We start from the raw sequence: 144,179 nt of genomic DNA, 5'->3' as shown, positions 1-144,179 counted from the left end.
TAAAAGGGACAAAGTTGGCTGATTGAAAGTGAGGTTGTGGTGAGCGGTTGTTTTTTTGGATTGGAGGTAAGTATACAGCAGGGTTCTTGAGGGGTCAGTACTGGATCACTTCCCTTTGTGATATATATTGATGACGTGTACCTTGGTGTGCTGGACAGTTTCAAAATTTGAAGAATACACAAAACCTGGAAATATTGTGAACTGTGATGGACTTCAAAAGGACAAACAAGCTGGTGAGGTGCACAGTCACATGACAGATTAAACTTGATGCAGACAAGTGTGAAGATATGTTTTGGTGAGACGGAGCACAGAATGATTACAGAACAGGAGGAAACCTGTCATCGGTGCTGGCTGTTCAAGGCGGTAATTCACCCAGTGTCACGCCCCCAAGTTCTCCCTTTACAGATAATAATCCAATTCCCTCTTGAATGCATCGCTTGAACCTGCCTCCCTCACACTCTCACGCAGTGCATTCCAGATCCTAACCATTCACCCTTTTTGACAAAGTTTTTCCTCATGTCGCCATTGCTTCTTTTACCAATTACCTTCAATCTGTGCCCTATTGTTCGAGAGGAAATACAACACAAAATAAAGTGTACAATTCTAGGTGGGGGTTCAGGAGCAGTAAGTCCTTGGGGGTACCTGTGTACATATTGTTGAAGGTAGCAGGGCAGGCTGACAGATCAATATAGCATACAGGAACCCTGGGCTTGATAAATAAGAGACATGGAGTGCCAAAGCAAGAAAATTATGGTAAACCTGGACAAAGGTATTGAGGTTCACTGGAATATTGGGTGGAATTTTAAGACATCATCGCGCCTGTTTTGCAGCAGAAAAATGCCGTAAAATCAGGCATGATGTGACTAGCGGGAATGGCGCCCATTTTCGCACCCATTCCCATTTTACCAAGAAAAAAATCGGCACGATCGGGACCATGCCCAAACGGGCGTAACATCAATTTGCATTTTTTTGCATTCATTACAATGTCATCAGCGAGCTTCACTCCCAATTGTCCCAGCTTACCTACCTTAACCACCTCATTCGCTGCAGCCGGATCAGTCAGGAAAACACCTCAAGTATAAAAGTCACATTCAGGCGCTTGATCAGTGAGGGTGAGTGAGGAAGCAAGTCTCTGCGTTCAAACTGCTCCATGCTGATCAGAGGGGGTTGTTTCGTGGCAGCCATGTTGCATTTTGGGTTGGGGGGCTGGTGGGGGCTGTTATTGCTCAAGAGTTCCAACCTTGGACTCTCAGCACGGGCCCGAGTCTGAGCGCTGACCTCGGGTCTTAGCGACTCTGGGCCCTAGTGCTGGCAGCAGCAAGCACTGTTGCTGGTAGGGAATGGGCTGGAAACTCTCTGAAGTGGCAGTGCTGCAGCCTCAGGACTTATCAAGCAACACTGTCTGGGATCACTACTGCATGGGTTCTGGGTGTGTGTTTGTGGGGGTGGGCGATGGGGGGCTGTGTTGCCATTTTGGTGGGCTGTGGGGGGAATGTGGGGATTGTGTAGTGCTGGGGTCTGTGGAGGGGTTTGGGGAGTGTGTGTTCCTGGGGTCTGTGGGGGGGTGTATGGGGAGTGTGTGTTGCTGGGAGTCTGTGGGGGGCATGGGAGTGCGTGTTGCTGGGCTGAGGGGGCGAGCAGAGCTCTTCAACCTCTCCACCTATCTCTCCCCTTCCCCAAATCCACAACCCCCCTTCAGATTGACCATATGGATTTTGCAATGCAACCCATTGATCTTGCTATTCTTTCGGTTGCTGCTGGAGCTGAGGAGGAGGAGCAGGAGGATGAATTGCAGGCAGAGGAGGCCCAGGCCATACCACTCGCAGGAGTAGAGGAAAACGGCTGCTTGAGGGAGGATGTGGCCACCATTCACCCCGAGGAGGGGGGGGGGAGGGGGGTGGTGGGGGGAGCAGGCAGGAATAGGAGGGAGCGGAGATCCTGGCAGTTCCGCACACGAATGTCCTTGGAGCAACTGTCGGACATTGCGTGCCACCGACGGCTCTGAAAGGAGACAGTGCGATACCTGTGCCATTTATTACAAGACCTGGCACCTTGAGGCACGGTGGGGGCACCCACTCCCGGTGGCTGTGAAGGTGACGGCCACCTTAAACTTTTACATCACCAGGTCCTTCCAGTGAAGACCTTTGTGGCATTTTCCAACCATCCGTCCACACCTGTGTCAAGGAGGTCACAGATGCCCTGTATGCCCAGGTTGGCCAGTACATTAAATTGACCGAGACCAGGCCCAGCAGGAAGCCTGGGCTGCAGGATTCGCAGGGATGCCAAATGTGCAGGGGCTTTAGACTGCACCCATGTCACTCTCAAGGCTCCGGTGAAGAATCCAGGAAGATTCATGAACAGAAAGGGCTTCCATTCAATAAACATGCAGTTGGTGTGTGACCTTCAGCTGCACATCATGCGCGTCTGTGCCAGGCACCCCGCAGTGTGCATGACAGCTTCAAATTGAGGAGCTCAGATGTCCCGGAGATCTTTGAGAAGGAGCCCAGGGTGCAGGGATGGCTTGTGGGGGACATGGGGTACCCGCTTCGGACTTGGCTGATGATGTCTGTGCGGAAGCCTGAGACTGAGACCCGATATAATCAGGCCCATGTTGCCACCTGTTCAATAGTGGAGCAGTGCATAGGGCTCCTCAAAATGCGATTCCGGTGCCTAGACCGATCTGGCGGGGCCCTGCAGTATAGCCCCTTGATATCGTCCTGCATTGTGGAGATGTGCTGTGCCGTACACAACCTGGCACAGCAGTGAAGAGACCTTTTTGAGGAGGAGGATGTGGAGGCCGACCAGCCGGGTGTTGCTGGGGAGGAGGCCGCCGAGGAGGAGGAGGAAAAAAAGGAGGAGCACGACGATGAGCAACACCACCCAGGTGTTGGAGGGCAGGCGGCAGCAAGGATCAGGCATGCAAGGGCGGTGGTTCCATTCCCACTCCTGTTGCTGCATGTGGGTTCCATTCCCCCCCGCCCGCCCCCCCCCCCCACCGCCCCTGCCTCCCCTCCCCTCCCCACCCTGTTGCCCCTTGGAGTCCTACAATCTCCAGCAACATTGTAACACTAGAGTGGTGGGTCTGGGTACGCTGTATTAGAGAGTTTCCTTGGCAAGCAGGAGGGTGATGACAACTCACGTGCGCCATTGTGATGATGCCCTGGTGCAAACTAGTCTGACTCCTACCTGAGCTCCGCATGCACGCTGGCACCATGTCTGGGTGATGGGTAAGAAAACAGTAAACCCCCATTCAGGGCCCTGGCAAGGGGGAATCTCTCATGGATTCTGAGAATGCCATGGGAGATGCTGTAAGTCGATCGCAATGCATGCCACCTGCTGTAGCCAGTGAATTATTTGAACGCCTTCTCAGTAGCAGTACGCTGAGGGTCCTCCCCCACTGACATCAATGTGCAGGGTTCCTCCGGTGACCATTGGGGTAAATACATTCCTGTTAGAGGCTAATCAGAGACAAATTAGTCACAGGTGTGGGGTGAAATAACATTTTTTGGTGCCAATAAAGGTGCTTTCAAAATAAGTGATAATATAAAAACTATGAACATGAGACTTTAAAGTGCCTAAATATTCTGTCTACCAAGTGTTGACCTTCACCCGTAGCATCTTAGTGCCGCTACAATTTCTTAACTTTACATGGCTGACCACGATGTCTTGTCTCCCCAGGATATACATCAGAGTTGGAGGTGGCCAGCTGCCTACCGCGCCCTGTAGCCTGTGATGCCTTTGGCGATTGTCCTTTGTGGGGCCCTGGCCGGATTCCAGGTGTCTGGGACGTTTCCATGACACCCGCTGCCCCGAGATGCCCCATTGTCAGGAAGGGAGGGAGGGCAGGGGGGAGTCAGAAGGTGTAGCCACAGCTGCAATCTCCTGGGTGGAAGGCCCCAGCACGGGCTCGAGCCCTTCCTCCTCCCTCAGGGTTCCTGTGGGCCTCTGGGTCACTCCATGGGACAGAGGTGCTTCTGCAGTGAGCTCCAGAAGCTCCCATGTCACCTGGCCCTGCCAGTCCTGGAGGACCACCTGCGTTCTTGCCATGGTGGTCAAGCCCTCTGTGATGGCGCTCTGAATCGGGGCCACCTGTCAATGGCAGCAGCAAGTGCCCTCTGAGACTGTCCTACTGTCTGCAGTCCTACAGCCATGACCCTCTGTGACCAGGCCACGATCTCAAAGGCTGCTGCTATAGCCCCATGTGTCTCAGCGCTGGCCTGCTGGGACTCCTGCAAGCTCTGCAGCCTCTCAGGCATGACACTCTTGTCAGTGGGCTACCTTTCCAAGGGCTGCAGCCATAGCCCACTGTGTCTCTCAACACTGTGCCGCTGGGTCTCCTGCAAGCTCTCAAGCCTCTCGGCCATGGGCCGTAGAATCTCAAGAAGCCTGTAAAGGCACTCAGCTGTGGCCTGCTGTGACTCAGCCGTAGCCCTCTGGGACTCTGCCGTGGCCTGCTGTGACTCGGCCATCGCTTGGAACCTGCCACTCATGGTACGGATTTCCTGCTGCAGGCTTTCCACCATGGACACTACCCTTGCAGTGTTGGCCTGCGAACCACACAAGACTGGCAATAGCTGGTCTGCCTGAAAGCTTTGGGACTCCTCCCATCAGCCTCGCAGTCGGTCCAGTGTGGCTGTCAGCCCCTCCTGCATTCCCTGGCTCTGTTGCTGCATTTCCAGCAGCTGAGGGAGAATTGATCGCAGAGGCCCAGTATGTAGCCTGGAGCCGGCTGAATCCTTGCCTCCGGCAGACCTCCCCACATGCCAGAGGTCTTGGACATTCCCTCCTCCACCCGATGTACATCAGCAGATATGTCATGCACACCAGAGACTGACTCAGATACCTTGCCACTAATTTGACCCACCGATGTGAGAGTCTCTGGGATGGTGAGTTGCAAGGTGGAAGCTGATGCAAAACTGGTGCCAGCCTCGGAGGTCCCTTCATCTGCTTCCTCCGATGAATCTTCTGAGCTGTCAGAGGCGGGATGGGTGGGAACAGCAGTGGGGGCCACAATGCCAGATGGCCCAGGAGCATCAGGGTCTCTGCAACACAGGACATAAGGTTAAGTGCTAGAGAGGGAGAGGAATCTGGGCTGTATGCAACTTACTTGAGATTTCTCCAACATGTGGGGGATTGGCAGGTGCTCATTTCTATGCTCCAGCCTGACCATGCTATCACTCATGGTCCACATGCCCTCCTCTCCTGCAAGCTCCAGTGCCCGCTCCTCAAAGGGGGTGAGGACCCGGATCTCTGGTGCACCACTTCCTGTCTTCGCCCTCTCCTGGCGGTTATGGGCATTCTTCTCCTGTGGGAACAGAAGGAGCCATGTAAAATCTGATGGCACGAGTCCTGCAGAGTTTCAGGGGGTTGGCCCTCAGAGGGCAAGGGTTGTGATGCTCTTGGGTGGGAGAAGGGAGGTGCTTGGGGCTCACGGGCTGAAAGCATGCGGAGTGGGGGGATCTGGGGGTCATTTAGGGGAAGATGCGAGATGAGGTGAAACACTCACCTTTGCTGCCCGGATGAGGTCATTCAGTTTCTTGTGGCACTGCTTCCTGTTTCTCCTGGCAAGTGCCTTAGCACTCATACATGCTGCCACTGTCTCCCAGGTTGCGTTTCCATCCCTTCCTCTGGGACGGCATTCTGCTGGGAGGAAGAAGGTGTCCACCTTGCCTCCATCGACTCCAGCAACCTGGCCAGATCAGCATCGGAAAATCGGGAGGCTGTCTTCCTGGAGGCCATTTCTTCCTGCACTGCCTGCCTTTCTGTCCATCCTTGGGGTTTTTATGGACTTTCCCTTTTTAAGGCAGATTAGCTGCAGGCAGTTTGGGAGAGTCACGTGCCTGTTAGAGCATTCCAGCCAGTTTAATGCAGTTTGCCTTGTTACCATGGAGAGGAAGCCAAGTCAGCACTTGCAGGTGTGCTGATGGAGGGAGGGGGCGTGGGATTTGTGCCTCTGTTACGATCGAGGGCAGGAGAGAGAGTCATGTCTGGCAGCCATCGGGGCCAAGGCAGGTGATGAGAGGGCCATGTGCAAGGGGGTCTGGGATGTAAGTAGATCAGTTTCTGATGTCTGTAGGGGGGGAGGGGGAGGCTGTATCAGGCCCGGGAAGTTGTGGGGGGGGGGGGGGGGGTTCTGTCAGCAAAGCTGTTTTTTCCTTCTGCTTTGCCTGCGCATGATCTGAGCTGCTGACTGTCTGGCGAATTAAGCCCCACCCAATGTCTCTCGTGGCCTGAAATGGTCTAGCCCAATTTTTCAAAGACTGAGTGCATTATATTGGGCATGAAAACTCGCCCAAAAAACAGATCAGGAACTCCCCCATTTTCACGCTAGCTGGACACACAAAACATTTCGTAAAATTCTGCCCATTGTGTGCAATGTCAATGACCCCTCCCCCACCTTTTGGGAACACAGAGACATGATGTATCTAAACCTCTCTCTTCCCTTGTCCTGCCCACAGAGATCGAGAGTGCCATCGAGCGGACTCACCACCTCCAACAGATCATCGTGACCCTCTCACGGACGGTCATCATCGTGATGAGATATCTCTTTGCCTTCCTCAACCAGTAAGTACAATCTCATCATCTCCCCAACTCTTCCATCTCTCTCTCTCTCTCTCTCTCACTCGAGCGCACAAAATTCCAAGCAAAGACACTGGATATGACATGCTATTTGTTATCTTTTCTCCTTCCCACCCACCTATCAAATACACAGATTTCTCCCAGGGCTACAAGCTTCATAGCCATCAGCTGCTCTCCAGTTCCCATTACTCACCAGGCCGGCCTAAGCTGGGAAAGAGAGAAAGAGAGAGAATGCCTGCTCAATACTGGGAAACTTCACTGCCTAGCCTGATCCTGTTACCTGGCTGGGTGTCCACCCATGCACACTCTGAAACAGGAGGTCACTGAATAGTGGTTTGAAGCAGCAACCCTGGCTGATTCTTCTTTACCCACCCCTTAGCCAGGCTCCTGATAACCATAGTTAGGCCCTGCTTAGCAATGGATATGACGACATTAAGACATTAATGGACAGTGAGTGCAGGGGTAATGGGACACTAAGAGCAAGCAGGCTACTGGCCTGAGGGTGCAAGTCTCTGCATGGGAAGGGATAGTAAGCGCAGTGAAGATGGGGTTTGAACGCAGGGTTTCTACAAGAAGCAGGGATGGGAAGGTGCACCTGCGGGCGGAGAGTTCTTGCCTGCAGTCAGCAGGCACTGATGAATGCGGTTCGGTATCAGGGACAATGGTGATGACTTGGCCTTATCTGTGTCTTTTAGCCTGTCCCAGTACAGTGATGAAAACATGATGGACCCTTATAACCTGGCTATCTGCTTCGGGCCCACCTTGATGCCGATCCCTGATGGCCAAGACCCTGTCTCCTGTCAGGCACATGTCAACGAGGTCATCAAGAGCATCATTGTGAACCATGAGGGTATCTTCCCGAGCCACAAGGAGCTGGAGGGGCCGGTGTATGAGAAGTGCATGACGGGAGGCGAGGAATACTGGTAGGGAATGATTGTAAACAGCAGCACTTGTGAATATGTTATAATGCTGCCCTTCGCTGCACTGCCATTGCTGCGCTGCCCCTACCCCTCGCTGTGCCAACCAGGACCCTCACAAAACCACCCAGGACCCTTGCCGTACTGCTCCTGCCCTCACTACACCACCCTCACTGTGCCTCCCCTGACCCTCTCCGCTCCCCTTCGACCTTCACTCTGCATCCATGAGGGCAACGCAACAGATCCTGAACTAATCCCTACTTGGTGTTCACTTTCCAGTCTGAGACACTCATTAAGTGTATGGGGCTGGTTTGCCAGTCCCTAACCCAGGGAGGGCATTTACTCCCATCGTAGGATCCAACTGATAAGAAGCAATAAAAGACAATTCAACCTCTTGAGCCTGCTCCGCCATTCAATATGATCCTGGCTGATCTTCTCAGGGTCTCAACTCCAGTTTCCTGCTATTTCCATTAACCCTTCAACCCGTTACTAATTAAAATCTAACTCCTCAATGTCTCAGCCCCCACTGCACTGTGGTAGTGCATTCCTCAGATTCACGACCCTTTGAGAGAAGTAATTTATCCTTCTCTGTTTTATATTTGCTACTCCTTACCCTAAAATTATGACTTTTTGATCTAGATTGCCCCACAAGAGGAAACATCCTCTCTAAGTCTACTTTGTCAATCCCATTTATCATCTTATGTGCCTCAATTAGATCTCCTTTCATTCTTCTAAACGCCAGAGAGTATAGGCCTAAGTTGCCCAATTTCTCTTGATAAGACAAACCCCACATCTCTGGAATCGATCTAGTGAACCTCCTCTAAACTGCCTCCAGTGCAACTACATCCCTCAAGTAAAGGGATCAAAACTGTACACAATACTCCAGGTACAGGCTCACTAATGGAATCAACTAAGTCAAAACTGAGCATAGGAATTTTGGAATTAAACCTGAGATCCCCTGCGCTGTGTTACACTGATATAGCACCTAGTACAGGTGCTCTACTTTGAGTAGTAGACTTGATATCCCAGCCGCAAGGCGAGGCTCTATTGAAGCAAAACTAAATATAATAATGTCCTCTCATTTTGAGTCCTCACTCTTCCTAAATGAGCAGTGCTTTTTCTAGATTGGGAAATTCAATAGTTTGAGAGGAAGTGAAGAGACAAAGAGAAAACATGAAAATTGAATTGCAGCTCATACAAAAGGGAATCAAGAATCATCTACTAGGAAGTAAATAGCAAGTAAAAGTAACAAGAGGTAGGTTATTGGGGATAAGGAGAGTAATGCAGAGGCACATGACAAAGTTCTTTGTATCAGTGTTCACTAAGGAAGGGGATGCTGACAATATATTGATAGAAGTGGAAATGGTAGAGATAATGAATGGGGTGAAAATTGATAGGCAGGATGAAGTGAAAAGGCTGGTTATGCTTACAAGGGGATAAATGACCTGGTCTGGATGGCTTGCATCCTGGGTTACAAAAAGGAATGAGACTGGAAAGACCGCAAGGGTTATCCATAATTTTTCAATAATCTCTAAATACAGGGGAAGTGCCAGACTATTGGAAAATGGCAAATGTGACACCCTTTTTTAAGAAGGAGTATAAAGGGCAGCCCTAGTAACTACAGGCCGGTCAGTGTAACATCAGCGGACACCTGGAGAGGTTTGAGTTGGTTAACAAGAGCCAACACAAATTTGTAAAAGGCAGATCTTGCTTGGAAACTAATTGAATTTTTCAATGAAGTTAACAGAGAAGGTTGATGAGGAGAATGCAGTGCAGGTCTATGTGGATTTTAAGAAGGCCTTTGATAAAGTACCACATAAAAGGCTGCTTAACAAAATCATGACTCATGGAATAGGAGAGTCAGTGTCTAATTGGATTAAAAAGTTGGTTTAAGAGCAGAAAGGAATGAGATTTGGTAAATAGTTGTTTTTCAGATTGGAGGATGGTACACTCGGGGGATGTGAGGAGGATCCTTTTTACACAGTGAGTTCAGTGTTTATTGAGTTTAAAAATTGGCAAGTCATGTTGCAGCTTTATAGAACCTTAGTTAGGCCGCACTTGGAATATAGTGTTCAATTCTGGTCGCCACACTACCAGAAGGATGTGGAGCCTTTGGAGAGGGTATGGAAAAGATTTACCAGGATGTGAGGAGGATCCTATTTACACAGTGAGTGGTAATGACCTGGAACCCTGTGCCTTCAAGTCTGCTGGAAGGAGAGACAATCAAATGGAAATTGGATGGGCACTTGAAGGGAATACATTTTCAGGGATACAGTGGGAGAATGGAACTGACTGGATTTTTCTACAGAGCTAGCATTGAACTGATGGGTTGAATGGCCTACATCTGTGCTGTAAATGATCTATGACAAGCACACTATGCCTATATCATAGTGACTGAAATCAGGAGTTCAGTGTGAGGAATCACAGGCACAGGCCCACATCCTGTCACACAACAGACAAATGCAAGATAATGCATTTTGGAAGGTTTAATGAAGATAGGAAATATACAGTAAATGGCAGAACCCTTAGGAGTATTGATAGGCAGAGGGATCTGGGTATACAGGTACACAGGTCACTGAAAGTGGCAATGCAGATGGAGAAGGTAATCAAGAAGGCATACGGCATGCTTGTCTTCATCGGCCAGGGCATTGAGTTTAATAATTGGCAAGTCATGTTGCAGCTTTATAGAACCTTAGTGAGGCCGCACTTGGAATATAGTGTTCAATTCTGGTCGCCACACTACCAGAAGGATGTGGAGGCTTTGGAGAGGGTATGGAAAAGATTTACCAGGATGTTGCCTGGCATGGAGGGCATTAGCTATGAGGAGAGGTTGGAAAAACTTGGTTTGTTCTCACCGGAACGATGGAGGTTGAGGGGCGACCTGATAGAAGTCTACAAGATTATGAGGGGCATGGACAGAGTGGATAGTCAGAAGCTTTTTCCCAGGGTGGAAGAGTCAATCACTAGGGGGCATAGGTTTAAGGTGCGAGGGCCAAGGTTTAAAGGAGATGTACGAGGCAAGTTTTTTTTTTACACAGAGGAAGGTGGGTGCCTGGAACTCGCTGCCGGGGGAGATGGTGGAAGCAGATACAATCGTGAGTTTTAAGGGGCGTCTGGACAAATACGTGAATAGGATGGGAATAGAGGGATATGGTCCCTGGAAAGGTAGGGGGTTTTAGTTCAGTCAGACAGCATGGTCGGTGCAGGCCTGGAGGGCTGAAGGGCCTGTTCTTGTGCTGTAATTTTCTTTGTTCTTAGTACAGTGCTAGGGTTGGATGCATTGCAGAAGATTTCCACATAAGCTCCCAGCTCCACCCCCACACCCCCCGCTACTGATCATGTGACATGTCCTTCCTGGCAGCATCCCGCTGCCTCACTCTGATTGGAAAGTGAGCAGACGCTTCACGACCTGTTTAGTTGATTCTTGACTGTCCGTCGAACAGTCTTTAATCCTCCATCTCTGTTTTGTAAAGCTCCTGTGATGTGTCTCCTCCGTGTAGCTAACTGCAATGTTAGGGAAGATTAATCTTTAATTCCCAGATACTCCAGGACATTCTAGGAGGATTGGAAACCAGAAACTGTGTTCTCGAGAGTGGGCCTGAAGTACAACACTTGTTGTGCCACAGGCCCTCAGTCAGACAGTAATCAGTAACCCTGAATTTGTGCAGTGAGGGCTCAGTTAATGGCCTTATTGCTTTGTTGCAGTGACAGCCCTCACAGTGAGCCTGGCGCCATTGATGAAGTGGACCATGACAATGGCACTGAACCACACACCAGTGATGATGGTAAGTAACACAGTGACAGTCTCTTTGCATTATTCAATGCAATCCATGTCGGAGGCTAAAGTAGCCTCCAATTCCTTCTCTCTCAATGCTGCCAGGTCACATAACTGAGCGAATACAGGTGAAATTCAACTTGGGAATATAGCAGTCCCTGTTCAAGTCAAACTTCCACCTCAATAACTCTTAACAGTTGACTGCTCTTTTGCATGCAATCACGGTTGAGTCACCAAAGGAGAGTAAAACATCATTAGACTCTTCCTCCTTTGACACACTTCCGTCTTTCCATTTAATTGATCTTGGGTTGGGGATAATACTAATCGTGTCTTAATTATGTCCATCTCAATTCCTTGAGGGCATTGAGAGCCTCGCACAATGAATTGGGGATCTGAAGTAGGCCAGACCGGGTAGAGGTGGCAGATTCCTTTCCTAAAGGGTGTTTGAAACACAGGGGCATTGGTAACCTATTCAGCCCCTTGAACCTGTTCCACCACCAAAAAGATCACAGAAGAGCCACACTTCAAACTTCAAATCCCTTTACTCTCGCCCCCATCTTATCTGCATATATATATACACACACACAAGGGTCTCCTTTCCTTATCTAACCAATCTATGGAAGTTAGTCTTGGGCCCCCAGTTTCAAGTCTCAGAGGAGAAAGTTCCAGATTTTCATGAGCCTTTGAGTGAAAAATTACTTACTGATTTCATTCCTAAATGTCTTGACTCCGATTTTATGATGTCCCTTCATTATGTTCTAGATTCCTCGTCGGAGGTCGTGGTTTGTCTTTATCTACCATATCAAATCCCTCTGTCGTACTGATCTCCTTGATTAGATCAACGTTCTAAACTCGAGCAATGCAAGCTACATTTACGCAACCTGGGTAGTTTAGCCTTTTAAGACCTGGTATAATTTGATGAATTTGCACTGCACTCCATCAAAAGACAAGTATATCCTTTCTGAAGAATGGTGCCAAAAGCTGAACTCCAAATGGATTCAGATCAAAGCTCTACAACTGAATTATCATTCCTTCCCTTCTGTATTTCAATCCTCTGGAGATAAAGGAGCCAACATTCCATTAGCCTTTCTGGTTACTTGTGATAGCTACAGCATTTAGTGATTTGTATACACGGATTTCTAAATCTCTGCACTACTCCATGATGCCTAGTCCATCACCGTGAAGAGAATATGCCCAATTGTCTTTCTTTGAACCAAAGGGGATGATCACAGACTTCCCTATATTTTTAAACCAGTTGGATACCGGCAGATTTCACATTTGTTTTCTGTTCAGTCCTCTGTCAGATTTATAGAATACACTTTCACAAACTGCCCTCGAGGAACTTGAGCACTTCACCTGTGGATTGTCAAGAAGACCACGCTCCAGCCAGAGTCACACTCCCTCCGATACACTCAGATGAAGTGTTAAGCTGTGACCCCGATTTCCCCTTTGGGTAAATGTCGGAAATCCCATGGCTTTATTCTGAAGAGAGGGTTTCTCCCTGATGTCCTTGCCAATGTTTATCTCTCTACCAAACAGATTACCTGGTCATTGTTATGTTGCTGTTTGTGGGATCTTGTTGAGCACAAATTGGCCACCGTTTATTATTTTATTCACACATGGGATAGAGAAGTTGCTGGCTGGGCCAGCATTTATTCCCCATCCCTAATAGCTCTTGAGATGGTGGTGGTAAGCTGCCTTCTTGAACTGATGCAGTGCCTGAGGTGTAGGTACTCCCACAGTGCTGTTAGAGAGGGAGTTCCAGGTGTTTGACCCAACCACAGTGAAGGAACGGCGATGTATTTCCAAGTCAAGATGGTGAGTGACTTAGAGGGAACCTGCGGGTGATGATGTTCCCATGTATCTGCTGCCCTTGTCCTTGAAATAGTAGATGTCGGGGGTTCGAGAGGTGCTGCCTAAGGAACCTTGGTGTGCTCAGAAGTGCATCTTGTAGATGGTACATACAGCTGCCACTGTGCGTCGGAGATATACGGAGTGAATGTTGAAGGTGATGGGTGAGGTGCCAATCAAGCGGCTGCTTTGTCCTGAATGCTGTTGAGTTTATTGAATGTTGTTGGAGCTGCACACTCCAGGCAAGTGGAGGGTATTGTATCACACTCCTGATTTGTGCCTTGTAGATGGTGGACAGGAATCAGAAGATTCTCGCTGCACAATTTCCAGCCTCTTTTATTTCTTATACTACAACAATGACTACACTTCAAAATATTTCTTTGGATATAAAGCATTATGGGATGTCCTGAGATCGTGAAAAACATGATCGAAATACGTCTCTTTGATTTGGCATGGCTGGTGTGTGTCTCCCTCTAGTGAGGGTTCTACCTCACTACACCCTTCATTCTGAGTTCTTAGCTGCATGTGATTTTGGAGCCGATATAATAACCTTTGTCCATTATAATAAATGTATGCTTTAGAATATTTTTAAGGATGTTAACACGTCATGGAATAGCATGATTGTGTTGGATTTTAACCAATGGCATTTGTTGAATCCTTTAAATCTACAATGCCATTCAGCCCTCCAACATATTCCACAATCGAATAAGATCATAGCTGACATTTTCCTCAACACCCATTCATCCACATTAATTCCATTGATACCCTGTACTAAAAATCTATCGATCTCTTTCTTGACCATTTCAATTGCTCCCAGTGTCCACAATCATTCAGGGGGCACATTTCCCCATTTTCATCTCCGTGAGGATTGGTCATTCTAAACTGTCCCTTTGTCCAAAGATGTGCATTTTAGGTGGATTGGCCATGGTAAATGCGCGGGGTTACAAGGGTGGGCGGGGAGTGGGCGCCTGAGTAACATGCTCTTTTGGAGAGTTGGAACAGACTCAATGGGCTGAATGGCCTCCTTCTTCACTGTAGGGATTCTATGAACTACATCTGATTTCACTCCTGGTTGGCCTTGCTCTAACACTTTGGCCCAGTGGGAATAATCAGTTCCCTCTGGTTAGATTTATGAATCTTCTCCATCATTTTAAACACCTCAATCAGACCTCCTCTTACTTTTCTAAACTCAGGGGAACACAAGTCAAGTTTGTGCAACCTGTTCTCATAATTTAACCCTTTAAGCTCTGGTGTCATTCCGGTGCTCCTCTGATCCTGGTTTCTTGCACATTCCTGAATTTCATCAGTCTATCATTGGTATCTATGGGCAGAATTTTCCCAAATATCGGCCAAGGCTGATAGCAGGCCAGAAAAGTGCCGTTGAAGCCACTGGCACCAATGGCAACTTTCTCCATTGTATGGTCCCGGAATTAGTTGAGAAAAAGTCAAGGGATGGGTCCCAAAGTCACACTTGCAGTGCGGACTCTGATTGAGCCCACCCCGCCAGCAACTTAGTTTTTTGAAGGCCGTCCAGTGCTAAAAAGGTCAACCAAGAACGCACTCACCCTGACAGGGCCAGGAGTGGAAAATCCCAACCTATGTTTTCAGGCGTCAAGCCTTAAGCTCTGGACTTCCCTCCCTAAATCTCTGTGCCTGTCCTCCTCGCCCAATTCCATTGTGTCACTCCCTGAAAACCACCACTTTGACCAAACTTTCTATCACCTGTTGTAACATGGTTGTGTCTAATAGTTGCTCCCGTGAGGCGCTTTGGGATGTTTTGTTGTGTTAGGTGCTGCATCAATGCAAGGTGTTGCTGTAAATCTCCCATCCTTTGGGGAGTTAGGCCGATGACAATGACTCTACCCTGGCAGCTAACGCCAACAAATTCAGCTCACATCAGGGCAGTAGTTCAAAAAGAAAATGAAAACTTTATGTGGCAACAATCACGACCGTGAGATATCCCAAAACACTTTACAACCAATTAAATGTGTTTTTTTAAAGTATTGTCACAGTTGCAATGTAGCAGCCAACAACATGATTCTTCAAACAGCAGTGTGATGATGATCAGTGATAATCTGTTTCTGTGCTGTTGATTGAAGGATAAATATTGGCCAGAACACCAGAGATAATTCCCCTATTCTTCTTCAAAATAGTGACTATGGGATCTTTCCCATCCATCTCGGCAAGCAGACAAAGTTTCAGTTTAACATCTCATCTGGCCTAACCAGCGATGCCCACATCTTGTGAATGAATAAATTTTTTTTTTAAAGTGGCACCTTCAACAGTGCAGCACTCGCTCAGTACTGTGCTGGAGTGTCAGCTTTGATTTTTATGCTCAACTCCTGGAGTGGGACTTGAACCCATGACCTTCAGACTCTGGGCAAAGAGTGCTACCAACTGAGCCTTGGTTGGCACTTCAGTGCCATTCAGGGCGGTGAATTTTCTCCTTGAGCCTTGGGGCATTTAAAATCCAGTTATCTTTGTGAGTGCAGAGCTGCCTGAAACTGGCAACAAAGCCAAGGGCATTGCCTGAGAAAGAACACAAATTTATAATAATTGACAAAGAAAGATGAGATTGTTTTTTACACCATGAGTTGTTGTGATCTGGAATGCGCTGCCTGAGAGGGTGCTGGAAGCAGGAACTGTCAAAAGGGAATTGGATAAATATTTTTAAAGGAAAAATGTACAGCTTTATGAGGTAAGAGCAGGGGACAAGTTGGATTGAATGTTCTGTGCTCTGGAGCCTATGAAGGATGGACAATAAACTGCAAACCACATGCATTCCTCTTCACATCCCCCTCCCTCAATCCTTGATTTCAATGAGCACCAAATCTAACCCCCTCCCTGAGTAACACAGGATGTGTGACCAGTTTCTTGCTGCACAACTCATCGCTAACTCACTGCACTGCGACTCTGTTAACCCTTTGCAGAAATGGAGCAGATTGAAGCCATCGCCAAGTTTGACTACGTTGGTCGATCTCCCCGGGAGCTGTCATTTAAAAAAGGAGCTTCTCTGCTGCTGTACCACCGGGCGTCTGAGGATTGGTGGGAGGGACGGCACAATGGATTGGACGGACTGATACCCCATCAGTACATCGTGGTACAGGACATGTAAGTGTGTGTGTGTGTGAATCTTATTCTTACCTCTAAATGGGCATCACCAGGAAGGGCCTGGCTCCTCAAATTAAAAGGGACAGTTTATCTTGCTTTCTCATACATTTACCATTCATCACCTTTAATTAATATGTTTTTTTTAAAACCGCACTAAGTACTGATTTGTTCATAGGGGGTGGGATTTGCATGGAGGGATTCCTCCCAAATGCCTGCCATAATTTAGGGGGAAGGACCAGTCGAGATCGCACAGACATTGCCGAATGGATTGAAAGTTGGAGTGAGAGGTCGGCTGAAACCCTGGGTTAATCAGTAAAGAAATCAGGGGTTACGGAGATAGGGCAGGAGTGGAGTTGAGCATTATCATATCAGATCAGTCATGATCACATTGAATGGCAGGGTAGACTTGGTGGCCGAATGGCCTACTTCTGCTCCTATGCCTTATGGAAATTCCATCCCAAACCTTCTGCCTCTGAGACCTGGGCTGAATACACCCTAGTTCCCAGGAGCAGGCTGAGGTTAATTTTGGGTTTAAAATCGGAGGTTTTTTTCAAAACCGGAAGTCAGGCCAGGAGAGGCCAGGGGAAGTTTTTGGAGGGTTTAAAAGTGCACCAAAGTATACAGCGGGCAGCATCGTAGCGGGCAGCAGAGTGAGTGGGAAGTTGAGTGAGCTGTCAGGGCTTTGGCTCACAGGGCTTGGACGAGCAGGGGTGAGTTTTTGTTTCCTTACACTCTTATTAACTTTTCACTGTCTTACTTGACATAAAGTGTCCAGTATGAGTGTGAAACCAGTGTGTTGTTCCCAGTGTAGGATGTGGGAGGTCCTGGAGGCATCTTGCCTCCCGGACATCCACATCTGTGAGGGGTGTGTCGAGCTGCGGTTCCTGAGGGACCGTGTTAGGGAGCTGGAACTACAGCTCGAGGATCTTAGGCTGATGAGGGAGAATGAGGAGGTGATAGACAAGAGCTATCATCAGGTGGTCACACCAGGGCCACGGGAGGAGGCCAAGATGGGTGACGGCCAGGAAGGGTAAGGCTAGGGTGGTTGAGAGCACCCCGGTGGATTTGCCCCTGCACAACAAGTACTCCTGCTTGAGTACTGCTGGGGGGGACAGCAGTGGCCGTGTCTCCGCAGTGGAGTCCAGCCCTGTAACTCAGAGGGCTAAGGAAAAGAGGAGGAAGGCGGTATTAATCGGGGACTCGATGGTGAAGGGGACAGACAGGCGTTTCTGCGGAGGTAGGCGGGATTCTCGCATGGTGGTCTGCCTCCCTGGGGCCGGGATCCAGGATGTCGCTAGTCGCGTCCCGGAAATCCTGAGGTGGGAGGGAGAGGAGCCTGAGGTAGCGGTACATATTGGTACTGCTGATGTGGGTAGGAAGGGAGAAGGGGTCATGAAAAGGGAGTACAGGGAATTAGGGAGACAGCTGAGAAAGAGGAAAGCAAAGGTAGTAATCTCAGGATTACTGCCTGTGCCACGGGAAGGTGAGGGCAGGAATGGAGTGAGGTGGAGGATGAATGTGTGGCTGAGGGACTGGTGCAGGGGGCAGGGATTCAGGTTCCTGGACCATTGGGACCTCTTTAGGGGCAGGGGTGATCTGTATACAAAAAACGGGTGGAACTTGAATCACACGGGGACCAATATCCTGGCCGGTAGGTTGGCTAAGGCTACTGGGGAGAATTTAAACTAGATAGGTTGGGGGGAGGGGAGCTAGAAGAGTTGACTAGGATCAAGGAACTAATTGATGGGGGGGAGGATGCAGGGGTAAGGGGAATTACAAAATTAATGGTAGAGGAGAGGGTGCAAGTGAATGAAGGCGGTAATTTAGATAAGGGAGTAGAGGGAGAGGGTGTTCGCGACTCATCAAAGCGGGTCCAGATAAAAGCTGGAATAAGGACACTTTGCCTGAATGCACGAAGCATTCGGAACAAGGTGAATGAGTTGATGGTGCAAATCAGCACAAGTGGGTACGATCTAGTGGCCATTACAGAAACGTGGCTGAAAGGTGACCAGGACTGGGAGATGAATATCCAGGGGTATCAGGCGTTTAGGAAGAATAGACAGGAAGGAAAAGGTGGTGGGGTCGCGCTATTAATAAGAGATAATATCAGGGTAGTACTGAGGGATGACATAGGCTCTGAGGAACAAAACGTGGAATCATTATGGGTAGAGATGAGGAATAGTAGAGGGAGAAAGACACTAGTAGGTGTGGTATATAGGCCCCCAAATAATAATGTTGAGGTAGGGAGGGCTATAAACAAGCAGATAAGGGATGCGTGTAAAAACGGAACAGCAATAATCATGGGGGACTTCAACATGCACATTGACTGGCAGACTCAAGTCGGTAAGGGTGGAATGGAGGAAGAGTTCTTAGAATGCTGTCGGGATAGTTTCCTTGAACAGCATGTTACGGAACCGACGAGGGAACGAGCTATTTTGGATCTGGTATTGTGTAACGAGGTAGGTGGAATTAAGGATCTTATTGTGAAGGACCCTCTTGGGTCTAGTGACCACAATATGGTCGATTTTCTGATTCAGATGGAAGAGGAGAAAGTTTGGTCTCAAACCAGTGTCCTCTGTTTGAACAGAGGGAAATATGATAGGATGAGGGATGAATTGGCTAAGGTAGACTGGGAGAGCAGGCTGGCAGGTAGGATAGCTGAGGAACAGTGGAGGATTTTTAAGGAGATCCTTTTCAGTTCTCAGCAAAAATATATTCCAGCAAAAAACAAGGATTGTAAGAAAAGGGAGAACCAGCCGTGGATAACGAAGGAAATAAAGGAGAGTATTAAAATAAAAACAGCTGCGTACAGAGTGGCCAAAAATAGTGGAGAAACAAGTGATTGGGAAAAATTTAAGAAACAACAAAGAGAGACTAAGAAAGCGATAAAGAAAGGAAGGATAGACTATGAAGCTAGGCTAGCAATTAATATAAAAAATGATAGTAAAAGTTTTTATAAATATATAAAAAGGAATAGAGTGGCTAGAGTGAATGTTGGACCCTTGGAGGACGAGAGGGGGGAGTTAATAGTGGGAAATGAGGATATGGCTGAGTCTTTAAATAAGTTTTTTGTGTCGGTCTTCACGGTGGAGGACACAAATAGTTTGCCAAATATTAACGATAGAGGGTTGGCAGCAGGAGAAATACTTAATACAATTAATGTTACCAGAGAGGCAGTGCTGGGTAGACTAATGGGACTGAAGGTGGACAAGTCCCCGGGTCCGGATGGAATGCATCCCAGGGTATTGAAAGAAATGTCAGAGGTAATAGTGGATGCGTTAGTGATTATTTATCAAAACTCGTTGCATTCTGGGGTAGTGCCGGTTGATTGGAAAACGGCTAATGTTACGCCGCTCTTTAAAAAAGGAAGGAGACAAAAGGCGGGTAACTATAGGCCGGTCAGCTTAACGTCTGTAGTAGGGAAAATGCTGGAATCCATTATTAAAGAGGAGATAGCAGGGCATCTGGATAGAAATGGTTCGATCAATCAGACGCAGCATGGATTCATGAGGGGAAAGTCGTGCTTGACGAACATGTTGGATTTTTATGAAGATGTGACTAGGGCGGTTAATGGAGGAGAACCGGTGGATGCGGTGTTTTTGGATTTCCAAAAGGCGTTTGATAAGGTGCCCCATAAAAGGCTGCTGAAGAAGATTAGGGCACACGGAGTTGGGGGTAGTGTGTTAAAGTGGATTGGGGACTGGCTATCCGACAGGAAGCAAAGAGTCGGAATAAATGGGTGTTTTTCCGGTTGGAGGAAGGTAACTAGTGGCGTGCCGCAGGGATCGGTACTCGGGCCGCAACTGTTTACCATTTATATAGATGATCTGGAGGAGGGGACGGAGTGTAGGGTAACGAAGTTTGCAGACGACACAAAGATAAGTGGAAAAGTGAATCGTGTGGAGGACGGAGAAGATCTGCAGAGAGATTTGGACAGGCTGAGTGAGTGGGCGAGGATATGGCAAATGGAGTATAACGTTGAGAAATGCGAGGTTATACACTTTGGAGGAAATAATAACAAATGGGATTACTATCTCAATGGAAACAAATTAAAACATGCTACCGTGCAAAGGGACCTGGGGGTCCTTGTGCATGAGACGCAAAAGCCCAGTCTGCAGGTACAACAGGTGATCAAGAAGGCAAATGGGATGTTGGCCTATATTGCGAGGGGGATAGAATATAAAAGCAGGGATGTCTTGATGCACCTGTACAGGGCATTGGTGAGGCCGCAGCTGGAATACTGTGTGCAGTATTGGTCCCCTTATATGAGGAAGGATATATTGGCATTGGAGGAAGTGCAGAGAAGGTTCACCAGGTTGATACTGGAGATGAGGGGTTTGGATTATGAGGAGAGGCTGAGGAGATTGGGTTTGTACTCGTTGGAGTTTAGAAGGATGAGGGGGGATCTTATGGAGACTTATAAGATAATGCGGGGGCTGGATAGGGTGGAGGCGGAGAGATTCTTTCCACTTAGTAAGGAAGTTAAAACTAGAGGACACAGCCTCAAAATAAAGGGGGGTCGGTTTAAGACAGAGTTGAGGAGGAACTTCTTCTCCCAGAGGGTGGTGAATCTCTGGAATTCTCTGCCCACTGAGGTGGTGGAGGCTACCTCGCTGAATATGTTTAAAGCGCGGATGGATGGATTCCTGATCGGTAAGGGAATTAAGGGTTATGGGGATCAGGCGGGTAAGTGGTACTGATCCACGTCAGATCAGCCATGATCTTATTGAATGGCGGGGCAGGCTCGAGGGGCTAGATGGCCTACTCCTGCTCCTATTTCTTATGTTCTTATGTTCTTATGTTCTAGACAGCCGGGTTGACAGCTATCAGTGTACTCGGTGAGGTGGGCTCGACTGGTCTTAATCCAGTCTTGGCTGGGCATAACTTTGAAGCACACGTTGCCAATATTTTGGTGCTGATTTTATCAATTGGCAAACTTGCTCAGGGAAGCTTCAGGCTAGTTTATATAGGAGTAGTGAACTGTTACAATGGAACAGTAGATAAGCAGTCCCCTTCAATTAGGGCTGAGATACACTATTGAGGTAGAATAGATGGAGCTTTATCTGTAAGTAACCCAGATGGGCGGCACGGTAGCACAGTGGTTAGCACTGCTGCTTCACAGCTCCAGGGTTCGATTCCCAGCTTGGGTCACTGTTTGTTTGGAGTTTGCACATTCTCCTCATGTCTGCATGGGTTTCCTCCGGGTGCTCCGGTTTCCTCCCACAGTCCAAAGATGTGCGGGTTAGGTCGATTGGCCATGCTAAAATTGCCCCTTAGTGTCCAGAGATGCGTAGGTTAGAGGGATTAGTGGGTAAATATGTAGGGATATGGGGGTAGGGCCTTTGGTGGGATTGTGGTCGGTGCAGACTCGATGGGCCCAATGGCCTCTTTCTGCACTGTTGGGTTTCTATATTGTACCTGCCTTGAGACTAATTTATGTGCAAAATTCCACATAGTCTAAAGCAACGAAACAGGCTTTTGATCCAATTAGTCAATGCTGACCTTTATACTCCACAAAAGCCTCCACTTCCCTCTTCATTTAACCTTATTAGTATATCCTTCCATTCTCTCACGTTTATCTGACTTCTACTTAAATTCATCGATGCTATTTTCTGCAATTACCACCTTGACGGCACGGTGGCATAGTGGTTAGCACTGCTGCCTCACAGCGCCAGGGACCCAGGTTCGATTCCCAGCTTGGGTCATGTTCTCTGCATGGATTTCCTCTGGGTCCTCTGCTTCCCTCCCACAGTCCAAAAGATGTGCTGGTTAGGTGCATTGACCATGCTAAATTCTCCCTCAGTGTACCTGAACAGGTGCCGAGTGTGGCGACTAGGGGATTTTCATAGTAACTTCATTGTAGTGTTAATGTAAGCCTACTTGTGACACTAATAAACTTTAAACTTTGTGGAAACTTCCACATTTGTACCCCTCTCTGGGTTTTTAAAAAAACATGCTTCTCCTGAATAGCCTATTGGATTTATTAGTGGCTTCCTTGTATTTATCTTTACTTTTGGGCACACTTTCAGGTAAAAACATTTACTCTATGCCTTCCCCATCAAACTCTTTTGAAATCTTCAAGACCCCTATCAGGTCACCCCCACATTCTCTATTCTGGAGAAAAGAGCCTTGGCCTGTTCAGCCTTTCCTTTTAAGTACATCCTTTCAATTCTCATATCATCCTCATGAATCTATTTTGCACTTTTCTTTACGTCCCTTTATAACAAAAATATTGTCCTGGGAGTGTTTAATGGGGACTGTGCAGAGGGAACTTTTTTCTGTATCTAACCCTGTCTTGATCCTGTCCTGGGAGTGTTTGATGGAGACAGTGTAAAGGGAGTTTTACTCTGTAACTAACCCTGTTCTGGAAGTGTTTGATGGGGAGAGGGTTGAGGGAGTTTCTTTTTCTGTATTTAACCCTGTCCTGTTCCTGTCCTGGGAGTGTTTGATAGGGACAGTGCAGAGCGAGCTTTACTCTGTATCTATTGAGCTACTGAGACAGTTGGCAGAGCATATAATCAAGCATGTTTTTAAAGAAAATATTTCGTGGGACTGATGTAACTGCTATCTGGTTTCTGCTGTTGATTTACCTTGAAGGAATCTGACTTCTATGGATGAGATGGGGATTAAAATTAACCAGTATAATCTGGTTATTATGTAATGGTGTGGGATGGTGTGGTGGTATTAACCCTGAACTAGTAATCCAAAGGCCCAGGCAACATCCTAAGGACCCGAGTTCAAATCCCACCAAGGAGATGCTGAAATTTGAATTCAATAAAAATCTGGAATTAAAAGTCTAATGATCACCATGAAACCATTGTTGACTGTTGTAAAAACCCATCTGGTCCCTGATGTCTTGCGGGACTGGCCAGGAGAAGGGGAGCAGCTGCCTGGCCTGGGAGCCCAGCTTGGGACACCCTGCAGGACTCACTGGGAGGTACATTGAATAAAAGCAACAGAATAACCCAGATTCATCCCCAACTTCCAAATGGTTAAATCCAAGTGCGTGGAAGCAATGCAACTCAGAGAGTCAAACTCACACGCAGAATAGTTTGTCTTTACCAGGGAGCCTCTTCGCTGGTGAGTGCTGGCTGCTGTCTCCCGCCCTGGTGCTGCCAAAAAGTCCATTTGTGACTGAAAGAAAAAAAAAGTAAAATAAGTAACTATTCCAGGACTGCACCGTCAAAAAAAACTTCAGCCCATGTCTCTGGCTAGCTTGGCTTTTCTCATTTCCCAAATATTCTGGTCTAATGATCATTGCTCAGACCCATGGTGGCCTTTAGCAAAAGGGACCCCTGGTCATTTTCCCAGTTGGTTGACAGATTCTCCAAGGAGGACCCACACTCCCTTCCCACCCCTTCTCCTATTTCAAACCAAACTCCGAGAAAGAAATCCTTCCATTTCTTGTTGCCATCCTTTTTTATATATTAAAGCCCATTGCAAAATTGTAAGGATGAGAAAACACAAATGGGAAATGCAAACAGAAAATGTTGGAATTGCAACGAAACAGTATGCTGGAAAATCTCAGGTCTGACAGCATCTGCTTTTATCTTGGAATTGCACGGGGCAGGTTAATTAGAAACTATGAGGAGCAGCGCCTGGGTTCAAACAGGAATCTTGCCACATATTCACCATTACCTCACCTTAAAGCAGCACAAGGCAATGGGAGCTTCTCATTTGAGTTAATAGTCAGTGTTCATCTCTGAGAATTATTGAGCTCGGATTTCAACTTCTGAAAGGATGTGTCCACAAATTCAGAGAAGACAAATTGTTTTTATGAAACACACAGGAGCAGCAGGAGGTGGAGATGCCTCTCACTTTTAAACTTACTTCCCCAGAGGGGTTAGAAAGAACAAGGCGCAGAGCTTTAACCTGTGTCTAAGTCTACGTGGTTACCTAACTCAACCTCTACAACACAATTAGATTGTCTCATGTCCAGCCAGTCCCACAGGGTGTCCGAGGCTGGACATCTAGGCCAGGCAACCGTCCTCCTTCCTCCCAGTCAGTCCCACAGGGTGTCCCGGGCCAGGACCCTAGGCCAAGCGAATGCTCTCCCTCCTCCCAGATGTCAGTCCAGGATCCACTTTCAAATAGGTATCTGGCTGCTCAGGCCTTCAAGTAGGTCAGTAAGTGTGTGGTATAAAACTCGGGTGCTGGATATGGTTTTCTGGGTAGCATTCTCACCTTGCAGTCGGAAGGATGTGGGTTTGAAGACCACTCCAGGGACCTTGCCACAACATCTAAGTGAAACACTGAGGGAGTGCTGCATAGTTGGATGTGTTGTCTTTTAGATAAAACATTAAGATGAGTCCCGTTTGCCCTCTCAAAGATCCTTCAGTACTATATCAAAGTACAGGAGAGCTCTCTCTGGTAACTTGAACCATCTTTGTCCTTCAATCAACACTAGTAAAACAGATAATTTGATCATTATTACATTGTTGGGAGCATGCTCTGCGTAAATTTGTTGCTGTGTTCCTGACATTAGAACAGTGTTCAAACAAAGAAGCACACCCTTGCTCATCAAGGGCTTTGAGACATTGTGAAAGGCACCGTATAAATGCAACTTTTTTTTTGTTTCAAGTTGAGCAGTAAGTGACCTTTGACTTCTGTCCTCAGGGATGATGCCTTCTCAGACAGCCTGAGCCAGAAAGCAGACAGCGAGGCCAGCAGTGGCCCTCTATTGGATGATAAGGCATCGTCGAAGAATGATCTCCAATCGCCATCTGACCACTTGCCAGAGTTTTCCTTCGGAGGGATCCTGGGCAGGTACAGGCTTCTTTTCCCAGGCTACAGTGCATGAAGGCGCTGTATCTGTTCGGTGATATGGGGACTTGGTGGTCTGTCTGATAGGAAGAGAGAATAATTGAGAGGGCGGTGTTGGGGAGGGAAATTCAGCATTCTAGACCTTGACCTCTGTGGCTCAAAGTGGTACGCACTGTAAGCACACAGTGTGATCTTTAAGGCCGCTTGGATCCTTGATACAGCCATGGGACACCAAAATGAGCCTCAGTGCCACTGAAATAAAAGCAATTTCCAGCATTTTCTGTTGTTACTTTAGCCCCAGCGCCCCCTGCTGCGGGAGCAAGAATCATCCAAACCTCATGAGCACCATTCAGCAATGTTGCTTACTACTGGATTGAACTAATCCTTGGACTGAAATACCTGGCCAACACTCACTGCCTGGATTGGGGCATGAGGAATAACCATTTGGGGGACTGGAGAAGGAATAGATTGTTTTCTAAAGTAAATCGTACTCAGATATCTGGATTTTTGACTGTCTGAGACTGTTGGTGGGTTAGGTATATGAATGACTGACCTTCCCCTTCATCCTAGGAACCTGAGGAAATATAATGGCTGAGTAGGTAACAATCTTGTCCCAGAATCAGAAAATCGGTAGTTTGTACCCCACTCCAGAGACCTGAGCACAGAATCTGGGCTGACTCCCTGTGCAGTACTGAGGAAGTGCTGCACTGTCAGAGGTGCCAACTTTCTGATGAGATGTTAAACTTCGTTCCTCCCTCTCAGGGGTATGTGAAAGATCCTGGGTTGTTTTTTTCAAAGAAGAGTCGAGGTCTCCTGGAGTCCTGGAAAATATTTATCCCTTAGTGAACGTCATCACTTTATTATGATCGAGTTGTGGGAGCTTGCTGCACACAAATTGACTGTTGTATTTCCCACATTACAATAATGAGTGCACTTCAAAGTACCTAATTTTCTGCAAAAAACTTTGGGATGTGCTAAGGTTGTGAAAGGTGGTAAATAAATGCAATTTTAAAATGTCTTTTAGGGTGCGGTTGAGGTCCGATGGTGCTGCAATTCAGCGACGTCGCAGTGGTGGCGACGCACACAGCCCAGTCCGAGGGTCAGGTCCAGGCATTGACACCCCCCCACGGGCTGCAGCATGTCCCAGCAGTCCCCATAAAATCAGCGTTAGCCGGGGCCGGATGGAAAGCCCAGAGAAAAGACGGCTGGCCACATTCGGGAGTGCCGGCAGCATCAATTACCCGGATCGGAAGAACCTAGGGGACGGCCATCCCATGAGGCAAACATCTCTGTCCACTCGCCACAGCAGTCTCGGAGATCACAAGGCTCTGGAGACGGAAGCGCTGGCTGAGGTAATGAGCTCTCACAGCTGAGAGACTGCAATGAGAGGCAGATGAACACATCATCATAAGAGATGTCACAGGGCACTCTTCGGGTCGTGGGGGTCCTTAGTGAAATGAGTTGGGTCGATGGGATGGCCCCAAGGTACAAACAGCTATAATATAGCATGAGGTAGGGATCTCACACAGAGTCCAGAGATAGAGGCTGGAACTCTACCACCTCACCCGTCACGGAATCGGCACGAGCGAGGGTCTGACAATGTAAATCTCTGTTCACCTCCGGCGGGAATTTCCGGTCTTGCCCGAGCGAGGCCGTAAAATCCCACTCAGAGTGTGGGGAATGACATTGTCATAGTAGATGCTGTTCTGAGATTAGGGCCGGGATACACAGTTGGGTCTGTACAGAGGCAACTCTACTCTGTATTTTACTTTTCCTTACTTGACCTGGGACTTTTCGATGGGACAATGTAGAGGGAGCTTTACTCTGTATCTAATCCCGTGCTGTACCTGTCCTGAGAATGTTTGATGAGACAGTGTAGAGGGAGCTTTACTCTTTGGATAATCTGTGCTGTACTTGTACTGGAAGTGTTTGATAAGACAGTGTAGAGGGAGATTTACTCTATATCTAACCCCATGATGTAGCTGCCCTGGGTATGTTTGAAGGGCAGTGTAGAGGTAGCATTACTCCATATCTAACCCCATGCTGTACCTATTCTGGGAGTGTTTGATGGGGCAGTGTAGAGGAAGATTTACTCTGTATGTAGCCCGTGCTGTATCTCTCCTGGGAATGTTTGATGGGGACAGTGTAGAAGGGGTTTTCCTCTGTTTTGAACCCTGTGCTGTAACTGTGCTGGGAGTGTTTGATGGGGACAGTCTAGGGGGAGCTTTACTCTGCATCTAACCTCATGTTTTAATTGTGCTGGAAGTGCTTGATGAGGCAGTGTAGAGGGAGTTTTACTCTGCATCTAACCCCATTCTGTACCTGCTCTGGGTGAGTTTGATGGGGACAGTATAGGGGCAGCTTTACTCTATATCTAACCCTGTGCTGGGAGTGCTTGACATTGAACCAGGTTACTAAAGTGATGAAGAATATAATATTTGCCAAAGGATTGTCCTGAGGATTGTGCTGGGCTGTGTGCTGAGGTGAGCTGCTCCACTGCCCGAATCTGAAGCTTCATGACCCTCGACAGCATTTTGCCTCCCCCATCCTTGTTCAGGAATGCCAAGATTCATTCTAATCGCACTGCCTTGACTGGCTTCAGCTCACTCCACAAGCTGTTTCTTCATTTACAGACTGTAGCTTCACTGACTAGAGACTTATATTTATAACCCATCCCAAATTGTCCTTAACTGAGTGACTAACTGGGCCATTTAAGATTCAACCACATTGCTGTGGGTCTGGAGTCACATGCAGATTACCTTGCTTAAAGGACATTAGTGAACCATATATTTTATCTTTAACTTTTTTACAACAAAATTGATAGTTTCAAGGCCACTATAATTGATACGAGCTTTTTATTCCAGATTTCTATATGAACTGAATTGCCTCGTTGCCATGGTGGGCTTTGAAGTCATATGCCTGGGTTATTAGTCTGATAAAATAACCAGCATGCTCCCCGCATGTGAAGCAAACTGGACTTTCCTGATGAATTGGACTTAGTGGTACATTACATGGTGCAGTTAGCCATGACTCATTAGGTACATTGCATCAGTGCCTTTGGCCACACCTTAAATTCTCAATATTACTATTACAGGCTCTCCTGAATGAAAAGGGATCAGAATCAACCATCACATGAATGGAACGCGATGCTTAGGGGAACAGTGAACAGTTTTGAGAAGCAGCTTGATGACATTAGAGATGAGTTTGATAGAAAAATGTAATGCACTTTTGCTCAGTGAAGGCTGTAGGCAAAGAGGGACAGTCCATCACATCTTTCAGAGTTGTCCAACATTCCCATCCTATTGAGAAAGTGTGCTGCAAAGCCAGGCCCAGTATAGCAGACACTTGACACAAGCAGGGTACATAATGCATGCCAAACTGGCACCCTTGGAATGAGACCTGTCACACACAATTGAAGCAGACCCAGCAAGCGTCAATCAGACCCAGCCACATTGAAACTATGCCTTGCACACATGAAAACATCCTGGTACATGCTCTAAGTAGACCTAGCACATGCCGGACAAAGCCCATCACGCACATGCATGGGCACACACACCGATTCTGGTACAGAATTCAACCCAACCCAATGCACACTGAACCAGACCTGGACTCTAACTGTATCAACATCCAGTGGAAGCAGGGATGGCTAGTATTGAACAAGATTCAGCATCTGACAGAATCAGAAACCGCACACAATTCCACCAGTCAACATGCATGGAGCCAGATCCCAGCATACAACTAAAGCTGCACATGTTAAAAACACATGCAACATGCTAAAGAACCAAACCTTGTACACGTTTTCCTAAGCTTTCCTACAGTGTTCCTCCAGACCCAAATATGATTAGGCCGCTGTTCTTTGTTGTAACCCTCGCCTCACAAGATATTGGCAGACGCTTTACCCAGTGGTGGGTATGGGCCAAGGCACTATTTCAAATATCTGACAAGAACACGCAGACTGAGGCCAAGAGAAAATATGAAGTTTGGTCCCTGTCCCTGTACTGGCCAATCAGCTGCAAATGTTTCTGACATAAGAACATAAGAACATAAGAAATAGGAGCAGGAGAAGGCCATCTAGCCCCTCGAGCCTGCCCCGCCATTCAATAAGATCATGGCTGATCTGACGTGGATCAGTACCACTTACCCGCCTGATCCCCATAACCCTTAATTCCCTTACCGATCAGGAATCCATCCATCCGCGCTTTAAACATATTCAGCGAGGTAGCCTCCACCACCTCAGTGGGCAGAGAATTCCAGAGATTCACCACCCTCTGGGAGACGAAGTTCCTCCTCAACTCTGTCTTAAACCGACCCCCCTTTATTTTGAGGCTGTGTCCTCTAGTTTTAACTTCCTTACTAAGTGGAAAGAATCTCTCCGCCTCCACCCTATCCAGCCCCCGCATTATCTTATAAGTCTCCATAAGATCCCCCCTCATCCTTCTAAACTCCAACGAGTACAAACCCAATCTCCTCAGCCTCTCCTCATAATCCAAACCCCTCATCTCCATTGGAAAGGGGTCTCCATAATCTCACTCAAGTCTGACCAGTTGTTATGCTTCGGTACAAAGCCACCAGACATCGAGTCTGTGGGTAAAATGCCACTGTAAACCTGGGAACGGCAACTCTGGTTTGTTATGCTCCAGAAGTTTGCATTAAATGACATTACACCTCCAATTACCTCACCCCACAGGGTGCTCGACACATTAAACCTCCCAGTACCCAACCTACCTGCACCATGTACAGATGTCCAATTGGATACAGACACTCAGACACCCAAATGAATGATGCTATTGGCCAAACAGCCTTTTCTCGTGATCTCCAATATTTTTACAATACTCTATTAGATGATTTTCCTCTCCTGGGTTTACTCTTAGCAGTGTCCAGGAGGTTAATCTTTAATTCCTCGACATTCCAGGGAAACCTTGGAGGGTTGGCAGCCCTCAGTAAATCCCAACATTGCTACCACTCTCTAGAATCAGCCTCATAGGGACGATGTTGATGGAGGCCACTGTCCGAAGTTCACTGGCTATTGCATGTTATCATGTACCTTGGACTTTATATACTGTATTTGACAAATGTAATGCTTGAGAAACTTTCTGTAACCAAAAGACTTGCAATAAAATTTGTTTTGGGAAAAAAAAGCCATTTTTTTTAAACTTATGGTTCTCTCCTGTACTCGAGTGTTTTTTTTATTGGTGCTGCTACTGAATAATTTTCAGTTTTGTTTCCGGCCAGGATATTGAGAAGACCATGAGCACAGCCCTCAACGAGCTACGTGAACTGGAGAGGCAGAATACCGCGAAGCAGGCGCCTGACGTGGTGCTCGACACCCTTGAACAGATGAAGAACCCGCCGACGGGGGCCGTGAACTCCGAACCTGCCAGCCCGCTCCACACCATTATGATCCGTGACCCCGACGCGGCTATGAGGCGCAGCTCCAGCTCGTCCAGCGAGATGATGACCACCTTCAAGCCAGCTCTGTCAGCCAGGCTGGCAGGCTCCCAGCTCCGGCCCCCACCAATGAGGCCTGTCAGGCCTGTGATCCAACATCGCTCCAGCAGCAGCGGTAGCAGCTCCGGAATGGGGAGCCCAGCGGTCACCCCCACTGAGAAGATATTTCCCAACAGCACATCAGACAAGTCAGGCACCATGTAACATAACCTGCCTGGGATCGCCACACCCGTGACAGAGGAGGCCACTTGGGCCTACTTTGCTGGGAAGATCTCAGGCCTCGGGCCTGGTTTCCAGTCTGGAGCAGTACCTGAATGCAGGAAGGAAGCCTTCCAAAATTAGAACTGCTTTATTCCCTTCCTTTTTATTATTACAATGAAGTAAATGTGCAACAGTTATTTCTCCCAGTGAAACGGGGTTGCCCGTAGCAACAAATCAGCACTGGAAAATATATCCATATATCTAGAAATATATAATATAAAAAAAGGACTCAATTTCAGGGTTACTCAGATAATGACCCTTCTTTACTTCTGGGGTCCTCAGCAGGCTCGGGTGAGCTGCCAACTAAGCAATACAAGGAAACGCCAAGATTGCGTTCATGTGAGTGAAGGAAAGAAACAAAGCAAAATAAAAGAGAAAAGGGGAGAGCAGACAAGAAGATAAAAGGAGTCTGTGTTTTCTCGGCCAACTGTCAAGCTCTGACTGATCAAGGTTGGCCACATCTGCCAGGGGTTTGGCCTTTAACACTGACGGGAGCCACTCATCGGGTGGTTGAGGTTTCAGGCTGCAGGTCGACTCCTCCTGCACCTGGGATCAACACTGTATATAGAGGAGGACAAAAACCTCGATCCCCCTGCTCGTAGTGAGCAGAGGGGAAATATAAATATTGTAGCACAGTATTACCGGTTTAATAATTAATAAATAATGCAGTTGTACTTAATGCAGCATAACGTAACAATAATATGGAAATTAGACAAAGAGTCTGTGGTTAAAATATGTAGTTTAACTTATCCTACTTCTTTTTGTGAAGCAATTAATCAATGTAGTATCCTTTTGTAAGAAAATGTTTTCAACGTACAAAGTGTCACTAAAACAGGCAGAGGGACTACATGACAATGTGACATTTCATCATCTCTCCTGACATACGCACATTTTCATTAAGGTTCTTGTTTTTGTTGTTGGGGGTGGGGTGGTGGTCATGGATTGATAGTTCCGCATGGCTAACGTGAGATGTTGTGCATATCCAATGTGGAAAAGTACCCTCAAAGGTGAAAGGTAACAGAGCATCTTCTACACAGCCCTTCTGTTGTTCAGACAACCTATATTGCCATTGCAAACTTGAGATGTCTGAGTGCATTAAGGCTACAGGCTGGCAAACTTTGATATGGATGGGTGGGGTTGTGATCTTTAGCTGGGGACTGACTCCATATTATACATATGTAACAATGGAGACCCCTCAGGTCTCTGTGTTTTCATTCAGGGTGAGATAGATCAGCGTCCATGTCCTTCATTCTCCAGCCAGTTTGGGTTTGCTTAATTCTGTAATCAAGAAACACTTCTTCACACAAAGGCTCATGGAAATCTGGAACTCACTCCCTGCCAAAAGCTGTGGCTGCTGGGAGAATTGAACATTCCAAAATTGAGACTGAGATTTTTGTCAGCTTAAGATATGAAACCTAAGCAAGGTAGAGAGAGTTAAAACACAAATCCGTAATGATCTAATTGAATAGTGGAATAAGTTGAATGGAACTCTATGACCTCCCTTGTTCTTATCTTAGTTGCGCCAGTTGAAGCAATGAGAGCATTTACAGGAAGAGTTTTGGCGAGGCTGTGATTTTATAAAAAATGGTCCCACACTGCTGGAGATTGCTGGTTTGTTTGAGCTTTTTTTTCTATTTGTGAGCCGAGTGATGAGAATTTCCTGGGGGAGTTTTTCACCCCTTCCCCCTCACCCACCGCTCACGTTAGCTTGGGCAGAAAACCTCCATCTATCGGAGTATTCGGGGCTTTCTCCAAGGTTGTTGTGAAGTGGGAGAAAACTGAGGTGATTCCTGTTGATATTCACCTCTGCTGCAACATGGTAACATCAGAATGCACGTGAGGTTGAGGCACTAACATAACACTTCACTCATGGCCCCAAAATCCCATGAACAGAAACAGAGCTGTCTTTCTCTTCCACAAGATCTCCTTTCTCTCTGGAAGCTGTAAGAGAGATTTAACAACTCTGTTGCATGTAGTCTGGAGATTTGATCAGATTTAATCCCCCATCCTTACAGCACACCATCTTCTCACATCGACTGAAAGTGAACACGCAGTTTTGAAAAGAAATTCCATCCTAAATTTTTCCTCCCTGGATTTCCACACAGCAGTGTCCTTAATGTTCAAGTCCTGGGAGATGCCAAAATAACCCCGATGGATTAGCAATCCATCCTGCACGCTGACGTTTGTATATCCTGTCTCCTATTCTCACGTGACATACTTGTGTAGATGCCCATGTGTGTGGGAGTGCACCTGCACTGTTATTTTTCCTGGTGATAGAGGTCTCACTCAGTACGTGACAAGGAACAAGCCTGAATATGTACTGGTCAGAGTTCTATGCACTATTGCTACACATGTCATATTTGTCTCCACGCTCACATCACATACTTTTCTCTGTCAGATGACAGGTTGATGATCTAGACCACTGCCACTCTTATCTGAAGATGTATCTCCCTGTTTGATCCCTTCAGTAATCAGGCAGGAACACTAAAGGCCCCAACTTCTCTGAAAGCAGGACCCCAGCCTCAACCAGGAGGCCAGGTCTACAGTGCATCTACAGTGGCTCAATAGCTGATGCCTTTCCTCACTTTGGGCAGTTGAGATGGTATTTTCTTTAATTGCTCAATCACCAACACAATTAGCCACCCACTGATGTGATGATCTAGGGTGAAACTCTCGAATAAGATGTACCAAACCTTAACTCTTGAATAAAATTGTTTCAAATGCAGTGACAACCACCATAGACAGCTCTGTCTTTAGCTGTCTGGGCCCTAAACTCAGGAAATCTCTGTTTACGCACTGAGTCACTGATTGAATTAAACAGAGTAGAAAGTGCTCTGTCTGCCATATTGGTGTAGGTAAAAAAAATAATAAATGGACTTGTGTGGCCTGTAGCTGAAACAAACAATGAGAAATGTCCATATACCAACGAGGAGGATGCGCCTGGTTACAGCCAAGTGGCGCAAAAATTGAGTTGCTATCAGGGTCACTGTGGCCCTTAACCAGCTAAGTAGAGACAGGCATTAGAAGAAGAATCGGCCCTCTTTGTATGGCTCTCTTTCACACTGGATAGTGCATTCAGCTATTAAGCCACTTTTTTGGGTGGGGTGGGCTGCTCCCATTGTTTAAGGACAGGTTGGTGTACTTTTCTGGACTGTCTGGATCCTTAGGTGAAGTTCTGATGTGACTCCAGGGCTTGAGTGCACTGAACTTTGGCAACAGGAAGGATTATAACAAGACAAATCTGCCTCTATAATTCAGTGCTTAATTGACAAAAACATTCCGATGGAGCATGTGTGTGTTTGGAGTATATGTGTTTGTAATGTGTGTTTGTGTGAGACACACACTGTTGTCACATGTGATACTTTTCTAAGGGTGCAGGACAGGACCCCAGAGTGAGCAGTGTAGTCTCAACTGATCCTCCAGTTGACTATTATTGGGTTATAAAAGAGGAAGCATTTCCAATTCTCAATCAAGCTCCCTTTGAACTGATAAGCACAAGATTGAGCTTTAAGCATCAATTATTACAGTTAGGGATCAATCACAAAAGCAAAATATCGTGGACACTCAACAGCTAAAATAAAAACAAAATGCTTTGAAAGTTTAGCAAGTCAGGCAACGTGGAGAAAGAAATAGAGAGTTAATCTTTCAGGTCAATGTTCTTTGATCTAAAACAAAAGGAGTTAGAGATGTAACAGTTTTTAGACAAATATAGAATCATGGAAAGGGCAGGAGGGGCAGGTAGAAGAGAAAAGGAAAAAGGTGGATCATTGGCAGCCTATTTCAGGAGAGGATGGACATATTAAAATAAAAGGGCCTTCAAGAAAATCATTCCTGTCAGTAACACTCAGGGTTCCTGCAATTTGTGGAAATTTCCGTAATGCTCACAATTCATACAAGAAATTGAAATGTAAAAATCTACATTAAAGCCTCCCACATCAAACAGCAGTATTTTAAGATTCGTTTTTACAGGATGTGGGTGTCGCTGGCTAGGCCAGCATTTATTGCCCATCCCTGGTTGCCTTTAGAAGGTGGTGGTGAGCTACCTTCTTGAACCAATGCAGTCCATGTAGTGTAGGTACACCCACAGTGCTCTTAGAGAGGGAGTTCCAGGATTTTGACACAGCAACAGTGAAGAAATGGCAATATATATCCAAGTCAAGATGTTGAGTGACTTGGAAGGGAAACCTCCAGGTGGTGGTGTTCCCCAGTATCTGCTGATCTAGTCCTTCCAAATGGTAGGGGCTTGGGTTTGGAAGGTGAGACAAGTCTACACAAATCTCAGGCCTGCTCAGGTCTGTGCCTTAGGCTTGCATACAGTGTGCACCTGTAACATAAGAGAACCTCAGGAAAGGTCTAGGTTATTTTTTTCCACTCTGCTTCTTCTTCCCTTTCCCACAGATGCTGATTCTGTGGGATATGGTCCAACTGGAACTGATTTTTTTTTCCTGGGATGGGATCCCATTGGTGCTGACTCTACTGGGGCCTGGTCTTAGGGCCATCAGTTAACCTTTCAGATCCTGACCCAATTGGCCAGTCAGTGAATCTAGCCACTGAGGACGACTGGTCCCAGTATGATCCCACCCAATTTTGGGTTGGTGGGGCAATGTGGGCAGCTTCCCATCAAACCCTAATGATGCTCTCTTGGGACTGCCAGTTGAAAGGTCTATAAAAGTGTCGAATTTGATTCTTTATAAGGCACTTCTCTCCATATAATATTCTGGAGTCCGATGGGGATGCCAAGTATTTAGATTGTTTGGACAAATGGACTGATATTGCAAATGGGTCAATAATTCAGGCCATAAATATATAATTACTTGGAATTTAATTGATAAAAAGGAGGCAACTGGCTAGTTGGGGACTCATCTGTCAAGCCAGTGTGAAACTGACACTGTTCAACTGCCCATTGTAAAAACCAACCAAGCTTTATTTCCACTCACTTCTACTTTAAAATCAACCCATTGCTTTCACAATGGTGAAACAGTTAACGAGATGAATGGGCTGAAGAGAAGCTGGCATTATTCTCCTTCAAGCAGAGGGAAATTTAAAAGAGGTGTTCAAAATTCTGAGCCCCTTCAATGGCTGATGTACATGTAAGCATAGCCTCAAATTTAAGGCAATTGGTAAATGTACCTTGAGGGGAAAAGGAGAAAATAGATTTTTTTTTTACGCAGCAGGGTGTCATGACCTGGAATACACCACCTAAAAGGGGTGTTGGGGGTGGGGGGGGGAAGCAGATTCAATCATTTAGGAAATTGGACACATACTTGAAAGGAAAATATTTTCAGGGCTAGGAGGCGGGAGCAATGGAATAGGATGAAGGCAATGGTTCTTTCAATAGCTGGCACAGGCACAACGGGCTGAATGATCATCTGTGCTGTAAAACTGCATGAAAATACAGGCATATGTACAGAGCCAAGAGCCAATCTCTGGGAATTATGCTGGGTTTTCATCATGCCAGTTGATCAAACCTAGTCACCACATCGTTGAAACACTGATGTGCATTAGAGCAGGTGAGGATTCCAATTGCCCAGGTGAAGAAATGAGTTTTGAGAAATACACAAACACTGCAGTCCAGAGAGATAGACGATAAAAGGAGGGACCTCCCCGTGGTTGTTACAAAATTAAACCACTTTGATAAAGTAAACAAAGGGCAGCACTAAATTTAAGATTAGATGGGATAAACTTAAATTAGCGGAAAATAAGCTTCTCAGAAAGATAGGAAGTAGTTGTTCATTCTGAGTTAATAAATTTTTGTAAAAGTCTTTCTCTTAGTGTTCATTTAGGAGAGAAAATTGTTTGGGTTTCAAATGTAACCTCCATGAGGGAACAGGAGAGATAGACCTTCAATGAGCAGGAGAGCTGGAGGGATGGACTGAATGGGAGAGCGAGGTCACTGGAGATATGAGTTCTAATGAGCTGAATAACTTTCTCTTAACCTTGACTTTTGTTATGTTCAAATAGGAAGTTATAGCCACTGTAGCATCCCAATTGCTGCCCCAAATGAGATCAGCTGAACCACACTGACTTGGGTCAGTATCTGGGGGAACTTGATGGGTATAGAGAGATATGGGCCAAATGCGGGCAATTGGGATCAGCTTAGGGGTTTTATAAAAAAAGGACGGCATGGACAAGTTGGGCCGAAGGGCCTGTTTCCATGCTGTAAACCTCTATGACTCTAACTTTCTGACCAGAAAGGCTCAGGGTATTTGCTTTTTATCAACTGAGAGATGCCTGCCCATCTAATGAAGCAATTACAAAAGATTCTATGCCTCTATGGGAAGAAAGTGGTTTACACGTGTATTTATTTTGATGCACTCAGGATGCAGGAATTGCTGGCAAGGCCAGTGTTTATTGCCCACCTCGAGCTGCCCTGTTAACAAGGTAGTGGGAAGACAACTTCTTGGAAAGCAGTTTGATACAGCTGAGTGGCTGGCTACACCACTTCAAGTGGTTAATAGTCAACCAGATTGGTGTGAGGCAGGAGTTACATATTGGTCAAACTGGGTAAGAACTGCAGGTTTCCTTCTCAAAAGTAAGTCAGTGAACCAGTTGGGTTTGAACAAATAATTCATAGTCAATTCTATGGAAGCCAGCCTTTTTATTTAAAAATTAGTTCAAGTTCTCATAACCGCTGTGATGGGTTTTGAACTCGCATTCAACTGGACTACTAATCCAGGCTGTTTGATAAATCATCCTGTGATATAACGATACTACAATATCATTACACTTCCAAACCCATACGTATGTGAGCTAGGCAATGGTGGGAGGAGGGGTGGGGGGGGGGAGCTACCAAAGGATGATAATTCACAAAGCAAGCATTCTTTCTCACAGGCAAGCTGCCTTGGAGTGTCTCTTGCCTGTTATAGTCTCTTACATAGTGCTCATAGCGGTCAAAAATATGCTGGAAATTATGTCAAACATACAGCTGACTGTTTTCAAACCGAAATGAGATAGAATTAGTCAATTCCACTCAACAAGATTTTGCACTTAGTAGCTAAATAGCTTGATGTTTAATCACAATGCAAATGTCTAACTTGTAACCAGTAAATGATGTAGTGACTGTATGGAGTGATGTCCCTCCACATAAATGGAGGTTAACAGTAATCTCACTTCTGTGTTAATTAAACTCCTTTGGTTTCTAATTTATTTTTTTAAGTATCCTTTGGACAGAAGGACATTTTATTCTTTTGGTAATGTAAATGGATAATCTTTTTTTCTAAGAAGTTTGTTCATATTATGTGCTATATAAAAAAAAGTCTTGTTGTTAGCCTTGTTTTGTATTAAGTGTGAAACAGACTTGCTCTTTAATTGCCCCTCCTTGATCCCACCTCCTCCAAAGTACACAGTGTTCATCGACTTTCTTTCAGTGTCTTGACTGTCTTTGATTTCTGCTAAGACCGAGGTCAAAGTCTGCGGGAGAAATCTGGGAATTTCTTTTGGTCAGGAATTTTGTTTTTGTTTAAACCAATCCCAGAACTGGCACATGAGGAGAGAGCAGGTTGCTTTGTCAGTTTGCAAGGCAACTCATCCTCAGATATTCTGTGCATTCTCACCATTAAAATGTAAGGCTTTAGAATAATAGGAATGGTTTATCCCTGGGAAGGGACGCTGACAGAAGTGATTCTAAACATCTTAAAGTTGAAATTCTCATTCTTGTGTTTAATTCCCCCTCCCTCTCTCTGTTACTGCCTCCCACCCTACAAAGCCTCTCTCCCCATTTCTAAATGGCCGAAAGGCCTTTTCCTGGTCATTAAAGTTCTGTTCTATCAATGGAGTGAACCACCCATCCCCCTCACCTCCACCAAAACTTGCTTTCCACTGCCTGTAAGCAACAGTTTATAGGGCATCTGCAGCACCTTTTTAGACATAAGCCATTTCTACTCCGGACTGCTCCTTAACTTTTTGCCACTTCAACCTGTGTACCAAAGGAGCTGCTGACATGGGTGAATGACGAATTGGCCCTCCCAAGATGCGTACCTCAATCCAACATGCATCTCATTGGTGCAATTGTTTCCCTGCTTTCACACAGTGGGCGGACTCTTCCATTCTTGAGACCATGGGTGGAATTTCCCTGTCCCCCCCTGCCACGGGAATTGTAGTGGGCAGGACACGGACCATGCAAAGGCCCGCTAACCTCGGGCAGGATTTTCTGACCTTGGGCCGAGTGCGGCTGGAAAATCCCGCCCTATGAGTCCAATAGTAGGAGCGAAAGTTGGACTGACTTCCACTGGAGGGCAGGGTGGCTGAATATGCGAGAGCTCCTAAATGATGCATGTGCAAGGGGCACGCTGAAGCTCATGGCTGGTCCGGCAGGGAATTGCCTACTTCACTGTCACTTCAGGTGTCATATTTAATTGGCACTCATAGAGCCATTCACTCTTCCACTCTGCTCCTTGACTGCTGCCCCTCCCCTGCCGAAGTCTTGCTTTGGTCTCACCCCTCCCAAGTCCAGCCTTGGCACAGCTTGTGCTACAGGCAGTCAATATCTCTGTGACGGTGTGAAAGGAAGGCGAAAGCATTGTCTACTGACCTCAAAGTCCAGGAAGTCGTCAACTTCACCAGGTGCACACACTTATGTACAATTGTGAAAGTGATGGTTGTAAACTCCTGCTGCCGAGAGCATAATCTGGAGGGGAACAAGATTCCAATGTCTCGGCTTTGAAATAAGATGCACACAGGATTCCCCACATAGCTCTGGGAGACACTGGACCCGCCTTTAAGCCATGATTGTCTGGAGAACGAGGGTCCAAACTTATTTCCCAATGTTGGGGAACTGAGTTTTAGCCTCTTGCCAAATCCTGCCCATCACCCCCACTCCTGATGGGAGCAAAAGGTTGCACCCAGGATAAAGACATGTCAAAGAGGTTCAGCTGACCAGTGTTAATATTTCTGAAAGGAATGATTGATAATCTCTGGTGAGGGGTTTTGAACAGTTTTGTTCTTGTTTCAATTCATCAAGGCAGATGGACTGAGTGTCTCTGTGTCATTCAGGAGTTTCAGTGGAGCATTGTCAACTCAGACGATCATATAGTCTCTGGGCCATTGCGTGAGATCACAGGACAGTGGGAGGATTTACCATGCACAACTACCCTTACACACACTGTCTTTTAAAAAAAGTATCTCCTGGCTCCACCTTGTACTTTATCCTCCTAATAATATCGCTCTCCCTTTAAATGAGAGGTGTTTGGGTTGCTTCACTTCATCCACAAGTGAGCTGAAAGTATATACCTACTTGAACAATCAGCTATTCTGTAGCAGAGGCAACCACAGCAAGTTTCTGTTTGGGATATGCTGTTGAGAATATTTCCAGTATCCAATCTGGGAATGCTTGATGCTGCCATTACAGAGGAAAAATGCTCCATTCTGCTCCATCCAGGCACCTCTTGTGGAATGTATGTCTCAGGCTGAAAGTCATTTTGCTGCTTGTGTTTACACCTCCTTCTGCCCCCTCATTTCCTATTTTGCACATTCATAGTTGAACAGGGCAAACAAAGAGTGGGGTCTTATTTTTGAGTGGGTGTTGCACGCAGCAGTGAGCAGGTGGGCCACCGTGGGCAGCAGATGGACTGTCCCAGTGGGAGCCTGCCTGGAGAATGGATTAAATCGACGGCACATATTTGTTGAAGTGTTCTGCCTCAATCTCGTGACTGTTGAGATAATTGACAAAAGAACAGGAGGGAAGGGAGGTTTTTTTTGATACAGCTGCCTGAAAGGGTGATGGAAACAGATTCAGTAGTAACTTTCAGAAGAGAATTGGCTACACACGTGGAAAAGAGAAACTGACAGCACTGTGGAGGAGTGGTAATAATTGGTGTAGCTGTTTCAAAGAAGTGGCCTAGGCACGATGGACCAGAGGGACTCTTTTACGACTGTGTCATTTAGGGCATTACTGTGTTGTCCATGTCATAGACAACTATGATTAACTATGATTACAGTACAGGCACAGTTGTTGAATCAATGTGTTCACCAACAATCAAACCTACAACAGCTATTCTGATTGGGATAAGACTCGTGCCTCCTCTGTTTAGTTCTGTAGCTTCCCTTCATATTTGCTGAACACATTGAAACAAGGCCCAAGCCACAATGCCCTGTGTGTTTCCAAGCTGGATACAGAAGAGAAATGGATAGGAAACTGTGTTGATGATCTGACAAAAAATGCCCAAAAGCTCTCTCATTGTTCAGTTTCTTGAGTTTGACCTCCAACAAAACCTTGGCTAGAAGCAATGAGCTACATTCAAATGAAACTGGATTGAAAGAACAATACTTCACATGAGTTTGCACCCAAAGTGCAGCATCAGTACTGAGAGACCAAAAACACCAAATTTCTCACACAACTTTCAACCCTACTGCCCTGAATTGGGCCACAAAAGAATTCCAGTTATTTGCCCTTACAGAACCACGGGAGGAGGGGGTGAAACATCATGGATTCACATCCCCAACTAGACAGGGAAAGCAGCGCTGGTCCCACAGAGCTGATGTATTCCCCTTCATTATATCATCAGAACAACTGAAGATATTGTACACCGATGAATAACTTCTTGAAAAATTCCCATCTGTTTTGTGTAACAACCTTGAGCCCTTGCTTGGCCACTGAGCATTATGGAGTGATAACCTAAAGTGGAATAAATCCCAATTATTTCTCTCTATTTTCCCTTTTTAAGGGAGATCCAGAGTTTAACTTGGATGCTGGTTTGAAATGTCTTGGATCTGATTTTATACTTTATTCAGCCCTGTTGGCACCCTCCTAAGACAGCCCAGCATTAACATGGATATTATAGTCAGGTACCTCTTCAGAACATGCCTTCTCCAGCTCTCACAAGAGCAACAATTTGGGATTTAGATGAATTGGAAAAGCTGGTATCAGTGATGGGGTTATTTCTATACAAGCCCTTATATAGGTGCTTGGGTCAGGTGCCTCTTTACCCCCTCTACACTCTCTCTCTGGTGTGATTGAAGGTTATAAGGTTAGTTAATGTAGTTTGTTAGAGGCAGACTGTTGTGAGTTTGAGTGGTGGCCCAGGACCTCAGCATGTAGGTATATGTAGGAGTAGGTATAGAGGAGATGTTAGGAGTAAGTTTTTCACTCAGAGGGTGGTGGGTGCATGGAATCGGCTGCGGGTAGTGGTGGTGGAAGCGGATTTGATTGAGTCTTTTAGGAGACTTTTGGATAGGTTCATGGAGGTTAGTAAGATAGAGGGTCATAGATGAGCCTAGAAGGTAAGGAAATTGTTCGGCGCAACTTGTGGGCCGAAGGGCCTGTTTGTGCTGTAGCCTATGTTCTATGTAATCCAGGCTGATGTTCTGTGCAGTACTGAGGGAGTGCTGCACTGTCAGACATGCCACCTTTGAGATGAAGCATTAAATGTTAGTCTTAATGTATCTTACATAAGAACGTAAAACAACCCTAGTCAGAAACTGAAGAAGCCCAGGTTGTCCTGAAGTCCAGGCCAATAGCTATCCCTCAACCAGCTGCACTAAATTCACCAACACATGCTCTTTGCTTCATAGCTTCTCTCACCAGACTAACTTCCATTTTAGCATGTCTTCCTGGGAAACCAGGCTGGTGAATTGACCATGTTATGGTCGTCGTTGTGCCATTTGGAAAAGAGATCCTTCTTGTCAATTTTCTGATGTTCAAAACTCCCAACCACCTATAAATTAAGAGGCCCACTCAACTCCCAAAATAAACATACTACTATTTATGTAGCACCTTCATCATATCTTGTCACAGAACTTGGCATGAATTCCTTTTTGAAATGCCATGACGCTTGCGCTGGAGAGAAGAGGTGACAGCTGTTCTGCTTCTGCTGTGCCCCACTGATGGTCAGTAGATGACCTTTAAGAAATATCAAACCTTTATCACAACAATAACATTCAGGCAGAGAATGTTGCTCGCCATTTCTCATATTCTCTCCACTTATATTGCGATGACGACGAAAGAAAGGTCTTGCATTTAAACACCAACTCACATGACCTCAGGAGGTTGCAAAGCACTTTACACTCAATTAAGTACTTTTGAAGTGTAGTCACTGTTGGGATATAAGTTAATGCCACAGCCAATTTGCACACAGCAAGATCCCTTAAAGCTGCAATGGAATAAATGAGCGGGTAAATCTGTGTCAGTGATGTTGGTTGAAGGATACATATTGGCTAGGGTGCTAGAAGATGAACCCTGCTCTCCCTAAAATGCTGCTGTTGAATCTTTCGTGTCTAACTGGTTTTCGGTTTAATATTTTCTCTTAAAGACACCATCGCACTCCCACAGTACCGCACTGAAGTACCAGCCTAGGTTATGGGCTGACTCAGAGGCAAGTGCTACCACTTAGCAACACAGCAATATTTGTAACCATCCATCTGTGATGTCAGAGCGGGTGGATCCCACTATTTCAAAACTTAGAGAACCCTAAAACCAAAGTATTGCAATCTCTAAAAGGCAATGTAAACTTTTGCCAGACTGGGAAGGTTCTAGAATACCCACTATCATCTGCAGCAAGTCTGTCTCACAGCAGTTTATTGAGTATATGAATTATTTCCACAGCCATGTGTGGTTGGGATTGAAGGTCCCCTCTTATGTAATGGCACTGCACTTTCCTTTGCAATCTGAAGTGTATATTTTGTACGATAAGACATGTATAGATCAACAAGAGAATTACAGCACACCACGGTGGTATGTGACATTACCCTTCCTGATTGGATAGTCTAGTAGCACTGAGCTCTAAGATTGGACGGTTCTCATTGTACCAGGAGGTTGCGGGGCTTGTGATAGGCTGCCCTTTAGTGATGGTGGATGTTATTCTTGCAGATCTTCTGATTGGATTATTCTCTGTACTGTCAGATGATGTCATTGATAATAGAGCATCTGATTGGATCTTCCGTGATGTAACCTTGATGTCATCTGCACCAATCTGTTGATCAGAGGGGAAATTAATTCTCACAAATCAAATAAAATGGCTTCCTTTTCCTCTGGGTGTGGTGTTTGGGATGATTTATTTTCTCTTCAATTTGAGAATTCTTTTGATGTCTGTTGGAAAATGATGTTGTTCTTGATCCCTGGTTAAGCAGTTACTCATAGCTGAGGTACAAATAGCCACAATTCCCAGGGTTAGGGGGAAGAAAGCTCAACCAGAGTTTCAGCACCTGAACACATCCAAGGAGAGGAGTTGACACATGAGGAGGACTGCAACAAGCCCATCTTAATCATAGTTGTGGGAATTTGGCAGTGTTCACTGCCTGAGTATACATATCAAGCAGGGGTGAGGCTGGAGAAGACAGTCTGTGCTGTTGAAAATGAAATCCTGCTGACATCAAAACTGAGAGACACAGGGTTCCCAGCCCAGACTAAAGTACACAGGGTTCATGGCCCAGACTCATATAGTAAGAAGTCTCACAACACCAGGTTAAAGTCCAACAGGTTTATTTGGTAGCAAATACCATAAGCTTTCGGAGCGCTGCTCCTTCATCAGATGGAGTGGAAATGTGCTCCCAAACAGGGCACAGACACAAAATCAAGTTACAGAATACTGATTAGAATGCGAATCCCTAAAGCCAGCCAGGATTCGCATTCTAATCAGTATTCTGTAACTTGATTTTGTGTCTGTGCCCTGTTTGAGAGCACATTTCCACTCCATCTGACGAAGGAGCAGCGCTCCAAAAGCTTATGGTATTTGCTACCAAATAAACCTGTTGGACTTTAACCTGGTGTTGTGAGACTTCTTACTGTGTTCACCCCAGTCCAACGCCGGCATCTCCACATCCAGACTCATATACACAGGGCTCCCGGCCCAGACTGAGGTATACACGGTTCCCGGCCCAGACTGATGTGCACAGGACCACTGGTTCAGTCTGAGGTACACACACGGTTCCCGGCCCATTCTGAGGTACACAGGGTTCCCGGCCCATTCTGAGCTACACAGGGGCCCTGGCCCAGACTGAGCTACACAACGTTCCCGGCCCAGACTGAGCTACACAACGTTCCCGGCCCAAGACTGAGCTACACAGGACTATTGATTCAGTCTGAGGTATACAGAGTTCCCGGCCCACACTGAGATACACAGGATTCCCGGCCCACAATGATGTACACACAGTTCCCGGCCCACACTGATGTACACTAGGTTCCCGGCCCAGACTGATGTACACTGGGTTCCCAGTCCAGACTAACATACAAAGGGTTCCTGGCCCAGACTGAAGTACACATGGTACCTGGCCCGGACTGAGGTATACAGGGTTTGCGGCCTAGACTGAGGTGCAAAGGGTTCACCGCCAAGACTGAAGTACACAGGGTTCTTGGCTCAGCCTGAAGTACACACGGTACCTGGCCCAGACTGAAGTATACAGGACTCCCAGCCCAGACTGATGTACACAGGTTTGCGGCCCAAACTGAGGTGCACAGGGTTCCCCGCCAAGACTGAAGTACACAGGGCTCACGGCCCAGACTGAAGTACACTGGGCTCCTGGCCCAGAGTGAGGTACACTGGGCTCACGGCTCAGACTGAGGTACACAGGGTCACCAGCCCAGACAGGTACACAGGGTTCCCAGCTCTATCTGAGGTACTTGGATGATTGTCCCTTGAACATCTACACAGCAGAGTAATGGTCACATAGCCTGCAAGACCCCATGCTGAGAGAGGCTTCTAGGCAGAGATATTTTGAGAGTTAAGCACAGCCATGCAACTGCTTTACAATTCTTATTAATAAATACCTTTTGTGTTCACTAATGAAGCCTATAAAAGTAATCTTTACTTCTGGCAATGAGGATGGGATAGGTATAGGAGCCAGTTTTTGAGGAAATAAAACCATTCTTTACCCACAAGAATTAATTGAGTTGTCAGGATAGCACCATACTCTGGTGAGCAAGAGTACTCATTCCTATATTAGGCTGAGAGCTGCTCCTAACTGAATTACACAACACTCATCCTGGCATCTCTAAGATGAAGATACTTGGGGTGGCCTAGTATTGATGCTGATACCAATAAGCAAGTTAAACACTGTCAACAGTGCCAACTGCAACAAAGATTTCCTGCTACAGCCCCATTGCACCCTTGGGAATGGCCTGGCCAGCCATGGGTACAAATCCATATTGATTGCACTGGTCCATTCCTGGGCACACTGATTTTGCTTGTCAATGATGCACACAATGAATGGACGGTGTGGTGAAGTCACCTACATTGCATGCTACCATCGAAAGATTATACCAATGCTTTTCAACACATAAGTTACCTAAAGTCATGGTATCAGATAATGTACCCATGTTCACAAGTGCCAATTTCCAAAACTTCACCACTGTCAACGGCATTAAACACATTAGAACTGCACCTTATCACCCAGCATCAAACAGACTAGCTGAGAAAGCCAGCCAGGCTTTCAAGTCTGGCCTAAAGAAAATGTCAGGAGGAACCTTGGAAACCAGAGTTTCACGATTCCTCCTTAGCTATCGTACCACCCCACATGCAACAACAGGAGTTCCACCAACAAACTGCTAATGAAACGCCGTCTCAGAATGAGACTGAGCCTCATGTTTCCAAATTTTTCAGGGAGGGTGGAAGCCAGCCAAAGTAATCAGAAAGCACGCCATGATTCACATGGTACAGCATGATCATTGATGGTAAATAAAGCCATATGAGAAACCTCGGTACTGCAACAATTTGGATCTCCAGGATTATTGTCTCTGAGACCGGACCCCTGTCATACCAATAGACACCAAGGGATGGATCATTCATAAACACACCGGCCACTTGAGAAGTAGAGACTTGCCCAGTCGACAGTGTTGCCATCAAAAACGTTTTTCGAACATGTAAGTACCGAAGTATCTGATCGACCTGTTACTGACATAACGGATGTCTCCGTGAAAGCAAGTAGTGATGAACTGCCTGTGCCAGAAGAGGTACCTGTTAATGCGGTTCCTGTTGACGTCAATCCTGGATTATTTCTCAACCCACATGCAAACTGACATCAGTATAAGCAGTTTAGGGAGGCTAAGGGAGTGGTGTGAGAAAGAGGATTTCCATTTCATGGGAACACTGGCACCAATACTGGGACAGGAAAAAACTGCATCTGGCTCCATCTGAATGGGGAATGTCAGTCACTCATCGGGTTTTTGTTTGTTTATTTTTTCATGGGATGTGCATGTTGCTGGCAAGGACAACATTTGTTGCTCACCCCTAATCGCCTTTGAACTGAGTAGTTTGAATGTCTTGCTCAGCCATTTCAGAGGGTCATTTAAGAATAAACCACATTGCTGTTGGTTTGGAGTCACATGTAGATCACACCACATAAGGACAGCATACTTCCTTCCCTAAAGGACATTGGTGATGCCATGGTGGGATTCGAACCTGGGTCCACAGAGCATTACTGGATTACTCATCCAGCAACAATACCACTACACCACCAACTCCCTGCGGGAGAGAGTTGAGACAGAGACATCTATTGCAGATGTGTTCGCTCAAGACAGTCTCACTGTCCACCAACTCCCACACACTGCAGTCCAGAAACAACCTGGCAGTCGGGACACCCTCTACACTTTGCAGGATTTGCGATTCCGTGGAAAACATGGGCTGAAAATACAGGAATTGTGGAAATGCTGCTGTGATCCAGTGCACACATTGTGACCTGAGACAGCAGCAAATACATTCAAAAGAACTTCTGCTCAATTGAAGAGCGGCAAAGTTTTGTTGGAGGTTGGGAGAAGGCAGGAGAAGGCACAAAGTAAATTGCTCATTCAGAGAACAGGTGCAGATGGGCCAAATGGCTAACCTTGTGTGCTTTAACAATTCTGTGAAATTGTGCGAAACCTGCTCTGCAGTATCTTAGACTAGATTGTTTTGATTATTTATACTTTTTAGTTTGTTGTAACCTTTTTTTCTACAACAACAACTTGTACTGAACACTGAGAAAAGTGTTTAAATACTTACTGACTCAGTCTCACACAGACCAATACTGATATTGAAGGAAATAAAATGCAGCATCTTCTATCCCTTCAGCACCAAAATCCCTCTCACCAACTTCCTGACGTTTGCATTCTAGTTACTCTGCACTCTTTTCACAACCGCATTCTTTCTCTATTTAAGTAACATTTAGCTCCTTTATTCATCCTATCAAAGTGCATAACTTCGCCTTTTTCTACATTATACTCCCAACTGCCAGCGAGAATGGAGAATTTGGCGCTCAGCAAAACCTCTGTTCATTGCAGCGGATTCAATTCCAGCTGTGGACGAGGTTGGAGAATCAGGCCCTTTGTATCTTACTCACCACTTGCTTTCCCACCTAGTTTTGTCATCCGTAAACTTGGCAACAGTATATTCACTTCCCTTGTCCAAGTCATTATAGTATATTGTAAATAATTGTGGCCCCAGCACTGATCCCTGTGGCACTCCATCAGGTACAGGTTGCCATTCTGAAAATGCACAACTTATCCCAACCCTCTGTCTTCTATTGGTTAGCAAATCTTTGTTCCATGCTAATCTATTGCCACTGAACCATAGAATCCCTACAAAGCAGGAGGTTATTTGGCCCATTGAGTCTGCATTAACTCTCTGAAAGAGCATCTTACCCAGGCCCACACCCCCGCCCTATCCCCGTAACCCCACACATTTACCATGGGTAATCCACCTAACCTACACATCTTTGTACACTTAGGGGCAACTTAGTATGGTCAATCCACCTAACCCACACATCTTTGGACTGTGGGAGGAAACCGGAGAACCTGGAGGAAATGCAGATATGGGGAGAATGTGCAAACTCCACACAGACAGTCACCCAAGGCCGGAATTGAACCTGATATTTCATCATCAGTAATAAAGATGATGGGCGAGACCTGAAATTCCTGCCCGAAGTCAACGGAGATTTCCCCGTTGTCGGACCCTCGCCCGTGCCAATTCCGTGGCAGGTGAGGTGATAGAGTTCCGGCCAATATCTGTAGTATCACTCTTTACATTTTCAGTTTCACTGTCTGCATTGTCAGTGTTTATAGAAGCAGGAGTAAGCCATTCGTTCCTTCGAGCCTGTTCCACCATTCGTTACAATCACGGCTGATCATCAAATTCAATACTATGATCCCGCCTTCCCCCATATCCCTTGATCCTTTAGTCCCAAGAACTATACCTAATTCCGTCTTGAAATCGCTGGACATGTTGGCCTCAACTATTTTCTGTGGTAGTGAATTCCACAGATTTACCACTCTCTGGGTGAAGAAATTTCTCCTCATCTCAGTCCTGGAAGGTTTACGCCTTATCCTCAAACTGTGACCTAGTCTGGATTTCCACATAGTCAGAATATTCTTTCTGAATCTACCCTGTCTAATCCTGTTAGAATTTTATAAGTTTCTATGAGATCCTCTCTCACTCTTTTAAACTCCAATTAATATAACCCCAACCAATTTAGTCTCTCCTCATATGACAGTCCTGCCATTCCAGGAATCAGCCTGATAAACCTTTGCTGCACTCCCTCTAATAGCATAGAGTCATAGAGGTTTACAGCATGGATACAGGCCCTTCGGCCCAACTTGTCCATGCTGCCCTTTTTTTTAAAAACCCGTAAGCTAATCCCAATTGCCCGCATTTAGCCCATATCCCTCTATACCCGTCCTACCCATGTAACTATCTGAATGCTTTTTAAAAGACAAAATTGTACCCACCTCTACTACTACCTCTGGCAGCTTGTTCCAGACACTCACCACCCTCTGTGTGAAGAAATTGCCCCTCTGGACACTTTTGTATCTCTCCCCTCTCACCTTAAACCTATGCCCTCTAGTTTTAGACTCCCCTACCTTTGGAAAAGATATTGACTATCTAGCTGATCTATGCCCCTCATTATTTTATAGACCTCTATAAGATCACCCCTCAGCCTCCTACGCTCCAGAGAAAAAAGTCCCAGTTTATCCGGCCTCTCCTTATAACTCAATCCATCAAGTCCCGGTAGCATCTTAGTAAATCTTTTCTGCACTCTTTCTAGTTTAATAATATCCTTTCTATAATAGGGTGACCAGAATTGCACATAGTATTCCAAGTGTGGCCTTACCAATGTCTTGTACAACTTCAACAAGACATTCCAACTCCTGTATTCAATGTTCTGACCGATGAAACCAAGCATGCCGAATGCCGCCTTCACCACTGTATCCACCTGTGACTCCACGTTCAAGGAGCTATGAACATGTGTTCCTAGACCTCTTTGTTTTGTAACTCTCCCCAACGCCCTACCATTAACTGAGTAAGTCCTGCCCTGGATCAATCTACCAAAATGCATCACCTCGCATTTGTCTAAATTAAACTCCATCTGCCATTCATCAGCCCACTGGCCCAACTGATCAAGATCCTGTTGCAATTGGAGATAACTTTCTTCACTGTCCACTATGCCACCAATCTTAGTGTCATCTGCAAACTTACTAACCATGCCTCCTATATTCTCATGCAAATCATTAATTTAAATGACAAATAACAATGGACCCAGCACTGATCCCTGAGGCACACCGCTGGTCACAGGCCTCCAGTTTGAAAAACAACTCTCTACAACCACCCTCTGGCTTCTGTCAAGAAGCCAATTTTGTATTCATTTAGATACCTCACCCTGAATCCTGTGAGATTTAACCTTATGCAACAACCTACCATGTGGTACCTTGTCAATGGCCTTGCTAAAGTCCATGTAGACAACATCAACTGCGCTGCCCTCATCTACCTTCTTGGTTATCCCTTCAAAAAAATCAAATCTGTGAGACAGATCTTCCACTCACAAAGCCATGCTGACTGTCCCTAATCAGTCCTTGCATCTCTAAATGCCTGTAGATCCTGTCTCTCAAAATACCTTCCAACAATTTACCCACCACAAATGTGAGGCTCACTGGCCTGTAGTTCCCAGGCTTTTCCCTGCAGCCCTTTTTAAACAAAGGCACAACATTTGCCACTCTCCGATCTTCAGGCACCTCACCCGTGACTATCGATGATTCAAATATCTTGGCTAGGGGACCTGCAATTTCCTCCCTAGCCTCCCACAATGTCCTGGGATACACTTCATCAGGATCTGCCATGCATATGCCCTCACACTCAGCCTGCCCAAATCATACTGGAGCATTTCTGCACCTTCCTCGCAGCTCATCCTCCCACCCAACTTTGTATGGCTTGAGTGCGCCCAGTGAGATACATGGGACAAACCACAGCATTTTGTAAATATATTTTGCAGCACTTTCTCCTGAGCTGTTAGTAAGGGCAGGAATTCATGTCTCTCAGATCTCCTGAGCATCAATAAACAAGCTGCATTTATATAACATCTTCAATGAAGCAAAATATTCCAAGTGACTCAGGGGAGTATAATCTGACAAAACTGACAGAGCCGAACAATGCAACATTAGGAGTGATGACCAAATGCTTGGATGAAGAGGAGTGTGACATTAGGGCTTTCCTCGCTGAATCTATCTTGTGCATGAGTGAAGCATTTTTTCAATTTCTATCTCCCAGTTTCTGCATCACACACTCAAAAAAAAAAGACTGGCATCTATATGGTGCCTCTCCCGACCACCAGCTGTCTTGAACTGCTTTACAGCCAATGTATTACTTTTGAAGTGTAATCACTGTTGAAATGTAGGAAATGTGGCAGCCAATTTGTGCACAGCAAGCTCCCAATAACAGCAATATAATCATCAGATAACCTGCTTTTAGTGAAGAGGATTGAGGGCTAAATATTGGCCAGGACACCAGGAATAACTCTCTTTCTCTACTTCAAATATTGCCATGCGATCTTTCACATCCACCTGAGCAGACAGATGGTACTTTGGTTAACTACCACTTGTAAAGTAAAGCTGCCTCTATGCACACTTAAGTCCAAAGCCAACCTCAGGACAGCTGGAGAGCACAAGTTTGACACTCCCTTTCTTCACACTGTTTGCCTCGTGACCTCTGAATGTGGTTCACAATGAGTTCGCAAACTGAATTGAGAATGGCTCAAACTCATTCCATTTTGGATCCAGACAACAAGCTGACGGGAAAAGGATCAGTCTGAGCTGAAATCGAAAGAGCCGATCTAGGTTACTGTGCTGAAGCTATCTGTGTAAGTCAGGCCTACCCTGACATTGCATTCCTCTTGTAGAGGTTTGGCATCTTAGAAGTGAAGTGATTGAGACCACAAGCCCTACAATAGGAACGGAGAGAATGCAACTATCAGCAAAGACTTAACAGGCTGCAAGTATTTTTATTGGAAAGGTGAAGGCTGAGTGTTAGCCTAGTAGAGGCCTTTAATTTATGAAGAGGTTGGATGTAGACATAGAGGCGTTTCCACTTGAGGGTAGTCCAAAACTAGGGGCATAAATGTAAGATAGTCACGAATAAATCCAATAGGGAATTCAGGAGTAATGCCTTTACTCAGAGTTATGGGATTAATTCATTAGCATATGAAATGGTTAACATTTGGGCGGCACGGTAGCACAGTGGTTAGCACTGCTGCCTCACAGCACCAGAGACCCGGGTTCAATTCCGGCCTCGGGTCACTGTCTGGGTGGAATTTGCACATTCTCCCCGTGTCTGTGTGGGTTTCCTCCGGGTGCTCCGGTTTCCTCCCACAGTTCAAAGATGTGCGGGTTAGCTTGATTGGCCATGCTAAATTGACCGTAGCGTCAGAAGGTTAGCAGGGTAAATGTGTGGGTTACGGGAATAGGGCCTGGGTGGGATTGTGGTCAGTGCAGACTCAATGGGCCAAATGGCCTCCTTCTGTACTGTAGGGATTCTATGAATAGGATTTAAGCAGAAGTTAGAATGTGGGTGGTGATGGGGAGAGGTGAAGTTTAAATGCCAGCATCGCCCTGTTGTTTTAACTAGCGTGTTTCTGTGCTGTGAATGTTGTGTAATTGTCTGCAATCACTGCTTTCCTCTCTAGGCCATTGGGAATGAGGGCTGAGCAATCACTCAGAATGCTGTTTGTTCAGGAATTCATGAAAAAGACACAGCAGCAGGCTGTGGATAACAAGCACCTAGGGGAGAATATAAATGGGACCTTTACGGACAGCCAGGCTCTGACTGCTGGCTCAGTATTGATCATGATAATGTGGTATTCTCTGGAGCAGCCCTCCAGGTCGATCTTAAAACAGATTCTGTCACTTTTTTTCCACTCTCGCTGACCCAAATTGACATTATTGACCTCTTTATGCAGTCTTGCACCATTAAAGACTTCACTGTAGTCTTTCAGGAATGACTCTATAGTGCTTACAGGGCCATTAATCTTACTTAAAGGAGACTGAAACTAAAGACATCTCCCTGCCAAATTTCTGTTTCTCAATTTTTTCAATGTACGAGGCAGTGAAAGCTTGAGGCTACTAAAAGAAATTCAAGATGGCGCCAGAGCGAGGTGACGTCTTGCAAGCTGTGCCCAGCATACCTTCAAATTTTATCTTTTACTCTCGTTCTATGCTTCTCAAACTTCATTCTAACACTTTTAAACTCTCTAACAATGAAGCTGCTCTTTATCTACACCCTAGCTATGACTACATTCTGCACTCTCTCGTTTCCTTCTCTATGAACGGTATGCTTTATCTGTATAGCGCACAAGAAATAATACTTTTCACTATGCTAATACATGTGACAATAATAAATCAAATCAAACTATCATGTTCAAACTATCACAGTAACATGACACCCCTATCACACTACCGCCCTCCCACCTCCCACACCATTCTTGTTTCAGTCCTGAGGGATTCTTGTATTTTTTTCAATACCGAGCACTCGTAGTAGTACCTCAGCCAATGGGACGGCATGGTGGCATAGTGGTTAGCACTGCTGCCTCACAGCGCCAAGGATCCGGGTTTGATTCCTGGTTTGGGTCACTGTCTGTGCAGAGTCTGCACGTTCTCCCCATGTCTGTGTGGGTTTCCTCCGGGTGCTCCGGTTTCCTCCCACAGTCTAAAAGACATGCTGGTTAGGTGCATTGGCCATGCTAAATTCTCCCTCAGTGTACACCCAAACAGGCGCCGAGTGTGGTGACTAGGGAATTTTCACAGTAACTTCATTACAGTGTTAATGCAAGTCTACTTGTGGCACTAATAAATAAATTTTAAAACTTTTATCCACCTACCTTTTCTATGTAAAGCAAGACAGTGGGTGTTGGTCAACTACACAGGCATCATAGCAGATCCTATCCTGACCCTGTCCAAACAGCAAAGAGGGATGTTGATCATTTTCCTCTTCCTGTGACATTCCTCATCTATATTTTGTAGCATGAGTACCATGTCATCTGGTTCTAAAAGGTCCCATCGGGCTCTTCAAAGAGCAGGGGAAGCCTCCAACTGTCCTTACAGTAGGGCTTTTAAAATAAGGGGACCGAGATGAGGAGAAATTTCTTTACCCAGAGAGTTGTGTATCTTTGGAATTGATGCCTGTGTAGTTGACCAACACCCACTGCCTTGCTTACCCCACAACCAACCAGAATAGGCACAGATTGACTAATCAGTCCTGAGGAACATCATCGGAACAGGAGTAGGCCATTAAGCTCATCAAACCTGCTCTGCCGTTCAGTATGATCATGGCTGATTGGATACTTCAATGTCTTTTACACCCACTAGCCCCATAACGCTTATGCTATTGTGGAGGAGTCGGTTAGCTCACTTAGCTGGACAGCTGGTTCACGATGCAAAGTGACGCCAACAGCATGGGTTCAATTCCTGTACTGGCTGAAGTTATTCACGAAGGCTCAACCTTGCTCCTCACCTGAGGTAGTGATCCTCAGGTTAAATAACCACTGGAAAAAAAAAATTGGAGACTAGACTATGGTCATCTGGAACCATATGTTTACAGTTAATCAGAAGTCTATCAATCACTGCTTTAAACATACTCAGTGACTGAGCTTCCACAGCCCTTTGGGTAGAGAATTCCAAAGATACACAACTCTCTGGGTAAAGAAATTTCTCCTCATCTCGGTCCCCTTATTTTAAAAATTGTGTCCCCTGGTTCTAGACTCCCCACCAATGGAAGCATCTTACCTAGAGTCATAGAGGTTTACAGCATGGAAACAGGCCCTTCGGCTCAATTTGTCCATGCCGCCCTTTTTTTTTAAAGCCCTAAGCTAATTCCAATTGCCTGCATTTGGCCATTATCCCTCTATACCCATCTTATCCATGTAACTGTCTAAATGCTTTTTAAAAGACAAAATTGTACCCGCCTCTACTACTACCTCTGGCAGCTTGTTCCAGATGATCACCACCCTTTGTGTGAAAAAATTGCCCCTCTGGACACTTTTGTATCTCTCTTCCCCCATCTTAAAACTATGCCCTCTAGTTTTAGACTCCGCTACCTTTGGGAAAAGATATTGACTATCTAGCTGATCTGTGCCCCTCATTATTTTATAGACCTCTATAAGTTCACCCCTCAGCCTTCTACGCTCCAGAGAAAAAAGTCCCAGTCTCTCCTTATAACTCAAACCATCAAGTCCCAGTAGCATCCTCGTAAATTTTAAGCACAGGTTAAAGAGATGTGTATTGTCTCCAGCCAGGACAGTTAGTGAGATTTTGCAAGCCCAGGCAAGTTGCGGGGGTTACAGATAGTGTGACATGAACCCAAGATCCTGGTTGAGGCCGTCCTCATATGTGCAGAACTTGGCTATCAGTTTCTGCTCATCTCTTTAACCTGTGCTTAACCCTCTCTCCACTCACATTGTCTGTACCTTTAAGACTTGATTACCTGTAAAGACTCGCATTCCAACCATTATTTTGTAAATTGAGTTTGTGTCTTTATATGCCCTGTTTGTGAACAGAACTCCCACTCACCTGATGAAGGAGCAGTGCTCCGAAAGCTTGTGGCTTGTGCTACCAAATAAACCTGTTGGACTTTAACCTGGTGTTGTGAGACTTCTTACTGTGCTTACCCCAGTCCAACGCCAGCATCTCCACATCACGTTCTGTCAAGGAGCCAATTTTGTATCCATTTAGATACTTCACCTTGGATCCCGTGAAATTTAACCTTATGCATCAAGCTACCATGCAGTACCTTGTCAAAGGCCTTGCTAGAGTCCATGTAGACAACATCAACTGCACTGCCCTCATCTACCTTCTTGGTTAGCCCTTCAGAAAACTCAATCAAATTTGTGAGACTTGATTTTCCACTCACAAAGCCATGCTGACTGTCCCTAATCAGTCCTTGCGTCTCTAAATGCCTGTAGATCCTGTCTCTCAAAATACCCCCAATGACTTACCCACCACAGATGTGAGGTTCACTGGCCTGTAGTTCCCAGCCTTTTCCATGCAGCCCTTTTTAAACAAAGGCACAACATTTGCCACCCTCCAATCTTCAAGCACCTCACACGTGACTATCGATGATTCAAATATCTCGGCTAGGGGACCCGCAATTTCCTCCCTAGCCTCCCACAATGTCCTGGGATACACTTCATCAGGTCCCGGGGATTTATCAACCTTGATGTGCTTTAAGACTTCCAGCACCTCTTTCTCTGTAATTTGTACACTCCTCAAGACATCACTATTTATTTCCCCAAGTTCCCTAACATCAATGCTTTTCTCAACAGTACTGATGAGAAATATTCATTTAGGATCTCATCCATCTCTTGTGGATCCGCACATAGATGACCTTGTTGATCCTTAAGAGGCCCTACTCTCTCCCTTGTTACTCTTTTGCCCTTTATGTACTTGTAGAAGCTCTTTGGATTCTCCTTTGCCTTATCTGCCAAAACAATCACGTGTCCCCTTTTTGCCCTCCTGATTTCTTTCTTAGCTCTACTCCTACACCCCCAGTACTCAAGGGATTCACTTGATCCCAGCTGCTTATGCATGTCATATGTCTCTTCCTTCTTCTTGACCAGGGCTTCAATATCCCAAGTATCCATCTGTATCTACCCTGCCTATTCCTATAAGTATTTTGTAAGTTTCAATTAGATCATCTCTATGGCAATAATATTCTGAGGTAAGGAGACTAAAACTGTACCCAGTACTCCAAGTGCGGTCTAACCAAGCTTCCCGCGGTTTGTAGATTACGCTGTGCACAGACTGGCTACTCCTTTTCCTACCTAACAATAATTACACTTGACCAATACTGCACTGTCTTTGAGGTACCTTGGGACACCTTGAGGATCTAATGTACAAGATGCTATGAAAGCCCAGGTACTTTCGTTGCCCATGGTGCAGTACGACTCCATGTAAACACTTTTCACTAAGCAGTAGAGTGTCTACCATTGAACATTAAGTATACCAATTTGTGCAATGTGATAATAGGGTAATCCCCTCCCGGCTCTGACTGTAAACCTCACCCCCACACACAGCAGAGAGGGCGGTTCATTACGCACGCGCAGTCAGTCACTCTGTGCGCATGTGCCGATTGTGGCCATGGGTTTCCGGCCGAAGTGAGCGGCGGCCCTGGCAACCGGAAGAGCGGAGCGGGTGAGGCGGAGGTCAGGGGACAGACAGACAAGAGAGGCTGGAGGGTGAGGATGGGGATCTGATTTATTCCTTACCGCTCTTTGTAATCTTTCCCTTGCTCCCTGATTTGGGTCCGTGTGTGAACAGGCGGAGGAAGCAGAGTCCGGATTGGGAGTGCACGGAGTCAGTCTGACACCATTCTGTCCTTTCCTGCATACAGATCCTTGTGGCTCAGCGTTATTCTGTCTCTTCACAGCCCAGGTATTATCTGTGGCTTTGGGGGGCCGGGGGCCGGGGGCCGGGGGGGGGGGGGGGATCACATCCACTCTGTCAGAAGGTTGCCAATTTGAGCACCACTCCAGAGACTGCAGCACTGGGAATATCAGGCAGATATTCTGGTGCAGTACTGAACGAGTGCCGCAGTGTTGGAGGTGCCTTCTTTCAAGATTAGATATTAAACTGTCTGACCTCTCAGGAGGATGTGAAAGATACTGTGCCACTATTTTGAAGAAGAACTACGATGTTCTCTCAACCAACGACAGTATGGCAGATTATCTGGGCATTATGATTTGTGGGATCTTTGTGTGCAAAATGGCTGCTGTGTTGTCCACATTACAACAGCACACTACATGACCAAAAGTTAATTAACTGGCTGTAAAGCACTTTGGGATGATTTGAGATTGTGAAAACTGCTGAATAAATGAAAGTCCTTGTCTTTTAATTCTTGAGGAGATGTCTGTGCTTAACGGAGATGCAGATGGACCAACTGCAGCATCAATGGTCCCTGAACTGGAAAACGATCCTCTTGAAAATAGGGATGTAGAAACAAAGCAGCCTAATTGCTCACAGGAACGTTGGGTCACCATCGGAGCAACAGTTCCTACTGGCTTCGAGAGCACCGCTGCTGGCGAAGTCCTGGAAAAAATTGGATCTGAGTCCAGGATCAGCAAGAATCGAGGAAAGATCTATTTTGACATTTCAATGGATAATCTTTTACAGGTTGGTTTATATTGTTCTTTGTGTGTTATTTTCTCTTTCCATTTGGGAATCAAATCATGAGCCTTTGTGGTCTGCTCAATTGGGCATACTTTGCCTCCGAGTCAACACCTTGTGGATTGCTCTCAAAAACTTGAATATTTAATCTAGGCTGACCCTTCAGTGCAGTACTGATAGAATGCTGCACTGTTGAAGGTGCCATCTTTTGGATGAGATGTTAAACTGAGGTTCTGTTTGTGCTTTCAGGTGGAGTGAATGCCACTCTGAGTAGGGGAAGGTGGTGAGATCTCTGGTTACAAGGCAATATTTATTCCTTCATCAACGTCTCATTTTTCTTATCACTGTTTGTGGGACTTTGCTGTGCACACACTGCCTGTTGTATTTCCTACATTACAACAGTGATTGCAAAAAGTGCTTTATTCTTCACACAGTAAGAAGTCTAACAACACCAGGTTAAAGTCCAACAGGTTTACCTGAAACCTGTTGGACTTTAACCTGGTGTTGTTAGACTTCTTACTGTGTTTACCCCAGTCCAACGCCGGCATCTCCACATCATTATTCTTCACAGCCAGAGTGGAATCACATCAGGATGTGAAAAGTGCTTATAAATGCAAATCTGTTTGTGAATAAGCCATCAGGGAGGCCACTGAAATTATGTTCACAACTGATAACTGCTCCTTCAATTGCTAATTCATGGAAATTTTTCTCTGTTTCAGATTCATCTTTTGCGATCTGTTGATAATTTATTTGTTGTTATCCAGGAGATTCCTCATTACCAGTTTGGTGAATCCAAGGTAAATGTGTTACCAAAGGAGTAAAGTAATTCAATGTTAACATGGGTAAAATACTTTATAAATAAAAATCTCAAAAGTCAAACATCACTGTATGAACCTGACACTTCATGTGCCTTTTCTGACTAAATTTGTGATGAACCTGGCTGTGTCCTAGCTTTCCTGTCCTGTCTTCACTTCTATGTAAAGCATCTTGGAGACCCTTGCTACTGAGCACCGTTAATGGCAGTGACCTAGGCTAGACTAGGTCAGCAGGTCCCACAACAACAAGCATTCTTGCCTGCCTTGCACAGTGGCTGGGATCCCTGCCTCTAGGTGAAGATTTCACTTTGCCCCATTAGCAGGTAATGAAGTTCCTGCTTTGCCCCATTAGTAGCTGGTGAATCCCCTGCTTTGAAGGAAAAGAAGGGGAGGGGGAGAAATGAAAAGGAGGTTAGAAGGTAGGAATGGTACTTTGAGGTTGTGAAGAAGATTGTTAGTATGAAGTGAAAGGATAGGGGAAAGAATACTGGTGTGTGTGTGTGGTGTGAGCTGTGGAGATTTAAGAGGGAAGAGAAAGCCAGCACCAACTGGCATGAATAGCAGCAACTTAAACAGAGATTGGTTTTGGTGGCCAGTGAGAGCTTGAATGAAACAATGCAGATTTATCAGCTTGATCTAAACTGGAGGAGGAGATGAGTGCAGGGTGAGTGGAGAGGGATGGGGAAAGGCAGAAGAGTTGGATGAAAATCGGTGTCCCCATGAATTAGTTCAGAGATACTTGAGTAACTCCAAAATGAGGCAGGAGCTGATTGGAGGGGAGAGATTTACAGTATGCTTTGGGAAAATGATGGTCTACTAACTGACAAATATAAAGATGTTAAATTTAACCAGGATTAAAAATGTCAAAATTCAAGCTTGCCCTTTGAGGAATGCACCACCGAATTTGTGCCTTCAGCATTTGTGTTTCCTTCTTCCAGCTTTCCTCTGTTCTTTCCTTCAATACGAGTGCTAGTATTTCCAGTATTCTAAATCTTAAGGTACAAAGCTCTTGTAGTTGTTTGTTATCGTCATGTTTAGGATCCAGGCCTTTCTAAGCTGTCAGATTTCTGGGACTGTCACCTTTTTCAAGCGATTGGTCTACTCTGGCTGTCTTCTTTCCTTCCCCATCGCAACTCCTCTCCTGTAGGCCCTGGCTTTTTTTGGCACACTGTTGCCCACAGTACCTCGTCCAAGTTACCATTCTTTGTGTGTACTTAGGGAGGGCATCAGGTTGAGTCCCACCCTGTTCTCTAGAGTCCATCTGTCGTGATCAATGTTAGGAATTTGAATTCATGTTTAACCTAATAGGAGCGACAAAAACTAACTGCTATCATGGCTGAGATCAGCTAGCTCAACTCAGAATAATGAAAAATGTAGGAGTAGAAGTATATTATTCAGATCCTCGAGCCTGTCCCATATTCAGTTAGATGATAGTTGGTATGTACCATAACAGCGATAATTCTTAATAACCACTGTTCAACAAAAAGCTATCAATCTTAGTGTTGAAGAGTTCAAATGACATCTGGATTGGCTTTTTGGTAGCGGTTGGGTGGGCGGTGTTTCCCAGATTTCAACTGCCGTTTCTTTGTTTGATGGAATCCTTTCTGGCATCATCCCTGAACAGCCTGGATCTAATTTTATGGTTATGCCTCCTTAGTCAGGACTTTCCCACTTCATCTGCTCTATCAAAGCCTTTCATCATCTTAAGCACATCAATTAATCACCTTGTGGTCTTGGATTCAAGAAAATATAAATCTAGTCTGTGACCTTTCTTCATTACTTAACACTCCCATCTTATAACATTCTGATGAATCTGTGCTGCATCCACTGCAAGACCAGTTTATTCTTCCTGAGGTCTGGTGCCTAGAACAGAGCTCTATACCCTTTGCCCTTACTCTTCTACCCCCTTTGTATTCCAGCCCTCTTATGATAAAGGGTAACTGCCCATTAGTTTACCTTTACCTTGCAAATCCCTGCTCTTCTGCCAATTAGTGCCTTGAGATTTTGCCTAACTGAGAGGACAGACAGAGCCTTAATTTAAATGTATCATCTGAAAGATGGCACCTCTGACATACAGCACTCTCTCAGTACTGTATGAGTGTCATCCTAGATTTTATTTTCTTTGCTTTTAAGTATGTCATTTTCTTCAACAGGAAAATGTACTAGAGGACCTCAGACAGTTGACTGGCCAGCTTCTGTGGACTTGTCCTCTTACAGTATGGGAATTGAACAACAGCCTGAAGAAGAGAAAAGGCCAGCGCAGGAAAAGCAGCCGAACAGGGAACCCAAGTCTAGAAGTAACACAAGAGATTGACAAAAATAAAAATGGCCAGTTGGAGTCTGTTCCCTCTGACCAAACAACTACCGGAGATCAGCCAACTGCTAGGACAAGATTGCCTCCCTCCAATTCTGAGGCAAGTGGTGATCAGCCCCCTGAAATCAAAGAGCTCACCTCACTAACCAGCGATGCAGTCACCAATCAGATGGAACTAAATGATCTTGCAGAGGTTTCACTTGAGGAGTTTCCATCTGACAAAGACAAAACCAAAACTGTAGATGAGGACGGAGGGAAACCCTGTGGACTACTTCGGTTTCGGGTCACCTGCAACAGAAGTGGGGAAAAGCACAGCTTCACCTCAATGGAGGCAGCCAGAGAATTCGGTGGAGCGGTGCAGGATCTATTCAAGTGGAAGGCTGATATGACCAAATTCGACGTGGAGGTATGCAATTTATTCAATTCCACCCACATTTCTTTCCTGAAGCTGCCAGCTGTTGTGGATTTCCCTCACATCTTGCTAAGGAAACTGTTTTTCATGTGCAGGACTAGGCCACCAGGATCAGAAAGCTAAAAGCAAATTACTGAGATGCTGGAATCTGATCCCAAAAGAGAAAATGCTGGAAAACCTCGGCAGGTCTGGCAGCATCTATAAGGAGAGAAAAGAGCTGAACATTTCACGTCCTGATGACCCTTTGTCAAAGCTGAAAGGCATAGAAAGTGGGAGATATTTATACTGCGGGTGAGGAAATGAAAGATGAGTCATAGCCACAGAAACCAGGGGAAAAGACTGCTAATGGCTGTCCACAGAGAGAATAAAGGTTGTGAATGTCCAAACGGCAGAGAAGCTAAAATGAAGATGTTGGTGGGGGGGAAATGGATGGGACAGAGGTAAGATTTAGAAAAGGAGAAGCAAAGGGAGAGAAAAGGTAGTGAAGGGGGGGGGAGCACATGGAACTTAATAGGATTGAGCGTTATAGGTAAGCCTATATATAAGCCTAGGTAGGTAGGGACATGACCGGCGCAACTTGTGGGCCGAAGGGCCTGTTTGTGCTGTATTTTTTCTATGTTCTATCAGTTAAAATATGCAAGCATGACAATCAGGACTGAACTAAACAAACTGAAATTGCTAAATTGTACACAGTAGCACAGAATTTAGATACATACAAAGCAGACAGTTGTCATCTTCCCTTCACTCCCTCTGTCAGCATTCCGCAGAGACCATTCCCTCCGGGATGACCTAGTCCACTCCTCCACTATACCCAACACCTCTCCTGTCACTCATGGCACCTTCCCATGCAATCGTGGAATGTGTAACACCTGTCTCTTTACCTCGTCCATGTTTACCATCCAAGATCCAAAACATTGATTCCAGGTTAAGCAGTGTTTCACTTGCACCTCTTTCAATTTGGTCAATTGCATTCACTGCTCCCAATGTGGTCTCCTCTATATCGGAAAAACCAAGCGTAGACTGGGTGATCGCTTTGCTAAGCACCTTCGGTCTGTGCGCAATCAGGACCCTGACCTTCCGGTTGCTTGCCATTTTAACACACGATCCTGCTCCCATGCCCACATGTCTGTCCTTGGTTTGCTGCAATGTTCCTGTGAAGTTCAACGCAAACTGGAGGAACAGCATCTCATCTTCCGGCTGGGCACTTTACAGCCTTCCGGTCTCAACATCAAATTCAATAACTTCAGATGATTTGCTCCACCCCACCTTGACCTCTTTGTTTTCATTCTATTTCATTTGATTTTTTACTGTTCTTTACTTTATATTTCTTTATTGTCTTTCTTCATTTTTCTCCCCCGTCCATAATTTTCTCCCCCATGGATAATTGGAACACATTCTGGGGAAGGTGGGACCTGTACAAACAGGACGGGGTGCACCTGAACCAGAGGGGCACCAATATCCTGGGAGGGAAATTTGATACGGCTCTTCAGGGGGGTTTAAACTAATTTGTCAGGGGAGTGGGAAAAGGAGTTGTAGTCCAGAAGTCAGTGTTGAGGGTGGTGAGGTATTGGGGAAGGTATCAGGGTCAAGGGTGGGTACCGGTAGACAGGAAGGTGGGTTGAAGTGTGTCTACTTCAATGCAAGGAGCATCCGGAACAAGGTAGATGAACTTGGGGCGTGGATTGGTACTTGGGACTACGATGTTGTGGCCATTACGGACACGTGGGTAGAACAAGGACAGGAATGGTTGTCGGACGTTCCGGGGTATAGATGTTTCAGTAAGTGTAGGGAAGCTGGTAAAAGAGGTGGAGGAGTAGCATTGTTAATCAAGGATAGTTTAACGGCTGCAGAAAGGCACTTCGAGGGGGATCTGCACACTGAGGTAGTATGGGCTGAAGTTAGAAATAGAAAAGGAGCGGTCACTTTGTTATGAGTTTACTATAGGCCCCCAAATAGTAATGGAGATGTGGAGGAAGAAATTGCTAAGCAGATTATGGATAGGTGTGGGGGTCACAGGGTAGTTGTCATGGGGGACTTTAACTTTCCAAATATTGATTGGAACCTTTGTAGGTCAAATAGTTCGGATGGGGCAGTTTTTGTGCAGTGTGTGCAGGAGGGTTTCCTGACACAATATGTGGATAGGCCGACAAGAGGTGAGGCCACATTGGATTTGGTACTGGGAAATGAACCGGGCCAAGTGTTAAATTTGGTTGTGGGAGAGCACTTTGGAGATAGTGACCACAATTCGGTGTCTTTTGTTATTGCAATGGAGAGGGATAAGGCCGTACGGCAGGGCAAGGTTTACAATTGGGGGAGAGGTAATTATGATGCGATTAGGCAAGAATTAGGGGACATAAGATGGGAACAGAAACTGTCAGGGAAAGGCACTAATGAAAAGTGGAACTTTTTCAAGGAACAAATACTGGGTGTCCTTGATAGGTATGTCCCTGTCAGGCAGGGAGGAAATGGCCGAGTGAGGGAACCATGGTTCACGAAAGAGGTGGAATGTTTTGTGAAAAGGAAGAGGGAAGCTTATGTAGGGATGAGGAAACAAGGTTCAGATGGTTCGATTGAGGGTTACAAGTTAGCAAGGAATGAGCTGAAAAAGGGGCTTAGGAGAGCGAGGAGGGGACATGAGAAGTCCTTGGCGGGTCGGATCAAGGAAAACCCCAAGGCTTTTTACTCTTATGTGAGGAATAAAAGAATGACCAGGGTGAGGTTAGGGCCGGTCAAGGACAGTAGTGGGAACTTGTGTATGGAGTCAGTAGAGATAGGCGAGGTGATGAATGAATACTTTTCTTCAGTGTTCACCAAGAAGAGGAGCCATGTTTTAAGGAAGAGAAGGTGTTACAGGCTAATAGGCTGGAGGAAATAGATGTTCGGAGGGAGGATGTACTGGCAGTTTTGAATAAACTGAAGGTCGATAAGTCCCCTGGGCCTGATGAAATATATCCTAGGATTCTTTGGGAGGCAAGGGATGAGATTGCAGAGCCTTTGGCTTTGATCTTTGGGTCCTCACTGTCCACGGGGATGGTGCCAGAGGACTGGAGAGTGGCGAATGTTGTTCCTCTGTTTAAGAAAGGGAATAGAAATGACCCTGGTAATTATAGACCAGTTAGTCTTACTTCGGTGGTTGGTAAATTGATGGAAAAGGTCCTTAGGGATGGGATTTACGACCATTTAGAAAGATGCGGATTAATCCGGGATAGTCAGCACGGATTCGTGAAGGGCAAGTCATGCCTCACAAATTTGATTGAATTTTTTGAGGAGGTAACTAAGTGTGTTGATGAAGGTAAGGCAGTTGATGTCATATACATGGATTTTAGTAAGGCGTTTGATAAGGTCCCCCATGGTCGGCTTATGATGAAAGTAAGGAGGTGTGGGATAGAGGGAAAGTTGGCCGATTGGATAGGTAACTGGCTATCTGATCGAAGACAGAGGGTGGTGGTGGATGGAAAATTTTCGGACTGGAGGCAGGTTGCTAGCGGAGTGCCGCAGGGATCAGTGCTTGGTCCTCTGCTCTTTGTGATTTTTATTAATGACTTAGAGGAGGGGGCTGAAGGGTGGATCAGTAAATTTGCTGATGACACCAAGATTGGTGGAGTAGTGGATGAGGTGGAGGGCTGTTGTAGGCTGCAAAGAGACATAGATAGGATGCAAAGCTGGGCTGAAAAATGGCAAATGGAGTTTAACCCTGATAAATGTGAGGTGATTCATTTTGGTAGGACTAATTTAAATGTGGATTACAGGGTCAAAGGTCGGGTTCTGAAGACTGTGGAGGAACAGAGAGATCTTGGGGTCCATATCCACAGATCTCTAAAGGTTGCCACTCAAGTGGATAGAGTTGTGAAGAAGGCCTATAGTGTGTTAGCTTTTATTAACAGGGGGTTGGAGTTTAAGAGCCGTGGGGTTATGCTGCAACTGTACAGGACCTTGGTGAGACCACATTTGGAATATTGTGTGCAGTTCTGGTCACCTCACTATAAGAAGGGTGTGGAAGCGCTGGAAAGAGTGCAGAGGAGATTTACCAGGATGCTACCTGATTTGGAGGGTAGGTCTTATGAGGAAAGGTTGAGGGAGCTCGGGCTGTTCTCTCTGGAGCAGAGGAGGCTGAGGGGAGACTTCATAGAGGTTTATAAAATGATGAAGGGGATAAATAGAGTGAACGTTCAAAGACTATTTCCTCGGGTGGATGGAGCTATTACAAGGGGGCACAACTATAGGGTTCATGGTGGGAGATATAGGAAGGATATCAGAGATAGGTTCTTTACGGAGAGAGTGGTTGGGGTGTGGAATGGACTGCCTACAGTGATAGTGGAGTCAGACACTTTAGGAACATTTAAGCGGTTATTGGATAGGCACATGGAGCACACCAGGATGAAAGGGAGTGGGATAGCTTGATCTTGGTTTCAGATAAAGCTCAGCACAACATTGTGGGCCGAAGGGCCTGTTCTGTGCTGTACTGTTCTATGTTCTATGTCCACTCTATCCCCCTCCCTTACCTTTTCTTCCCCCTTTGCTTCTCCTTTTCTAAATCTTACCTCTGTCCCATCCATTTTCCTCCCCCTCCCCCTCCCCCAACATCTTCATTTTAACTTCTCTGCCGTTTGGCCATTCACATCCTTTATTCTCTGGACAGCCATTAGCAGTCTTGTCCCCTGGTTTCTGTGGCCATGACTCATCTTTCATTCCCTCACCCTGCAGTATAAATATCTCCCACTTTCTATGCCTTTTAGCTTTCACAAAGGGTCATCTGGATTCGAAACATCAGCTCTTTTCTCGCCTTACAGATGCTGCCAGACCTGCTGAGATTTTCCAGTGTTTTCTCTTTTGAGATCAGATAGCTGTTTGACCACAGGCAGCCTTAAAGCCAGCCTACCTTTGCATAAGCACACACTGAGTTCCCAATCGTCGTGTTATATTGCCACTGTTTCATGCTCTCACTGCTTTTAGTGAGGTAGGTCACAAAACAAAATGGAGCAAGTAGCAAGGAGATGTCTCAAAAATCCAGATGATTGATTTCAAAGCACCAACTAATTGGGTGCTGAGAAATCGCGAATAGAAGGTCCTGTCTAGACTATGGCTGAGGAATTAGTGAGTGAACTTCAGTTGTTTTTGATACATCTTCACCTGTGTTGCAGTAAAATGTGTATTGGAATCCAACTAAGTCTACTGTCAGTTAAAATATGAAAGTATGACAATCAGGACTAAACTATACAAACTGAAATTGCTACATTATACACAGAAGCACAGAATTAAATGTATACAAAGCAGGTAGTTGTCATACAGCTATGTTACAGCTGGAAAAGAAAGTTTACTTTTGTATACTCTTGAGTTCGGCAAAGATCTTTTTGAAAAATTACCTTTTGACAAAGACATGAAGTCATAGTATGATTTAAATTCTAGACTCCTGAGCAGAATTTTGATGATTACCTGCCACTACCCTTCCTGGCTGCAATCCCAGTTGAGATTTTAAACTGTTGCCCCCCTTGGGTACTGTGTCCCACCTTTCAAATCTGTCATCACCACCTGCCCTCTTCAAAAAAACCCACCTGTCCTTCCAAATCATCCGCCTGGTTATCATCCTTCCTTTCCACTCCAAAGTGCTTGAATGTATTTTTATTTTGTTTCCAATATCTGCATCCATCATTCCTGCAACTTCATCTCTGAATCTCCTCCAATCAAGTTCCACCTCTTCCACAATATTAAAATGTCCCTAAATCTAAATCACAAATAGTATCTTCCATTACCATGGTGCACTATCCACTCAAACTTCCCAATCTCTCTTGCACCAATTGACACAGTTAATTACAACATTGTCCTCCAGAAAAGGACAATCCTAGCTCCGTGCAAATGTTCCCATCTGCTTCCAATCTAGTCATAGATGAGGAAGCTCCCAAACTGTCTTCAAATCTTGCCCCCAAATAACTTCTGGAGTCCCCAAGCATCTGCCCTTGACTCCCTTCTATTTCTCAAACATGCTATCTCTCAGTGACATCTTCCAAAGACATGATATCAGTTTCCACACTTACACAGACATTGACAAACTCTACCTCACTGCCAAATCCTCTTATAGCTCCACTGCCTCTGTTGTCAGGCAGGAGTAAAATTGGATGGGTGGATAACATTGCGATGTGGACTTAGGGAGACTTGAAACAAACTAGAGAAGAAGCAAGATGATGCCTATGGCTCTACTAATGATATGGTGAGAACAAATGAATGAGCTAAAGGGATAATGGATGCAATGGCTTTAATCTTCCAGAGTTCCCGAGATTACAGAACAGTCCCAAGGTTTGGAAGGTAGCTAATGTAACGCCACTATTCAAGAAAGAGGGTAATTCTGCTATTCAAGAAAGGGGGGGAAGAGAGAAAATGGAGAACTATGGGCCAGGTTATGAATTAGGAGCAGGCAGCACGGTAGCACAGTGGTTAGCACTGCTGCTTCACAGATCCAGGGACCTGGGTTTGATTCCCGGCTTGAGTCACTGTCTGTGTGGAGTTTGCACATTCTTCCTGTGTCTGCATTGGTTTCCTCCGGGTGCTCCGGTTTCCTCCCACAGTCCAAAGATGTGCAGGTTAGGTTAATTGGCCATGCTAAATTGCCCCTTAGTGTCCCGGGATGCGTAGATTAGAGGGATTAGCAGGTAATATGTAGGGATATGGGGATAGGGCCTGGGTGGGATTGTGGTTGGTGCAGACTCGATGGGCCGAATGGCCTCTTTCTGCACTGTAGGGTTTCTATGATTCAGGAATAGGCCACTTGGCCCCTCAAGCCAGCTCATGCTGATTTGATTGTAACCACAACCCCACATTCCTGCCTACCCCCAAAAACCTTTCATGCCCTTGTTAATCATGAATCTATCTAGCTCTGCCTTAAAAAAAAACAAATATTCTTGTTTCCACTGCCTTTTGAGGAAGAGAGTTCTAGGGACTCAAGACCCTCAGAGAGGAAAAAAAAATCCTCATCTCCGTCTTGTTATGATTCAGGTTAGAAGCTCCAAAGTACTTTATGGAGACCGCCCAAACCATAAGTTTTGCATCTTGAATTTGGCTAGGATGAGCATGATATGTTTCACTTCAGGTTTGATTCAACAACCCACTAGGGAACTTTTATCAAACAAAGTTGATTTAAGAATATAGTTAACATGTACAGAAAGAAAATTAGCAATACCTTTTATCAATTACAAACAAAAAACAGAAAGAACTCAACTACAATAATGTATTAACCCTTAATTGAATATTACAGCTGTTCCAATAAACCAAAACCGTTCTAGACAAAACTCTTTTCACAGGCTTAAAACAGCATAAATTAAAATCTTACTTGACTTGGAATCGAGTCTTTTTGAAGCCTGCACTTTCCTTCTAGAAGGCAAAACATTGCCTTGAGTTAACCAGCAGAATTTCCAAATAGGACAGAGAGAGAGACTTCAGCTTCTTGCTTGCTTGATGCCCCTGCTAAAACTTAAAAACTAAACTGCAGCCTCAGACTTCTCCAAACTGAAACCTTAAACTCACTGGAATAAAAAATTGTCCAAAAACACATGACCTTTTCTCCTGACAATGCAGGATCCTAAAACTAATCCCAGAGTAAGCACAAACAACCCCATTTAAGTCAATTAAGAAGCAATAAAAGGACAATACCAGTTAAGTCAGCAACAATTATATCACTGAAGCTGTGAGCTAAGAAACCTTTTGAAGCTGTGAGCTGCAGGAATCATGTTTTTCAAAAAATCCTTTCTTAAAGAGGCACTAACATCACAGTCTTAAATAAGTGATCCTTTATTTTTAAACAGTGACCCGTTGTTCTAGATTCCCTGACAAGAGGAAACATCCCCTCCAAGTCCACCCTGTCAATACCCCTCAGCGTCTTAAAAGTTTTGATCAGGTCGTCTCTTTCTCTTCTAAACTCTAGTGGATACAAACCTAACCTCTCCAACCGTTCCTTATCAGACAACCTGCCCATTCCTGGAATTAGTCTCGTAAACCTTCTCTAAACTGTTTCTAACACTTTTACATCTTTCCTTAGATAGGAGACCAATACTGTACACAGTACTCCAGATGAGGTCTCACCAATGCCCTGTACAACTGAAGTATAACCTCCCCACTTTTGTAATGAATTTACCTCACAATAAATGATAACATATTAGCTTTCCTAATTACTTGCTGTACCTAGGTTGGCCCCACTAATGATATGGTGACAACAAATAAACAAGCTAAAGGTTGGCCTGCATCAGTAGAAGGGAAAATGCTGGAATCAATTATTTAGGAATGTGGTAACAGAGCACTTCGAAAATCACAACATGATTAGACAGAGTCAAAATTGAATTATCAAAGGGAAATCATGCTGCATTAATCTGTGAGATTGTAACTAACAAGGTAGACAAGGGGAAACCAATGGATTTACAAAAATCTTCGATAAGGTGCCTTTAATCAGGTGTCACACAAGAACATAGAACATTACAGCGCAATACAGGCCCTTCAGCCCTCGATGTTGCGCTGACCTGTGAAACCAATCTAAAGCCCATCTAACCTACACTATTCCAATATCATCCATATGTTTATCCAATGACCATTTAAATGACCTTAATGTTGGCGAGTCCACTACTGTTGCAGGCAGGGCATTCCACGCTCTCACTACTTTCTGAGTAAAGAACCTACCTCTGACATCTGTCCTATATCTATCACCCCTCAATTTAAAGCTATGTCCCCTTGTGCTAGCCATCACCATCTGAGGAAAAAGGCTCTCACTGTCCACCTATCTAATCCTCTGATCATCTTATGTAAGGGACTGAGGAAAATTTGTGGGGAAGACATTTACCAGTGTTCTTTGTCCCTTGTGGGTTTCAGTGTCCTGTTTGCCGGGCAGGTGCTGTGAACAGGATGCTGTTGGTTGAGTGATGTGGGCTGGGCCAATGGGATTGCTCTGGGGGCGGGAGGAAAAAAAGGCGCCAGGAAGTGAAGCAGCTGCAGAGCTGAAGAGGCAGAGCTGAAGAGGGAGTGTGGAGAGAGAGAGCTTTTTCCAGGCAGTGAGAATTCGGTTTGGAGTGAGAGGCAGCCAGGTGTTCCCCTGCCTGTTCTTTTCATTACTGCCGAGGAGGACAGCCTTCAGCGCACTCGACCTACTTTGCTGCACGGATAGCTCGCGGCACCTCTGCCTCCTGCGGCATCATCTTCCACACGTGTGTCTCTCCTGGACTGTGTGTGGGTGTCGTGAGTAACTGGTGGGGACTATACAGTCCAACTGGAACAGTATCTACAAATGTATTACTGAGGATGAGTTTCCCCATGTGTGCACCAACGGATGGGCCCCAACGGTTATAGATCAGAGCTCACTGTTTTATGTCTGTTAATGATATTTGTTATTAAATTTATTTTTGATATTCCGATTACAGTACTGACATTTATGGGTAAACAGGGAATTAGCCAAATCAACATCAACCGCTAGGAATTCGGGATCCTGTTGATTGAATATTTAAATAGTAGCCCCCATATAGTGGTCAGCAAGGGGTTACATTTTTGGAGGCACCGCTGAGAACATTCCTGTTTACCAGACAGGTCAAATAAATTTTTTTTCCCCCGTCAGTCAATAACAGTTAACCCAGTAATTACAACAGGAAAAGTTTTACAGTGTTAGTAGCTCACTTAAGACAATGGATTTTTCTCAGGCTGCTGACTGGAGCCGCCAAAAGAATATCAGTCTTTCTTGTGGCATATTACTGAGCAATGTGCCAATAGATACCAGTGAGGAGACCATTGCTAGGGTCTTAAACACAGTGAAAGTCTTTGGTCGCACCAAGATTTGTGGTCGCCGTGGGGATTCTACTGGCACACAGTTGTTCATACTAGTGGAGACTAGCATTGATTTAACCCCTGACACTGTACCTCCAGATGTAGGTATTGAAGGAGAAGCTGGGCCATGGGCTGTGCATACGCTAGAAAGCTTGGACACACAGGATGCTGTTCCTGAAGAGGATGCTTTCCATCCAAAGCTGTTGTTACTACTACAACAGGAAGGCAAGTCAATGGAGGATTTTCAGGCCATAGTATCAGAAAATCAAGCTCCCAAAGTGGATGTGAACATGGATTTAGTGACTGCTATTGGCAAACTGGTGGACAAGTGTCTACCGATGGGCCTAGCTACAGAAAGCTGAGACTGTTTTCAGGACTGAAACCTGTACCCCCAGGTGAGGAAGAATACGATGCCTGGATGGAGCAGGCTACCCAGATGATCAATGAGTGGCAATGCACTGACGCCGCCAAGAGACAGCGTATAGTGGAGAGTTTAAAAGGGCCTGCTGCTGACATCATTCGATTTTTGAAAGTTAGCACTCCCACTGCTACGGCCACCAATTATTTATCTGCTCTGGACGCAGCTTATGGCACCACAGAGAGTGGAGCCAACATCTTGGCCAAGTTCAGACACACACACCAGGATGAAGGAGAAAAACTCTCTGCTTTTCTATATTGCCTTGACAAACTTCTCCATCGTGCTCTTCTTAAGGGAGGAATTACGGCTGCAGACATGAATCGAGCTCGGATGGAACAGCTAGTCAAGGGTGCACCCACTCGAGACATGGTTGCTCTGCGTGTAAGGATGAGCCACACCCTGGACAAACCCCCTTCCTCCTTCCAGCTGATACGGGAGGTAAGAGAGGAAGAAAATTGGATTAGCGCCAGAGAAGGGGTGAAAGCTACTGCCACCGCAGCCACCGCCAGTGTACCGCAGTCCTCAGTTACGTCTGAGTTGAACAGCCTACGAAATGAGGTAAGGGAACTGACTTCTCAGGTGGCCAGACTGTTGAGCGCCGTTCCAGTTACCCCTACATCTGAAAGTACGACAGCAAGGACTGGGTCCGTACAGCAAGCGCCAGAAGCTGCTGTTCGGGACGCGTCGCCCCGAGTGAAAATGTCCAAACCACTGCCAGCAGGAATCTTTTGCTACAGGTGTGGGCAAGATGGGCATACAAGGAGACAGTGCAAAGAACTCGAGGATCTGAGGAAAGTGAATCAGAAGCTGATCAAAGCAAGCAGACAGCAGGGAAACTTCTCAGGAGCCATGTGAAGGAACGGTGCTTGGTTCCGTGTGAAATACGTTCCACCCACTGGCCACCCCCAGCGAAGCAAGGCTCAAAACAGTTACCTGCAGGATTAGTGGGGCCCATCTCTGGTGTACCTGTGCAAATAGGAGGAGTTTATGCAAGAGCTTTGCTTGACAGTGGCTCCCAAGTAACCATTTTGTATTGCAACTTCTACGACACCTACCTGAAACACTTGCCTCTCCAGCCACTTGAAGACCTGGAAATATGGGGTTTAAGCTCTCACCAATACCCATATGATGGCTACCTGTCCATACAACTCGAGTTCACTGCGCTGTAACCGGAGTGCCGCAGACAGTTGACACTTTGGCCTTAGTATGTCCTGACCCTGTGAAAGATGACAACATTGCCGTGCTGGTGGGGACAAATACCCGGCTGGTGAGAGAGTTGGTTGAGTCCTATAAAGAACAGGCGGGAGAACGCTTCTTGGGTACTTTGACCATACACCCCGTCCTCCGAGAAGCTTATGAGACACTCACCCAGTCTGAAACAACAGAAGGGGTAGACAAGCATGGTACTGTGTGGTTTACCCAGCACAAGCCAATCACCTTGCAACCAGGACAAGTGTTTAAAGTCACTGGCCTCCCAAAGTTTCCTGGTGATTTCACAGACCAGCTAGCACTGGTAGATCAGCCTATTGACACTTTTTCCCCTGAAGAGTTGTGGGTGAGGCCTGAGGTTCATCTTGCATCAGTTGTTTCCAGCAGACGCATTACTGTGACTGTGAAGAACCTGTCATCCAGAGAAATCTCCTTGAAACGTGGGACTCCAGTAACCCCTGTTCCTCTGCCGAGGGCCCAGTGTGCGGATAAAGCTGCAATCGAACTGACCCCTTCCTCTTTTGATTTTGGAGCCTCTCCTATGCCAGAGGAGGCAAGGAGGCGTCTCTGTGAGAGAATGATGGAGAGGAAAGAGGTTTTCTCTCAGCACAAGTGGGATGTAGGTTGTTCTAAAAGCACCAGACATGAAATAAGACTGAAGGATGCAAGGCCCTTCCGAGAGAGGTCACGTCGCTTGTCGCCTGCTGACTTTGAGGATGTGCGCCAGCACCTACAGGAACTACAAAGCCATGGCATCATCTCTGAATCGCGTAGTCCCTACGCATCGCCAATAGTAGTCGTACGCAAGAAGTCAGGGAAGGTACGAATGTGCGTGGACTACCGAACCCTTAATCTTCGAACAATACCGGACCAGTACACTGTCCCAAGGATAGAAGACGCTCTTCACTGCTTGTCTGGGAGTAAATGGTTCACAATCCTTGACCTGAGGAGCGGGTACTATCAAATACCCATGAGTGAGGCTGACAAGGAGAAGACCGCTTTTATCTGCCCGTTGGGTTTTTATCAGTTCGAACGCATGCCTCAGGGAATTTCAGGAGCACCGGCCACTTTTCAGAGAGTCATGGAACGTACTGTCGGCGACATGAACTCTCTGGAGGTGTTGGTGTACCTGGATGATCTCATTGTGTTTGGACGAACTCTCGAAGAACACGAGGAGCGGTTGCTCAAAGTGCTTGACCGGCTCCAAGAAGAAGGTCTGAAGCTGTCGCTTGACAAGTGCCAGTTTGGCAGGACTTCTGTCACCTACGTTGGACATGTAGTGTCGCAGGACGGAATAGCGACAGACCCATCCAAGGTAGAGGCTGTTGTCTCCTGGCCAAGACCCCAAACGGTGACAGAGCTCAGATCCTTCCTTGGATTTTGTGGCTACTATCGCCGCTTTGTCAAGGACTTCTCCAAACTCTGCCGTCCCCTCAACGGACTCCTTCAAGGATATCCTCCCCGTCCCCACTCCAAGGGGAGTCAGACTGCAAACTCACCTGACAAGACTTACTTCAAGCCTTCTGAACCCTTTGGCTCTCGGTGGAGTGAGCAATGCGAACATGCTTTCCAAGGACTCAAGACTCGGCTCACCAAAGCCCCTGTATTGGCGTTCGCAGATCCACAGAAGCCTTACATTCTGCACGTGGATGCTAGCCTGGACGGACTAGGTGGTGTCTTATACCAAGAGCATGATGATGGTCTACGCCCAGTTGCATTCATCAGCAGAAGTCTCTCGCCATCTGAGAAAAACTATCCAGCACACAAACTGGAGTTTTTAGCTCTCAAGTGAGCTATTGTGGATAAGCTACATGACTATCTTTACGGAGCTACTGTACAAGTCAGAACGGACAACAATCCCCTGACATACGTCACAACGTCAGCTAAACTGGATGCCACTGGTCATCGCTGGCTCTCAGCACTGTCCACCTACAACTTTAGCCTTAAGTATAGACCAGGCCGGCATAACCTTGACGCAGACTCGTTGTCTCGACGCCCACATGACAGCATGACACCAGATGATGAATGGCAAGAAATCCCAGTTCCAGGAGTGCGGGCTCTCTGTCAGACTGTGTCGAGTAGCACACGAGCAGGACACTCCTATCCATGTGTGATCGAACAAATAGGGGCGCATGTCTGCAGTTCCGAAGGCTTTCTGTCATACCGTTGCAGTAGTAGCTGATCAGCTGCCCACTTTCAGTCCAGCAGAGCTTCAAGCTGCTCAGAAAAGCGACCCGTGTATAGGAGAAATATGGCTAGCTGTCAATCGGAAGGCACCGGCAAGTCAAATACAGACAAACCATCCTGATCTTACACTTCTGAAACGAGAGTGGGGGAAGTGGTCAATCGAGCAGGGTCTGCTTTACAGGACAGTCAAACAGTCTGACCTAACTTACGGCGACAGCTTGTGCTCCCCAAGCAGTTCCACCGTATGATTCTGAAGTCACTGCATGACAACAATGGACATCTGGGATTTGACAAGACCTATGCACTCGTCTGTGACAGATTCTTCTGGCCCCACATGAAGCTAGACGTAGAGACATACTGTAAGACATGTGAACGCTGCATTAAGAGAAAGACTCTGCCACAGAGAGCAGCACCACTTTCCCACATCCAAAGTTCAGGCCCTATGGATCTTGTATGCATTGACTTTCTCTCCATAGAACCTGATTCCCGCAATGTGTGCAATGTGTTGGTAGTCACTGACCACTTCACTCGGTATGCACAAGCATTCCTAACCAAGGATCAGAGAGCCATAACGGTTGCCAGAACTCTATGGGAGAAATACTTCATTCACTACGGCCTACCAACTCGCATACATTCAGACCAAGGTCGGGATTTTGAAAGCCAGTTGGTGAGAGAGATGTTGACCATGTTGGGTGTGAGGAAATCAAGAACTTCACCATACCACCCACAAGGTGACCCTCAACCAGAGAGGTTCAATAGAACCCTGTTGAACATGTTAGGAACTCTTGAGCCCAGTCAAAAGTCCAAATGGAGTCAGCACATTGCACATCTGGTCCACACGTACAACTGTACCCCAAATGAAGCTACCGGGTATTCACCCTACTTTTTAATGTTCGGGAAGGAAGCCAGACTTCCTGTGGACGTTTGCTTTGGCGTGTCAGCGGATGGGACCTCAACAACTTCCCACTTGCAGTATGTGTCTAAGATGAAGAAAGAGCTGCAAGCAGCCTATCAGTTGGCCCAAGCCACTTCCGCTAAAATGAACCAAAGTAACAAGGAAAGGTATGACCAGAGAGTGCGCTACCATTGCTTGAAGCCTGGGGATAAAGTCCTCATTCAAAACCTTGGCCTGAAAGGGAAACAGAAGCTTGCTGATCAGTGGAGTGCAAATCCTTATGTGGTTGAGAGTCAAATGTCTGATCTTCCTGTTTATCGTCTAAAGCCTGCAGATGGTTCGGGACCCATTAAGGTCATGCACCGAAATCATACTTTGCCCCTGGGACAAGAGGTCCAATTGAGCACTGAGGTTGACTCAAAGCCTACTCCCTCTCCAAGAGCCCTCAGGCGCAGAAAAGCAAAAGAAAGGAATCAAACTCCTGAGGTTCACAAAGATGACTCCGCAGCTGATGTGCCCCTGGGAGATCAAAACTCTTCAGACTCGGAGTCAGAGTATGGACATTACCCAGAGGACTTGATCATTGACAATCCGGAGGGAATTTGTGAACAACCAGAACAGGATGTCATGCCTACAGAGTCCAATCCCCCCACAAATGCTACAGAAGTGACAGAAGTCGCAGCGAGCTCAGAATCTTCAGAAGGGCTACCTGTTGTGATAGAAGAGGTAGTAACTGAGCAAAGGGAAGTAGAATCAGACAGTTCTGTTGAGGGCACTTACACTACAGACACATGTAACATAACCAATCCAGAACCAGAGATAAGGAGATCACAGAGAGAGAGAAAGCCAGCAGACCGTTTCCATTATACAAAGCTGGGAGAGCCGTGTGCAAAGTCTGTAGTAGTAGGACATACAAGTGTTCACTCAGCTACGCCACCCACTATGCATTTTCCTGAACACTGCAATAGTTATCATACATGGTGGTGTAACTCCTTTGCTCAGTGCTCGTCATGTATAAATAAGGTACCACTCTTTTCACCCACTATTATACCAGTCATCACACTATAAGGTACATGGTGTAATTGGTTAACTGGGTCCTATGTCATGTACTTCAGCAGGGGGGCATGCTGTATTTTTGGTGGGGGGAGAATGTAAGGGACTGAGGAAAATTTGTGGGGAAGACATTTACCAGTGTTCTTTGTCCCTTGTGGGTTTCAGTGTCCTGTTTGCCAGGCGGGTGCTGTGAACAGGATGCTGTTGGTTGAGTGATGTGGGCTGGGCCAATGGGATTGCTCTGGGGGCGGGAGGAAAAAAAGGCGCCAGGAAGTGAAGCAGCTGCAGAGCTGAAGAGGCAGAGCTGAAGAGGGAGTGTGGAGAGAGAGAGCTTTTTCCAGGCAGTGAGAATTCGGTTTGGAGTGAAAGGCAGCCAGGCGTTCCCATGCCTGTTCTTTTCATTACTGCCGAGGAGGACAGCCTTCAGCGCACTCGACCTACTTTGCTGCACGGATAGCTCGCGGCATCTCTGCTTCCTGCGGCATCATCTTCCACACGTGTGTCTCTCCTGGACTGTGTGTGGGTGTCGTGAGTAACTGGTGGGGACTATACAGTCCAACTGGAACAGTATCTACAAATGTGTTACTGAGGATGAGTTTCCCCATGTGTGCACCAATGGATGGGCCCAACGGTTATAGATCAGAGCTCACTGTTTTATGTCTGTTAATGATATTTGTTATTAAATTTATTTTTGATATTCCGATTACAGTACTGACATTTATGGGTAAACAGGGAATTAGCCAAATCAACATCAACCGCTAGGAATTCGGGATCCTGTTGATTGAATATTTAAATAGTCGCCCCATATAGTGGTCAGCAGGGGGTTACATTATATGCCTCTTTTAAGTCACCTCTTAACCTTCTCTCTAATGAAAACAGCCTCAAGTCCCTCAGCCTTTCCTCATAAGATCTTCCCACCATACCAGGCAACATCCTGGTAAATCTCCTCTGCACCCTTTCCAATGCTTCCACATCATTCCTATAATGCGGCGACCAGAACTGTACGCAATATTCCAAGTGCGGCCGCACCAGAGTTTTGTACAGCTGCAACATGACATCATGGCTCCGAAACTCAATCCTTCTACCAATAAAAGCTAGCACACCGTACGCCTTCTTAACAACCCTATCAACCTGGGTGCCAACTTTCAGGGATCTATGCACATGGACACCTAGATCTCTCTGCTCATCCACACTACCAAGAATCTTAGCATTAGCCCAGTACTCTGTATTTCTGTTACTCCTTCCAAAGTGAATCACCTCACTCTTTTTCACATTGAACTCCATTTGCCACCTCTCAGCCCAGCTCTGCAGCTTATCTATGTCCCTCTGTAACCTGCAACATCCTTCCGCACTGTCCACAACTCCACCGACTTTAGTGTCATCCGCAAATTTACTAACCCATCCTTATTCACCCTCTTCCAGGTCATTTATAAAAATGACAAACAGCAGTGGCCCCAAAATAGATCCTTGCGGTACACCACTAGTAACTGAACTCCAGGATGAACATTTCCCATCAACCACCACCCTCTGTCTTCTTACAGCTAGCCAATTTCTGATCCAAACCGCTAAATCACCCTCAATCCCATGCCTCCGTATCTTCTGCAATAGCTTACCGTGGAGAACCTTATCAAACGCTTTACTGAAATCCATATATACCACGCCAACTGCTTTACCCATATCCACCTCTTTGGTCACCTTCTCAAAGAACGCAATAAGATTTGTGAGGCACGACCTACCCTTTACAAAACCGTGCTGACTATCCCTAATCAAATTATTCCTTTCTAGATGATTATAAATCCTATCTCTTATAATCCTTTCCAAAACTTTGCCCACAACAGAAGTAAGGCTCACTGGTCTATAATTACCAGGGTTGTCTCTACTCCCCTTCTTGAACATGGGGACAACATTTGCTATCCTCCAGTCTTCTGGCACTATTCCTGTAAGACAATGACGACATAAAGATCAAAGCCAAAGGCTCTGCAATCTCCTCCCTAGCTTCCCAGAGAATCCTGGGATAAATCCCATCCGGCCCAGGGAACTTATCTATTTTCACACTTTCCAGAATTGCTAACACTTCCTTATTAACCTCAATCCTGTCTAGTCCAATAGCCTGTATCTCAGTATTCTCCTCGACAACATTGTCTTTTTCCTGAGTGAATACTGACGAAAAATATTCATTTAGCGCCTCTCCTATCTCTTCGGACTCCACGCACAACTTCCCACTACTGTCCTTGACTGGCCCTAATCTTACCCTAGTCATTCTTTTATTCCTGACATACCTGTAGAAAGCTTTAGGTTTTTCCTTTTCCTACCTACCAAAGACTTCTCATGTCCCCTCCTGGCTCTTCTTAGCTCTCTCTTTAGGTCCTTCCTGGCTAACTTGTAACTCTCAAGCGCCCTAACTGAGCCTTCACGTCTCATCTTTACATAAGTCTCCTTCCTTTTCACAAGAGATTCAACTTCTTTAGTAAACCACAGTTCCTCCCTGCCTGACAGGTACATACTTATCAAGGACATGCAGTAGCTATTCCTTGAACAAGCTCCACATTTCAATTGTGCCCATCCCCTGCAGTTTCCTTCCACATCCTATGCGTCCTAAATCACGCCTAATCGCATCATAATTTCCTTTCCCCCAGCTATATCTCTTGCCCTGCGGTATATACCTATCCCTTTCCATCGTTAAAGTAAATGTAACCGAATTGTGGTCTCTACCACCAAAGTGTTCACCTACCTCCAAATCTAACACCTGGCCTGGTTCATTACCCAGTACCAAATCCAATGTGGCCTCGCCTCTTGTTGGCCTATCTACGTACTGTGTCAGGAAACCCTCCTGCGCACATTGGACAAAAACTGACCCATCTAAAGTACTCGAACTATAGCTTTTCCTGTCAATATTTGTAAAGTTAAGAGATTTAAGAGATTATTACACAAAATTAAGGCTCATGGGATTGGAGGAAATATATTAACATGGATTAATGAGGATCAGTTAATGGACAGAAAACAAAGTGGGAATAAATGGGATAATTTCAGGTTGGCAAGAAGTAACTAGCTCAATACACAAGGATCAGTGCTTTGGTAACCACTTTGGTAGGGAAGTGAGCAGCGTGGTGGTACAGTGGTTAGCATTGCTGCATCACAGCGCCAGGGACCCGGGTTCGATTCCCAGCTTAGATCACTCTGTGTGGAGTTTGCACGTTCTCCCCATGTCTGCATGGGTTTCCTCCTGGTGCTCCGGTTCCTCCCACAATCCGAAAAATGTGCTGGTTAGGTGGATTGGCCATGCTAAATTCTCTCCCTCAGTGTATCCGAACAGGCACCGGAGTGTGGTGATATGGGGATTTTCACAGTAACGTCATTGCAGTATTAATGTAAGCCTATTTGTGACTAATAAAACTTTAACTTTAAATTAGAAAAGTGGACTATCTTTTAAATGGTGGGACATATTGGTATTCAGATGAACTTGGATGTCCTTGTACACAGACCAGAGAAAGTTAACATGCAGGCACAACAAACTATTAGGAAAGCAAATGGTAGGTTAGATTTTATTGCATTACGAAGAGATCAAAGTATAATAAAGAAGTCTTACTGAAATTGCATAGGCCCATGGTGAGACTACACTTGGAGCATTATGTATAGTTTTGGTCTTACCTAAGGAAGGATATGCTCGCCTTAGAGTGCAAATCTTCACTAGGCTGATTCTGGGATGAGAGGTTTGTCTTATGTAAATTCATTGAATTGAAACATAAAATTCTTAAGGGCTTGACAAGGCAGATACTGGGAGGATGTTTCCTCTGGCTAGGGAGTCTAGAATTTTGGACCATAGTCTCAAGATAATGGTTGGGTATTTAGGAAAGATTTTGACACTCAAAGTATTGTGAATCTTTGTAATTTTATACCCAAGAGAGCGGTAGATGCTTAATCATTGAGTATATTCAAGATTCAGATTGTTAGGGTTTTGGTTACTAAGTCAACTGAATAATAAAGGATAATGCGAGTAGATGAAGCTGAGGTAAAAGATCAGCCCTGATCGTACTGAATGGTGAATTATTTTTGAAGGGACAAATGGTCTGCTCCTCCTATTTCTTATCTTCACATAAGCAGCAATTTCCTTCTATTAAAAAAAAACCAAGGCTGTTGTCGAGGCCCTCAACCCAAACTTCGTCACCAAATCCATTGTCCTTTCTGGCCACTATCACAGAGTGAACCAAATTATTTGCATCCTTGGCATTCCATCTGATGCAGCTGAGCTTCCATCTGCATAACTTCTCCTATCGTTCAGACCACCAACTTCCACCTCTGGAATATCATTCATCTCTGACCTAAGTTCAGGTCAATATTGCTGAAATCCTCATCATGCCTTTCTTACATTTAGACTAGACTATTCCAATGCGCTCCCATCTTGTGCCCTGTCAAAATTTGGACTCATCCAAAACTCTGTTGCCTGCAGTCAAACTCACTCAAGTCCCATTTATCCATCATCCCTGTGCCTGCTCATCTACACCAGCCACCAATATCACCATTTTCAGATTCTTATCCGCATCTTCAAAGCCCTCCATGACCTTCTGTAACATTTTTCAGCTCTACTCTAGTCTAAGATCTCTGCATTCCCCAACTCGGCACTTGTGCATTCCCACTCTGCCTCATCATTGATATCTTCAGCTGCCAAAGTCCTGTGGTTTGGAATTCTATCCCTAATCCTCTCCACATCTTTCTCCTCTTAAGACACATTTTAAAACTTACCAATTTGATCAAGCTTTTAGTCATCCCTCCTAATACCTCCTCCTTAACAATTTGCTCAGTAACAATTTGCACTCTTGGTGATGTGCCTTGGGCTATGTTAGAGATATTGTATAAATGTAAGTTATTGTTGAAGAATTGTCAACTGAGGTTCTGGTAATCGCACTCTGGTTTCCAATCTTATACTTTAAATAATGTATTTTCCCTTGACAGTCTTTGAAGTATTATTTTTGCAGCTGACCTTGATGAGAATACACAATTGACCAGGTCGATGAGTGTTGAGTTGACAGAAGAACACAGTAATCTCAGTGAATTATAAACAACGGTTTAGGTTCTGAGAAACCAGATTTGAATGTCACCAAAGGTCACAAACCCAGAAGGGGCACTGAGGTCACAATGTACATAATCAGCATTTGAAACTCCCTCGGTGAAGAGTCTGTAATACAGGATCTGACACCCTGGCACATTTAGAGGCAGTGCTATTATTTGGAAGCCCAATATGGCATCTGTATTGACCAATTTTGTAAAAAGACCAGGACCATAATGGGGTTACATTTTTGTTGTGACAATGTACTGATCCACAGGTTGGGTTGGATTTGCATGAAGATAGTGATTTCTCCTTTTTTTTCACGCCACCTTCAATCCCAACATGCTAGTGTTGTGACGGACAAACAAGAATGATAACTCCTCATGGTCAAACCATTAAAACTTATCTAATGATTAGTATGGTTAAAGAAGGCAATTAACCCTCTTTTGGGAAAAGAATTATTTATGATAGGATTGTAGCTTGTGTGGGTAGGTGCAGATCAAGATGGTCATATACTTGATGGGGAGCAGTGATTCCTATAAAGTAAAGTTTATTTATTAGTCACAAGTACGGCTTACATTAACACTGCAATGAAGTTATTGTGAAATTCCCCGAGTTGCCACACTCGCCTGTTCGGATCAATGCACCTAACCAGCACGTCTTTCAGACAGTGGGAGGAAACTAGAGCACCCAGAGGAAACCCACGCAGAGACGGGGAGAACGTGCAAACTCCACACAGACAGTGACCCAAGCCGGAAATCGAACCCGGGTCCCTGGCGCTGTGAGGCAGCAGTGCTAATCATTGTGCCACCATGCCGCCCTGGGCACGGTGGCACAGCGATTCCTGGGCTTGGTGGGAGAGGATGGATGTTATCTGAGGTCCGGATGAATCGTGAAAATGGGAACGATGAATATTCTGGAGTTTGCCTTATTACTTTGGGATTAAGGAGCATTTTCCAATAGGCAATAGAAATCATGAGAGGATGGATTGGGGATTTGAGAAAAAAATGAACTTAATCGATTAATTGCATTTTTAATTCATTTTTTAAGGTTCTAACATAAGTGTATACCATAATTGAATGCGAAACATTAATATCATTGTATAGATGCAACATTTGATAAATACAAAAGAACCTGCTCTCAATGTTGAACTACGTTTGTCTACAGTTGACGTATTAAATCTAAGCTTGGGTGTGATACAGTGAAATATTGTGGGCAGAAGGAATGTTAACAGGGTGTTTCTTTGGGTACAGCAGGTGGCTGGCTGTTGGTTTTGTTGGTTTATTTCATTTAAAGTCATCATTGTAAAGGTGAACAATGTTTTACAATCTGTAGGAGGTAAATGATTATTGTTGTGCTCCCATCATTAACTACCTTGTTTCTGTCTTGCACAGTCCATTCACGCATCATTTATTTTACAGATCCTCCTCAACATTCATGAGAATGAAGTAGTAGTTGGCATAGCGCTTACCGAGGAAAGTCTCCACAAGCGCAACATAACACACTTTGGGCCCACAACTCTTCGATCTACTTTAGCCTATGGGATGTTACGGTATGTCTCACGCTAGCTATACAGTTTATCAGAGCATCAGATAACTTGAACCATCCAACTGGATGGTGAATTTTTTCCACTACCCATCAAAAGTCCTAAGCAACAGCTTCTGCTGATGGCTTAGGTTATGGTACTGAACAAAGAGTCTCAGGATTGATCCCTGGCCTGTGTTCAGGTTGCTGGTTTCAGCTAGAGTATTCAGTTGGACTCAGAAAAGGGGAGGCAGTTAGCGAGGGTCACTGCTTTTATCTCTAACCAGTAAACCACAGTTTCCCTCCCACCTCCTTGCTGCCAAGTGTGGCTGAGGGGTTTGATTATAATGCTTCCAATGACTATGCCCATGTGAGGAACATCCACCTCAGTGAAGAATCAATGGCTGCCCATTTTCTTTGGAACTGTACTTCAATGCAAGTTGGTGCATAAGGTAGAGGAAGGGGGAAATTAGGATGGGACAACACTAAATCAATTTCAACTGACAGTCTGTTGTGCTGTGCCATCTCTTTGAAAGAGTTATCTAATTAGACTGAATCTTGCATCAAAAATAAAGCAGCCTGTTTGATTGGCACCTCATCCACCAGCTTAAACATTCACTCTCTCCACCATGGCACACTGTGGCTGCAGTGTACCATCTATAAGCTGCATTGCAGCAAATCACCAAGGCTCCTTTGACGGCACCTTCCAAACCCACAACCTCCATTGCCTCAAAGGACAAGGGCAACAGATGCAGGGAAACACCACCATCTGCAAGTTTCCCTCCAAGTCACATACCATCCTGACTCGGAAATATATTACCGTTCATTCACTGTCATGGGTCGATATCGTGGAACTCTCTCCCTACCAGCATTGGGGGTACCTACACCACATGGACTGCAGCAGTTCACGAAGACCTTCTCCAGGGCAATTACCAGTTGGCAACAAATGCTGACCTAGCCAGCAACAGCCCCATCCCATGAAATAATACAGTAAAACTGCGCTTAACCTTGACTCACTTAACGTTGTTTCACTTTAGTGTTGTTAATAAAGTCTTCATAGCCCATGAAATTTTTCTTTTGTAAACTGCGTTTCACTATTATTCCTTACCTGTTTAGCAATCGGCATTTGAGGCCAATTTAATCTGTACTTTGATTTCCTCAACATGTAATATTTCTGTACTTTTTATCAAACATGCACCTGATCTGATTGTTGAATTTAACTAGCTTATTGATCACTTACTTAAACCCCTTTCCCCTATCACTCCACCCTCATCTCCAACAATAGATGTGAGGAGCTCATGGATTTCTTTGTCACTAAGTTCAAAACCATCCAATTAGCTGCCTTTGCTGCTTTCTTGCCCAAAGTTTCCTCTAAACCTCTCTGCTGCATTATCCCTGTTTCTCTCCCAACTCCCTTCATGCCCTCTCCAAGCTCATCTTGTCCATGTTCCCTCTGCCCTATTTCCACAAAACTGCTGACCACCCAGTTTCCGCTCCTGGGCCCATGTTAGCCAATATTGTTAACAGTTCTCTTTATTCATGTGTTTTCCTTTTCTTCTGTAAATCTATCATCAACCCTCCTCAAAAAACCCACCAAAGTTCTTGCAAATTAGCACCCTCATCTCCAATCTCCTTTCTCTCTTTGAAGTCCTTGAATGTGTTGTCGCTCCCCAAATCCATGCTCATCTTTCCCAGAACTTGTTTGAATCCCTCCAGTGGGTTTCCACCCACACCATAGCACCGAAACAGCTCTCGTCAGAGTCACATATAACATCCTACATGACTGAGATAAAGGTAAACTTTTCCTCCTCATCCTTCTCAACTTGTATGCAGCCTTTTGACACTGGTGACCACACCATCCTCCTTCAAAGTCTCTCTACTGTCTGTTTTAAGCTGGGTGGGACTGCTCTCACATGAATCCATTCCCAAAGTCTAATCATAGTCAAAAAATCACTTGCAATGGTTTCTCTTTCTGCTCTGACACCATTACTACTGGTTTTCTTCCACTACCCACTTCCCATTTCTCATCTACATGCTATCCCTTTGTGATAAAAGCAGAGTGTTAGTTTTCATATATTTCTGACAACACCCAATGCCTCACCACCACCTCTATCGGTCCTCCATTATTGCTAAGTTATCAGACGGCTTATCTTGCATCCAGTACTGGATGAGCAGAAATTAAATATTCGGACGATTGAAGCCACTGTTTATGGTGCCCGCTCCAATCTCTGGTCCATAGTGACCGATATGTGGAGTCTTGGGCTTTATAAATAGAGGCATTGAGTACAAAAAACAGGGAAGCTTAATAAAACATTGGTTCTGCCTCTGCTGGAGTTTTGTGTACAGTTCTTGGTTGCACGACAACAAGAATGGGAAGGCTGAAGATAGGCTTCAGAAAACATTTATGAAAATGGCTCCAAGGATGAACATAGCAACATGGGAACGGGTGAAGACCATTTAGCCCCTTGAGCCTGTTCTGCCATTCAGCTAGATGGCTGATCATCAACTCAGTGCCACTTTCCCGCACTATCCCCATATCTCTTGATGTCATTAGTCTCTATAAATCTATCGATCTCTGTCTTGACTATACTAAATGATTTGAGCCTCTATAAACCTTGGGTAAAAAATTCCAAAGATTCACTACCCTTGCGTGAAGAATTCTGCCTCATCTCAGTTCTAACCAGGTTACCCCTTATTCAGAGACTGTGTACCCTGGTTCTAGAACCTCAGCTAGCAGAAACATCCTTTCTGCATCTACCTTGTTAGCCCTTTAAGAATTTTATAAGTTGCAATAAGATCCCTTCTCATTCTTCTAAACTGAAGGGATTACAGGCCCAATCTCAATTTTGCCTCATAAAACAATCCCACCATCCCAGGAATTAATTAGTCTGGTGGACCTCTGCTGCGTTCCCTCTATGGCAAGTACATCGTTCCTTAAATAAGATCAAATCTCTCACAGTACACCAGTTGTGGTCTCACTGCAGCAAGAGATCTTTAGTCTGTACTGGTCCTCTTGCGATAAAGGCCAGCATACCATTTGTGTTCTTATTTGCTTGCTATACCTGCATGTTAGCTTTCAGTGACTTATGAACATGGACACCAAGGTCCTTTTTGAATATCAACACTCTCCTAAACACTCACTATTTAAGAAATACTCTACATCTTCATTCCTCATATCCAAGTGGATAATCTCACACTTATCCACATTATATTCCATTTGTAATATTCTTGCCCACTCACTAAACCTGTCCAAATACCCTTGAAGCTTCTTTGCATCCTCCTCACAACTCACATCCCCACCATCTGCAAACTTGGAAATATTACATTCAATCCCTCCATCCAACATCCAAATCATTGACATGTTGTGAACAACTGAGGACAAAACATTGATCTGTGTGATACCCCATGAGTCATAGCCCACCAACCTGAGAATTACCCATTTATTCCTACTCTATTCCTACTCTCTGTTTTCTGTCTGTTAACCAATCCTCAGTCCGTGCCAGAATATTATCCTCTACCCATGTGATGTAACTTTGTTTACCATCCTCCTGTATGGACTTCATCGAAAGCCTCCTGTAAATCAAATACACATGGATAAACTGGAGAAGCTGGGATTTTTTTCCTGGGAGTAGAGAGGTTTATGAGAATATTTGATGGAGGAGTTCAAAATCATGAGACGTCCAGACAGAGTAGGTTCAGGAGAAACTATTTCCATTGATGAAAGGACTGAGAGGACACTGATTTATGGAGAAGTAATGGCAATATGAGGAAAGACATTTTTACCCAGCTAGTTGTGACGTTAGTGTACCTTTTAAGAAACATTTTTTTTTTTAAATCATGATCTTTGGAGCTCTCTCAGCTTCAGTGTCCCTCATTGCTGATGAGCTGCCTACCAGGTGTCCTTTTATTGCTCGTTAAGCTGCTTAAATGCGGGTTTCTTTATTTTTACTGTGGGATCTTTTATGGCTCTGCATTGTTAGGAGAAAAACTGGTTCGCAGGTCAGATGACAGGAGCTCTTTTGATTTCAGTTCTGAGCTGCAGAGTTGAGTTTTAGAAGGGACAGCAAGGTGAAAAGAACTCTCCCCCCTCCCTGTTTTTGGAAATTCGGCATGTTAGCTGAAATCAAGGTCTTGCCTTTCTGAAGGGGAGAATCTGCTGTTGGTGGCTTGATCAGAGTCTACCTGGGGTTCTGGGAAGCTGTTCTGACTTCAAACTGTTCTGGGTGTGTCAAGAGGACTACTAGAACTTACAAGACTGAGAGTTTTCAATTCTCCAACGAAAGGACTCAATTCCAGTGTCACGTGAGCATTAGACTTTGCTGTGTTGAACTTGTTTAAAGGGTTTTGTTTATGGGATTGGTTTGATTGGAACATCTTAGATATATTTGTTACAGGTTATATATTATTGGGGTTGTTTTCTTTTTGTTTGATAAAAGTTATTGCTAATTCTTTTTCCATACATGTTACCTATATTCTTAAATAAACATTGTTTAATAAAAGCTCCCTAGTGGGTCATCTGGATCATAGGTGAAGTGAAACATATCATGCTTGTCCTAGCCAAATTCAAGATGCAAAACTTATGATCTAGGCGGGCTCCATAAAACACTTTGGAGTTTCTGACCGGAACCATAACATAGTGGTTAGGTTCTGGAATGAACTGCATGGTGGAGGCAGATTCAATCATGGATTTCAAAAGGGAATTGGATCTGAAGAGAAACAAATTACTGGGCTATGGGGAAATTGAATTGAATTGATTTATTATGGTCACTATTGGGATACAGTGAAAAGTATTGTTCCTTGTGCGCTATACAGACAAAACATACCGTTCATAGAGTACATAGAGAAGAAGGAAATTATAGGGTGTAGAATATAGTGTTACAGTTACGGATGGGGTGAAAAGAAAGATCAGCTTATTATGTGCTAGGACCAATCAAAAGTCTGATAGCAGCAGGGAAGAAGCTGTTCTTGAGTCAGTTGGTACGTATTTTCAGACTTTTGTATCTTTTTCCCGATGGAAGAAGGTGGAAGAGAGTATGTCTGGGGTATGTGGGGTATTTGGGGTCCTTGATTAAGCTGGCTGTTTTCCTGAGGAAGCAGGAAGTATAGAAGGAGTCAATGGATGGGAGGCTGGTTTGCATGATGGACTGGGCTACGTTCATGATCCTTTGTAGATTCTTGTGGTCTTGGTCAGAGCAGAAGCCGTGCCAAGTTGTGATGCTTCCGGAAAGGATGCTTTCTATGTTGCATCTGTAAAAATTGGTGAGAGTTGTAGCAGACATACTGAATTTTGTTCACCTTCTGAGAAAGATTGGTGGGCTTTCTTAACTATAGCGTTAGCATGAAGGGACCAGAACAGATTGTTGGTGATCTGAACACCTAGAAACTTGAAGCTCTCGACCATCATAGGAGGGGGACTGTAGCAAAGAGCCAGCACTGACATAACGGGCTTGATATCTTCCGTCAGTACTGTAATCATTCTGTGATTTAAGGACTCCATTCCTTTCCCAGGCAACTGTCTGAGACTAAACTAGACTGTTCAAAAACCTTGGTGTCATATTTGATTATGAAATGAGCTTCCAACGTCATATTTGCACCTATTTCCACCTCTATAACATCCCCTGAATTAGCCCTTGTAGCAGTACATCTGCTGCTGAAACCCACATTCATTGCCTCTAGACGACAATTGTAACACACATCTGGCTGGTCTCCCTCAAGCTGCCATCTGTAAACTTAAAGTTATCCTAACTCTACTGTCTGTATTGAGTTACACTAAGTACCTTTCACCTGTCACCCTTGGACACTCTGCCAATGGGTCAGCTTAATTTTAAAATCCTTGTCTTTGTTTTCAAATTTCTCCATGGCCCTATCCCTCCCTATCTCTGTAATCTCCTCCAGTCCCACAACCCTCTGAGATATCTGCACTCATCTAAATCTAATCTCTTGAGTTTCCCCTATTTTAATTGTTCCATCATTGGTGGCTGTGTCCACTGTTGCCTGTGCCCCAATTTCTGGAATATCCTCCCTACATATCACTTCCCAGCTACCTCATTTCATCCTTTAAGGAGCCCTTAAAACCTACCTGTTTGACCAAGCTTTTGGTCATTTGATCACGAAACTCAGTGTCATTTTTCTTTTATAATGCTCCTGTGAAGTATTTTGAGATATTTTATTATGTTAAAGATGCTGGGATATAAATAGTTGTTGTGGTGATTTGAATCATTTGTCTTATCTACTGAGGCCAACATCTCTCATATATTATCAATGACCTGTTCATATGCACTGATGATCTGGCATATAATAATTTTATTGTCTAACACCATTATTGATTCCTTCAAAATTTTAATTTACCAGAATATTACAATCCCTGTAGAGACCAATAACTTTAAAAAAGATATTTGAATTCCCAATGGCTGACTGAAAGGATCACACAACAAGATTTCAAATTTTAAGACTTTTATTGTAGCAAGGGAATAAAGGCAAAATTGACTAAGTACCATTTTGTCAGCAACTAATACACTAAACTACTGAAAAGTTATCTGCCTTTAATTTTTAACACACCAAAAATCCCTCGCCAGTTGCACTTTGTACCCAATTATCATCTGAATAATAGTTTTAACAAGAACTAGTCCAAATCACTCCCAGCTTTCAGTGGGTTTGCTTCTCCCCATTTCACCAAGCCGTAATGTCAAGTGACTATCAAAAGCTGCTTCTCTCAGTTTTTGGAGACGTCTGAAACCAGATACCATCAGTAAGGCCTATACCTGCGACTCCTTATCCCTGGCCATGCTAAGGAAAATCTTCTGGATTCCTTAGAAATGCCTGGGGATGTATCTCTTTAACCAGAGACTATTTTCCCCCTCGCATTCTGCCTGGTTGTCCACAGAAAGCACATGTCCTCCTGTCTGCTGACCACACACTAACTACAGTCATTCACTTCTTTCTATGCAACCTCTCTCTCAATTTCAGCCCAACACTTGAAGACTGAAAGTCTATCCACAGTCAGCAGAGCTGCTCTGGGCATCGTTTACAGGTGCGAACATCTTGGACCTTCTTCCCAGTAAGTCAGCGTGAGCCCCCTGTGCCTATAGCAACCAAGCCACCAAGGCTTCTTATTGGGCAGAATTCAGAGCAAGTCACATGACCCCCTTTATTCTACAATTTTATTTGGAGTTAAAGAGACACGGTTCCAAAACATAAAAATCTTACACATTTTGTATTCATAACAGGACAGTGTTTGTTTAATTTAATGGCAGTTTTACCTGTGTGGATTAGAAGTGATATTTGCTTTATTTTATGCAATGGATAATTGGTTAACTTCAAATTAATTTCCAGAATACAAGTAAAAAGGTTATAGACAGTAGCCAGCAGATGGTTCAAAATATTAATACGCTACCCTGGGGGAAACACGGGAGCCAATTTGCACACAGCCAGCTCCCATACTGAGATAAATGAGCAGGTAATCTGTTTTGGTGAGGTTGATGGAGGAATATTCTCTTGGATACCAGGGAGAATACCCTGACTTCTCTTTGAGGTGCTGTGGAACTTTGTATCCTCCAGGGGGCAGTTATCTCATCTGAAGGACAGGCACCTCTGACGATGCAGCAAGGTGCACCTACCTATCGCAGCTAGTGCTGACATTATACCACCTTACTGACCCCATTGATCCTCTCACACCCCATTTACAACTCAAATTGATTTCTAAGAGGCACTGTACATAATCATGGATTTAAACATGAACTCATGGGTCTAATCCAATGCTGCAGGTAAATGTAGGTGTGTGTAGAAACTTAGAAAATAGGAGCAGGAGTGGACCATTAGCCCGTTGAGCTTGCTCCACCATTCAACATGATCATGGCTAATCAACGCCACACCCCTTGGTACCTTTAGAGTCTAGAGTAATCTTATCTTGATGATTCTTAATTTTTTTTTAAATTTTGCATCACAGGCTTTGTAATCCTCAGTCAACTGACATCATTGTCGACCCAATGTGTGGAACTGCAGCCATACCGATCGAGGTAAGGTGTTGAGGAGAAAGGTTAAGTACATAGCAGTGTGGCTTTAGCAATCCGTGCATTATTTTACCTCCTGCACTAAATTTCAAGTCTGCTATAGGCACTTTCTTTGGTTCAGTGGCATCATTAAAGGTGTAGGAATAAATAATGTTTAAAATTGGTAACTTGAAGTAAGGCAGATTCTCACCCCCATGATGTCCATGTTAAGTCTCCTTTTTATTAGTTTTTTGAGTCATAAACAGATTAAAACCTATCTCAAGATTACTTGGCATAGCTTGGGTGGGGATTGTTGTACTGTGATACATAAGGCAACAAAACTATATAAGGTATGCTGGATGGACCATTTGGTCTTTTCTTGTCTGTCATTTTTCACAGTTTGTATGTACAATGTGTACAGTGTGGGCAGTATTGAAAATTAGTCAAAGGTTGAAAGCAGTGGGTTTATAGTGGTCCCAAATTTATAGTGGTTTTGAAAATGCTGACAGCGTGACTTGCCTGGGGTCCAGAAGGAGACTGGATCAAGTCTGTATCGCTCTGTACTTTCATTGCATGCTATCCTGAACACCTTTACTGGTGCTGCCATGGGTCAGCCTAGAAGAGATGGAGTCTGGCTAACTGCAGTCAGAAAGTTGGTCCCGAGGGCCGAAGGTTTATATCATTATTTTTGTGCACTATATCTTGTGTTGTGGACCTCAGTATCTGATTTAATTATTCCTCTAGGGTGCTTTAGAATTCTCACAGTGTTATTTCCTTGGTGGAGACAACAATGTACTTGCTGTGAACAGATCCGTAAATAACATCAACTCTCTTCAGAAGAAGAGACTGGAGAAGGGAAGGTAAGATTCATCCTGCTGCGTGCACTGATAACTGAGTTCTAGCTTTCTCTGAGTGAATGAGGTGTTAGTTATAATTGTGCGATTTGCAAATGTTGTAACTGTGGTCAGTGGTCAATGCTCAGAAATTATAATCCTTGGCAAAGAGAGGCTTGTGCTCAGTTGGAATGTCACCTGCTTTGTGGTGAAATAACCTGCTGACTTTCCCTTCTTGCACATGGAGATTGTTGCTTTGGATGAAGAGTGTCTGGGCGCATGCACGACTGCACATGCCACATGTCAGGGTCTTCAGGAGAACTAGGTGTTCAGGTCAATTTTTTGCCTGTTTGCAAGAAAAGGTTCCTGGAGAATTGACAACAATTGGACATCAAAAGTCAGAAACTGAAAATATTTTTCATTAAGAAAATGAAAAATGTCTGCTTAAAAACCCACAATACACATTGTGAAGATGAAAAATATTAGAAAGAAAATGAGGGTGGGATTTAGCACACAACCTGCCGCATGTTTCATGGCAGCAGGAGGCGGCCCGCTATTGGCCGCTGACGGGATCTTCTGGTTCCACTGTTGTCAATGGGGTTTCCCGTTGAATGCACCCCTTGCCGCCGAGAGGCCTGCGGCGGGGTTGCATCTTCAGCGGGACTGGAAGATCTCGCTGTCGTGAACAGCCGGAAAGTTACAATCTTGATAAATTGTAGAAGAATTAGATGGGGGTCAGGCTTCATTGATAAATGCTTGTTGCACTGTAGTACTTTGGCATCTGAGTGTTTTAACATTGTTCAGTTAAAATAATTACTTCACCCAATGCCTCACCCCCATGATTGTTAACTTGGTAAAGCGATTAGTAACAGGAATATAAGAACTAGGAGCAGGAGTAGGCCATCTGGCCCCTCAAGCCTGTTCCACCGCCATTCAATAAGATCATGGCTGATCTTTTCGTGGACTCAGCTCCACTTACCCTTAATTCCTTTACTGTTCAAAAATTTATCTATCCTTGCCTTAAAAACATTCAATGAGGAGCCTCAACTGCTTCACTGGGCAGGGAATTCCACAGATTCACAACCCTTTGTCTGAAGAAGTTTCTCCTCAACTCAGTCCTAAACCTGCTTCCCCTTATTTTGAGGCTATGCCCCCTAATTCTAGTTTCACCTGCCAGTGGAAACAACTTCCCTGCTTCTATCTTATCTATTCCCTTCATAATATATGTTTCTATAAGATCTCCCCTCATTCTTCTGAATTCCAATGAGTATAGCCCCAGTCTACTCAGTCCCTCCTCATAAGCCAACTCTCTCAACTCCGGAATTAACCTTGTGAATCTCCTCTGCACCCCCTCCAGTGCCAGTATATCCTTTCTCAAGGAAGGAGACCAAAACTGTACCCAGTACTCCAGGTGTGGCCTCACCAGCACCTTATACAGCTGCAACATAATCTCGCTGTTTTTAAACTCCATCCCTCTAGCAATGAAGGACAAAATTCCATTTGCCTTCTTAATTACCTGCTGCACCTGCAAACCAACTCCTTGAGATTCTTAGAAATCTTAGAAACCCTACAGCACAGAAAGAGGCCATTCAACCCATCGAGTCTGCACCGACCACAATCCCACCCAGACCCTACCCCCATATCCCTACATATTTTACCCACTAATCCCTCTAACCTACGCATCCCAGAGCACTAAGGGCAATTTTAGCATGGCCAATCAACCTAAGCCGCATATCTTTGGACTGTGGGAGGAAACCGGAGCACCCGGAGGAAACCCACGCAGACACGAGGAGATTCCTGCACAAAGACACCCATGTCCCTCTGCACAGCAGCATGCTGCAATTTTTTACCATTTAAATAATGGTCCATTTTGCTGTTATTCCTACCAAAATGGATGACCTCACATTTACCAACATTGTACTCCACCTGCCAAACCCTCGCCCATTCACTTAGACTATCCATATCCCTTTGCTGACTTTCAGCATCCTCTACACACTTTGCTCTGCCACTCATCTTAGGGTCATCTGCGAATTTTGACACACTACACTTGGTCCCCAACTCCAAATCATCTATGTAAATCGTAAACAATTGCGGTCTCAACACTGATCCCTGAGACACACCAGTAGTCACTGATCGCCAACCAGAAAAACACCCATTTACCCCCACTCTTTGCTTTCTGTTAGTTAACCAATCCTGTATCCATGCTAATACATTACCCGTAACACTGTGCACCTTTATCTTATGTAGCAGTCTTTGGTGCGGCACCTTGTCAAATGTCTTCTGGAAATCCAGATACACCACATCCACAGGTTCCCCATTGCCCACTGCACATGTAATGTTCTCAAAGAATTCCACCAAATTAGTTAAACATGACCTTCCCTTCATGAACCCATGCTGCGTCTTACCAATGGGATAATTTATATCCAGATGTCTCGCTATTTCTTCTTTGATGATAGATTCAAGCATTTTCCCCACTACAGAATTTAAGCTAACCGACCTATAGTTACCCGCCTTTTATCTACCTCCTTTTTTAAACAGTGGCATCACATTTGCTGTTTTCCAATCTGCGGTGTTGTGGGAAAAGTACCACTAGGTCAGGCTTGAAGGTTTCAAGAATACAGTTTTATTTTAACGAAGCTTCGTGGAGAAAAGGCACTAACAACCTTCTCTCAATGAGACAATAGGAGCAGTCCATCTTTATACCCTTTACACAATAGATGGACCGGCATCTAGCCATTATCACATCGTTGTAACCAAGTAGGTGACTGATCGTTAACACATCGTTATAGACAAATACAGACAGATACAGACATGAACATGTTAACATCGCATTGTCTTAGGAATGGATACATTTCCTACGTCAGTGGCTATCAATGGTTTTTAGTTTCGGCTTATTCATATAGTAATTTACAGTAATTGGTTTTCCTGCAGTTATGTATTCCCAATCCCACCTGTAGTTAATCTCATTATCTTCCCCTTTTGTCCTTATCTTTAAGCCCTGGCTGGCTTCCTGTAGGATTTGATTCCTGCATGTTTAACTTTGGATAGCTCTCTGGCCTTTATGTTTTAATCTCAGGTGGCTGTCTATGCTGAAAGTCAGTGCCCGTTTAATGTCTCTTTCCCAGGTGACTGTGTGTGCCAGGCAACCATCTTATGTGTACCCACCTGTATATTTTTCCTCCTTCAGCGGGAACCACCCCAGAGTCCAGGGAATTTTGGCAAATTACCACTAGTGCATTTGCTATTTCTCCCGCCATCTCTTTTAGCACCCTGGGATGCATTCCATCAGGACCAGGAGACTTGTCTACCTTTAACCCCATTAACTTGCCCAACACTACCTCTTTTGTGATAATAGTTTCTAGGTCCTCACCTGCCATAGCCTTCCTGTCATCAATTTTTGGCATGTTATTTGTATCTTCCACTGTGAAAACCGACACAAAATACCTGTTCAACGCCTCAGCCATTTTCTCATTTCTAGTTATTACATCCCCCTTCTCATCCTCTAAAGGACCAATGTTTACTTTTTCATTTTATATATTTGTAGAAACTTTTGCTATCTGTTTTTATATTCTGAGCTAGTTTACTCTCATAATCCATCTTACTTTTCTTTATAGCATTTTTCATGACTTTCTGTTGACCGTTAAAGATTCCCCAATCCTCTTGGTTCCCAACCAATCTGTGCAAACTAACTGATTCCCAGGTTTATTCCCAGATCTCTGCTGAGTTGGTCAACCTCAGCTGGGATAATGGTTCAGGCAGTGTTCTAGGCCTAAGCACCTTGGGGTCAAGCGAGGATAATCGATCAGAGTTCCCACTCCTGATGCCTGTCCAATAACTTCCAAAACTGGGTATCATGCCATTACATGCTGTCTGGACTCGCACTTGAATGATGCACTCTTGGTGAGGGACTCTGTCACCTGGCAACTGTGGAAATATGGGCAGCATTTTGAGATTTGGACTCAATATCAAACCCCAGAATTGAGGAATAACCTTCTTGGCAAAAAGTACAATCGCTGATTTAGAATCCAAGCTAACAAAATTTAATGGACAACAACAATTAATACTTAACATTCCATTAGCCAGGGCATGGTATGAAATTCAATGCATATCAGACTGTCTTTCCATCGAGCTGGGTCTTCTGGGGTTCTCTTCTTCTTCTTGGTTCCTTGAATTTAGTCTTTTGACTCATGATTTTAACTTAGTCAACTTAACTTCAACAGATGTAGAAATTCCTTTGCAGCTGTAAGACTCCAACTCTTAATTTCCCAATGCCTTAACTGCTAAATCTTCTAATCCACGTAAACTGCTGGAACTGCACAATATACATTTGCTTGCTGCAGAGTCTCTGTTTCTCTCTATCTCTCTGTCTCAAGCTGAAAGCAGCTTCCTAACAAAGACTATTCACTTTTTCTTAAGGCAATTATCTTTAGCCCAAATGTAATGTATTCTTATAGCAGTTGACAATTAACATGTGACAATTATTTTAATCACTTCTGGATTTTTAACCTACAACAATTACCCAAGAACTGGCAATGTCCTGTGCAGATGCTAATTCCATAGCAAGTGCCTTATTCCTAATTTTGACTCCTGGAAAATACCCCCCGGAAGTGCCTTGTGAAAAATGCTATCCCCCTGGCAAGTGCAAAGTCCTCTGTGATGCACCCCTATTTTTATACCCTTTTTGAAAATATCTTTGCAACATATAATCCAAGTTTGGGCACCTATGTCGACAAAACTAATAACTCCTGATTCAAATAAGGACCAATGTCAAAAGTCATAGAATCCCTACAGTACAGGAGGCCATTCAACCCATGGAGTCCGTACCGACTCTCCGACAGATCATCTTAACCAGGCCCACCTTATCCCCATAACCCCATGTATTTACCCCGCAAATCCCCCTAACCTACACATCTTAGGACACTAAAGGGCAATTTAGCATGGCCAATCTACCTAACTTGCACATCTTTGGACTGTGGGAGGAAACCGGAACACCCAGAGGAAACCCTCGCAGACACGAGGGAATGTGCAAGCTCCACACAGATAGTGACCCAAGCCGGGAATTGAACCCAGGTCCCTGGTACTGTGAGGCAACAGTGCTAACCACTGTGCTACCCAAAAGTGTTCCTAGCTTCCCACCAATAATCTAGTGGTGAGTCCACCCTCCTTGAGCCAATCAGCTTGACATCCTTTTTAATTGCTAACTATGACTTGTATCTGAACAGAGCCCCTGGAACATCTAATGCTCAGCCCCCTTCCTGTCTATCCAGGTTTTGCTTAAAGTACCATTACAATATTATTAAGCTTATAAACAGTACAATTTGATAATGTAAATCTTATTAGTAATGTGTCAACGAGGTGAAATCTAACAATATTCAGGGTGGGAGTGGGGGCAGGGTAAGAAAAGCATCTTATTGTACTGGGGACCAAGTTGTGACCTCAATTAACATCCATTCCTGTATTGAATTGTGCTTCATTGTACACTGCAGGATTACCTGGGGCTTGCCATTGGATGTTGTCCAGTGGGACATCTGTAACCTACCTCTGAAGACCAATTCTGTAGATGTGGTTATATCAGATATGCCTTTTGGAAGGAGGTAAGACACCAACTGTGAAATTAATTTATTAATCACCAGAAACAAAACAACTGGTCATTCACCAGTTTATGGGATATTCTGGCATGCAAAAATGATCACCACATCTACTTGGGTAACAACAGTCATTCATTCCAATTCAAAGCAATTCACGATGTGATAAGATACTATACTGTGTGGTTGTGTGACTCTCGTTGTCTTTATTCCTCCCGTCATTGATGACAGAGCATTCACCTGCTCCCTCCCCAAACGCCTCCATCTGTCCACCTTTAAGAACTACTCAAAACTCTTTACCTTAAAGTCATCACCCACAAATTTCTAAATTCCTCGATTCTTAATAAATTGAGAAGTATTCTGCAATTATCATTGTCCAATAAATGCTATGTACAGTTCATATGAAGAGAAAGATAGAACTTCCATTAGTATAGCAGCTATGATTCTCCCCTCCTGCTACGCTAATTTTTTAGCGCAGCGGGCTAGGAGATTCTCGCGTCGGTCGATTCACAGTATTTGTGCATGCATTCCCATTACGATAGCGTCTCCCAGTGCTGGATTTCCGGTGGTGTCAGCTCCGCGCCGGAAAGTGGCGAGGAGGCGCCAAGGCCATTTAAATGGTCATTTAAATATATTTTGAATTTCATTAACAGGTCCAGGACTAAAGTTTCCAGACCCACAAGCATCTCAGCCCCCCCCGCTCCCCCCCCCCACCCCCCCCGCCAGAGTGGTTCACTCCAGCGGGGATTACATTAATCATCAGGGGAGAGGATGGCAGCATAGTGGGGTGGGTGGGCCACTGCGCATGGGCTGATCTGTCAGTGGTGAGATCGGCGCATGTGCAGTGGCCCCGCACTGCCAGCCTCCCGATTGCTGGCCAGCCCCACAATTCCCACATTGCTGGCTCTCCAAACTCTCCTTCTCCCCCCCCCCCCCCAGCAATGAGAGGGGGGGACACTGGAGATCGGGGCGGCCAGGAGGGCGAGGGTCCGGGGCTGACCCAGGAATAGTCGGGAGGCCATTAACACTAACGGGGAGCTAAAGGCACGACCCTGCTGGAGTGCAGGAGGGACAATCGGGGTCCCCAAGAGGGTTGGGTGGCTGACACCCTAGCTGTGCCAGCCTGGGCCCTGGCACTGTCCAAGGGGCAAAGTGCCAATCCCCGGGGGCACCTTGGCACTGTCTATCGGGCTTGGGGCAGTGCCAAGGGGACAGGTCTGGTGGGTCGAGGGGACAGGGCCTAGTGGGCCAATCGTGGGGATGGGGGGGGGCGGTCCCACTGCCACTCTGCATACAGGATCAGTGGGGGAAGGAGTGAGGCTAGCAATCGGAATGGGGGAAGGGGTTCAGGACTGCAGAGTTGGGGGATCGTGGGTGGAGGCTGGAGATCGGGGGGGGGCGGGAGTTCAGGGCTGGCTTGGAATGGAATGGTCGGGAGAGCCAACGATCAGGCCATGAGGGGACTTGGAGTGCCAGCAATGTGGGGGTCATGGGGCTGGCCAGCTATCGGGAGGCCAGCAGTATGGGGCCACTGCACATACGCCAATCTCGGCGCATGCGCTGTGGCCCATTCAGTGTTGTGCTGCTGACCTCTCCAGTGGGAATAGGTCCTGCCCCCTAATTTTTAATGATACACAACGCTAGTAGCATCTGCAGTACACAGAGTGTGGGAGATTCTTCTCTGAACTCCCACTGAAAAAACAGCATAAATTACTCGTCTTCACGTGAATTCGACACTTTGAATTTTTTTGGGAGAATTCTGACCAGCATCTTTCATGACCTCAAGATGTCCTAAAGCACTTTAAAACCAATTAAGTACTTTAGAAATGTGGTCATTATTATAATACAAGAACCGTAGTAGCCTACTTTTGCATATTTGTGATAATGACCAGTTTTTTGATGTTAATTGAGGGGTAAATATTGACCAGCACACCAGGGAGAACACACTTTTTTTTTGAAACTGTGCCATGGAGTCTCATGTCCACCCTGAGGGGGCTGACTGGCCTTGGTTTCACTTCTCACCAAAAGGACATCATCTCAAACAATGCTGTGCTCCCTCAGTACTGCACAGTAATGTCAGCTCAAAGTTCTGGAGTGGGACATGACCCCATAAATCTTCTGACACATTGACAGTCCATTTTGACTGCTACCATTAGCAGTCAAAAATAAATATTGGATTTGTTAAGCTTATTTTTCATTGACATTTAAGCCTCAATCTCATTTTCTTAGTGTACTTATAGTGACTTTCTGGATTTATACACCGAATACCATTTAATGTTCTTTGTATCTCAACAGATTTCCTCCCCTTTAAATTACTTGGGCGTAAACTCTAAATCTTAACCATCCAGAATCTTAGTTTATTCACTCCATCATAGGGATCATTCTTCATCCTGTATTTCTAATGCAATTATATCCACCAAATCTGAGCGCCATGGCCTGTAGACTTATCAGTGACTGCTGAGCCTTAGTACACCTCTCTGGGCTTGCACTCCCTCCAGTTGCTTGGCTGTTAATTCACCTGCCACTAACCTAGGTGCTGAACAGAGTATTGTCAGTTCTGAAATGAGTGTGGATTCAAATATGTAAGCTGATTTCAATTAATTTTAGAGTCCATTGGTGAATATGCCACCCCACAGATACACTAGACAGCCAACAAGTTCAGGAAACCTCAGTTTTCCAGGGCCCACTAGTATTAGTTCCCCCCCAACCTCACTCTTGTACTGTAACACTGAAATATGTACTTATACTACAGTATATTAAGTATTAACATACACTATACAGTGAAAACCTGGATTTGAAAGATTCCATGCTGTGAGAATATCATCCAGATTCGGTGTGTTGTTTCTCGGTACTCGAGCCACAGATCCAGTAGACCCAGAGGCAGAAGGTTAAAATCTAAGATCACTCCTGAGTGGGGCTGTTTAATTTCTATAATCTTGAGAAGCACCCACGTTGATAAGTCCTCAGTGAGGCTACTATTCTCCTGAAAAATCCCAAGATTTTGGTAGTGGCGTTGAACATTAAGATGTCCCTAGAAATAAAGAACATGCATTAAACTGGCAATCTGATGCTTTATTTTTATTCGTGGGCATTACAGGCAAGGCCAGCATCATTGTCATCTCTAGTTGTCAAGAGACAGTGATGGTGGGTTGCCTTCTTGAGTAGCTGCAGTCCATGTGCTGAAGATAATTGCTGCAACATGAGAGACCATGTGGTGCAGTGGTACCCTACTGCTGGACCAGAAGCTCCAGTTTCGAATCAAAATCCAGGACTTGGCCACAGAAGGAGTGTTCAACGCAGTTCAATGGGCTGATAATCAGCTCAGAAATCCTTCCACCACTTCTCCCACTATTCCCTAAAGGGTGAAAAACAGTATGGGTGTAAAGATACATTAAACTAACAAATAGCTACAACCTTCCAATTCTTACTCATGTGCCCTCCAACCTCTATTGGTTCTCCAATAGAAGAGTCTTGTACTTACACTGCCTGCAATAGAAACTCTCAGAAAGCTGGGTTCTGGTTGCTGAGGCAAAGGGAGAAAAGCAAACTAAAAGACTTGTGTTTATATAGCTCCTTCCACAACCTACGCACATCTCAAAGCACTTTACAGCCAATTAAGTACTTTTGAAGTATGATCATTGTTGTAATGTAAGAAATACGGCAGCAATTTGCACAGCAAGATCCCAAAAACAGAGCTATGATAACAGCCAGATAATATGTTTGTGATGTTGATTGAGGGATAAATATTGGCCAGGATACCCAGGGAAAACTTCCCTGCTATTCTTGGAAATAGTACCTTAGGATCTTTCACATCCATCTCGGGGGCAGACGGGACCTCAGTTTAACATCTCACGAGAAAGAGGGCATCTCTGACAGTGCAGCACTCCCCCAGTACTGTACTGGAATGTCTACCTTGATTTTGTGCTCCCCTGGAATGGGACTTGGACCCAGAACCTTCTGACTCAGAGACAAGAGTGCTACCAACTCTGCCATGGCTGACGCACAGAAATATACTCACTGTTATAGAGTCCTTACACTGCAGAAGGAGGCCATTCAGCCCATTGAGCCTGCACCGACCACAATCCCACCCAGGCCCTATCCCCATAAACCCTGGCACTTACCCTGCTAATCCCCCTGACACTAAGGGTCAATTTAGCATGGCCAATCCACCTAACCTACACACCTTTGAACTGTGGGAGGAAACCAGATCACCCGGAGGAAACCCATGCAGACACTGAGAGAACGTGCAGACTCCACACAGTGACAGGCTGGATTTGAACCCGGGTCCCTGGTGCTGAGAGGCAGCAGTGCTAACCACTGTGTCACCGTGCCGCACTGACTTCAGTGAATACCCTGGCAAAGCCTTTCCAATCCAGAGTGCTGATCCAGAGCTGGACTCTGAAATCTGAGCTGTGCTCAGAAAGGTTACTAGTCTAGTTTTGGTTAACCATGTTTATTCATGACTGATATCATTTAATTATAGCCACTGGCCTCTGCATAACCTGTTGAGTAGGAGGTGGAACTGGTTACAGCCCTTGAAGGTCTCAGATTTGGCTCTGTTGCATGTTGAATAGTTGATCATAGGTTGTGCAGTGGGGGGAGGTGATGGCCTAGTGGTACTATTGCTAGAATATTAATCCAGAAACTCAGCTAATGTTCTGGGGACTCGGGTTCGAATCCCACAGCAGATGGTGAAATTTGAATTCAATAAAAAAAAATCTGGAATTAAGAATTTATTGCTGACCACGAAACCATTGTCAATTGACGGAAAAACTCATCCGGTTCACTAATGTCCTTTAGGGAAGCCTGCCGACTTTAACCGTCTTGTCTACAAATGACTCCAGAGCCACAGCAAAGTTGTTGACTCTCAACCTCCATTTGATGTTGCCCCATTTAACATTATTTTGTGTTAATGTTGGTAAGTTCATGGGCCTTGTGATCTCACTTAGTGTCATGAGATTCGTTTTAAAGCTGTTTCTGGCTGGTCTGACTTAGCACCATAATACCCGATTAACTGTTTCCATTCCCTGATCTGTTCTCCTGCTGCCAGCCCTTTGACTTGCAGCACCTCCTGTTCCCTGACTGACTCTATTGCTGATCCTTCCACTGGCCAGATTTCCAGCTCTCCGCTCGCTGCTTTCCTCTCCTCTACCTCAGTTCCCATTGAAGGAAGATCCCAATCCAGATTTGATCTGAAGCTGGAACTCTGGGATTGTGAAATTGCGGGTCCTGATAGTGAAGGAGTGCTAAGCTGGTGTTTTTTTTAATAATTGATTTTCTTAAAATGCATAAACTAGCGTATGAAACCAGGAATAAGTTTACTTTGGCTCCATATCGACTCCTGCTGCACAGATTTGGGCAGCTAGAGATGGGCAATAAATGTTGGCCAGCCAGTGACGCCCATGTCCCATGAATGAATAAAAAAAACCTGTGGTTTAGGTCGAGGAACAATAGCCAATGTATCCACCTCTGATTCCTGTTATCTTTTGGGATTGGTTTAAAGACAGCCCTAATGTTCAAAAAATGTTGATTGGTTTCTATATGTTGATTAAAATTAGGATGGGCTCAAGGAGACAAAACTGGGACCTGTATCCAGCCTGTCTGAAGGAAATGGGGCGCATTTGCAGACCAGAGACAGGCAGAGCAGCCCTCCTAACGCAGGACAAGAAATGCTTTGTAAAGGTAAGAAAGCGTTATAGAGTCAGTCTGTATTCCTGGGATTATCCTGTCAAACTAGGACATGGAACTCCGGATGAAATTGTGCGAGACGCTCCTGTATCAAGTTTCACAAGGACGTTCAGTTGCAACCTGCAAGTTGAGACCTTTTATCAATCAATGACTGCCCATTATAATGTCCTGGCATTGGTTTGAGAATTCAACGGTATATTTGGGGCAGTTTTGCTCTGTAATGCTGGCTCATTGGGAACCTGATCGAGCTGACGCCTTACCTAATTCATGTTGGGCCTTTGTAGTCAGCAGGTAAGAAGTTTTCATTACATCAGTGTGGGCTAGGTTTGGTCCTGTAAGTGGACGGCACAGTGGTTAGCACTGCTGCCTCACAGTACCAAGAACCAGGGTTCAATCCTGGCTTCAAGTGGCTGTCTGTGTGGAGTTTACACATTCTCCCCGTGTCTTTGTGGGTTTCCTCCGGATGCTCCAGTTTCCTCCTGGATTGTTAGGTTAGGTTGACTGGCTATGCTAAATTGCCCCTTAGTGTCAGGGGGATTAGCACGGTAAATATGTGGGGTTATGTGGAAAGGGCCTGGGTGGGATTGTTGTCAGTGCAGGCTCGATGGGACAAATTGCCGCCCTGTTGTCAGTGCAGGCTCGATGGGACAAATTGCTGCCTCCTATGATTCTAAGTGAAAGGATAGTATGAGCGAAAGGTCGCTAACTCCCTGTGCCATGCTGAGAGTCAAATACTGAAATCCGTTTCTGTTAATCATTTATCTTTCTGTTTGGTGACTCGGGTATCTCATAATTTTACGGAGCAGTTTGTCCTTCGCCACTCCCTACTTCACAACCCATCATTTCCCTGGACATATCCAGACTGATGATACTAAGAGCAGATCTAAGCAAATGCATCTCATGCTGCTGCCCTAACCCATGGCAGATTTTCCAAACAAGTGGTCCTTTATCCCCTGAACAGTGCCTGTGTTATAGAGCAGCTGTGAGAAGGTGACATCTCTGTTGTTCAGATTGTGTAGACAGTAGCCCGATGACAAACCTGCTACCAATTTTTGCTGCCCTTCCCACCATCATGTGGGTGTAGGATCTGGATCGGTAGGCAAAAGATAGGGAGCATGAATCCATTGTTCTGTCCTTGTCCATCAATGCTGCAGCACTGAAGCAGCATTCTGCCTCTATATACCAATGGTAACTATTACCTTGGTGACACTTTAATATAATCCATTAGATGGATTGAGTAATAAATAACTCCTCCAGAGACTGCTAAATACACCACCAGCTAATAGGCTGGAGGAAATAGATGTTCGGAGGGAGGATGTATTGGCAGTTTTGAATAAACTGAAGGTCGATAAGTCCCCTGGGCCTGATGAAATGTATCCTAGGATTCTTTGGGAGGCGAGGGATGAGATTGCAGAGCCTTTGGCTTTGATCTTTGGGTCCTCGCTGTCCACGGGGATGGTGCCAGAGGACTGGAGAGTGGCGAATGTTGTTCCTGTGTTTAAGAAAGGGAATAGAAATGACCCTGGTAATTATAGACCGGTTAGTCTGACTTCGGTGGTTGGTAAATTGATGGAAAAGGTCCTTAGGGATGGGATTTACGACCATTTAGAAAGATGCGGATTAATCCGGGATAGTCAGCACGGATTTGTGAAGGGCAAATCGTGCCTCACAAATTTGATAGAATTTTTTGAGGAGGTAACTAGGTGTGTTGATGAAGGTAGGGCGGTTGATGTCATATACATGGATTTTAGTAAGGCGTTTGATAAGGTCCCCCATGGTCGGCTTATGATGAAAGTAAGGAGGTGTGGGATAGAGGGAAAGTTGGCCGATTGGATAGGTAACTGGCTATCTGATCGAAGACAGAGGGTGGTGGTGGATGGAAAATTTTCGGACTGGAGGCAGGTTGCTAGCGGAGTGCCGCAGGGATCGGTGCTTGGTCCTCTGCTCTTTGTGATTTTTATTAATGACTTAGAGGAGGGGGCTGAAGGGTGGATCAGTAAATTTGCTGATGACACCAAGATTGGTGGAGTAGTGGATGAGGTGGAGGGCTGTTGTAGGCTGCAAAGAGACATAGATAGGATGCAAAGCTGGGCTGAAAAATGGCAAATGGAGTTTAACCCTGATAAATGTGAGGTGATTCATTTTGGTAGGACGAATTTAAATGTGGATTACAGGGTCAAAGGTAGGGTTCTGAAGACTGTGGAGGAACAGAGAGATCTTGGGGTCCATATCCACAGATCTCTAAAGGTTGCCACTCAAGTGGATAGAGCTGTGAAGAAGGCATATAGTGTGTTAGCTTTTATTAACAGGGGGTTGGAGTTTAAGAGCCGTGGGGTTATGCTGCAACTGTACAGGACCTTGGTGAGACCGCATTTGGAATATTGCGTGCAGTTCTGGTCACCTCACTATAAGAAGGATGTGGAAGCGCTGGAAAGAGTGCAGAGGAGATTTACCAGGATGCTGCCTGGTTTGGAGTGTCGGTCTTATGAGGAAAGGTTGAGGGAGCTGGGGCTGTTCTCTCTGGAGCGGAGGAGATTGAGGGGAGACTTAGAGGTTTATAAAATGATGAAGGGGATAGATCGAGTGAACGTTCAAAGACTATTTCCTCGGGTGGATGGAGCTATTACAAGGGGGCATAACTATAGGGTTCATGGTGGGAGATATAGGAAGGATATCAGAGGTAGGTTCTTCACGCAGAGAGTGGTTGGGGTGTGGAATGGACTGCCTGCAGTGATAGTGGAGTCAGACACTTTAGGAACATTTAAGCGGTTATTGGATAGGCACATGGAGCACACCAGGATGGTAGGGAGTGGGATAGCTTGATCTTGGTTTCAGATGAAGGTCGGCACAACATCGTGGGCCGAAGGGCCTGTTCTGTGCTGTAATGTTCTATGTTCTATTAAGTAGCTGATGCTTAGAGCACACATTCCCAATCTCAGCGTAGGTAGCGATACGAGCACAGCTATGGCATTAGTGCTTCCTGTTTCAGCTTTTGATCACTGTAAAAGCGCCTTTTTTGTGTGCGTCTGCATGCATCTGTATATTTGCATGCATATGCTTGCACATGTGTGTGCTCATTCATCAGTGTCAGCGCATGCGTGTGTCTGTCATCTGTGCATTTGTGTGTGTGTGTGTAGGCAGTAACTGGAGTTAGTACCACTTCATGCTGAGCCAGGGTTATAAGTTCTTCTGGTCCTAACCAACTTTTCTGTGGACACACGAGCCTGAACATTCAGGGTCTGAAATCTTCCTGAAGCCCCAGAACTTGAAACTTGTGTTCACTTTCTTACTGTAGGCCATATCCAGAATGGGCCACCTCTGGAGGAAGTCTCACACTGTCTGGGTGAATGTCGGTGGGCTCCATGCTGCTGTATACCTGCTGAAACGCACTGGTCTTTCCTTTGACAAGTTACTTAAGACACCCCAAGAATCTGCTCATAGTCAGGAGATACCCTGTGAAACAGGGGATGAAGAGTAGGAGGAGCTGGGAGTGTACACTTGCAATGGAAAATATTCTGTTTGGAATAAATATGAGCCATTTTGGAAAAGAGGGTAAGGAACATGCTGTTGCTGTTATAATGGGGAGAAAATTTGTGTGCTCTCTTGCTAGTTGATGTTGGGTGCTATTTCAGCCTTTTTGAGCCTCACCTTCTAGGCTGAATGATTAAAGTGATGGTGCACAACATTACAAGAACAAACACTTGTGATAATTCACAGGGGAATGAGAGACTACGGTTTGAAGAAATTTGCAAGCTCAGTAGCACTGGATATGACCATTTACCTCTCAAACAGGTGAGAATGTCCCATCATCAGTCACTGGCAATGGATGGGGTGTTGGACTTTGATCAACATTTCCCAATTGGTTGTTAATATTGGTAAGATGCACAAAACCAAGAAAAAAAAATGTGATGCAAACAATGGGCAAAATCTTTCCTTCAATTGAGCCACAGCCAACAGACTAAAAATATTTTTGCGCTTCAGTTTAAGAATTTCCGGTTCCGTCGTTGTTTAAAAGTACATTGAAATTTTGTTAAAAGTTAACAGCCGGTAGCAAACAGTTTTTTGCGGGTTGTCGTATTATAACAGAGGCTAGAAGGTAAATGTTTAATTTCCTCCTTTTTGAAATGTTCAATCTCCCCCTTTAACATGGTTGAATTTTTCACCAAGATTTATTTACTCCCATCCCACCACAGGCACTCTGAAGTCTGAGGCCTGATGCCTCAGTTTCTGAATGCTTTACCCTGTACGGTGATGGCACTTATGAACTAGAAATGTTCCCGGTTTAGTCCCTTGGTGGTGTTCTGACATTTCCCCTCATCGCCTCCGAATTAAGTAGTGGAAGAAGTAGTAAATTGGGATTTCCACTCCTCATTAGAGCAGATTGGGAATTTTGGATGATATTTCCTCACGGTTGAATATTCACTGCTTAAATTCATGGGGGAAGAATCATCCATGAAGCTGCTGACTGTCTGAGCTACATTTGAATCCTGCTCCATTATCGAGTTTCTAGTATTGCGAGAAACTCTCACAACAACCCTTGGTGTTGTGTTCATGCTTTTATATGATGCCTTAATCACATCAAACTAAAAGGAGAATTTTGAGTGCTTCACACGGTGAATGACTGCAGGAACTGTTGATGCAGCCTTGTCTTCAATTTGAGACACTTCCTGCTGCGTAATGTGAAGCAGTATGTGCCTTGTCTTCAGCTTGCAGATTGAAGACCTGCAAGCTGACCTAATTGTCCTTCTTACACCTGCAACAGGTCTGGCAGCATCTGTGGAGAGAAGAACAGCTAACATTTCAGTTCCAAACTACTTATGTTTCTCTCTCTACAGGTGCTGCATGACCTGAGAATTTGCAGCATTTTCTGTTTCTATTTTGGGATCTACAGTATTTTGGAATCTGCAGTATTTTGCTTTTCTAAACTGGTTACATTAAAGTGAGAATTTGCCCACTGCTTTGAAAGGCGTTGATGAGAGTACATCTGAACTCAAATATACGAGTACTTTTTGTCTTATTTGAAAATTATTTAAATTTTACAATAAAGGTTCGGATCTGACGCCATGGTGTTTGACCAGTTTATTCAGAGGAACTGTCCCTAACAATCTCTAACAACAACAGACAGTTAGAATTTATCAAACTTGGGAAAGTAAGACAAATTAAAGAGGGAGGTGAATGTCTTGACTGGGTTGCTGATTGGAAAGGGAGTTGGGTAAGTACCTGCAGCCAAATGTAAAAGAGGAGAAAATGGTACAATAAGTTCTCATTTGATGTTGCCCCATTTAACATTATTTTGTGTTAATGTTGGTAAGTTCATGGGCCTTGTGATCTCACTTAGTGTCATGAGATTCGTTTTAAAGCTGTTTCTGGCTGGTCTGACTTAGCACCATAATACCCGATTAACTGTTTCCATTCCCTGATCTGTTCTCCTGCTGCCAGCCCTTTGACTTGCAGCACCTCCTGTTCCCTGACTGACTCTATTGCTGATCCTTCCACTGGCCAGATTTCCAGCTCTCCGCTCGCTGCTTTCCTCTCCTCTACCTCAGTTCCCATTGAAGGAAGATCCCAATCCAGATTTGATCTGAAGCTGGAACTCTGGGATTGTGAAATTGCGGGTCCTGATAGTGAAGGAGTGCTAAGCTGGTGTTTTTTTTAATAATTGATTTTCTTAAAATGCATAAACTAGCGTATGAAACCAGGAATAAGTTTACTTTGGCTCCATATCGACTCCTGCTGCACAGATTTCCACCACTCCTCACTGCACTCATCTCCCCAGGGTCCTAGTGCTGCTGCAGCTATCATCTCAAAAACTTGTTAGCCCTGTGGTAAATGTCTTCCTCCTTTCACTTTCTAAGGACAAATACTCCTCAGAGTTCTTTTAAGTGATTTGAGTCAAAGACTTTAGTTGAAACGTCTCTTCCTGTCTCTCGCCACTCATCTCCAGAGGCCTCATTCACAGCCAGGGTGCAGGAGAGGGATGCGGCAAGCCAGAGCATTAAAACAAACAGCCCAGCTTAGCACTTCTGCACTATTGGGACCCACACACTCACAACCCCAGACCATTCTTAGCATTATGAGACAGATTTGTGGATTGATGGACTAAAGAATCCAATTAAAGTTACTGAATAAACAACACCTTGCATTTGAAAAAGTTGTAAGATTTCCCTTTCCGTTGAGATGGCATCAAAGAATGTTTGGTGTTTTCATCCTGTGGAAATAATCTGTTACAGCTCTGTCCACAGTTAGAAGGCTTCCACCAAGTCTATAGTAGAGAGATCTTGTCAGAAGAGTGGTGATATACTGAAAGAGCTGAGTACATTTCTTACACCTTCCCCACACTTTACTTGAAAACTGTCCAACTTTCTCTCCGCCATTGTAGCTTTGTAGCAATTTCCTCAAATGACAAAATATATTTCAATTCCTTCCTCCCTGAATTTAAGGCACTAAGTGAGTATTCCTTGTTAGATCAAAACCAGGAGATAAGTCTGTATCATTATCAAGTTTCCTTGCCACCCCTTCTTTATTAATTCGAAGCTTTTCTCAGTCTGGTTCAAACTTCCTTTCAAAGTTGTCTCATTCTAGTTACTCTTTCCCTCTCTTTCAAACTCAGGCCTCTTTTCATTTTTCTCCCTTTCTCAAATTCAAATGTTTGCCTTTCTTTATCTCTTTCTCACTCAGATTGCTTCATTTGTAATTGAAAACTAACTAACTCAACCTGAGTGCTATCAGGATCACCTTTTTTCTTTCCAAGGTTCAGGTGTTGAGCCACCACTACAACAATCTATGCGTTTTTAACCCTGACTTTCAAATATATTTCTAATTCTCTGCCATCGCCTTCAAATCAACTTTTCTTAACTGTTTCAAGGCATTCACAGACAAGTGGTCCCTCACAGAAACACTTGAGCATCAATTGTAGCCATGTTATCTTTTCACTGAATATAGCAATTGTAACCGTGAAATCTTGTTTGCTTCGATTCTGGCAAATTCTACTGTTCCTGTTCCAGCCTCTGGATATGCGTACGGCAAGAAACCCCAGTTTATGATCCCTGTCGAAACCAATAACTTTTAAAATAAAATGAATTTCCCAGTGGATCACAAGATTTCAGGGTTTAATGATTTTTATCATAACAAACTAAAATCAACATTGAATAAATATTATTTAGTAGGCAACTAATATGCTAATCTACAGAAAGGATACCTCTTCTCAACACATCTGAAAACCCCATACCGTATTTATTCATAGTAAGAAGTCTCACACAAGGTTAAAATCCAACAGGTTTATTTGGAATCACAAGCTTTCGGAGCGCTGCTCCTTCATCAGCTGAGTGTCCTGGGCCTATGCCTTCATCAGGTCACTCACCTGATGAAGGAGCAGCGCTCCAAAAGCTCATGATTCCAAATAAACTTGTTGGACTTTAACCTGGTGTCGTGAGGCTTTTTACTGTGCCCACCCCAGCCCAACACCAGCATCTCCACATCACTTTTATTCATTACCTCACACAAATGTAGTCTTGTTAAAATCCTGAATTCTTTCCAGCTGCTAAACAGGCTGTCTTCTTTCTGCTGCTCTGGGGCAAGTTTTCCAGGGTTTTTTCACTCAATCCTCCTGGGTATAATCAAATGGACTTCCAGCAACATGGCACCCTCTGGCGACTTCAATCTTTAAATCTCCATGAAGTCCCTCTCTTCAAACAGGAAATCTGTTCTCACCAGCATTCTGCTCTCACAACAATAGCTTCCCTGCTTCTAACCCAGTGTCTCTCTCTTTAGGGTTTCCGAGTCTGTACATTGCAAGGCCAGCTGCCCTTTACTTTGTGTTCAGATGCTAAACATGGCACCTTACTTTCAATAAGGCTTGTCCTGGGCCTATGCCAACCAGATCGCATGGGTTTGTCTTCAGTCAGATTTAGTAGGAATAACGTCCTCCATTACTCCATTTTACTTCAAATTAAAGCAGGTGGCTTAAACATGACCGTCTTATAAAACCTTGTATTTGTAACAGGGTCACACGCCTCTTTACATTCATCATGAACTTCTTGTTGTGCTTCAGACAATTCCCGTTTCACATCTTTCTTCAACAACTTACGCAGTTGAGCTAACATTTTAAGTTCAGTTAGAAATCACAAGTAGTATTGGACTATGACTGGAAAACATCTAAGCTCAGACACACCAGTGAAAGAGAAGTTTGGGGCAATAGTTAGTGCCCATAGTGAAGTCAGTCATCATCATTTGTGCATCTCAATAGTTAACAGGTAAGAACCGTTTTAGCACTTGGAAGGGAAGAAACCTCAATGGATGAATTCATAGATGGAATTCTGCAAGAAGGGAACAGATTTTGCTGTTGATAGCACATTCGAGGACTTGAAAGGAAGAGGAGGTTGTAGATAGGGCAAGAGTTTGATGGGGGTCAATTGTGATGCGGGTCAAAGGTACTTTTTTGAAGAGATATGAGTGAGGATGGCAAAGGTAGGAAGGATAACACCTGGAGTGAAGCATCAAAAAAAGCAAGTAACCTTGGATACCACATTACCACTGTACCTCTCTCCTAAAAAATTTAAACTGGGTTAATGAGTCACAACTTACCATTGATAGACAAGGGGGAGTTAGGAATTCTTGGGGGAGAGAAGAGGTGGGTAGTGTGGACAGCAAAGTGCACTTGACGCCACAGCTAGATTAGCCATGATTTTACTAAATAGCAGAGGTTTATGGGCTGAATGACCCGCCCCTAAGTCCTATTGACAAATCCATGCTGACTCTGGTCACCACCTATTTACCTGAATGCTCTGTCATTCGGCGCCAGTGCAAATGTTAGCAGTTCACCCGCAGCATATGACAGGACTGAATGAAGAGAGTTTGTTCCAGGACCGTGGTTACCAATAGGGAGGTGGGGCAGCTTCAGTGCCATCCAATTAAATAGATTGATTGACATAAATGTTGACCAATCAGCATTTAGAACCGCTACTCGCCGTACAGTCACCATGGTAACCGTCAATCATTCACGCAGCGATTCCGACCAATCAGTAAATCCAATTCCATTAATGGGTGGATACCGCTAATCCAGCCAATCAGGGTGGCTCCAGTTACCCCAGGCCCAGCCAATCAGGGCGGTTCCAGCCATCCCAGCAAAACCAATCAGAGCGCAGATAGCCCAGCGTAGCCAATCGGGATGGCCACAACCATCCCAGGCTCGGCCAATCAGAGCATAGATAGTCCAGAACAGCCAATCCGGGCGGGTCCAGCTATCGCGGCAAAGCCAATCAGGACGGTTGAAGCCCGGCTCAGCCAATCCGGTTTGAGTGGCGCAGAGCTGCAGAGATGCCGGAGAATGTGAATGTGGAGCCCGAAGAGGCCGAGGTCCTGGGCCGGCTCCGCTCTTACCACAACCGGGAGCTCTCGTTTGTCACCTTCTGTAATCGTACAAGTCGCAGTGTGCGGCCCGTCTGGATTGACTACCGCGGGGAACCCGTCCCGTACGACAAGATGGCGGCAAACAGCGGCCGCAGGATGAACACTTTTCTGGGTAAGCGGGCGGGGTATCTGGGTGGGTGTATTGAGGTGGGCGATGCGGGTATTGGGGTGGATGTGTTTCAGGGTGGGCGTATTAAGGATATCAGGGTGGGTGTATTGGGGACATAGGGTGGGCGATGGGGCTGTTGGGGCCGGGTGATGCGGGTATTGGGTAGTAAGTGTTTATGTTTACTTAAAGGGATGACGGTGGATAGGCAATGGCAAAGGCTTACAAGGGGAATTAGAGATAGTATTAGATCCAAGAAAGAGGAATACAGATTGGCCAGAAAAAAAACAGACCCAAGGATTGGGAACAGTTTAGAATCAACAAAGGAAGACCAAGGGATTAATTAAGAAGGGGAAAATAGAGTACGAGAGTAAGCTTGCAGGCAACATAAAAACTGACTGTAAAAGTTGCCATGGGTATGTGAAGAAAAAGCTATTGGTGAAGAATGTCTTAGTCAGAAACTGGAATTTATAATGGGAACAAAGAAATAGCTAACCAACTGAAAACATACTTTGGTTCTGTCTTCACAAAGGAGGAAACAAATAACATACTAGAAATGTTGGGGCACGCAGGGTTTAGTGGGAGGGAGAAGCTGAAGGAAATTGGTATTAGTAGAGAAATGGTGTTGAGAAAACTGATGGGACTGAAGGCCAATAAATCCGCAGGGCCTGATAATTTATATCCCAGAGTACTTAAGGAAGTGGCCCTAGAAATAGGGGATGCATTGATGGTCCTCTTCCAAGATTCTATAGACTCTGGAACAGTTGCTACAGATGAGCTATTCTCCAATGTAACTGCACTATGGAGTTACTATGCACTATGAAAACATGGAGTTATAAACCGCAATGTCGGTAGTGGAGAAAATTCTAGAGTCCATTATCAAAGATTTAATAGCAGAGCAGTTGGAAAACAGTGGCAGAATCGGACAGAGTCAGCATGGATTTACGGGAGGGAATCATGCTTGACAAATTTACTGGAATTCTTTGAGGTTGTGTCTAGTAGAATTGACAAGGGGGCATCAGTCGATGTGGTTTTTTCCGACTTTCAGAAGGCTTTCAACAATGTCCCATACAAGAGATTAGTGTAAAATTAGTGCACATGGGATTGGAGATAGTGTATTGAGAAGGATAGAAAACTGGTTGACAGACAGGAATAGGAATAAGCTGGTCTTTTTCCAAATGGCAGCCAGTGGCTACTGGGATACTGCAGGGATCGGTGAGAGGACCCCAGCTATTCACAATATGTATTAATAATAAGATGAGGGAATTAAATGTAACATCTCCAAATTTGAAGATGACACAAAGCTGGGTGTGAGAGTGAGCTGTGAGGAGGGATGCAGAGATGCTTCAGTATGAATTGAACAAGCTGAGTGAGTGAGCAAATGAATGGCAGATGCAATATCATAGAATCCCTACAGTACAGAAGGAGGTTATTTGATCCATTGAGTCTGCACCAACAACAATCCCACCCAGGGCCTATCCCTGTAACCCCATGTATTTACTTTGCCAATCCTGCTAACCACTAAGGGACAATTCAGCATGGCCAATCAAGCTAACCTGCACATCTTTGGACTTTGGGAGGAAACCGGAGCACCCAGAGGAAACCCACGCAGATACGGAGAGAACATGTAAATTCCACATACAAAGCTGGAATTGAACGGGGGTCCCTGGCATTGCGAGGTGACAGTGTTAACCATCGTGCAGCTCCCATCGTATAATGTGAATATATATGTGGTTGTCCATTTTTGTAGCAAAAACAGGAAGGCAGATTATTATCTGACTATAAATTGAGAGAGGGGAATGTGCAACGAGACCTGGGTGTCCTCGTACACCAGTCACTGAAGGTAAGCATGCAGATGCAGCAGGTGGTAAAGAAGGCAAACAGTATGTTGGCTTTCATGGCAAGAGGATTTGATACAGGAGCAGGATTATTGCTGCAATTATGCAGGGCCTTGTTGAGACCACACCTGGAATATTGTGTGCAGGTTTGCTCTTTTTATCTGAGGAAGGATGTTCTTGTGGAGTGTAGAGAAGATTTACCAATTGATTCCTGGGATGGCAGGACTGATGTATGAAGAGAGATTGAGTCGATTAGGAGTATATTCACTGGAATTCAGAAGAATGAGGGGAGATCTCATAGAAACCTATAAAATTGTAACAGGACTAGACAGAGTAGATTTAAGAAGGATGTTTCTGAAGGTGGGGAAGTCCAGAAGCAAGGGTCATAGTCTAAGGATTATAGAGTAAGCTTTTTAGGCCTGAGATGAGAAATTTCTTCACCCAGAGGGTGGTAAGCCTGATGAATTTGTTACCACAGAAAACAGTTGAGGCCAAAGCATTGTATGTTTTCAAGAAGGAACTAGATATAGCTCTTGAGCTAAAGGATATGAGGGGAAGGCAGGATCAGGGTATTGAATTGGATGATCAACCATGAGCATAATGAATGACAGCGCAGGCTCAAAAGGCTGAATGGCCTCCTCCTATTTTCTGTGTTTCTATGTATTTAGAATGATGAGCTATTCATGTTGACGTCGGGTGAAGTTGTCTAATGCCTGCCCTTGTGGGTTTGTGTTCTGAAGTATTGCTTTGCTTAACCTGCCTTATTTGGTATTTCTCAGGTCACCCGTGGATGTTCCGTGATGCGATTTCTGATGACCGGCTTCTTGTCAATGGACACGAAGTCTTTGTACCACCCCCTGGGCAGGTTAATGAAGTTGGCCAACCTCGATACATCATGGTTAACATCACCATACCAGGTAACCTGTGCGCCCCTGATTGGCATGGAAGCTCATTATAGACTACTTTCACTACAAATCTGTGCCTCAGTCGTGCCTGCTTTGGCATGGTCATAAATGGTACTTTCCATTTTTAGTTTGTGGTCAACTTTGCCAGTCTCGTTTTGCATGCTGCACTTGTCTTCAATGCAGGGAGGGATTTGAAGCTGGTGTTCCCTCTCCAGATGAGGGCAATATCATTCATGTTCCTCAGATGGCAGCTCTCCTTTTCCCTTTACAAGACTACCTCCATAGGTTTGTAAAATGAGAATGATCACATTCCCCAATGTTTGACAAAAAAACTGCCACAGTGATTGGAAGGGAGAGAAAAACCATAAGATGGAGGAATAGCAGTAGGCCATTCAGCCCATCAAGTCTGTTTTGCCATTCGATGAGATCATAACTGATCTGATGTGATAATCCTCAACTTTACTTTCCCATCTTATCCCCATAACCTTTGATTCCTTTACTGATGAAAAATATATCTATCTCAGTCTTGAACATACTTAACAACCCAGCCCCACAGCCCTCTGTGGTAAAGAATTCCACAGACTAACTACCCTCTGAGAGAAGAAATTCCTCCTCATTTCTGTCTCAAATAGGTGATCCCTTACTCTGAGATTGTACCTTCTGGTCCTAGACTCTCCCACAAGGGGAAACAGCCTCTCAGCATCTCCACTGTCAAGCCCCCTGAGAATCCTATATGTCTCAATAAGATCGCCTCTCATTCTTCTAATCTCCAATGAGTACAGGCCCATCCTACTCAATCTTTCCTCATGAGAAAATCCCTCCATACCCAGGATCAACCTAGTAAACAATCTCTGGACTGTCTCCAATGCCAGTATATATTTCATTAGATAAGAGAATCAAAACTGTTCACAGTATTCCAAAAATATAAAAGCGCCTTCTTCCTGGCACTTTTGGACAGGTCTCAGTGGACATGCATTTAGCTAGGCAAGGTGTTATGGTTCAGGTCAGAAATTCCAAAGAGTTGTATGGAGTCCGCTTGGATCATAAATTTTGCATCCTGAATTTGGCTTGGATAAACACTAGATGTTTCTCTTCAGATATGATTCAAGTGACCCATGAGATTTGTGAGACATGATTTTCCACTCACAAAGCTATGCTGACTTTCCCTAATCAGTCCCTGCCTCTCTAAATGCCTGTAGATCTGTCTCAGAATATCTTCTAACAACTTACCCACTACAGACATTAGGCTTACCGGTCTGTAGTTCCCAGGCTTTTTCATGCAGCCCTTCTTAAACAAAGGCACTACTTTTGCCACCCTCCAATCTTCAGGCAATTCACCTGTGGCACCAGCGAGTTCACAGCCAACTACAGTGAATGGATTTTTCTGTTAATCACATCACACATTGAATCCATGTGTTCAATGTAAGTGAACTGGCAAATGAGGTTAAGGGACAGGTCAATAGAGGTGCAGTGGTAGACATTGAAAGGAATGTTTCAGGAAACCCAGAACAAGATACATTCCAATGAGAAAGAAAAATTCAAGGGGAGGACCCACCATCTGTGGTTCACTAAAAATGATAAAGACAGGATCAAACTGAAAGAAAAAGCTAGTTACTGGCTGGGAGCTTTTGTCAAACAAAGTTTATTTAAAAATATAGTTAACATGTATAGTAAGAAAATTAGCAAGGACTTTTATCAATTACAAACAATCATGATAATGTATAACTCTTAACAAAGATATCTACAATGTCCCAGTCAAACCAATCCCATAGACAAAAGACTGTTTTCACAGGCTCAACACAACACAACTAATGCTCACGTGATACTGGAAATCGTGTCCTTTGGTTGAAGTCTGCAGTTCTCTGGATTCACTCTGAACAGTTTGAAGACCTTCCCAAAACACCAGAGAGCCTGTGGTCCAGCCCCACCAACAGCAGATTTTCACTTTTTAGGAGAACAAGAGAATTTCCAAAAAAAACAGGGAGAGAGAAAAAAAACACTACTTTTTAACTTGCTGTCCCTTCTAAAACTCAAACCTGTAGCTCCAGACTGAAAGTAAAAAATAAACTGTCCAAAATCACATGACCATCCTCCTAACAATACAGGTCGTATAACTAATCCCAAAGTAAACACAAACAACCCCATTTAAACCACTTAAGTAGCAATAAAAGGACTCATTGTAGTCAGCCTGGCAACATGATATCAGCTAAAGCTGTGAGCTGAGAAACAATGACTGTGAGAGCTGTAGAGATCATGATTTTAGAAAAATCTCTTAAAGGTACACAAGATCACAAAGGAGTTACTTTATCATCCAAGGATTTGAGTTGAGCTGCATTTTTTGGAGAATGTTTTCTGCTGGCAGGGCAGTTGTACAGTTATAAAGAAAACTGACCCAGTTGGCTCAATTGTTGGCATACCTGCCTCTGCATCAGAAGGTAATGGGCATAAGCACCACTCTAGTAGGTTTGATGCTTGTACAGTATTGAGAGCCTTCTGCACTGTCAGAGGTGCTGTCTTTAAGATGAGATGTTAAACTGAGGCCCAATCTACTCGAGTGGATGTAAAAGATCACATGACGCTGCTATAAAAAGAGGGTTTTGTCTTGGTGCCCTAGGCAATATTGAGCTCTGAACCAATATTTAAACACATGATCTGGGCACTTTTTTTTCCTGTTTGTGGGAGCTTGCTGCGCATTTGCTTGCAGCATTTCCTACATTTCAGCAGTGTTTACATTTCAGCAGTACTTGATTGGCTGTGAAGTGCTACATAATCTGAAATCATGAAAGGCATGGTTTTTCTCATTTCTGCTATTACAATGTATTGGAAAGATCTATCGTATAATGATCTGTTTGAGGAAAATTTAAACTGTACAACTTCTCTTCAGTTTTTGTCGAGTACAAATTTGGATGCTGCTTTACATTAAAGCTCAGATGGTGTGTTTTCTCTTTATTCAGTTTATACACTAAAGGAGAGGTGTCTGCAAGTGGTCCGGAGCTTTGTGAAGCGAGAGGATTACAGAAACCTGGAGATTGTTGGATCACTTTACGATGACCTGGAGGATCAGCCACAGATCCTAAAAGATCTTCAGCGACTTCAGAAGCAGCTGGCTGAAACGGAGGAGACCTTAGAAGCTGACTAACTTGGGGTTTTCTCGAGCTTCCTCCTATTTTCCTTTTCCCCCTCCCATCTCTCCCAAATCGAGACTTGTATGTTATATAAAGCCAAGCTGAAAGTGCCCCGGTCTATATACAGGAGCAGAATGGACCAATTCAGTTATTTCAAATGTGTGAATGAATGGTAACTGCACAGTGTGATTGTGGTGTAAAGCTGTGATCAAAACTCCGTTCTGATCTTCTAAATGCTTCGACATATATTGTGCTGTAAATTTTTCATTTTTCTTCATCTTTCTCTTCCTTGGATCAAACAGTTGCTTTTGCAAATAACCAAAGTGTTGTAATGATCACCTCCTTGTTTCCCGTCACAGTTCTGCGGGTGAATACAGCACTCGATGTGTTACTGGGCAGCAAGGTCCCAGATCTTGTGTAGTTAGTTGGCTAATCTCAACATTAGGTAACAGGATCTTGCATTTGATCATGGTTGCCAGAGAGAGAGGGAAGGCAGAGTCCGCTGTAGATCCAGGGATGACACTTGGGGGGAGGGGGGGGAGACTCATTCTGCACAAAGGAGATTGTACTAGGTGAGCTGTCTGGTGAATTCCCTATTGGATTTATTGGTGACGATTTTATGTTTGCAACTCTAGTTCTGCTTTCCCTCAGATTTGTCCCCAAGTATGGACTGACCAGGTTCTATGCAGGTTTGATATAACTTCTGTACTTTTAAATTCTATCCCTCTAAAAGCGAGTGCCAGTGTTATTTTTGTAATTGCTGTTAACCCGCATCACTATTTTTAGTGATGTGTGTGTAAAAATTGCTCTGTTCCTCTACTCCATTTAAGCACTTATTTTCCAAGGAACGTGAGGCCTCTGTTTTTTTCTCACACAACTATATATAGAACTTCATTTCCATTTCAATTCTCAGTCTGTTTATTAATGTCTCCCTATATTTTGTTAGTCTTTTTCTGTTCAGCTCCACCCCACCCCATTCCTCCTGCTTGTGCACACATTGGTGTCCTCTGCCAATTTTGAAATAGTATTTCTTATTTGAGCTCGTCATTTCTGTAGATTGAAAACAAATGTGGTCCCAGCACTGATCCCAGTGCTGTGCCACTTCCCACCTTATGCCTTGTGTGGCTTTGTGAGGTTTATTTTCCATCCTGTGACACACCTTATCCCACCTATACTTCGGCAACAAGTGGCTATTCTTCAAGTGTGAGGCCAGATAGTGCTTTAGCAAAATATTAAACCATCGATTCCTGATCTGTGGCACTGTGGTCACTACTAACACCCTGGCTATATTGATCTCTTACTGAGGCTAACTAAAGTAGAACCACCATTTTCATAACGCAAGCCTTGCCATGAATTTTTGATGGAATGATTGGCACCATCTCATTGTATCTATTTTAGATAGCTGCACCTGTGATATCTGTACAGTGAACCCTTGTATATATTTTGTATGTTATTAAATGTATGTTATACATATGTATATTGTGTACATTATGGCAATGGTTCTAAAACGACTTCAGTGAGTCAGTTAGAATTATTCTCTGTGACACTTGCTGATCCTGAGCTAGATCAAAACAAAACTAATCAGCAGGATCTGGCAATGATGTTAACACTGACCCTATGTCACTATTAGGAGGTCCAATGATATATGTAGGTTCGGTGGATTAGCCATGGTAAATGCATTGGGGTTATGGGAATAGGCTGAGGAGGTGGGCCTGGGTAAGATGCTCTTTCAGAGAGTGGAGACTTGATGGGCCGAATGGCCGCCTTTTGCACTGTAGTGATTCTATCGATCGTTTACCACACTGGGATGGGGATCTGACATTGACCAGTCTCTGGGGAGAGGTCTGAGACTGACCAATCTGGGGGTCAGAGACTGACCAGTCTCTGGATTGGAGGTCTGACACTGACCAGTTTCTGGGTTGGGCTGGGGATCTGACACGGACCAGTCTCTGGATTGGGCTGGGGTTTTTATACTGACCAGTCGCTGGGCTGGGGCTCTCTCACTGACCAGTCTTTGGATTGGGGATTTGACACTTACCAGTTTCTGGGTTGGTTTGGGGGTCTGACACTGATCAGTCTCTGGGTTGGTTTGGGGGTCTGACACTGACCAGTCTCTGGGTTGGGTTGGGCTGGAGGGGTCTAACACTGACAGTCTCTGGGTTGGGGTTTTACACTGACCAGTCTCTGGGTTGGGTTGGAGTTTTTACACTGACCAGTCTCTGGGCTGGGGGTCTGACACGGACCAGTCTCTGGGTTGGGGTTTTACACTGACCAGTCTCTGGGTTGGGTTGGGTTGGGGTTTTACACTGACCAGTCTCTGGGCTGGGGGTCTGACACGGACCCAGTCTCTGGGCTGGGGTCTGATACTGACAAGTCTCTGGGTTGGGGTTTTATACTGACCAGTCTCTGGGCTGGGGGTCTCGCACTGACCCAGTCTCTGGATTGGGCTGGGGTTCTCGCACTGACCCAGTCTCTGGATTGGGTTGGGGGTTTTACACTGACCAGTCTCTGGGCTGGGGGTCTCACACTGACCCAGTCTCTGGATTGGGCTGGGGGATTTACACTGACCAGTGTCTGGGTTGGGGGTCTGACACTGATCAGTCTGAGCTGGGTTGGGGGTCTCACACTGACCCAATCTCTGGATTGGGTTGGGGGTTTTACACTGACCAGTCTCTGGGTTGGGGGTCTGACATTGACCAGTCTCTGGGCTGGAGGTCTCACATTGGTCAGTTTTTGGATTGGGGGTTTTACACTGACCAGTCTCGGCTGGGCTGGGGGTCTCACACTGACCAGTCACTGGGCTGGGGGTCTCTGACACTGAACCGGATACTGAGTGAAACGTTGTCCGTTGTCACTCCCGCGTCACTATGGCTTTGGTTCCCGGTTAGTGAAATGTATCAAAACTGACCCGGTCCTGGGGAACTGACCCGCGTGTACCCGGTCCTGAGGAACTGACCCGCGTGTACCCGGTCCTGAGGAACTGACCCGCGTGTACCCGGTCCTGAGGAACTGACCCGCGTGTACCCGGTCCTGAGGAACTGACCCGCGTGTACCCGGTCCTGAGGAACTGACCCGCGTGTACCCGGTCCTGAGGAACTGACCCGCGTGTACCCGGTCCTGAGGAACTGACCCGCGTGTACCCGGTCCTGAGGAACTGACCCGCGTGTACCCGGTCCTGAGGAACTGACCCGCGTGTAACCGGTCCTGAGCTGTAGCTGGAACTGATCATGCAGAAAAGGAGGAACCGCCCTCCGCGCAAATGGTAAGCCTTGAACATCCTTTTCATGACCATGATCACCCAAGCTGCTTCATTGCTAATTCCGTGTCCTCTTCATTTTCACCTAGCATGTCCATCTGGGATAAAAATGACCCTGCTATTTATCCTCATCCCATCACCAATCACTGGACTATGCTGAAATACCAGGTATGGCACACTACAGAGGAGCTGGGGCAATAATTGTATCAATCACATTGTGTGGCTGGATCAGGAAGGGAGACTGGGCTGGAGCAGACATGAACACTGGGCTGGGGAGCAAGAAGGAGACTGGAACCAAAAGAAAATGCTGGAAAATCTCAGCTGCTTTGGCAGCATCTCGAATGAGAGAAAAGAGCTGAGAGTCCATATGACGCTTTGTCAAAGCAAAGAGGCATAGAAAGTGGGAGATATTTATACTGCAGGGCCCCCTTTCTTTACCTTTCTCCCCCTTTTCTAAATTTTACCTCTGTCCCATCCATCCCCCCCCCCGCCCCCCGCCCCCCCGCCCTCCTCCAACATCTTCATCTGTCATAGCTTACCCTTTCATTTTAGCTTCTCTGCCATTTGGCCATTCACACCCTTTATTCTCTCTGGACAGCCATTAGCAGTCTTTTCCCCTGGTTTCTGTGGCTATGACTCATCTTTTATTCCCTGGATAAAGTAGGGGGAAAGAGTTGGGGGGGGGAGGGGGAGAAGAAAAATGAAGAAAGACAATAAAGAAATAAAAGGTAGAGAACAGTAAAAACCTAAATAAAATCGATCAGGAATGAACACTGGGCTGGAGCAGGAAGGAGACTGGGCTGGATCGCGAAGGTAGACTGGGCTGGATCGGGAAGGTAGACTGGGCTGGATCAGGAAAGTAGACTGGGCTGGATCAGGAAGGAGACTGGGCTGGAGCAGGAAGGAGACTGGGCTGGATCGGGAAGGTAGACTGGGCTGGAGCAGGAATGAACCCTGGGCTGGATCGGGAAGGTAGACTGGGCTGGAGCAGGAATGAACTTCGGGCTGGAGCAGGAAGGTAGACTGGGCTGGATCAGGAAGGTAGACTGGGCTGGATCAGGAAAGTAGACTGGGCTGGATCAGGAAGGAGACTGGGCTGGATCGGGAAGGTAGACTGGGCTGGAGCAGGAATGAACCCTGGGCTGGATCAGGAAGGTAGACTGGGCTGGATCAGGAAAGTAGACTGGGCTGGATCAGGAAGGAGACTGGGCTGGATCGGGAAGGTAGACTGGGCTGGAGCAGGAATGAACCCTGGGCTGGATCAGGAAGGTAGACTGGGCTGGAGCAGGAATGAACTTCGGGCCGGAGCAGGAAGGAGACTGGGCTGGAGCAGGAAGGGGGACATTGTGCTTACCCTTTGGTTGCCCCAGGGTCACTAATCAAACATCTCAAATGTCCACTTTTGTCACTAATATTTTGGGATGATCCAATCAAACTAAACAGTGACCACGACACCACACAAAAGAAGTGTCATATGCCCCCCACCGAAAAAAAACCAAAAATACCTTTCCAACTAAATCAGGGTTGTATTATTGACATGGTGGGCCTTCCAGCACATAGGCTAGTGTCCCTGCTTGTGAACTGGAAGCTGCAGATTCAAGTCCCACTTCAGGACTTGATGGCCACTGAAGGAAAGTTTTGTTTATTATTCCTTTCTCAGAGTTACTAAGCCAACGCACAGGGTGGAAGGGGCAAGCCCCTAATCCATCTTCTTGCTTTCTCCAAAAAACAATTTAATTTTTGGTCCCCAGACAAGGGACATACCAGATCCAAATTGAAGGAACCGATATTACACCTGATCTCACACTTGATCGTTGTCAAAAGGCCAGAAGGTGCAATCATGATGTGGCCAAACAGGTTGATTATCAGCCTGTAATTCCTTTCAATAAGCCTAATGGCAGGAAGTAAGAACGGGAGAATTTGCTGGTTAGCCAACTGCAGAAGGCAATGGTGATCCATTGCAGTTCTTTGCCATGCATAATCATGGAGCAATCCAGTGGAAGTCCATGGTTGCCAATGCCCTCTCAGGGCATGGTACCTGAGGGAAGAGAATTGTTGATGTATACAAGATACGCTGTACACTTGGTGTCCCCTGTTTGTAATCCTTCCTCTTCAGGGTCATCCTGATACCTCTGTGTAGTCGGAATCTGAAATCATTTACAGTCTTTAATCGAACCTTTGAGACAGGGTGAATTATTCTATGCCTCTTGTGAGAGGGAGTTGCTTACACAGCAGAGTAACAGCCTGTATAACCCGGCAAGGCTTTTAAATGAATCCCATAAACAAAGTCATTGGACCTGTTGAAATTTACTAATTCCTAATGACCCGAAAAACTCTCATTTCAGCATCCAGTCATTGTTTAATTAATTCCAGAGCTGTTCCTCACCAGTCTATCTGGTGTCCAATCTATGAATCGATTGCTGTTTGTGTGAAGCATTTTCTGATGTCAGTCTTAAAGTTAAACTTTATTAATTGTTAACCTTTGTCCCCTTGTTCTACTTTTATTCTTTCATTTAAAGCAATATTCGAGACTTCGTTTTTTCACCTTGCCAATTTCTCTGACTTGCTGAAATTACAGTAAGTCTCACAACACCAGGTTAAAGTCCAACAGGTCTATTTGGTAGCAAAAGCCACTAGCTTTCAGAGCGCTTGCTGCTCCTTCGTCAGGTGAGTGGGAGTTCTAGTCACAAACAGGGCATATAAAGACACAAACTCAATTTACAAAATAATTGTTGGGATGCGACTCTTTACAGGTAATCAAGTCTCAAAGGTAGAGACAATGTGAGTGGAGAGAGCGTTAAGCACAGGTTAAAGAGATGCGTATTGTCTCCAGACAGGACAGTTAGTGAGATTTTGCAAGCCCAGGCAAGTCATGGGGGTTACAGATAGTGTGACATGAACCCAAGATCCTGGTTGAGGCCATCCTCATGTGTGTGGAACTTGGCTATCAGTCTCTGCTCAGCGACTCTGCGCTGTCGTGTGTCATGAAGGCCGCCTTGGAGAACGCTTACCCGAAGATCAGAGGCCGAATGCCCGTGACCGCTGAAGTGTTCCCCAACTGGAAGAGAACACTCTTGCCTGGTGATTGTCGAGCGGTGTTCATTCATCCGTTGTCGTAGCGTCTGCATGGTCTCCCCAATGTACCATGCCTTGGGACATCCTTTCCTGCAGTGTATCAGGTAGACAACGTTGGCCGAGTTGCAAGAGTATTTACCGTGTACCTGGTGGATGGTGTTCTCACATGAGATGATGGCATCCGTATCGATGATCCGGCACGTCTTGCAGAGGTTGCTGTGACAGGGTTGTGTGGTGTCGTGGTCACTGTTCTCCTGAAGGCTGGGTAGTTTGCTGCGGACAGTAGTCTGTTTGAGGTTGTGCGGTTGTTTGAAGGCAAGAAGTGGGGATGTGGGGATGGCCTTAGCAAGATGTTCGTCTTCATCAATGACATGTTGAAGGCTCCGGAGAAGATGTCGTAGCTTCTCCGCTCCGGGGAAGTACTGGACGACGAAGGGTATTCTGTCCGCCGTCTCCCGTGTTTGTCTTCTGAGGGGGTCGGTACGGTTTTTCGCTGTGGCGCGTCGGAACTTTCGATCGATGAGTCGAGCACCATGCCCTGTTCTTATGAGGGATCTTTCAGCATCTGGAGGTGTCTGTTGCGATCCTCCTCATCTGAGCAGATCCTGTGTATACGGAGGGTTTGTCTATAGGGGATGGCTTCTTTAACGTGTTTAGGGTGGAAGCTGGAGAAGTGGAGCATCCTGAGGTTATCCGTGGGCTTGCGGTACAGTGAGGTGCTGAGGTGACTGTCCTTGATGGAGATGCGTGTGTCCAAGAATGCAACCAATTCCGGAGAGTAGTCCATGGTGAGTCTGATGGTGGGATGGAACTTGTTGATGTCATCATATAGTTGTTTCAATGATTGTTCGCCATGAGTCCAAAGGAAGAAAATGTCATCGATGTATCTAGTGTATAGCATCGGTTGAAGGTCCTGTGCGGTGAAGAGGTCTTGTTCGAACCTGTGCATGAAGATGTTGGCATATTGCGGTGCGAATTTGGTCCCCATGGCTGTTCCGTGTGTCTGGATGAAGAACTGGTTGTTGAAGGTGAAGACATTGTGGTCCAGGATGAAGCGGATGAGTTGTAAAATTGCATCTGGAGACTGTTGCGACACTACGGACTTCCTACAGAAACTCAGCACACATGGAGCAGTTGAACCAGGAGCACTCCTTGTCACAATGGATGTCTCGGCACTCTACACCAGCATCCCCCACGACGATGGCATTGCTGCAACTGCCTCAGTACTCAACGCCGACAACTGCCAGTCTCCAGATGCAATTTTACAACTCATCTGCTTTATCCTGGACCACAATGTCTTCACCTTCAACAATCAGTTCTTCATCCAGACACACGGAACAGCCATGATGACCAAATTCGCATCTCAATATGGCAACATCTTCATGCACAGGTTCGAATAAGACCTCTTCACCGCACAGGACCTTCAACCGATGCTATACACTAGATACATCGATGACATTTTCTTCCTTTGGACTCATGGTGAACAATCATTGAAACAACTATATGATGACATCAACAAGTTCCATCCCACCATCAGACTCACCATGGACTACTCTCCGGAATCGGTTGCATTCTTGGACACACGCATCTCCATTAAGGACGGTCACCTCCGCACTTCACTGTACCGCAAGCCCACAGATAACCTCACGATGCTCCACTTTTCCAGCTTCCACCCTAAACATGTTAAAGAAGCCATCCCCTATGGACAAGCCCTCCGTATACACAGGATCTGCTCAGACGAGGAAGATCGCAACAGACACCTCCAGACGCTGAAAGATCCCTCATAAGAACAGGATATGGCGCTTGACTCATCGATCGACAGTTCCGACGCGCCACAGCGAAAAACCGCACCAGCCTCCTCGGAAGACAAACACGGGAGATGGCGGACAGAGTACCCTTCGTCGTCCAGTACTTCCCCGGAGCAGAGAAGCTACAACATCTTCTCCGGAGCCTTCAACATGTCATTGATGAAGACGAACATCTTGCCAAGGCCATCCCCACACCCCCACTTCTTGCCTTCAAACAACCGCACAACCTTAAACAGACTATTGTCCGCAGCAAACTACCCAGTCTTCAGGAGAACAGTGACCACGACACCACACAACCCTGCCACAGCAACCTCTGCAAGACGTGCCGGATCATCGACACGGATGCCATCATCTCACGTGAGAACACCAGCCACCAGGTACACGGTACATATTCTTGCAAATCAGCCAACGTTGTCTACCTGATACGCTGCAAGAAAGGATGTCCCGAGGCATGGTACATTGGGGAGACCATGCAGACGCTAAGACAGCGGATGAATGAACACCGCTCGACAATCACCAGGCAAGAGTGTTCTATTCTTGTTGGGGAACACTTCAGCGGTCACGGGCATTCGGCCTCTGATCTTTGGGTAAGCGTTCTCCAAGGCGGCCTTCACGACACACGACAGCGCTGAGTCGCTGAGCAGAGACTGATAGCCAAGTTCCGCACACATGAGGACGGCCTCAACCGGGATCTTGGGTTCATGTCACACTATCTGTAACCCCCATGACTTGCCTGGGCTTGCAAAATCTCATTAACTGTCCTGTCTGGAGACAATACACATCTCCTTAACCTGTGCTTAACGCTCTCTCCACTCACATTGTCTGTACCTTTGAGACTTGATTACCTGTAAAGACTCGCATTCCAACCATTATTTTGTAAATTGAGTTTGTGTCTTTATATGCCCTGTTTGTGACTAGAACTTTCACTCACCTGATGAAGGGCAGCGCTCCGAAAGTTAGTGGCTTTTCCTACGAAATTAACCTGTTGGACTTTAACCTGGTGTTGTGAGACTTCTTACTGTGTTTACCCCAGTCCAACGCCAGCATCTCCACATCATTGCTGAAATTAGCCAGTGGGTGCTTTGGAATGAAGCTTCCAAACTGTGTTGATATTCTGAAGTTTTCCCTTTCGCTCTTTTGTCCTTTTCTCTGGTCCTTAGGGTAGCACTCCTGCTTCTGAATCAAAATGTTATGGGTTCAAGTCCCACTCTAGAGCCTGAGCACAAAATCCTGGCAAATACTCCCAGTGCCTGTACTGCGGGTGCTCTGCACTGTCAGATGAAATGTTAAAACAGGTCCTGTCTGCTCTGTCAAGGTCTACGTGACCCCACAGCTCTCAAAGAAGAGTAGGGGAGATTTCTCTGGGGTCCTGGCCAATACTAATCCCTCAATCACTAAGATTTTGTCACTATTGCATTGCTGTTTGTGGGAGATTGCTGTGCATACATTGGCTCAGTAAGAAGTTTAACAACACCAGGTTAAAGTCCAACAGGTTTATTTGGTAGCAAAAGCCACACAAGCTTTCGGAGCTCCAGATTTCCTACATAAACATGTTTCAGAAGTACTTGAGATTGTGAAGAGTGCTGCAGGTGTGTAATGTTTCTCATCTTTCGATTTCCCATGACCTGCAGATGTCTTGTAAAATAAACATATAACCACCATTCTCCCTGTCATTTTTGGGTTCAAGAAGACTTTATATAAGATCATATCTAGATAATGTACTGACAGTAAGACTTCAAAGGGAAATCGGATGTGGCATATTTAGCCAAAGGTAATAAGGGAATTTCACAGTAACTTCATTGCAGTGTTAATGTAAGCCTTACTTGTGACTAATAAATAAACTTTAAAAACTTTTTTTGCTTTAAGGTACAACAGAAGGACAGTGATAAGATAAGACAGCGGGGATGAATTCAGTGGAAGACTGTGTTTGTGGTACAAGAAATTGGGGACATGATGAGAGGGTGGGTGGTTGGGGTAGACCGAGTCAATAGTGATCAGTAATTTGGGCATAATGCTTTGCTCTATAATCTATAATTGTTCTGAAAAATGATTAAATGTTTCTATTTTTGCAGTCACCTGGATTAAGCCTCAGTGTGCCTGACGGTAAGTAGATTGGAATCAATGTATAATTGACAGACATGGGTTAACATTAGGAACATATATATTTACAGAATAATTCTCAGTAAATTACTGTGAACAGAACACAGTGACTGTCGCTGAGCTCCTGGTTAATTAAGTTCAGATATTAGTGCAAATTTATAGAATCCCTACAAGAAGCAGGTTGCAAAATGAATCCCATTCGGCGCATCAAGTTTGTACTGACTCTCCGGTGCAGCATCTTACAAAGACCCCCCCCCCCCCCCCCCCCCCCCCACCCCACCTCTCCCAACCCCGTGTCCTAACAGCGTAAACCAACGCATTTACCATCGCTAATCTATCTAATCTATCCCTGGACCCTAAGGGGCAATAAAGGGGCAATAGTACACCTAACCTGCACATTTTTGGACAGTGGGAGGAAACTGGAGCACCCGGAGGAAACCCATGCAGACACGAGGAAAATGTGCAGACTCCACACTGACAGTGACCAAAGGGAGGAATTCCCTGGTGCTCTGAGGCAGCTGTGCTAACCATTGTGCCACAGTGTTGCCCTGGTACGGTGTCAGTGATTACAGTCGGTGGGATTGGAGTCAGTGATTACAGTCGGTGGGATTGGAGTCAGTGATTACAGTCAGTGGGATTGGAGTCAGTGATTACAGTCGGTGGGATTGGAGTCAGTGATTACAGTCGGTGGGATTGGTGTCAGTGATTACAGTCGGTGGGATTGGAGTCAGTGATTACAGTCGGTGGGATTGGAGTCAGTGATTACAGTCAGTGGGATTGGAGTCAGTGATTACAGTCAATGGGATTGGTGTCAGTGATTACAGTCGGTGGGATTGGAGTCAGTGATTACAGTCGGTGGGATTGGAGTCAGTGATTACAGTCAGTGGGATTGGAGTCAGTGATTACAGTCGGTGGGATTGGAGTCAGTGATTACAGTCGGTGGGATTGGTGTCAGTGATTACAGTCGGTGGGATTGGAGTCAGTGATTACAGTCGGTGGGATTGGAGTCAGTGATTACAGTCAGTGGGATTGGAGTCAGTGATTACAGTCAGTGGGATTGGAGTCAGTGATTACAGTCGGTGGGATTGGAGTCAGTGATTACAGTCGGTGGGATTGGAGTCAGTGATTACAGTTGGTGGGATTGGAGTCAATGATTACAGTCGGTGGGATTGGAGTCAGTGATCACAGTCGGTGGGATTGGAGTCAGTGATCACAGTCGGTGGGATTGGAGTCAGTGATCACAGTCGGTGGGATTGGAGTCAGTGATTACAGTTGGTGGGATTGGAGTCAATGATTACAGTCGGTGGGATTCAAGCCAGTGATTGCAGTCAGTGGCATTGCAGTCAGTGGCATTGGAGTCAGTGGCATTAGAGTCAGTGGTTATAGTCAGTGGGACTGGAGTCAGTGATTACAGTCGGTGGGATTGGAGTCAGTGGGATTGGAGTCAGTGGGATTGGAGTCAGTGGTTATAGTCAGTGGCATTGGAGTCAGTGGCATTAGAGTCAGTGGTTATAGTCAGTGGGACTGGAGTCAGTGATTACAGTCGGTGGGATTGGAGTCAGTGGGATTGGAGTCAGTGGGATTGGAGTCAGTGGTTATAGTCAGTGGGATTGGAGTCAGTGATTACAGTCAGTGGGATTGGAGTCAGTGATAACAGTCGGTGGGATTGGAGTCAGTGGGATTGGAGTCAGTGGTTATAGTCAGTGGGATTGGAGTCAGTGATAACAGTCGGTGGGATTGGAGTCAGTGATAACAGTCAGTGGGATTGGAGTCAATGATAACAGTCGGTGGGATTGGAGTCAGTGATTACAGTCGGTGGGACTGGAGTCAGTGATTACAGTCGGTGGGATTGGAGTCAGTGGGACTGGAGTCAGTGATTACAGTCAGTGGGATTGGAGTCAGTGGGATTGGAGTCAGTGATTACAGTCGGTGGGATTCAAGCCAGTGATTGCAGTCAGTGGGATTGCAGTCAGTGGCATTGGAGTCAGTGGCATTGGAGTCAGTGGGATTGGAGTCAGTGGTTATAGTCAGTGGGACTGGAGTCAGTGATTACAGTCAGTGGGATTGGAGTCAGTGATAACAGTCGGTGGGATTGGAGTCAGTGATAACAGTCGGTGGGATTGGAGTCAGTGATTACAGTCGGTGGGATTGGAGTCAGTGGGATTGGAGTCAGTGGTTATAGTCAGTGGGACTGGAGTCAGTGATTACAGTCAGTGGGATTGGAGTCAGTGATAACAGTCAGTGGGATTGGAGTCAGTGATAACAGTCGGTGGGATTGGAGTCAGTGATAACAGTCGGTGGGATTGGAGTCAGTGATTACAGTCGGTGGGATTGGAGTCAGTGATTACAGTCGGTGGGATTGGAGTCAGTGGTTATAGTCAGTGGGATTGGAGTCAGTGATTACAGTCGGTGGGATTGGAGTCAGTGATAACAGTCGGTGGGATTGGAGTCAGTGATAACAGTCGGTGGGATTGGAGTCAGTGATTACAGTCGGTGGGATTGGAGTCAGTGGGATTGGAGTCAGTGGTTATAGTCAGTGGGACTGGAGTCAGTGATTACAGTCAGTGGGATTGGAGTCAGTGATAACAGTCAGTGGGATTGGAGTCAGTGGTTATAGTCAGTGGGACTGGAGTCAGTGATTACAGTCAGTGGGATTGGAGTCAGTGATAACAGTCGGTGGGATTGGAGTCAGTGATAACAGTCGGTGGGATTGGAGTCAGTGGTTATAGTCAGTGGGACTGGAGTCAGTGATTACAGTCAGTGGGATTGGAGTCAGTGGTTATAGTCAGTGGGATTGGAGTCAGTGATAACAGTCAATGGGATTGGAGTCAGTGGTTATAGTCAGTGGGACTGGAGTCAGTGATTACAGTCAGTGGGATTGGAGTCAGTGATTATAGTCGGTGGGATTGGAGTCAGTGATTATAGTCAGTGGGACTGGAGTCAGTGATTACAGTCAGTGGGATTACAGTCAGTGGGATTGGAGTCAGTGATTACAGTCAGTGGGATTGGAGTCAGTGATTATAGTCGGTGGGACTGGAGTCAGTGATTACAGTCGGTGGGATTGGAGTCAGTGATAACAGTCAGTGGGATTGGAGTCAGTGATTACAGTCAATGGGATTGGTGTCAGTGATTACAGTCGGTGGGATTGGAGTCAGTGATTACAGTCGGTGGGATTGGAGTCAGTGATAACAGTCAGTGGGATTGGAGTCAGTGATTACAGTCGGTGGGATTGGAGTCAGTGATAACAGTCGGTGGGATTGGAGTCAGTGATAACAGTCGGTGGGATTGGAGTCAGTGATTACAGTCGGTGGGATTGGAGTCAGTGGGATTGGAGTCAGTGGTTATAGTCAGTGGGACTGGAGTCAGTGATTACAGTCAGTGGGATTGGAGTCAGTGATAACAGTCAGTGGGATTGGAGTCAGTGGTTATAGTCAGTGGGACTGGAGTCAGTGATTACAGTCAGTGGGATTGGAGTCAGTGATAACAGTCGGTGGGATTGGAGTCAGTGATAACAGTCGGTGGGATTGGAGTCAGTGGTTATAGTCAGTGGGACTGGAGTCAGTGATTACAGTCAGTGGGATTGGAGTCAGTGGTTATAGTCAGTGGGATTGGAGTCAGTGATAACAGTCAATGGGATTGGAGTCAGTGGTTATAGTCAGTGGGACTGGAGTCAGTGATTACAGTCAGTGGGATTGGAGTCAGTGATTATAGTCGGTGGGATTGGAGTCAGTGATTATAGTCAGTGGGACTGGAGTCAGTGATTACAGTCAGTGGGATTACAGTCAGTGGGATTGGAGTCAGTGATTACAGTCAGTGGGATTGGAGTCAGTGATTATAGTCGGTGGGACTGGAGTCAGTGATTACAGTCGGTGGGATTGGAGTCAGTGATAACAGTCAGTGGGATTGGAGTCAGTGATTACAGTCAATGGGATTGGTGTCAGTGATTACAGTCGGTGGGATTGGAGTCAGTGATTACAGTCGGTGGGATTGGAGTCAGTGATAACAGTCAGTGGGATTGGAGTCAGTGATTACAGTCAATGGGATTGGTGTCATTGATTACAGTCGGTGGGATTGGAGTCAGTGATTACAGTCGGTGGGATTGGAGTCAGTGATTACAGTCAATGGGATTGGTGTCAGTGATTACAGTCGGTGGGATTGGAGTCAGTGATTACAGTCGGTGGGATTGGAGTCAGTGATTATAGTCAGTGGGACTGGAGTCAGTGATTACAGTCAGTGGGATTGGAGTCAGTGATTACAGTCAGTGGGATTGGAGTCAGTGATTACAGTCGGTGGGATTGGAGTCAGTGATTATAGTCAGTGGGACTGGAGTCAGTGATTACAGTCAGTGGGATTGGAGTCAGTGGGATTGGAGTCAGTGATTACAGTCAGTGGGATTGGAGTCAGTGAATATAGTCGGTGGGACTGGAGTCAGTGATTACAGTCGGTTGGATTGGAGTCAGTGATAACAGTCAGTGGGATTGGAGTCAGTGATTACAGTCAATGGGATTGGTGTCAGTGATTATAGTCGGTGGGAATGGAGTCAGTGATTACAGTCGGTGGGATTGGAGTCAGTGATAACAGTCAGTGGGATTGGAGTCAGTGATTACAGTCAATGGGATTGGTGTCAGTGATTACAGTCGGTGGGATTGGAGTCAGTGATTACAGTCGGTGGGATTGGAGTCAGTGATTACAGTCGGTGGGATTGGAGTCAGTGATTACAGTCGGTGGGATTGGAGACAGTGATTACAGTGGGTGGGATTGGAGTCAGTGATTACAGTGGGTGGGATTGGAGTCAATGATTACAGTTGGTGGGATTGGAGTCAGTGATTACAGTCGGTGGGACTGGAGCCAGTGATTACAGTCGGTGGGATTGGAGTCAGTGATTACAGTCAGTGGGACTGGAGTCAGTGATTACAGTCGGTGGGATTGGAGTCAGTGATTACAGTCAGTGGGACTGGAGTCAGTGATTACAGTCGGTGGGTTTGGAGTCAGTGATTATAGTCAGTGGGACTGGAGTCAGTGATTACAGTCAGTGGGATTACAGTCAGTGGGATTGGAGTCAGTGATTACAGTCAGTGGGATTGGAGTCAGTGATTATAGTCGGTGGGACTGGAGTCAGTGATTACAGTCGGTGGGATTGGAGTCAGTGATAACAGTCAGTGGGATTGGAGTCAGTGATTACAGTCAATGGGATTGGTGTCAGTGATTACAGTCGGTGGGATTGGAGTCAGTGATTACAGTCGGTGGGATTGGAGTCAGTGATAACAGTCAGTGGGATTGGAGTCAGTGATTACAGTCAATGGGATTGGTGTCATTGATTACAGTCGGTGGGATTGGAGTCAGTGATTACAGTCGCTGGGATTGGAGTCAGTGATTACAGTCAATGGGATTGGTGTCAGTGATTACAGTCGGTGGGATTGGAGTCAGTGATTACAGTCGGTGGGATTGGAGTCAGTGATTATAGTCAGTGGGACTGGAGTCAGTGATTACAGTCAGTGGGATTGGAGTCAGTGGGATTGGAGTCAGTGATTACAGTCAGTGGGATTGGAGTCAGTGATTACAGTCGGTGGGATTGGAGTCAGTGATTATAGTCAGTGGGACTGGAGTCAGTGATTACAGTCAGTGGGATTGGAGTCAGTGGGATTGGAGTCAGTGATTACAGTCAGTGGGATTGGAGTCAGTGATTATAGTCGGTGGGACTGGAGTCAGTGATTACAGTCGGTGGGATTGGAGTCAGTGATAACAGTCAGTGGGATTGGAGTCAGTGATTACAGTCAATGGGATTGGTGTCAGTGATTACAGTCGGTGGGAATGGAGTCAGTGATTACAGTCGGTGGGATTGGAGTCAGTGATAACAGTCAGTGGGATTGGAGTCAGTGATTACAGTCAATGGGATTGGTGTCAGTGATTACAGTCGGTGGGATTGGAGTCAGTGATTACAGTCGGTGGGATTGGAGTCAGTGATTACAGTCGGTGGGATTGGAGTCAGTGATTACAGTCGGTGGGATTGGAGACAGTGATTACAGTGGGTGGGATTGGAGTCAGTGATTACAGTGGGTGGGATTGGAGTCAATGATTACAGTTGGTGGGATTGGAGTCAGTGATTACAGTCGGTGGGACTGGAGCCAGTGATTACAGTCGGTGGGATTGGAGTCAGTGATTACAGTCAGTGGGACTGGAGTCAGTGATTACAGTCGGTGGGATTGGAGTCAGTGATTACAGTCGGTGGGATTGGAGTCAGTGATTACAGTCGGTGGGATTGGAGTCAGTGATTACAGTGGGTGGGATTGGAGTCAGTGATTACAGTGGGTGGGATTGGAGTCAATGATTACAGTCGGTGGGATTGGAGTCAGTGATTACAGTCGGTGGGACTGGAGCCAGTGATTACAGTCGGTGGGATTGGAGTCAGTGATTACAGTCAGTGGGACTGGAGTCAGTGATTACAGTCGGTGGGTTTGGAGTCAGTGATTACAGTCGGTGGGATTGGAGTCAGTGATTACAGTGGGTGGGATTGGAGTCAGTGATTACAGTCGGTGGGATTGGAGTCAGTGGGATCGGAGTCACTGATTACAGTTGGTGGTATGGGCTTGTTGCCTTAGGTAAGTGAAGTTATTTACTATAAATAAAATGTGCTCAGTGCTTTAATATTTGCAATATAATGCAGACTCATTAGCATTGATTTGAAATGAAATCTGGGTTCATCGATTGATAGGTGTGATTTTTCACTAACTGTTGGCTCTTAATAACCCAGTTTTTTTATCTCTAATGTTTAGAGTCTCCACCCTATTATAAAGAGTCAATGTCCCGTTTTCGCTGTAACGGCTGTTTGAGTAGCGTCGCAATGTCAAGGATTAGTGACTACCTGGTGGATGAGTTTAGTGAGATGAAGCCAGGTCTGCCTCAGTTGCAATTCTTTTTCATCATTTCACTGTGATGAAGACTTGTACATAGAAAATAATGAGCCATATTTTGCTTTTTTTCCCAAATGGGTAGGTGCCTATCCAGCCACTAAACCTAGGGTTCCTGTTGAGTTTGCAAATCCATATGAAGAGATGAAGCTGAGCAGCTTTAGATATTGGATCGAAGGAGATTTCTGTGGCAACCTTTGTAAGTACAGTGTATTCTTAACAATGGGTATTTGTACAAATGGCAATGTAATATGCCCACTGTCCTGGGATTAACAAAGAGTCAGGCCATATAGATGAGGAAAGTCCCATGCTTAATTCCGGGATTTTAACCTAGTTCGCTAACGGATTTGAGCTCCTGTCCATTGGATGGACTGGAAATACCACCAGGGATCCCAAACATGAAGAATTTGAAGCCACTGAGGTTTTTGTGTGGTTTGTATTTGATTGCAGATAGAATTGAAGTGAGGGATTGGGCTGCTGCATTTTAACTGTGGCTAAAAATAACCTGATTTATGATGGAGAGGAATTTTTCTTGGCTGCAAAATGCCAATAGTCTGAATGAGTCTGTGTCCTTCATTAATTCTCATATAACTGTTCACCAAATTTCATCCCTTCAGGTCCAATGGTGCGAAATAAAGTTCCGGCATGGTAACTGCAGCAATCTGTGACCTGAGATCCTGTGAGCTCCTCTCTGCGTATTTATTTCTGACAGGTTTTGACACTTTGCTCAATTTTCGCACAACTTTTCTATCAAGTCTTAGGCATTTTAAATAAACCATGTAACCAGTGAGAATTCGAACTTGCCATTTGATAACAGTTACAGGCTAGGCTTGTATTTACTGAGCTTCTCTCTCTCTGATGTTATTGTTTAAATATATCTTCCAGCCTCCAACTTTCCCTGCTAGATCAGCAGAACCCTGAGAAAAGCAAGAGTTTAAGACCAACCCCATAGAATCCCTAATGTGCAGAAGGAGGCCATTCAACCCAATAAGTCTCCAACAGAAAATCTTACTCAGGCTCATTTCCCACCCCCCCCAACTCCGCCCTAACCCTATAATCCCACACATTTACCACAGCCAATCCGCCTAACCTCCACATGTTTGGTTTATGTATGTATAAAACACGTCATTTCAGCTTCATGACATGCCAATGATTTCGTTTTGCAGCCTCTGTTGCCCTCTTTTTAGGGTGTAGTCAAATCCAGCAGACATCTGCATACAGCCTCACTCACAGGTGGTAAGGGAGATGAATGACCAGTTGTTATCTTTTAATGACATTGGCAGGCAGGGCCTTGGTTTGATCATTCATTTGAAAGTCAGCACATTCAACAATTGTAGCAACTCCCCACCTTACCCCGCCCTGTTGAAAATTACATTAAAAACTGGAGCTTGAATTTACAATCCTCTGGAAAGAGTTGGACCAAATAAGCCAGGTTATCACCCAGTGAAACATCAATTCACGTACCAACGGGCATCCGCAATAGGGGGGAATGTAAATTCACCACCAGAGTATCCTGGGATCAGAGTGTGGGAATTCCCAGTGTATCCTGGGATCAGAGTGCAGGAATTCCCAGTGTATCCTGGGATTAGAATGTGGAAATTCCCGGTGTATCCTAGGATCAGGGAATTCACCAGCTAAGAACCGGACATTGGGCTGCATCAGAAGCGATGAAATAAACAATTGGAGAGGGTGCTTTTTTCACTGTAATGTGGGGGTGGTGGGAATGAAGATGTTTTTGGAATGTGGGAATTTTAGGAATGTGAAAGTTTTGGGAATATGGGGGTGGTGGGAATGTGAGCGTGGTGGGAATGTGAAGGTGGCAAGAATGTGGGGGTTTTGGGTATAGAAATCATAGAAAGAAACCCTACAGTGCAGAAGGAGGCCATTCGGCCCATCGAGTCTGCACCGACCACAATCCCACCCAGGCCCTACCCCCATATCCCTACATATTTACCCGCTAATTCCTCTAACCTACACATCTTAGGACACTAAGGGGCAATTTTAGCATGGTCAATCAACCCAACCTGCACATCTTTGGACTGTGGGAGGAAACCGGAGCACCCGGAGGAAACTCACACAGACACGAGGAGAATGTGCAAACTCCACACAGGCAGTGACCCAAGCCGGGAATCGAACCCAGGTCCCTGGAGCTGTGAAGCAGCAGTGCTAACCACTGTGCTACCGTGCCGCCCTGTGTGGAGAAAGTGGAAATGTGGAGGTGTGAGCTGCAGAAGAACAAGATTGAAAGGATAGCCACAACATAGGTTTAGATGGAAAGCGATCAGTTACTGATTTCAACAGGTTAAGTCCTGTGGGTGTTGAGTTTGACAGACATGTGGGTAAGAGAAGTGGGGAATGAGGGCTGCAGAAATATTGGGATAGCTCAATTTGAGTCCTGAAGACCATCAGCACATTCCTTCTAGGTATTTGATAGATTGATGGATGCAGCAAGATGTCCAGGTTGATACAATGGCCTTGATGTAGGGAACACTTACCAGCATGGAGGCTGAATTCAATCAATCCAGGAAATGAGAGAAGGGGGAGCTCTGATGAAGAGTCATCCTGACTCAAAACGTTGGCTCCATTCTCTCTCCACAGATGCTGTCAGGCCTGCTGAGATTTTCTAGCATTTTCTGTTTTTGTTTCAACTCTTTGAGCTTGTCCTACTAATCAGTATCATAGCTAGTCTATGAGCTTTCTCTGCAAAGACATCTTTTACCCATTTTCCCTAATGCTTTGTGCTAAATCTGTCAATCTCAGATTTAAAATTATTGAGTTAGCATTTGCTATTTGCAGAGGGAGGTTCCAAACTTCCACCATCCTTTGTGTTAAGAAGTATTTCCTAATTTCACTGCTGAGACATCTGTCTCTAAAACTATGTCCCCTAGTTATGGATTCCCCAGCCAGCAGAACTCCTCTCTATCTACTCTATTGTTGTCTTTAATATCCTGAAAACGTCAGTCACTTTATAATTTCCCAGAGAAATACCCTAGTTTGCATGATCTCTCTTGTTGAACCCTTGCAATCCAGTCCTGCTAAATCTATACTTCACCCTCCAAGACCATTATATCCTTCCTAAGGTGTGGTACTCTGAATTGTTCACAGTTCCTGTTGTGGTCTAACTAAGGCTTTATTTCATTGGAATGTGAGTTCTACTTGCACCCCAAATCTTTCTGGAGCACCACTGTTTCTAGTTTTTCACCATTTTTTAACTTTGCATCCAAAGTGGATGACCTCTGATTTACTTGCATTGAAATCCATTTGTCACCATTTTGGCTTTCACTTAATCTATCAATAACTCTTTGCATTATGTTTCCATTTATACTCTCCCATAATGCTGCCTATTTTTGCATCATCAGTAAACTTTGATATGCGACTTTCTAACACATCAAAGTTGTCAATAAATATGGTGACTAGTTACATCCCCAACACAGATAGTGGCATAGCAATAACAACACTGGACTAGTAATCAAGAGGCCTAAACTGAGTTCATTCGCATCCCACCACAGAAGCTCCACTCCATAACAGTGATCATGGCAACTATCATCGATTGTTGTAAAAACCCATCTAGTTCACTAATGCCCTTTAGGGAAGAAAATCTTCTGTCCTTACCTGGTCTGGCCTACACGTGACTCCAGGCCCACAGCAATGTGGTGGTCTCTTAACTACTCTCTAAAATAGCCCATCAAGGCACTCACTTTGTGGGTAATTGAGGATGGGCAACAAATGCTGACCTTGCTAGCGATGCCCACATCTGAAAAAATATAAAGATCCTGTGGGAGCCATGTTTTGCCAATTAGAGAACCTGCCTTATTCTCTGTCCTGCAATTCAGCTAATTTTAATAATTCAATCATGTTAGCTTCAACTTTAACCAATGAGGGTCTTTATCAAATGTTTTCTGGAAGCTAATAACACCCGTAGATATTCCCCTGTCCACTGCTTTAGCCATGTCTTCAAAATCAGATTCATCATTATGACCGACCCTGTACAAATCCACGCTGGGTCTCTGAACAGCTGAAAATTTTAATAGCTGTTTCATATTTCTTCCTTTCAAACAGTATATTGAACATAATCACATTACGATCGCTATTAAATAAATGTTCACATTCTGTTAACTAAATGTGGTTCATTGTTAAATCTAATATGGCCCCTTGTTGGGTATAGGACAGATTTTTGCAGAATACTACCATCATTAAACAAAAAATTCAAAGTTTTCACAATGCTAGTCTGCTTATCCCAAATTATATAAACATTTAAATCTTCAATTAAAACATTCTGCTTTTGATTTTTGTCTGTCTAATCCCTGTATTAATAAGACCATAAGACATAGGAGCAGAATTAGGTCATTCAGCCCATCGAGTCTGCTCCACCATTCAATCATGGCTGATACTTTTCTCATCCCCATTCTTCTGCCTTTTCCCCATAACCCCGATCGCCTTATTAATCAAGAACCTATCTATCTCTGTTTTAAAGACACTCAATGACCTAGCCTCCACACTGCCTTCTACGGCAAAGAGTTCCACAGATTCACTACTCTCTGGCTGAAGAAATTCCTCCTCATCTCTGTTTTAAAGGAACTTCCCTTTAGCCTGAGGTTGTGCCCTCTGGTTCTAGTTTTTCCTACTAGTGGAAACATCCGCTCCACATCCACTCTATCCAGGCCTCGCAGCATCTTGTAAGTTTCAATAAGATTCCCCCTCATCCTTCTAAACTCCAACGAGTACAGACCCAGAGTCCGCAACCTTCCTCATATGACAAGCTCTTCATTCCAGGGATCATTCTTGTGAACCTCCTGTGGACCCTTTCCAAGGCCAGCACATCCTTCCTTAGATACAGGGCCCAAAATTGCTCACAATACTCCAAATGGGGTCTGACCGGAGCCTTATACAGCTTCAGAATTCCTACTCTTGTGGTCTAGCCCTCTCGACTTGAATGCTAACTTTGCATTTACCTTCCTAACTGCCGACTGAACCTGCATGTTATCCTTAAGTGAATCTTGAACAAGGACGCCCAAGTCCCTTTGTGTTTCTGGTTTCCCAAGTGTTTCCCCATTTAGAAAACAGTCTATGCCTCCCTTCCTCCTTCCTAAGTGCATAACCTCACACTTTTCCACATTGTATTCCATCTGCCACTTCTTTGCCCAATCTCCTAACCTGTCCAAGTCCTTCTGCAGCCCACCCGCTTCCTCAATACTACCTGTCCCACTACATATTTTTGTATCATCTGCAAACTTAGCAACAGTGGCTTCAGTTCCTTCTTCCAAATCGTTAACCTATATTGTGAAAAGTTGTGGTCCCACACCGACCCCTGAGGCACACCACTAGTCACCAGCTGCCATTCTGAAAAAGACCCATTTATCCTCAATCTCTACCTTCTGCCAGTCAGCCAATCCTCTATCCATGCCAGATCTACCACTTCACAATTACCACCAGGAGGCCTATACACAATTCCTATTAGTCCTCAATCATTTTCATAGAATCATGCAATCTGCAGGGCAGGAGGTTGTTATTTGGCCCATCGAGCCTGCACTGACAACAATCCCACCCAGGTCCTAACCCTGTAACCCCTATCCCCCTGACACTAAGGGGCAATTTATCATGGCCAATCAACCTAACCCACACATCTTTGGTGTGTGGGAGGAAACCAGAGCACCCAGAGGAAGCCCATGCAGATATGAGGAGAACATGCAAACTCTACACCGATAGTGACCTGAGGCCAGAATCGAACCTGGGTCCCTGGCGCTGTGAGATAGCAGTGCTAACCACTGTGCCAAGAAAATTTACACTGCTTTCATTATATCCTCTCTTACCATTGAAATAATTCCTTCCTTAATCATTAAGGTTACTCCTCCTGCTCTACCATTTTCCTAATCTCTCCTATAGATCTTAGTTCCCCGTTCTGTCTCGCTGCCATGTCTCAGAAATGGCTAGCATGTTATACCCTTCAAATTAAATTTGGCCTGAAATTCAATTTGTTTCTTATGCCCTGTGCACTTGTACAAGGAATGCTTATTTGGGACACACTCATTTACTAGGCCTCAGCTCAGTTTTACTCCTGCATTTATAATTTTCCTCCAGGTTTAATTATTTTACCTCTAAGTTTTCTCTTTACCACAAGTCCCTAATTTTTGACCTACTCCCATCCCTTTCATAGGAAACAGGAGCACGATTAGGCCATTTGGCCCCTCGAGCCTCCTTCACTACTCAGATGGATCACAGCTGACCATCTACCACAAGACCATGTTCCTGTATTATTCCTTGATATCTTTAATATCTATAAAAGTCACCAATTTCTATGTTGAACATACTCAATGACTGAGCCTCCACAGCCCTCTGGGGTAGAGAATTCCAAAGATTCATCACTCTGTGTTTTTGAACTATTATTTATACTGCCTTTTCTACCCAAGCCCTCCACATCTCACTTTAAAGTCTCCATTTCTGCTAAGCCCCTGGTCCCAGCCCAGTTCAGGTGGAGCCAATCCTAATGGTAATTTTTTCTTGTCCCAGTATCCCATGAAATGGAACTATTTTTCCCCACACCACTCCTTCAGCCATTGTGTTCATCTCCCTAATCTCCATATCCCTATGCCAATCTAGTTTCTGGTACTTTCCAAACAGGACCACTTGCCCATTCTATATTGTTAGCCGCAATATGGATCACACTAAGTGGATCCTCCCACTCCAATATTTTTCAAGCCTGTTTGAGATGTCATTCGCTCCGGCACCAGTTAGGCACCGTCACACATAGGGCTCAATCCAGTTTACAAAAGGATGCAATCTGTCCCCCTCATTATTGATTGCTCTCCTCCTGAAGGCTTCTCCTCCAAAGTGTGATGGTTCATTTTATGGCTGTCCTTGAATAGTCCTTATCCTCATCCACACAGGACAGGTAGCAAGTACATCATACCTGTTTGAGATATTCCTGGGGATTTTTTCTGTCTCACCTGGTTCTCCTTATAATACCAACCTTACCAACTCCATTTTGAACCTGCCCCTGTAGTCCTGGAGCAAACTTTCCAAATCTTTCCCTGCCTCTCGTGTCTCAGATTAACTCCAAATTCAGCTCAATGACTCTTTATCAGAGAAATTTAAGATAGAAACATCCAGTTTGTCTGTCCACAAACCCCCAAATCCTGCAGTGCAGAGACACAGCCGACTCTGCCATATATTTTATTTAGATTATTTATATTATTTTCACTACATTTTAGTTTATTGCAAGTTTTTCTTTTTTGACACATTAACCTGCCACAAACATTAAAATATTGGACCAAATTTTAAATACTTATTGTTTCAAGCTTACACGAACCACGTCAAATATTGGGGGAAAAAAAGCAGGATCCGTTTCCCTCTCTGCATCCAATTCCCATTCTCGCCAAATTCCTAACTGTTACACACAGTTTACGACCACTCTGTTCATCAGATGCTCGAGCCACACCTCAGTTACAAATACTGATCCAGCTTCCGGCTCAGTAATTAAATCTTATTCAGCCAATTGCTTAATGATTGATTGACAGTTCACTCCCACTTAGAGACAGTTTCTGGTATAGTTGTTAAAATTCCAAGTTAAATTCAAATTTCAGTTTGGGAGATCTACTCACCCAAGAATTCAACAAATTCCCAACTTTTAAACTCTGCTTACGGACACTGTGCAACCACTCTCAAGTTGATTTGGATCTGTAATGTAGTCTTTATGACGTTAATATAGGAGCAGGAGTATTTGGCCCTTCGGGCCTGTTCCGCCATTCAATAAGATCATGACTGATCTGGCTGTGGTGTCAGGTACACTTTCCTGTCTACCCTTCATTACCCTCAACTCCTTTGTCAAAAAATCCATCTAATTCTGCCTTGAACGGTGCTGCGAAGAGCAAT

At 45.2% G+C, this 144,179-nt stretch overlaps 4 protein-coding genes across 16 annotated transcripts in view; all 4 read left to right on the top strand.

Annotated features, from left to right (window-relative positions):
- The window catches only part of srgap3 (SLIT-ROBO Rho GTPase activating protein 3), a 278,977-nt gene extending 248,088 nt beyond the window's left edge, over positions 1-30,889 (top strand). The window contains exons 19-25 of the mRNA XM_078209393.1: positions 6,459-6,564; positions 7,275-7,502; positions 11,202-11,281; positions 16,053-16,233; positions 24,850-24,999; positions 26,021-26,348; positions 30,229-30,889. Of these exons, the coding sequence (XP_078065519.1) occupies positions 6,459-6,564; positions 7,275-7,502; positions 11,202-11,281; positions 16,053-16,233; positions 24,850-24,999; positions 26,021-26,348; positions 30,229-30,648 (1,493 nt within the window). The 3' untranslated portion in view covers positions 30,649-30,889. The remainder of the gene's footprint in view (positions 1-6,458; positions 6,565-7,274; positions 7,503-11,201; positions 11,282-16,052; positions 16,234-24,849; positions 25,000-26,020; positions 26,349-30,228) is intronic.
- A 26,106-nt stretch (positions 30,890-56,995) lies between these two features.
- thumpd3 (THUMP domain containing 3) lies at positions 56,996-108,844 on the top strand. 13 transcript variants are annotated; one of them, XR_013497452.1, is made up of 11 exons: positions 56,998-57,099; positions 57,767-58,033; positions 58,747-58,824; positions 60,996-61,562; positions 83,585-83,715; positions 91,633-91,702; positions 92,420-92,535; positions 97,995-98,102; positions 103,652-103,775; positions 107,077-108,536; positions 108,617-108,844. XR_013497452.1 is itself a non-coding variant. In XM_078209390.1 (10 exons), exons 2-10 carry the CDS (start codon positions 57,767-57,769, stop codon positions 107,257-107,259), a joined length of 1,644 nt encoding a protein of 547 aa, XP_078065516.1. In that variant the 5' UTR covers positions 56,996-57,055; the 3' UTR covers positions 107,260-108,844. The 13 variants fall into 13 exon arrangements, 7 of the variants coding, with proteins under 7 accessions (XP_078065516.1, XP_078065511.1, XP_078065518.1 ...); XR_013497453.1 differs by having other exon boundaries at positions 107,077-108,543; positions 108,617-108,839; XR_013497454.1 differs by having other exon boundaries at positions 57,002-57,099; positions 57,764-58,033; positions 108,617-108,839.
- A 4,194-nt stretch (positions 108,845-113,038) lies between these two features.
- On the top strand, positions 113,039-120,675 carry vhl (von Hippel-Lindau tumor suppressor). The gene is made up of 3 exons (XM_078209384.1): positions 113,039-113,301; positions 115,913-116,050; positions 118,993-120,675. The coding sequence occupies exons 1-3, from the start codon at positions 113,097-113,099 to the stop codon at positions 119,175-119,177; spliced, it is 528 nt and encodes a 175-aa protein (XP_078065510.1). The 5' UTR covers positions 113,039-113,096; the 3' UTR covers positions 119,178-120,675.
- Positions 120,676-122,509: 1,834 nt separating this feature from the next.
- On the top strand, positions 122,510-136,962 carry LOC144491851 (uncharacterized). Its single transcript, XM_078210142.1, has 5 exons — positions 122,510-122,587; positions 129,375-129,405; positions 136,176-136,295; positions 136,396-136,509; positions 136,928-136,962. The coding sequence occupies exons 1-5, from the start codon at positions 122,510-122,512 to the stop codon at positions 136,960-136,962; spliced, it is 378 nt and encodes a 125-aa protein (XP_078066268.1).
- Positions 136,963-144,179: the final 7,217 nt, after the last annotated feature.

Source organism: Mustelus asterias, chromosome 3 (genome assembly GCF_964213995.1).
Source record: "Mustelus asterias chromosome 3, sMusAst1.hap1.1, whole genome shotgun sequence".
Taxonomy (NCBI): Eukaryota; Metazoa; Chordata; class Chondrichthyes; order Carcharhiniformes; family Triakidae; genus Mustelus; species Mustelus asterias.
Note: the sequence above shows the minus strand (reverse complement) of the source record. Positions and strands in the feature narration are given on the sequence as shown.

Excerpts from the sequence above, each read along its gene's own strand:
- thumpd3 (XM_078209390.1), top strand. The coding sequence starts at position 57,767 with ATGTCTGTGCTTAACGGAGATGCAGATGGACCAACTGCAGCATCAATG. Across the intron at positions 58,034-58,746 it reads CAATGGATAATCTTTTACAG|ATTCATCTTTTGCGATCTGT; the intron begins GTTGGTTTATAT and ends TCTCTGTTTCAG. Across the intron at positions 92,536-97,994 it reads AAGAGACTGGAGAAGGGAAG|GATTACCTGGGGCTTGCCAT; the intron begins GTAAGATTCATC and ends TGTACACTGCAG.
- vhl (XM_078209384.1), top strand. The coding sequence starts at position 113,097 with ATGCCGGAGAATGTGAATGTGGAGCCCGAAGAGGCCGAGGTCCTGGGC. Across the intron at positions 113,302-115,912 it reads CAGGATGAACACTTTTCTGG|GTCACCCGTGGATGTTCCGT; the intron begins GTAAGCGGGCGG and ends GGTATTTCTCAG. Across the intron at positions 116,051-118,992 it reads GGTTAACATCACCATACCAG|TTTATACACTAAAGGAGAGG; the intron begins GTAACCTGTGCG and ends CTCTTTATTCAG.
- LOC144491851 (XM_078210142.1), top strand. The coding sequence starts at position 122,510 with ATGTCCATCTGGGATAAAAATGACCCTGCTATTTATCCTCATCCCATC. Across the intron at positions 122,588-129,374 it reads GGACTATGCTGAAATACCAG|TCACCTGGATTAAGCCTCAG; the intron begins GTATGGCACACT and ends CTATTTTTGCAG. Across the intron at positions 136,296-136,395 it reads GTTTAGTGAGATGAAGCCAG|GTGCCTATCCAGCCACTAAA; the intron begins GTCTGCCTCAGT and ends CCAAATGGGTAG.